Genomic DNA, 144,179 nt, shown 5'->3' on the forward strand with positions numbered 1-144,179 from the left:
TGTAATGTTAAAATTGTACAAGGCATTGGTGAGACCAAATCTGGAGTATGGTGTACAATTTTGGTCGCCCAATTATAGGAAGGATGTCAACAAAATAGAGAGAGTACAGAGGAGATTTACTAGAATGTTGCCTGGGTTTCAACAACTAAGTTACAGAGATAGGTTGAATAAGTTAGGTCTTTATTCTCTGGAGCGCAGAAGGTTAAGGGGGGACTTGATAGAGGTCTTTAAAATGATGAGAGGGATAGACAGAGTTGATGTGATCAAGCTTTTCCCTTTGAGAATAGGGAAGATTCAAACAAGAGGACATGACTTCAGAATTAAGGGACAGAAGTTTAGGGGTAACATGAGGGGGAACTTCTTTACTCAGAGAGTGGTAGCGGTGTGGAATGAGCTTCCAGTGGAAGTGGTGGCGGCAGGTTCGTTGGTATCATTTAAAAATAAATTGGATAGGCATATGGATGAGAAGGGAATGGAGGGTTATGGTATGAGTGCAGGCAGGTGGGACTAAGGGAAAAAAGTTGTTCGGCACGGACTTGTAGGGCCGAGATGGCCTGTTTCCGTGCTGTAATTGTTATATGGTTATATGGTTATAAGACATGACCTCACCTATGTTTGATTGTGGTTATCCTATGACTTTACTGGATTTTATGTAAATCAAAGAGTTCCACGTATTCAGGTGCAGGTGGCAATAAAATTCACTGGAACTATTTGAGAACAAAGACACTTCTGTAAACAAGGAGAGTGAGAGAGAGATAGAGAGAGTTTATTTATCACATGTGAACGGGAACCATAACATTCTTACTTAGTGATACAGTGGAGAAACAGGCTCTTCGGCCCAACTTGCCCACAATGTCCCGTCTACATTAGCTCCACCTGCCTGCGTTTGGTCCATATCCCTCCAAACCTGTCCTATCCATGTGCCCGTCTAACTCTTTCTTAAACGTTGGGCATAGTCCCAGCCTCAACTACCTCCTCTGGCAGCTTGTTCCATACACCCACCGCCCTTTGTGTGAACAAGTTACCCCTCAGGTGCCTATTAAATCTTTTCACCCTTCACTTTGAACCTCTGGTCCTCAATTCCCCTACTCTGGGTAAGAGACTCTGCATGATCTATTCCTCTCATGATTTTATACACCTCTATAAGATCACCCCTCATCCTCCTGCCTCCTCAACCTCTCCCTGTAACTCAGACCCTTGAGTCCAGCCAACATTTGCTGCAGCTTTGGGGGCTAATGGGGTGCAACAACTGCAATAACGATATGATAAATGATCAGTTACTCTAACCATGATAATGCAAAATAACAAAATACGTGGAAAAACCTTAGCAGTGCCAAATATGCAAAAGTTTGATGTTGATATAGAGTTGAGGTAAGTGTGGTTAGCCTGATGGTTGCTGGGAAGAAGCTGGTTAATATAGTTTAGTTTAGCGATATAACTCCACACAGACTGCACCAGAGGGCAGGATCGAACCCAGATCACTGATCCATGGGATCCCATGCGTCACAGATACCTCAGAATTAAAGAGTTTAAGAAGGATCTGAAGAAGGGTCTCGACCTGAAACGTCACCTATTCCTTCGCTCCATAGATGCTGCCTCACCCGCTGAGTTACCCCAGCTTTTTGAGCTGCCTGTCTTTGGACACGTTCGATGGAAGAAATGTTTTTATCTGTGTATGGGTCCCATGCTGCAACTGCGTAGTCCAAATGAGGTCTAACGAGGGTGAAGTATAGCTTCTCCTTGACAGAAGTTGAACAATGATGAAAGTTGCGCCTCAGAAAGTTTAGGACACCTGTTGCTTTCACCGTTGCATGATGAGTCTGACCGTTCCAACGCAGATCATTCTGCAATTTGATGCCAAGATACTTGGTTTGTTTGGATTCTTCAAGGGTGGCACCAAGTATATTGTAAGATGTTTCGCCTGGATTCCTCTTTCTGGTGACACGCATGGTTTCACATTTGGAAGGGTTGAACTGTATGCCTCATTGTTGTGACCACTCAACCATAGTATCGAGATCCTTTTGGAGAGCATCTTCATCATCAGCTGACTTAATTGGACGGTACAGCAAACAATCATCAGCGAATAGTCTGGTCGTACTTGCGACTTTTTCATGGATGTCATTTATGTAAAGCAAACATAGATGTTGGCCAAGTACTGTGCCCTGGGGCGTACCACTTAATTTCACATATCTCCAAAAAGCCTTCATTCAAAACGACCTGCCTACGACCTACCTACGACCTCCTACGACCTCGTGACGACCATGCTGCAAGTATGAGTCAAGGGCAAACTCAGCAGAGGTCGTGAATTAGGTCGTGAAAGTGGGACAGGCCCTTTAGAGGAACATGGGGCAAACGCGAGCAAATGGGATCACCTGCAATGGGGCATTTTGCTCGGCATGGATGAGTTGGGTCTGTTTCCATGCTGTGTGACTCGATGAATTCTACGCTGGAGGTTCCACACCCTTCAGGGTAGATGGTTCCAAAGGTCTACTCTCCTGTGAATGAAGACATTTCTCTTCATCTCAGTCAATAGACAAAGACAATAGGTGCAGGAGTAGGCCATTCGGCCCTTTGAGCCAGCACTGCCATTCAATGTGATCATGGCTGATCATCCACAATCAGTACCCCGTTCCTGCCTTCTCCCCATATCCCCTGACTGCTATTTTTAAGAGCCCTATCTAGCTCTCTCTTGAAAGCATCCAGAGAACCTACCTTCACCGCCCTCTGAGGCAGAGAATTTCACAGACTCACAAATCTCTGTGAGAAAAAGTGTTTCCTCGTCTCCGTTCTAAATGGCCTACCCCTTATTCTTAAACTGTGGCCCCTGGTTCTGGACTCCCCCAACATCGGGAACATGTTTCCTGCCTTTAGCGTGTCCTAACCCTTAATAATCTTATATGCTTCAATAAGATTTCCTCTCATCCTTCTAAACCCCAGAGTGTACAAGCCCAGCTGCTCCATGCTCTCAGCATTTGACAGTCCTGCCATCCCGGGAATCAACCTTGTAAACCTACGCTGCACTCCCTCAATAGCAAGAATGTCCTTCCTCGAATTAGGTGACCAAAACTGCACATAATACTCCAGGTGTGGTCTCACTAGGGCCCTGTACAACTGCAGAAGGACCTCTTTGCTCCTACTCATTCTGAGACAGCGACCACTGGATCTCGACTCCACAGCCAAAGGAAATATCTCCTTGCATCGATCATGATAAGAATTTAATGTTGAAATGGGACTACCTCCAGAGAATGCAGTCGCGCAGCGTTCGAGTCTCTCCTCATATGGCCAGTCCACCGTCCCGAAAGGAACTAGCATATCTGTGATTGTCTCCCTACATGGCAAGTACATTTACCACGAGATAAAGAAACAAAACAATATACTGACTGCAGATCGACACAAAGTGCTGGAGTAACTCAGCAGGTCAGGCGGCATTTACATAGAAACATAGAAAATAGAGCAGGAGGAGGCCAGTCGGCCCTTCGAGCCAGCACCGCCATTCATTATGATCATGGCTGATCATCCCCTATCAATAACCCGAGCCTGCCTTCTCCCCATATCCCTTGACTCCACTAGCCCCTAGAGCTCTATCTAACTCTCTCTTAAATCCATCCAGTGACTTGTCCTCCACTGCCCTCTGTGGCAGGGAATTCCATAAATTCACAACTCTCTGGGTGAAAAAGTTTTTTCTCACCTCAGTCTTAAATGACCTCTCCTTTCTTCTAAGACTGTGGCCCCTGGTTCTGGACTCACCCCACATTGGGAACATTTTTCCTGCATCTAGCTTGTCCAGTCCTTTTATAATTTTATATGTTTCTATAAGATACCCCCTCATCCTTCTAAACTCCAGTGAATACAAGCCTAGTCTTTTCAATCTTTCCTCATATGTCAGTCCCGCCAGCCCAGGGATCAATCTCGTGAACCTACGCTGCACTGCCTCAATCTCAAGGATTACCTGGGGTAAAACGTCACGCTCTCCACTTATCATCCTGGGGGGCAATTTCAATGTTCCAGGTGTAGATTGGTCTGACGGTATACAAAGCGAACCAAAAGGGGCTCTCCAGGAAGCCCTAGCTGACCTTACTCTGGAAAATCACCTGTCCCAAAAAGTCACTTTCCCTACCAGGAGTGATGAGACAAGTGGCACTGAAAATACTTTAGATTTATTGTTCACCACACCCAGATTTAATTTCGGAAGTTTCATCGTGTGCTGGAATTAGCGATCATTATATTATCCAAACAAAACTGCACTTAAAGCTTAAAGTTCCTTCAAAACCACCGCGTAAAATTACCCTGCTGGAAAAAAGTGAACAGCGAGGAATTTAAAGTCTTAGCAAAAAAACTGGGAAAAGCTTTCTTCAACCTGCAACCAGATAAAATATCCGTAAAAGACACCTGGGTGTGGCTGAGAAACCCTTTAAATAATATTGTTACAAATCATATTCCTCAAAAACTCATTAAGGGCCGTAGGCGTCCTCCTTGGTTTTCGGCAAAACTGAAACGTCTCTGCAGTAAGAAAGACAAGTTTTATATCCGTGCCAAAAAACTGGACTGGGACAATTTTACTAGAGTGCGAAAGCAAGTCGATCATGCAATTAGGAGTGCTCATAGACAACATGTTTCTTCTATTCTTGGGGGAGAGCAACCCAAGGCTTTTTGGAGATATGTGAAATCCAGACGGACAGACAACACTGGTGTCCAGATGCTTAAAGTGAACAACTGTCTGATCACTGAGGACCTGGCGAAAGCAGAAGCTCTTGCAAACCAATTTCAACACGTTTTCACCCGGGAAGATGTGGAGCCTTCATCATTTCCAGATCTACCGCCCAGCCCGTATGCTGATATGCCTGCTATTAAAATTGAGGTTGAACGTGTCAAGAAGTTATTGCTCAACATCAATACCTCAAAAGCAATTGGACCAGATCAGATACAGAATCAAGCCCTCAAGATCGCAGCAGAAGAAGTGGCTCCAGTTTTGCAGTTCATTTTCCAACAATCGCTTGACTCAGGCGATGTTCCGCTGGATTGGAGGAAGGCTAACATCACTCCTCTCTTTAAGAAGGGTTCAACCACCAACCCAGCGAATTACTATCCAGTTTCATTAACAAGTACTTGCTGCAAATTGCTGGAGCATTTAATTGATAGTAATCTGATGCGACACGTGAGCAAACATAACATTCTTGCTGACAACAAAACATGCATTTAGGAGGCATAGATCATGTGAGTCTCAGCTTATCCTGACGACAAATGACCTGGCCAAGCACCTTGATAGTAACGTCATCACGGATTCAGTTGTGCTGGACTTTTCTAAAGCATTTGATGTCATCCCACACTGGAGACTGCTTCGGAAGCTTGACTTCTATGGTATTCGTTCCAACATGAAACGATGGATTTCCAGTTTCCTGACAAAACATCTTCAGCGTGTGTGTGTGAATGGAAAGAGCTCCAATTGGCATCCAGTGTTGAGTGGTAAACCACAGGGCACAGTACTTGGCCCACATCTATTTTTGCTTTACATAAATGACATCCATGAAAAAGTCGCAAGTACGACCAGACTATTCGCTGATGATTGTTTGCTGTACCGTCCAATTATGTCAGCTGATGATGAAGATGCTCTCCAAAAGGATCTCGATACAATGGTTGAGTGGTCACAACAATGGGGCATGCAGTTCAACCCTTCCAAATGTGAAACCATGCGTGTCACCAGAAAGAGGAATCCAGGCGAAACATCTTACAATATACTTGGTGCCACCCTTGAAGAATCCAAACAAACTAAGTATCTTGGCATCAAATTGCAGAATGATCTGCGTTGGAATGGTCAGACTCATCATGCAACGGTGAAAGCAACAGGTGTCCTAAACTTTCTGAGGCGCAACTTTCATCATTGTTCAACTTCTGTCAAGGAGAAGCTATACTTCACCCTCGTTAGACCTCATTTGAACTACGCAGTTGCAGCATGGGACCCATACACAGATAAAAACATTTCTTCCATCGAACGTGTCCAAAGACAGGCAGCTCGATTTGTTACTAACACCTATGAGAGAGAAGCGAGTGTCACCAAACTTCTGAATTCTCTGGGGTGGAACCCTCTCCAAGACAGACGTGAAGCTCACCGTTTGACCTGTTTTTACAAAATGTTAAATGGTCAGCTCGACATTGATTACAAGACCTACACCAAACCCAAACCAATTAGGAGCAGACGAGGGCATTCGATCCAATTTGTGATCCCAGCTACAAGGACAGATGTGTACAGCAATTCATTCTTCCCCCGCACAATTAAAGCATGGAATAATCTCCACCCAAGTATAGTTACCCAACCAGATACAACTAAATTTAAAGTAACTCTTTCTTCCCAATAACCCTTTCTGGCTTGTCTTCCCTCCACCACCTCCAGTTTAAATTCCATTTGGAATATTTTGGAGGACCAAGAAACCAAGAAACCAACCAAGAACCAAGTCGTGATGCTAGTCGTAGGTACTCGTGGCATAAAGTAGGTCGGGGCCGTTTTTCTCGCCTGATGAAAAATGTCCACGAGTAAAAAAGGTCGTGAATTAGGTCGTGAAAGTGGGACGGGCCCTTAAACCTGTCCTATTCATGCACCTGTCTAATGGGCCTGTCCCACTTACGCGACTTTTTCGGCGACTTGCCGGCACCCGTCATAGGTCGTTGCAGGTCGCCGAAGATTTTCAACATGTTGAAAATCCAGCGGCGACCAGAACAAGGTACGACTCTTTGGGCAACTACTCACGACCATACAGGCTTCACCCCGCGACATGTCACCAGGGTGTTGTCTGTATGGTCGTGAGTCGTCTCCCCAGTCGCCCAAAGAGTCGTAGCGTCTTTCTGGTCGCCGCTGGATTTTCAACGTGTTGAAAATTTTTGCCGACCTGCAACGACCTATGACAGGTGCCAGAATTCGTCAAAAAAGTTGTGTAAGTGGATTGTGTTCAGACTGAAGAAGATTACTGCTGATCCGCTGAGTTCCGCCAACACTTTGTGTTTGGGGGTAGCTTAGATGGGGCACGGTGGCGCAGCGGGTAGAGCTGCTGCTTTACCACGCCAGAGACCCGGGTTCGATCCTGACTACGGGTGCTGTTTGTACAGAGTTTGCACGTTCTCTCCGTGACCTGCGTGGGTTTTCATCCGAGATCTTCGATTTCTCCAACGCTCCAAAGACGTACAGGTTTGTAGGTTAATTGGCTTGGTAAAAATTATAAAGTGTTCCCAGTGTGTGTAGGGTCTTGTTAGTGTGCGGGGTTCATCAGTCGGTGTGGACTCGGTGGGCCGAAGGGCCTGTTTCTGCACTGTATCTCTCAACTAAATTGAACTACTCTAGTCCCACCTGCCCACATTTGTCAGAGAGTCATACAGCGTGTAAACAGGTCCTTCGGCCCAACTTGCCCATGCCGACCAAAATACCCCATCCACACTAGTCCCACCTGCGTGGGTTTTCTCCGAGATATCCGGTTTCCTCCCACACTCCCAAGACGTACAGGTTTGTAGGTTAATTGGCTTGGTGTAAAAAATGTAAATTGTCCCTCGTGTATGTGGGATAATGTTAGTGTGCGGGGATCGCTGGTCGGCACGGACTCGCTGGGCCGAAGGGCCTGCTTCCGCACTGTATCCCCAAAACTAAAAAACTGGGGCATCTGGGTCGGCATGGGCGAGTGGGGCCGAATGGCCTGTGTCCGTGTTGTGTGACTCGATGGGGCAGACTGGATGGGCTGAATGGCCCAGTCCTATCCCTATTCCTCCTCTTCCAACACTCTAACTTCCCGCACATTGCCTGGGTGAGGGGGGGGGGGGTGCAGAGTGAATTGGTCTGGCTTGTCTTGGCAGCTGCTGGCGAAGTGGAACATTTTTAAAGCCAGCGTGTTATAATTCCCAAATCCCCTCTCGCATGTAGCAACTGACTCAGGCCACTGTGACAAACTCCCTGAATTCACGCTAGAGGCAGGAAACATGTTCCCGATGTTGGGGGAGTCCAGAACTAGGGGCCACAGTTTAAGAATAAGGGGTAAGCCGTTTAGAACGGAGACGAGGAAAAACTTTTTCTCACAGAGAGTGGTGAGTCTGTGGAATTCTCTGCCTCAGAGGGCGGTGGAGGCCAATTCTCTGGATACTTTCAAGAGAGAGCTAGATAGGGCTCTTAAAGATAGCGGAGTCAGGGGATATGGGGAGAGGGCAGGAATGGGGTACTGATTGGGGATGATCAGCCATGATCACATTGAATGGCGGTGCTGGCTCGAAGGGCCGAATGGCCTACTCCTGCACCTATTGTCTATTGTCTAACTGCCTTTCCCCCCTCAGAAACGCCTGGTTTTATTCCATTCCAGGCTTTCACCACAGCAGTTCATAAACCGAGCGCTTCCTGCCCTCTCCTCTCTGACACACGCCCAATAGACGAGATTTAAACACACCCACTGGGTCCAGATGCCAAACCCAACCAGCGTCTACGCTGTGGTTTCCTCCCCTGCTTGCTTTAATTTCACTCCAGGCTGTAAAAGGACTGACTCAATCCTGACTCTTGAACAGCAGTCATTAGAAGCTTCCATACACACAGACATGCTGTCCCACCCTGGGAGTTCTGTTCGAGCTGTTTACCTTTCAAACCTCCCCTTGGTCTGTTGGCACGGCTGCATGTGTATGTCTTCACCTGTGTTGTCAGTCGACATCGTATTTCTCCGCGGCTGAACTCATTCTGCACCCGCCTAAGACGGAACAACAGAGAAATCCATGTAAGTCTTTTTAATTTCACTGGAACTGGCTTTTGATTGTTTTAGACAGAGAATGATTCGCAGGGGGGGGGGGGGGGGGGGTTGTATTCACCAAAAGGCAAACAAAGAGAAAAAGCAGAAAAAGACACAAAATGCTGGAGTTCTTTAGAAGGGAAATGTCATCTATCCATGTTTTCCTGAGATGCTGCCGGGACTTGCTGAGTTACTCCAGCACTTTGTGCCTATACATGTTCTCCAGAGATGTTGCCTGACCTTGCTGGGTTGCTCCAGCACTTTGTGCCTTTTTTGTGTGCTAAACCAGCATCTGCAGTTCCTTGTTTCTACAAGAAGCAATCTTATTGACATTAAGATTGTCTTATTGGCAATCTTATTCACATCTTATCTTATTGAAACATATAAGATAAGGAAAAATGTTCCCCACAGTCTTAGAATAAAGGGGAGGCCATTTAAGACTGAGGTGAGCAAAAACTTTTTTACCCAGAGAATTGAGAATTTGTGGAATTCCCTGCCACAGAGGGCAGTGGAGGCCAAATCACTGGATGGATTTAAGAGAGAGTTAGATAGAGCTCTAGGGGCTAGTGGAATCAAGGGATATGGGGAGAAGGCAGGCACGGGATATTGATTGGGGACGATCAGCCATGATCACAATTAATGGCGGTGCTGGATTGAAGGGTCGAATGGCCTCCTCCTGCACCTATTTTCTATGTTTCTATTAAGGGTTTGGACATGCTAGGGGCAGGAAACATGTTCCTGATGTTGGGGGAGTCCAGAACCAGGGGCCACAGTTTAAGAATAAGGGGTAAGCCATTTTGAACCGAGATGAGGAAACACTTTTTTCACACAGAGAGTTGCGAGTCTGTGGAATTCTCTGCCTCAGAGGGCGGTGGGGGCAGGTTCTCTGGATGCTTTCAAGAGGGAGCTAGATAGGGCTCTTAAAGATAGTGGAGTCAGGGGATATGGGGAGAAGGCAGGAACGGGGTACTGATTGTGGATGATCAGCCATGATCACATTGAATGGCGGTGCTGGCTCGAAGGGCCGAATGGCCTACTCCTGCAACTATTGTCTATTGTCCTTTAAATAGCAGAAGCTGGAAATCTGAAATAGATTTAAAAGTCCAGTGGATATTCAGCATCTGTTTAATATCAACTTCTCTTTGACGTAGCCACGGAGAAACTAATTTAATACCAGCACCAGGGAATTTTTACAAGTGACCACACATTTATCACGAACATTGGGACTTTTCCTGCCATGAATTCCTTGTAGGGACAGGGGGCAACTGCAGATGGCAATTTACAAAAAAAGACACAAAGTGCTGGTGTAACTCAGCGGATCAGGCAGGATCTCTGGAGAACATGAGTAGGTGACGTTTCGGGTCAGGAGACCTCATCAGACTGCAGAAGGTCCCGACCTGAAACGTCACCCATCCATGTTCTCCACAGATGCTGCCCAACCCACTGAGTTACTCCAGCACTCTGTGATTCAGTTCCTGTTTAGTTTATTGTCATGTGTACCGAGGTACAGTGAAAAGCTGTTGTTGCGTGCTAACCAGTCAGGGAAAAGACTGTACATGATTACAATTGAGATATTTACAGGGTTTAGATACACGATAAGGGAATATGTGTAGGAAGGAACTGCAGATGCTGGTTTAAACCGAAGATAGACACAAAAAGCTGGAGTAACTCAGCGGGACACACAGCATCTCTGGAGGGAAGGAATAGGTGACGTTTCGGGTCGAGACCCTTCATCAGACTGGTTAGGGATAAGGGAAACGAGAGATATAGACGATGATGTGGAGGGATAAAGAACAATGTATAAAAGATATGCAAAAATATAACAATGATAAAAGAAACAGGCCATTGTTAGCTGTTTGTTGGGTGAAAACAAGCAGCTAGTGCAACTTGGGAGGGGGAGGTATAGAGAGAGAGAGAGAGAGAGAGAGAGAGAGAGAGAGAGAGAGAGAGAGAGAGAGAGAGAGAGAGAGAGGGATTGCCGGGGCTACCTGAAGTGAGAGAAATCAATATTCAATAGACAACAGACAATAGGTGCAGGAGTAGGCCATTTGGCCCTTCGAGCCAGCACCACCATTCAATGTGATCATGGCTGATCATCCCCAATCAGTACCCCGTTCCTGCCTTCTCCCCATATCCCCTGACTCCGCTATCTTTAAGAGCCCTATCTAGCTCTCTCTTGAAAGTATCCAGAGAACCTGCCTCCACCGCCCTCTGAGGCAGAGAATTCCACAGACTCACCACTTTCTGTGAGAAAAAGTGGTTCCTCGTCTCCGTTCTAAATGGCTTACCCCTTACTCTTAAAAGTCATACCACTGGGCTGTAAGCTGCCCAAGCGAAATATGATAAGGGAATAACGTTTAGTGCAAGGTAAAGCCAGCAAAGTCTGTACATAGATAGGACAATCCAATCCTTGATTGGACTTTGTTGGCTTTACATTCTTTATAGAGAGGATGCTGTGAGTTAGTGTGAGAAATAGAAGTCACACAGCTGGTGAGGTGAGTGGTGGAGGTGAGCGCCTTCTCTGTAAAACGGTAGTGGTCACTGGAAAGAGGATGTACTCAGTGAACACCAGGTGTTGGGTTTGCATGTCCTGAAAGGATGTCTGTGCAGCAAGGAACTGCAGATGCTGGTTCCATCTGAAGATAGACTCCAAGAGCTGGAGTAACTCAGCGGATCAGGCAGCATCTCTGGAGAGACGGGATGGGTCGTTACTCCCCTTCTGTCCATGTCCCTCCTCAGATGCTGCCCGACCCGCTGAGTTCCTCCAGCATTTTGTGTTGTGGGTGAGATTCAACAACGGCAGGAGTTTCCCCAACGTGAAGTGAACGTATGTGTAGGAAGGAACTGCAGATGCCGGTTTAAACCGAAGGTTGACACAAAATGCTGGAGTAACTCAGCGGGACGGGCAGCATCTTTGGAGAGAAGGAATGGGTGACCTTTCGGGTCGAGACTGTTCAGGTGTGAAGAAGGGTCTTGACCCGAAACGTCACCTATTCCTTCTCTCCAGAAATGCTGCCTGTCCCGCTGAGCTACTCCAGCATTTTGTGCCTATCTTTGGGAATGTGAACAAAGTTGGCTGGAAGATGGGATAATCCCTCTTTGCTCATGGAATGTACTGGATCAGTGCAAGAGAGGGGTTTGACTGTGGGTGGCCGATGTGGAACCGTGCCACAGGCTTGGGACGTCCTGAGAACTATAGTCTGCATTCTGTATCGTCCCCTTTGCTCTACCTAAGATAGACACAAAAAGCTGGAGTAACTCAGCGGGACAGGCAACATCTCTGGAGAGAAGGAATGGGTGACGTTTCGGGTTGAGAAGGTAACGTCACCCATTCCTTCTCTCCAGAGATGCTGCCTGTCCCACTGAGTTACTCCAGCTTTTTGTGTCTTTCTTAGGACAAAGCCTGGCTGGTTATAGGTGGATACAGGTGAGGGAAGCTGCTGATAAGCAGATGATTGGACAAAGACTGTGTCAAAACCCCCCCTCACCTGTATCCACCTGCCAGACATTGCCCTGCCCCTCCACTCTTCCAGTATTCCCTCCCCCCTCTACAATCCATCTGAAGAAAGGTCCCGACCTGAAACGTCACCTATCCATGTTCTCCACAGATGCTGCCTGACCCGCTGAGTTACTCCAGAACTCTGTGAAACGTCACCTATCCATGTTCTCCACAGATGCTGCCTGACCTGCTGAGTTACTCCAGCACTTTATGACTTTTATTTTTGTAAACGTGCACCTGCAGTTCCTTGTTTGGACGTTGCATCTGTCTGATTTGATTGGATAGCATGCAAAACAAAGCTTTTTCACTGCACCTCGGCACACTTGACCATAACAGGAACGGGGTACTGATTGTGGATGATCAGCCATGATCATATTGAATGGCGGTGCTGGCTCGAAGGGCCGAATGGCCTACTCCTGCACCTATTGTCTATTGTCTAATAAATGTTCTGATTTGATCTGCCTGAGGTATTATCTGAATCTACTTCCGGTAGGGCACATGAACCCGTTGAAACCTTCAGGAAGTGTCGCGATCCGAAACATCAACCATCATCCCACCACATCGTCTAGACCTGTAGGTCAAATGAACATAGTAAACTGTCTCAGGTTACAGGTGCTGCTTGTATGGATACACAAGCTGCCAGAGGAAGAAGTTGAGGCTGGTACTACAACAGCATTTAAAAGATATTTGGACAGGTACATGGATAGGAAAGGTTTCGAGGGATATGGGCCAAACGTGGCAAGGGAGGGGAAAGATTTAATAGGAACGTGAGGGGTAACCTTTTTGTGGTGGGTGTATGAAGCGAGTTGCCGGAGGAGGTAGTTGAGGCAAGTACTATCGGAACATTTAAGGGCCTGTCCCACTTTCACGAGTTATTCACAAATTCTCCCGAGTTTTCCCCCTGATTCAAACTCGCAGAATGTTCGTAATGAGTCCGTAGGAGGTCGTAGATAGATCGTAGCGGCTCGTTATGCCAGCTGTAGGTACTCGTGGCATCATTTTTTTCCCACGTTTTTTCCAGCCCGATAAAAAATGTCCACGAGTAAAAAAATGGTCGGGATGAAAGAAAATGCAACTTTTTACTCGTAAGGAGGGCATCAAAATAGTCGTGGGAATTCATGGACATACTCGTAGGAGTTCGTGAACATAGTCGTGGAAGGTCGTAGGAGTTCGTAGATTACCACGCCCTTGATTTTTTTTTTAGGTCCTTTAAACTCGGCAGAGGTTTTGAATTAAGCCGTGAAAGTGGGACAGGCCCTTTAAGAGACACTTGGACAGGTGCATGGATAGGTAGACACAAAATGCTGGAGTAACTCAGCGGGTGAGGCAGCATCTCTGGAGAAAAGGAATGGGCGACGTTTCGGGTCGAGACCACTCTTGCTTTCTTACACGGGTACATGGATAGGTCAGATTGAGCGGGATATGGGCAAAAGGCAGGCAGGTGGGACTCGTGTAGTCGGGCATGTTGATCGGCATGGGGAAGTTGGGCCGAAGGGCCAGTTTCCAAGCTGTATGACTATCTGTCAAATGTGGGTAGATGGGACTAGAGTAGTTTAGTTCATTTACAGAGCAGAAACAGGCCCTTCAGCCCACTAAGTCAGCGCCGTACATTAACTGTCCCACACAGACTAGAGACATTTTACAATTTTTACCAAGCCAATTGACCTACAAGCCTGTACGCCTTTCGACTGTGGGAGGAAACCGGAGCACCCATAGAAATCCCACGTGATCACAGGGAGAGCGTACAGACCCCCCTACAGACAGCACCTGTAGTCAGGATCGAACTTGGGTCTCTGGCGCTGTGAGGCAGCAACTCTACCGTTACACCACTGTGCCGCTGAGATGGGGCATCCTGGTTGGCATGGGAAAGTTGGGCCGAAGGGCCTGTTTCCACGTTGTATGGCTCTATGACTTAATGCCAGATGTGGGCGGGTGGGACTAGAGTAGATGGGGCATCTCGTTTGTCATGAGCAAGTTGGGCTGAAGGGCCTGTTTCCACGATGTATGAGAGCAAAGCCCTGATAATAGACAATAAACAATAGGTGCAGGAGTAGGCCATTCGGCCCTTCGAGCCAGCACCGCCATTCAATGTGATCATGGCTGATCATCCCCAATCAGTACCCCGTTCCTGCTTTCTCCCCATATCCCCTGACTCCGCTATCTTTAAGAGCCCTATCTAGCTCTCTCTTGAAAGCATCCAGAGAACCGGCCTCCACCGCCCTCTGAGGCAGAGAATTCCACATTTCTCCATGGCTGCACTGTGATCAGTGACATGGATTGTGAGTCGAATGTAAGGAGGGTGGAGCCTTCTTGCTATGCTTGACGCTCGGGCTAATGTTTCCCAACATGTTTCCTGATGGGGGAGTGAGCAGTGGGCTGGAAGATGAGATATCCTAAATATCGGCGAAAACAAGCGCAGGCTCGGCGATCGTTTCGCTGAACACCTCCGCTCGGTCCGCCCATACCTACATGGTCTCCCGGTTGCTCAACACTTTAACTCCCCTTCCCATTCCCACACTGACCTTTCTGTCCTGGGCCTCCTCCATTGTCAGAGTGAGGCCCAGCGCAAATTGGAGGAACAGCACCTTATATTTCGCTTGGGCAGCTCACACCCCAGTGGTATGAACATTGACTTCTCCAACTTCAAATAGCCCTTGCTTTCTCTCTCTCTCCGAACCTCCCCCTTCCCATTTCTCCGACCAGTGTGAATATCCCCCTGATTACATTTTATCTCTGTTTGTTTTGCTATCAGCTTCTCCTAGCTAACAGCAATCTGTTACTTGGACTTCACCTCTTTTGATGTCTCATTTTCACACTTTGCCCTTCCTTATCTCCATGTCTCCCTCCTCCCCTGACTCTCAGTCTGAGGAAGGGTCTCGACCCGAAACGCCACCCATTCCTTCTCTCCAGAGATGCTGCCTGTCTCGCTGAGTTACTCCAGCATTTGGTGTCTATCTTCGGTGTCAACCAGCATCTGCAGTTCCATCCTGCCCAGATGTTGCCGGGTCAGCGCGAGAGAGGGGCGTTTGACCGTGGCTGGCTGACGTGGAGTGATGGCACAGGCGCGGGACACCTGCCCGGCTCTCTCACCCCAATAACACGCAAAACAAAGCTTATCATTGGATTCCAATTCACCCGACACTAATAGAACTGAGAACAGTACAGCACAGGAACAGGCCCTTCGGCCCGCAATGCCCGTGCCGAACACGACGTCAAGTTAAACTGATCACCTATGCCTGCACATAAAAACATAGAAACATAGACAATAGGTAAAGGAGGAGGCCCTTCAGCCCTTCGAGCCAGCACCGCCATTCATTGTGATCATGGCTGATCGTCCCCAATCAATAACCCTTGCCTGCCTTCTCCCCATATCCCTTGATTCCACTAGCCCCTAGAGCTCTATCTAACTCTCTCTTAAATCCGTCCAGTGACTTGGCCTCCACTGCCCTCTGTGGCAGGGAATTCCACAAATTCACAACTCTCTGGGTGAAAATGTTTGTTTTCACCTCAGTCTTAAATGGCCTCCCCTTTTATTCTAAGACTGTGGCCCCTGGTTCTGGACATGCCCAACATTGGGAACATTTTTCCTGCATCTAGCTTGTCCAGTCCTTTTATAATTTTGTATGTTTCTATAAGATACCCCCTCATCCTTCTAAACTCCAGTGAATACAAGCCTAGTCTTTTCAATCTTTCCTCATATGACAGTCCCGCCATCCCAGGGATCAATCTCGTGAACCTACTACCTCAATCACAAGAATGTCCTTCCTCAAATTAGGAGACCAAAACTGTACACAATACTCCAGATGTGGTCTTACCAGAGCCCTATACAACTGCAGAAGAACCTCTTTACTGCTATACTGAAATTCTCTTGTTATTAAAGGCCAACATTCCATTAGCTTTCTTCACTGCCTGCTGTACCTGCACGCCAACTTTCAGTGACTGGTGTACAAGGACACCCAGGTCTCGCTGTACCTCCCCCTTACCTAACTTAACCCCATTGAGATAATAATCTGCCCCCTTGTTTTTGCTGCCAAAGTGGATAACCTCACATTTATCTATATTATACTGCATCCGTCATGAATCTCGTGAACCTACGCTGCACTGCTTCAATCACAAGGATGTCCTTCCTCAAATTAGGAGACCAAAACAGTACACAGTACTCTACTGAAGGTAGACAAAAATGTTGGGGAAAATCAGCAGGTGAGACAGCATCTGTGGAGCGATAGAATAGGTGACTTTTCGGGTCGAGACCCGAAACGTCACCTATTCCTTTGCTCCATAGATGCTGCCTCACCCGCTGAGTTTCTCCAGCGTTTATGTCTTCCTTCGATTTATCCAGCATCTGCAGTTCCTTCTTAAACAACGCAACATCTACTGAAGTGTGGATGGCTGTCGGCCCGCTAGGAGCTCATCCCCGCCCTTTGTCAGGTCTTGTTTTTGGTCCTGCTGTGGGTCCACAGTCCCCTCCTCACCTGGCAAACCAGGTGGGTGAGACGGTTTAGTCGTTGACTACCCGACCATGGAGCAGGTAGCACGGGATTACATGGTGGCAGGTGGAACTTTCTGCCGACCTGAATTTTCTTAAAGCTACAGTATTAAGGGCCTGTCCCACTTACGCGACCTTTACAGGCGACTACCGGCACCCGTCATAGGTCGCCGAAATTTTCAACATGTTGAAAATTCGGCGGCGACCAGAAAGACGCTACGACTCTTTGGAGACATCTCACGACCATAGAGGCGAACCCTGGCGACATGTTGCGAGTGACCTCTCATAACCATAGGAGACCTCTCACGACCATATAGCCTATGGTCGTGAGGTGTCTCCTAAGAGTCGTAGCGTCTGTCTGGTCGCCGCTGAATTTTCAACTTGTTGAAGATTTCGGCGACCTATGATGTGTGCCGGCAGTCGCCTGTAAAGGTCGCCCGCGTAAGTGGGACAGGCCCTTTAGTATTGGCACTGGTTTCCTACTGTGACATTTACTGACATACAGTGAAAAGGTTTTGTTTGTGTGCTAGTCAGTGAAATCGGATAATATTGTACGTGTTGTGCTCTCTAGTCTTTGACTTAAAGGTTGCGACTGTCTACCCTATCTATACCTCTCATCATTTTGCGGTATATCCCTCATTCTATCAGGTCTCCCCTCAGCCTCTGATGTTCCTGAGAAAACAATCCGAGGTTGTCCATCCTCTCACCAGTTATAAGTGTAGAATTTCGGCCATTCGGCCCACAGGGTCCACTCCGCCATTCAATCACGGCTGATCTGTGCCTTCTAATCCCATTTTCCTGCCTTCTCCCCGTAACCTCTGGCACCCGTTCTAATCAAGAATTTGTCTATCTCTGCCCTAAAAATATCCACTGACTTGACCTCAACAGCCCTCTGTGGCAATGAGTTCCACAGATTCACCACCCTCTGACTAAAGAGGTCACCTCCTTTCTAAAAGAGCGCCCTTTAATTCTGAGGCCATGAACTCTGGTCCTGGACTCTCCCACCAGTGAAAACATCCTCTCCACATCCACTCTATCTATGCCATTCATTGTTCTGTAAGCTTCAATGAGGTCCCCCCTCAACCTTCTAAACTCCAGCGAGTAGAGGCCCAGTGCAGTCAAACGCTCAGCATGCTGTATGCGAACCCACTCATTCCTGGGATCATTCTTGTAAACTCTCCTTATAGCTCTTGCCCAACATTATATATACGGCTGAGGAATGGTGCCTGGCAAGCTAACCATTGCTCTGGGAGGCTGCTGTTCTCCAAACAAAGCACGGAGGAGCAATAATAATCTCATTAAACCTCTCCCAGTGCTACCTACGCAGATGCTTGTGGGCAGTAGCATTGGAGGAAGCGTGAAGTGACTTGCAGTGTTGTGTTTGGCTGAGTTGTGGTTTCTCATTAAAGGAATGGAATTGAAGGCAATATCTCCAAGTTTGCGGATGACACTAAGCTGGGGGGCAGTGTTAGCTGTGAGGAGGATGCTAGGAGACTGCAAGGTGACTTGGATAGGCTGGGTGAGTGGGCAAATGTTTGGCAGATGCAGTATAATGTGGATAAATGTGAGGTTATCCATTTTGGTGGCAAAAACAGGAAAGCAGACTATTATCTAAATGGTGGCCGACTAGGAAAAGGGGAGATGCATCGAGACCTGGGTGTCATGGTACACCAGTCATTGAAAGTAGGCATGCAGGTGCAGCAGGCAGCGAAGAAAGCGAATGGTATTTTAGCTTTCATAGCAAAAGGATTTGAGTATAGGAGCAGGGAGGTTCTACTGCAGTTGTACAGGGTCTTGGTGAGACCACACCTGGAGTATTGCGTACAGTTTTGGTCTCCAAATCTGAGGAAGGACATTATTGCCCTAGAGGGAGTGCAGAGAAGGTTCACCAGACTGATTCCTGGGATGTCAGGACTGTCTTATGAAGAAAGACTGGATAGACTTGGTTTATACTCTCTAGAATTTAGGAGATTGAGAGGGGATCTTATAGAAACTTATAAAATTCTTAAGGGGTTGGACAGGCTAGATGCAGGAAGATTGCTCCCGATGTTGGGGAAGTCCAGGACAAGGGGTCACAGCTTAAGGATAAGGGGGAAATCCTTTAAAACCGAGATGAGAATAACTTTTTTCACACAGAGAGTGGTGAATCTCTGGAACTCTCTGCCACAGGGGGTAGTCGAGGCCAGTTCATTGGCTATATTTAAGAGGGTTAGATGTGGCCCTTGTGGCTAAGGGGATCAGAGGGTATGGAGAGAAGGCAGGTACGGGATACTGAGTTGGATGATCAGCCATGATCATATTGAATGGCGGTGCAGGCTCGAAGGGCCGAATGGCCTACTCCTGCACCTAATTTCTATGTTTCTATGAAGGTTAGGGGCAGTTGTTGGCTGATCAGCTGTCACCATGCAGTTAAATTCTCTCCGCTGCCGGGGTGTCGCCTGTATGGTCGTGAGTAGCGTCTTTCTGGTCGCCGCTGGATTTTGAAATGTTCAAAGCTTTTCAGCGACAGTCGGTTTGCGCCAATGAGTGTAGCTTGACTTCTCCTTGTCGCCAGGATGACGTAGGTTGTTGCCGGTGCTGACTTCATTTTTTGTTGTTGTTAAAGTATGATTCTATTTTAAATTTTATGTCGAAGGGGGGGTTCAGTCGACGGTTTTTCGGCGACCTGCTACGACTATGACATTCGCCGGCAGTCGCCTAAAAGTAGCCTAAGTGGGACAGGCCCATAACCATTTCTCCATTCCTCTCCCACCCCAGTCGCACCAGCTTCTCATTTTCACCCAACAGCTAACAATGGCCCATTTCCTTTATCACCGTTAATTTTTTGCATATCTTTCATTCATTGTTCTTTATCTCTCTACATCATCGTCTATATCTCTCCTTTCCCTTTCCCCTAACTTTTAGTCTGGAGAAGGGTCTCGACCCGAAACGTCTCCCATTCCTTCCCTCCAGAGATGCTGCCTGTCCCGCTGAGTTACTCCAGCATTTTGTGTCTATCTTTGGTTTAAACCAGCATCTGCAGTTCCTTCCTAGAAGCTGAGATGAGTGGTGCAATCTACAGAACTGATGCGCTACAATGCTGAGAACTATACTCTGCACTCTGTAATTCAAACCGAAGAAAGGCCCTGACCCGAAACCTCACCTAGATTTAAGCGGATGTTGCCAGGACACGAGAGCCTGAGCTATAGGGGAGATTGAGCAGGCTGGGACTCTATTCCCTAAAGTGCGAGAGGACGAGGGATGATCTCATAGAGGTGTATATGAGAGCAATAAATCGGGCAGCGCACGGAGTCTCTTGCCCAGAGTAGGGGAATCGAGAACCAGAGGACATAACTTCAAGGTGAGGCGGGAAAGATTTAATAGGAACCTGAGGGGTAACCTTTTCACACAAAGGGTGGTGGATATATGGAACGAGCTGCCAGAGGAAGTATTTGAGGCAGCTACTTTAGTTTAGTTTATTGTCACGTGTACCAAGGTACAGTGAAAAGCTTCTGAAGAAGGGTCCCGAACCGAAACGTCACCCAACCACATTTCACCAGAGACGCTGCCTGGCCAGTACTTTGTGCCTATTTTCGGTATAAACAAGCGTCTGCAGTTCTTTCATACACAGTGTAATTAGTAGCTAGTCATTAGGTTTGCATTTTACTGTTTTCCAAATAACATTCCAGAAAAGACCCTTGGGACAACTATCTGCAAAGACTTTGAGACGGCACTGTTGCCGTTCGCCAGAGACAACAGTTGGACTGATATGAAAGTGGCACTCCGTCTGGGTAGAATATTAAAAACATAGAAACATAGAAAATAGGTGCAGGAGTAGGCCATTCGGCCATTCGAGGCAGCAACATCATTCAATATGATCATGGCTGATCATACAAAATCATTACCCCGTTCCTGTTTTCTCCCCATATTCCTTGATTCCGTTAGCCCTAAGAGCTATCTCTCTTTTGAATACATCCAATGAATTGTTTCCACTGCCTTCTGTAGCAGAGGATTCCACAGATTTACAACTCTCTGGGTGAAAATGTTTTTCCTCATCTCAGTCCTAAATGGCCTACCCCTTATTCTTAAACTGCGACCCCTGGTTCTGGACTCCCCCAACATATTTTTCCTGCATCTAGCCTGTCCAATCCCTTAAATCTTTTACATATTTCTATAAGATTCCCTCTCGTCATTCTAAATTCCAGTGAATATAAGCCCAGTGGATCTCCCCCAAAACAGAACCCCAAGACTCAGCACCTATTTAATTTAGTTTAGTTTAGAGATACAGCACGGGAACAGGCCCTTCGGCCTACCGAGTCCACACTGACCAACGATCCCCGCACATTAACACTGCCTTACACACACTAGGGACAAGTTTACATTTTTATCCCAAGCCAATTAACCTTCAAACCTGCATGTCTTTGGAGTGTGGGAGGCAACCGGAGCACCTGGAGAAAACCCACGCAGTCATGGGGAGAACGTATAAACTGCATACAGACAGCACCCGTAGTCAGGATCGAACCTGGGTCTCTGGCGCTGTGAGGCAGCAACTCTACCGCTGCGCCCCCGTGCCCCCCCGTGCCCCCCTAATTTTCGAGACACTGGCAGAGAAGGAACGTTACACCAATGACAAAACCGTTCTCTCATCTCTGCCTCAGTAAAGATCAGGCAGTTACATAGAAACATAGAAAATAGGTGCAGGAGTAGGCCATTCGGCCCTTCGAGCCAGCACCGCCATTCATTGTGATCATGGCTGATCATCCCCAATCAATAACCCGTGCCTGCCTTCTCCCCATATCCCTTGATTCCACTAGCCCCTAGAGCTCTATCTAACTCTCTCTTAAATCCATCCAGTGATTTGGCCTCCACTGCCCTCTGTGGCAGGGAATTCCACAAATTCACAACTCTCTGGGTGAAAACGTTTTTTCTCACCTCAGTCTTAAATGGCCTCCCCTTTATTCTAAGACTGTGGCCCCTGGTTCTGGACTCGCCCAACATTGGGAACATTTTTCCTGCATCTAGCTTGTCCAGTCATTTTATAATTTTACATGTTTCCATAAGATTCCCCCTCATCCTTCTAAACTCCAGTGAATACAAGCCTAGTCTTTTCAATCTTTCCTCATATGACAGTTTACGTGCAACTGCCTGAGATAGTTTGACCTGATAGAGATGAAACTTAGATGAGTAATTGCTTATTTATTTCACAGGCTAATTAGCCCGAGCAGATAGCCAACAAGTTCACCGCACCTTATTCAGCCAAGATTTAAAGATAAATTATTTGCACAGTACCCAGTGACCCAGTTTAGAAATCTGATCATCCTTCACTGTCACGAGCAAAGCCAATTTTGTTATTATGTTCATCAACATTGTTGCCAAGTTTATCTAAGGATTAATCAGGAGGGATCAAAGGGCTGAGCGGGTTCCCTTCCTTCTTTAGTCCTCACTGGTCTCCCGTTAAATCGCTGGAAGACTTTGACTCCAAGACTGAGTGGCGCAGAGCCTGGAGTGATGCCAACACCAACAACGGAGAGGTCATCACTGACCCCACAGTGAAACCACCGGGATTTGACCTCCATCGCAAGCAATGGATAACCCTGAATAGAATCCGCACCCTCCATGCAAGAACAGCCCATCACCTGCATAGAAACATAGAAAATAGGTGCAGGAGTAGGCCATTCGCCCCTTCGAGCCTGCACCGCCATTCAATGTGATCATGGCTGATCATCCAACTCAGTATCCTATACCTGCCTTCTCTCCATACCCCCTGATCCCTTTAGCCACAAGGGCCACATCTAACTCCCTCTTAAATATAGCCAATGAACTGGCCTCAACTACTTTCTGTGGCAGAGAATTCCAGAGTCACCACTCTTTGTGTGAAAAAAAAATTCTCCATCTCGGTCCTAAAAGACTTCCCCATTATCCTTAAACTGTGACCCCTTGTTCTGGACTTCCCCAACATCGGGAACAATCTTCCTGCATCTAGCCTGTCCAATCCCTTAAGAATTTTATACGTTTCTATAAGATCCCCGCTCAATCTTCTAAATTCTAACGAGTACAAGCCGAGTCTATCCAATCTTTCTTCATATGAAAGTCCTGACATCCCAGGAATCAGTCTGGTGAACCTTCTCTGTACTCCCTCTATGTCTATTGTGGGGTAGCGTTGCTGAGTGGGGTAGCGTTGCTGAGTGGGGTAGCGTTGCTGATTAGAGAGGAGATTAACGCAATGGAAAGGAAGGACATTAGTTTGCAGGATGTGGAATCGGTATGGGTAGAGCTGCGAAACACTAAGGGGCAGAAAACGCTGGTGGGTGTTGTGTACAGGCCACCTAACAGTAGTAGTGAAGTTGGAGATGGTATCAAACAGGAAATTAGAAATGCGTGCGACAAAGGCAAAACCGTTATAATGGGTGACTTCAATCTACATATAGATTGGGTGAATCAAATTGGCAGGGGTGCTGAGGAAGAGGATTTTTTGGAATGTATGCGGGATAGTTATCTAAATCAACATGTAGAGGAACCAACGAGAGAGCAGGCTATTTTAGACTGGGTATTGAGTAATGAGGAAGGGTTAGTTAGCAGTCTTGTTGTACGTGCCCCCTTGGGCAAGAGTGACCATAATATGGTTGAGTTCTTCATTAGGATGGAGAGTGACATTGTTAATTCAGAAACAATGGTTCTGAACTTAAAGAAAGGTAACTTTGAGGTATGAGACGTGAATTGGCCAAGATTGACTGGCAATTAATTCTAAAAGGGTTGACGGTGGATTTGCAATGGAAGACATTTAAAGACTGCATGGATGAACTACAAAAATTGTTCATCCCAGTTTGGCAAAAGAATAAATCAGGGAAGGTAGTGCATCCGTGGATAACAAGGGAAATCAGGGACAGTATCAAAGCGAAGGATGATGCGTACAAATTAGCCAGAAAAAGCAGCATACCGGAGGACTGGGAGAAATTCAGAGACCAGCAGAGGAGGACAAAGGGCTTAATTAGGAAAGGAAAATTAGATTATGAAAGAAAACTGGCAGGGAACATAAAAACTGACTGCAAAAGTTTTTATAGATATGTGAAAAGAAAGAGATTAGTTAAAACAAATGTAGGTCCCTTGCAGTCAGAAACGGGTGAGTTGATCATGGGGAACAAGGATATGGCGGACCAATTGAATAACTAATTTGGTTCCGTCTTCACTAAGGAAGACATAAATAATCTGCCGGAAATAGCAGGGGACCGCGGGTCAAAGGAGTTGGAGGAATTGAGTGAAATCCAGGTTAGCCGGGAAGTGGTGTTGGGTAAATTAAATGGATTAAAGGCCGATAAATCCCCAGGGCCAGATAGGCTGCATCCCAGAGTACTTAAGGAAGTAGCTCCAGAAATAGTGGATGCATTAGTAATAATCTTTCAAAACTCTTTAGATTCTGGAGTAGTTCCTGAGGATTGGCGGGTAGCAAACGTAACCCCACTTTTTAAGAAGGGAGGGAGAGAGAAAACGGGGAATTACAGACCAATTAGTCTAACATCGGTAGTGGGGAAACTGCTAGAGTCAGTTATTAAAGATGGGATAGCAGCACATTTGGAAAGTGGTGAAATCATTGGACAAAGTCAGCATGGATTTACAAAAGGTAAATCATGTCTGACGAATCTTATAGAATTTTTCGAGGATGTAACTAGTAGCGTGGATAGGGGAGAACCAGTGGATGTGGTGTATCTGGACTTCCAGAAGGCTTTCGACAAGGTCCCACATAAGAGATTAGTTTACAAACTTAAAGCACACGGCATTGGGGGTTCAGTATTGATGTGGATAGAGAACTGGCTGGCAAACAGGAAGCAAAGTGTAGGAGTAAACGGGTCCTTTTCACAATGGCAGGCAGTGACTAGTGGGGTACCGCAAGGCTCAGTGCTGGGACCCCAGCTATTTACAATATATATTAATGATCTGGATGAGGGAATTGAAGGCAATATCTCCAAGTTTGCGGATGACACTAAGCTGGGGGGCAGTGTTAGCTGTGAGGAGGATGCTAGGAGACTGCAAGGTGACTTGGATAGGCTGGGTGAGTGGGCAAATGTTTGGCAGATGCAGTATAATGTGGATAAATGTGAGGTTATCCATTTTGGTGGCAAAAACGGGAAAGCAGACTATTATCTAAATGGTGGCCGACTAGGAAAAGGGGAGATGCAGCGAGACCTGGGTGTCATGGTACACCAGTCATTGAAAGTGGGCATGCAGGTGCAGCAGGCAGTGAAGAAAGCGAATGGTATGTTAGCTTTCATAGCAAAAGGATTTGAGTATAGGAGCAGGGAGGTTCTACTGCAGTTGTACAGGGTCTTGGTGAGACCACACCTGGAGTATTGCGTACAGTTTTGGTCTCCAAATCTGAGGAAGGACATTATTGCCATAGAGGGAGTGCAGAGAAGGTTCACCAGACTGATTCCTGGGATGTCAGGACTGTCTTATGAAGAAAGACTGGATAGACTTGGTTTATACTCTCTAGAATTTAGGAGATTGAGAGGGGATCTTATAGAAACTTACAAAATTCTTAAGGGGTTGGACAGGCTAGATGCAGGAAGATTGCTCCCGATGTTGGGGAAGTCCAGGACAAGGGGTCACAGCTTAAGGATAAGGGGGAAATCCTTTAAAACCGAGATGAGAAGAACTTTTTTCACACAGAGAGTGGTGAATCTCTGGAACTCCCTGCCACAGAGGGTAGTCGAGGCCAGTTCATTGGCTATATTTAAGAGGGAGTTAGATGTGGCCCTTGTGGCTAAGGGGATCAGAGGGTATGGAGAGAAGGCAGGTACGGGATACTGAGTTGGATGATCAGCCATGATCATATTGAATGGCTCGAAGGGCCGAATGGCCTACTCCTGCACCTAATTTCTATGTTTCTATGTTTCTATGTTTCCTCAGATTAGGAGACCAAAACTGTACGCAATACTCCAGGTGTGGTCTCACCAAGGCCCTGTACAACTGCAGCAGAACCTCCCTGCTCCTATACTCACATAAGTGGGGGGGTGACAGACAGCCCTGCTTGCGACTGCGGACATCCAGACTAGACCATCCCACACATCATAAATGACTGCCCACTGAGGCTTTTCCCTGGGAGCATCAAAGCCCTTCCACCCAGTAACTGATGCTGTTCTGGCCTGGATGTCTACCCTTGATCTACAACTTTAGGCTGTGCATGCCACCCGCAAGAAGACTGGTCTTCATGTCCTACTCTTCTGGGGCCGTTGCCACACAAGGTGCTGGAGTATCTCATAGACACATAGAAAATAGGTGCAGGAGCCAGCAACGCCATTCAATATGATCATAACAAAATCAGTACCCCGTTCCTGCCTTCTCCCCATATCCCTTGATTCCTTTAGCCCGAAGAGCTAAATCTAGGGCTCTCTCTTGAAAACATCCAGTGAATTGGCCTCCACTGCCTTCTGTGGCAGAGAATTCCACAGATTTACAACTCTCTGGTGAAAAGTTCTTCCTCATCTCAGTCCTAAATGGCCTGATTCTTAAAAACTGTGACCCCCCACTGGTTCTGGACTCCCCCAACATCGGGAATATTTTCCCTGCATCTAGCCTGTCCAATCCCATTCGAATTTCAGTGAACTTCGGTACACTGAAACTAATACCATTTAGGGTAGGTGGCCATTTTAGTTCAGCTCAGATAGCAATCCTGTTCCCGAAGCAAGACATTCTTCTGGATTGCCTCACATCCTGGTTTAGGAACAGTCCTGCCCAAGACCACAAGAAATTGCAGAGTTGTGGTTGTATCACACAGACCAGACTCCCCACCATTGCTCCATATACACTTCAAGCTGCCTTGAAAAAGCAGCCAACATTATCAAAGACGTCCCACCCCGCTCATTCCTTCTTCTCCCTGCTCCCGTTGAGCAGCATGTATAGGGCGGCATGATGGTACAGCGGTAGAGTTGCTGCCTCACATCGCCAGACACCCGGGTTTGGTCCTGACTATGCTGTCTGTACGGAGTTTGTACATTCTTCCTGTGACTGCGTGGGTTTTCTCCGGGAGCTCTGGTTTCCTCCCACACTCCAAAAACCTGCAGGTTTGTACGTTAATTGGCTTCTGTAAAAGTTGTAAATTGTCCCTATTTTGTGCAGGATAGTGTTAGTATACGAGGTGATAGCAGGTCGGCGCGGACTCGGTGGGCTGAAGGGCCTGTTTCCATGGTGTATCTCTAAACTAAAAGAAGCTTGAAAGCGCGTAGCATTAGACTCAGGAACAGCTTCTTCCGCTTTGCTTCTGAACGGTCCTTCCATAAACTAGAGTACCGTCGCAATTTTGCAACCTGCGTCATTGCACATGTTGAGCTTTACCTCTGGAACTTACGCTACAAGGCTGAGAACTGTATTCTGCATTCTGTATCTTTCTCTTCGCACTACCGACACGGTGGCGCAGCGGTAGAGTTGCTGCCTTACAGCGATTACAGCGCCAGAGACCCAGGTTCGATCCCGACTACGGGCGCTGTCTGTACGGAGTTTGCACGTTCTCCCCGTGACCTGCGTGGGTTTTCTCCGAGATCTTCGGTTTCCATCCACACTCCAAAGACGCACAGGTTTGTAGGTTGATTGGCTTGGTATAAATATAAATTGTCTCTAGTGTGCGTAGGATAGTGTTAATTTGCATGGAACGCTGATCGGTGTGAACTCGGTGGGTCAAAGAGCCTGTTTCCGCCTTGTATCTCGAAACTAAACTAGTAGGTAGAGACAAAATGCTGGAGTAACTCAGTGGGTGAGGCAGCATCTATGGAGAGAAGGAATGGGTGACGTTTCGGGTCGACCCGAAATGTCACCCATTCCTTCTCTCCAAAGATGCTGCCTCACCCACTGAGTTACTCCAGCATTTTGTGTCTACCTTGGATTTTATCCAGCATCTGCAGTTCTTTCTCACTTAAATTGTACCAGTAGTCGTGATCGAACCCGGTCTCATGGTCTCTGGTGCTAGACAATAGACAATAGGCGCAGGAGTAGGTCATTCGGCCCTTCGAGCCAGCACCGCAATTCAATGTGATCATGGCTGATCATCCACAATCAGTACCCCGTTCCTGCCTTCTCCCCATATCCCCTGACTCCGCTATCTTTAAGAGCCCTATCTAGCTCTCTCTTTAAAGTATCCAGAGAACCGGCCTCCACCACCCTCTGAGGCAGAGAATTCCACAGACTCACCACTCTGTGAGAAAAAGTGTTTCCTCGTCTCCGTTCTAAATGGCTTACTCCTTATTCTTAAACTGTGGCCCCTGGTTCTGAGCTCGTTAGGCAGCAACTCTAAAGCAGCACCACCGTGCCTCCCTCTGTACTGAAGTGAATGTCAGAAGTGTGGGCAGTGGTGAAACTTGGGAAAAGTGTTCTGCAAATATATGGTCACAGTGCCCGAGTGTGGGAAGTCAAGTCAAGAAGCTGGAAGCAATTATCTTGCAGGAAGCACTGGACTTGATAGCTTTGCCAGAAACCTGGCTGGAGAACAGGACAAGGGTGGGAAACAAAATAAAAATAGATGGGACAAACATAGGAATGCTGTTCGGAGCAGGAACAGCTGTCACTATTGTTGGGTGGCCTAGACCAGCGGCTATTCCACCCACAGCGAGATCCCACAAAGATCACCTTGCCTTGAGAAGAATCTCGGATAGACACAAAAAGCTGGAGCAACTCAGCGGGCCAGGAAGCATCCCTGGAGAGAAGGAATGGGGTGACATTTCGAGTCGAGACCCTTCTTCAGACTAAGAGCCACGGGAGATATAGACGGTGATGTAGAGAGATAAAGAACAGTGAATGAAAGATATGCAACAATGATCAAGGAAACAGGCCATTGTTAGCTGTTTGTTGGGTGAAAACAAGAAGCTGGTGTGACTTAGGTGGGTGAGGGATAGAGAGAGAGGGAATGCCGGGGCTACCTGAAGTTGGAGAAATCAATATTCATACCACTAGGCTGAAAGCTGTCCAGGCGAAATATAAGATGCTGTTCCTCCAATTTGCATTTAGCCTCACTCTGATAATGGAGGAGACCTAGGACAGAAAGCTCTGTGTGGCAATGGGAAGGAGACTTAAAGTGTTCAGCAACCGGGAGATCAGGTAGGTTAGGAATCTTCACACACGGACTGGATGGGAAAGTGGGATAATATTGAAATCGTACATCATAATCATAATCATACTTTATTAGCCAATTTCGAGGAATTTCATTTGCCGTACAGTCATACCAATAAAAAGCAACAAAACACACAAAGTACATTTTAACATAAACATCCACCACAGTGACTCCTCCACATTCCTCACTGTGATGGAAGGAGAAAAAAAGTTCAATCTCTTCCCTTCTTCGTTCTCCCGCGGTCGAGGGCCTCGAGGCTTCCGTTGATGGGACGATCTTGTCTCCCGGAGCCGGCGGCATTTGGACCCTCGCGTCGGGGCGATCAAGCTCCTGCATCGGGGAGGAATCTCAGTTTCCTTCGAAGCCTTCTGCGACGTTTGGTGCTTCCCGACATCGGTCTCTACCCGAGACTGCGAGCTCCTTGATGGTGAAATCCGCAGGCCGTGGTTGGAGCGTCGATCCCAGGCAAGGAATCGGCTCCGATGGTAAGTCCACGTCCCCGCGGTGGGGCTCAAAGTCAGTCCCGAGCAAGGCCTCCAGCTCCACGGTGTTAGGCCGCAGAGCGACCGGAGATACGACCCGGAAAACAATCGCTTCTCCGCCAAGTTATGAGATTGAAAAAAAAGTTTCCCTCGACCCCCCTCCCCCACCCCTCCCCACCCCACATAAAACAAACCAGAGAACATTAACACAAACTTTTAAAACACACAAAAAATAACAACAAAAAGACGAAAAGACAGACAGACCATTGGCGAGGTTGCCATCGTGCGGCACCCCCTGGTGGTCACATGAATGGGTGATCGATGGTCGGCATGGACTCGGTGGCTGAATGGCCTATTTCCATGCTGTATCTCTACAGTGAGCTAAACAAACGTAATTTCTGTGGGATCTTGTTGGTATTGAAGATAGACACAAAGTGCTGGAGTAACTCAGCAGGTCCGGTGGCATCTCTGGAAAAAAAGGGATGGGTGACAGTTCGGGTCAGGACCCTTCTTCAGACTATTGGTAGAGGGATTGGTTTAATATTGTCAAGTGTGCACCAAACTTTGAGTTCATCATGTGCTATCCAGTCAAATCATATCACACATGAATACAATCCAGCCATACACACGTACAGCAAAGAGTGCAAAGAGAACAAGTGTGGAATATAGTGTTACAGCATTATAGCCCATTACTGATGCAAAGAAAAAGTGGGGAGTCTAATATTGTTTCACCACCAGTTTGTGTGGTCTTTGGCCAATGGGTTTATAAAGAAATGAGGGGCATTCATGGTGGCACAGTGGTACGGCGGTAGAGTTGCAGTCGCCAGGTCTCGAGCGCCAGGTTCGATCCTCACAGCACCAGGTGCGATCCTGACTACGGGTGCTGCCTGTAAAGAGTTTGTACATTCTCCCCGTGAACAGCGTGGGTTGTCTCCGGGTGCTCCATTTCCTCACACACTCCAAAGACGTACAGGTTTGCAGGTTTAAGAAAGAGCTGCAGATGCTGGAAAAATCGAAGGTAGACGAAAATGCTGGAGAAACTCAGCGGGTATAATTGGCATCTGTAACCGAGGTCCTTCCCTGTGACAATAAACAATAGACAATAGGTGCAGGAGTAGGCCATTCAGCCCTTCGAGCCAGCACCGCCATTCAATGTGATCATGGCTGATCATCCCCAATCAGTACCCCGTTCCTGCCTTCTCCCCATATCCCCTGACTCCGCTATCTTTAAGAGCCCTATCTATCTAGCTCTCTCTTGAAAGTATCCAGAGAACCGGCCTCCACCGCCCTCTAAGGCGGAGAATTCCACAGACTCACCACTCTCTGTGAGAAAAAGTGTTTCCTCGTCTACGTTCTAAATGGCTTACCCCTTATTCTTAAACTGTGGCCCCTGGTTCTGGACTCCCCCAACATCGGGAACATGTTTCCTGCCTCTAGTGTGTCCAAGCCCTTAACAATCTTGAGGGTGCTTCCGGTTTCCTCCCACACTCCAAAGATTTGCGGGTTTGTAGGTGAATTAGCTTCGGTAAATCGGCCCCCTAGTGTGTACGATGTGAAAGTGGGATTGAACAGGTGATGGATGGTCGGAATGGAGGGTGGGCCAAAGGGCCTGTTAGTATCACTAAAACTAAAAATGGCAAGTCCTTTCCCAGGGTAGGGCTGTCTAAGACTAGAGGTTTAAGTGAGAGAGGAACAGTTTCAAAGGGGAAGCTGTGGGGAAGTTATTCACACGGAGGTTGGTGGGTTGATGGAATGAGCTGCCAGAGTGGTTGAGGCAGGTGCAGTAACAACATTTAAAAAAATAATTATTATTATAATAAATCCTTTATTTAAAACAGACTAAAACATTTAAAGCAAGTATGAAACAGCATATAAAAAAAACAAGAATATTTATAGTGTCATAAACAATATTCATAATTAAATGAATCGTATGTGTCCGAAAAGGAGCAGGAAGAAGCCAAAGCTTATTAATTCCCACCCTTGTTCAACTGCTTATAATTATATTATACAAATTTAGCAGCTATAAACACCTATTTCCATTGACAAATACATTTGGACTGGTTCATGGATACAAAAGGTTTAGAGGTATAAGGGCCAAATGTGGACAAATAGGACTAATATAGATGGGTCACCTTGGTCGGCGTGGATGAGTTGGGCTGTTACACTGTAGCTTAACTCTAGATTTTGACTTAGTATTGATGTCTTGCACGCACCAAATACAGCAGTGAGTTTATTGAAACTAAATGTTCCTGCAGATGCTGGAAATCTGAAATAAAAACTGAAAGTGCTGGAAAACCTCAGCAGGTCGCCAGCATCTGTGGAAAGAGAAGCAGTCAACCTTTGCTCTTGATTCTTGCTGTGACTGGTACTCTTTCCATAGATACCTAAGAGTCATAGCGTCATGCAGCATGAAAACAGTTTAGTTTAGTTAGTTTAGTTTAGTTTGGTTTCGAGACACAGCGCAGAAACAGGCCCTTCGGCCCACCGGGTCCTCGCCGATCAGCGATCCCCACATATTAACATTATCCTACACACAATAGGGACAATTTTTACATTTACCAAGTCATTTTACCTACAAACCTGCACACATTTGTAGGGTGGGGGGAAACCTAAGATCTCAGAGAAAACCCACGCAGGTCACGGGGAGCACGTACAAACTCCGTACAGACAGCACCCGTAGTTGGGATAAAAACCGGGTCTATGGCACTGTAAGGCAGCAACTCCACCACTGCAGCAGTTTAGTTTAGTTTATTGTCACGTGTACCGAGGTACAGTGAAAAGCTTTTGTTGCCTGCTAACCAGCCGGCCGAAAGACAACACATGATTACAATCGAGCCGTCCACCGTGTACAGATACATGATGAGGGAATAATTGTTGAAGAAGGAACTGCAGATGCCAGAAAAGTCGAAGGTAGACAGAAATGCTGGAGAAACTCAGCGGGTGAGGCAGCATCTATGGAGCGAAGGAATAGGGGTCGAGACCCTTCTTCCAAAACGTCACCTATTCCTTCGTTCCACAGATGCTGCCTCACCTGCTGAGTTTCTCCAGCATTATTGTCCACCTTCGATAAGGGAATAATGTTTGGTGCAAGGTACAGCCAGCCTTTCGGTCCAACGTGCCTTATGCTTTCTTGTTTATTTTAGTGTTTCTCATGTTTTTTTGCTGGTTTTTAATATAAATTTACGTTTTTAAAGTGTTCATATTTTATCTGCTTTTTTCTCCACAGTCACACGAGATTGAGCGAAGAATCATTTGAAGGAAAACCCGTCAGGACTGACAGGTCCACACAGCCAAGGATCCAGAGCCTATTTCTATCGGGGGAAGTTTTGTGAGATGGCCAACTGTTCCATTGATCATGGGATCCACCAGGAATTGTTCCCCACGGTTTATATCTTTGTCTTCATCGTCGGCCTGCCCACCAATCTCCTGTCGCTCTACCACAGCTACCTGCAGATCAAGCAGGGGAACGAGCTGGGAGTCTACCTCTGCAACCTGACCATCTCGGACCTCTTCTACCTGATCTCCCTGCCCCTGTGGGTCCAGTACATTATCCAGCACGACGACTGGATCTATTCGCCCGCGCTGTGCAAGGTGACCGGCCTCCTCCTCTACCAGAACATCTACATCAGTATCGGCTTCCTCTGCTTCATCTCCATCAACCGCTTCCTGGCCGTCAGCTACCCCATGAGCTTCAAGTCCATGCACACCATGAAAGCCGCCGTGCTCATCAGCGTCCTCATCTGGCTGAAGGAGATAGTGGTGTGCACCTTCTTCATCGGCAGCAAGGTCCTGAGCAAGGACGACGTGAACGACACCTTGTGCTTCGAGCACTACCCCCTGCGCCAAAGGGACATCAACTTGAACATCTACCGCCTCTCCATCGGCTTCTTCCTCCCTCTCGTTTTGCTCATCTTCTCCTACTGCAAGGTGCTGTCCGTGGTCCAGAAAAGTCACGGGCTCCAAACGGTGAGGAAACTCAGGATCAAGAGGCTGGTTTCCGGGACCATTATCATTTTCCTGGTGTGTTTCGCTCCCTATCACGTCTTCCTGATGGTCCGGACCTTGAGCGAACGCAGCTGCGAATTCGCCGATAAGATTTTTGACGTTTATCACTTTGGGCTCTTGATGACCAGCTTGAACTGCGTGGCCGACCCCATCCTGTACTGCTTCATCTCTCAGAGTTCGCAAGGCTGGTTAGCCAGGTTCCTGGACCCTGTCACATGCCTCGTGAGGCGCTGCAGGAGGAGACCGGGGGTCCAGTCGCTGGAGATGAAGGTCAAGTCGCCAACGACCAGACTTTTAGTTCAGGACCAGGAGAAGGTGGTGGAAAATGGTCACGATAACGGGGCAAAGATCCAACTCAACCAGTATTCACAGCAAAACTTCCAAGGCACAATGAGCACGGATGTGTAAAAGGTCTAAGGACAATGTAAGAAGTTCCATACAGAGACATACAGGGCCACAGAAGGCTGTGGATGCCAAGTCAATGGATACTTTAAAAACAGAGATAGAATCATTCTTCATTGGTACAGGTGTCAGGGGTTACAGGGAGAAGGCAGGAGAATGGGATTAGGAGGGAGAGATAGATCAGTCATGATTGAATGGCGGAGTAGACCTGATGGGCCGAATGACCTAATTCTACTCCTATCACTTATGAACGTAGGTAGACAAAAATGCTGGAGAAACTCAGCGGGTGAGGCAGCATCCATGGAGCGAGGGAAATAGGCAATGTTTCAGGTCAAAACCCTTCTTCAGACCTTCTTCAGATGTTTCGGGTCGAAATCCTTCTTCATCTTGCTGCCTCACTCACCCACTGAGTTTCTGCTGAGGAACCACTGTGAGGGGAGGAGGATGAACAGAGAACGTACGGCATGCAAAACAAAGAATCTCACTGGGACTTGTCACGTGTGACAATAAAGTATAAAGCATTCATTCATTCATTCATTCATTCATTCATTCATTCATTCATTCATTCATTCAATCATTCATTCATTCATGTGGCGATTTACGCAAGCCAGTCAGCTATTCTTGTAGATGGTCTCCACGTCGGAGCTCCCCCCATAGTCTCTGCGCTGGAGCTCCTCCTGTGGGCTCCATCTCGGAGCTCCCCCCCCCCGCGTTCTCCACGCAGGAGTTCCCCTCATGGTCCCCATGTCAGAGCTCCCTGCATGGTACCCACGTCGGAGCTCCCCCCCGTGGTCACCCACTGTTACTACACAGTACTGGTAGCTAATTCACCTAAAATCTGACTCAGACAAGGTTCCTTGGGACATAGCCCTGACGTAAGTTGGGAAGCGTCTGCCGTGTGAGATGGCACAAGTTGTGCAGTAAGTGCAACTCCAAATCCCAAGATAACAAATATATTTCACTTTGCATCTTCTCGTTTGCTTTTGATTTTAGTTTCAGAGATACAGCGCGGAAACAAGCCCTTTGGCCCACCGAGTCCGCGCCGACCAGCGATCACCCCGCACACTAGCACTATCCTACACACTAGGGACAATTTACTATATTTACTGAAGCCAATCAACCTACAAACCTGTACGTCTTTGGAGTGTGGGAGGAAACTGGGGCACCCGGAGAAAACCCACGCAGATCACAGGGAGAACGTAGAAATTCCATACAGACAGCACCTGCAGTCAAGATCAAACCCGGGCCTCTGGCGCTGTAAGGCAACAACTCTACCGCTGCCGCCCTGCTCTACCTGTTGTACTTGATTGTATTTATGTCCAGTATTATCTAATTTGCAAGACCTGAAATGTCACCTATCCATAAAAAGACACACAGTGCTGGAGTAACTCGGCGGGTCAGGCTTCATCCATGGAGAACATGGACAGGTGATTGACGAAGGATCTCGACTCAAAATGTCACCTATTCATGTTCGCCAGAAATGCTTCCTCGCCCTGGTTACTCCAGTAGTTTATGTCTTTCCCCCCCCCGTAAACTAGCATCTGCAGTTCCTTGTTTCTACGTCACCTATCCATGTTCTGCAGAAATGCTGCGTTACATTATGAGTTACTCCAGCACTTTGTGTCCTTTATGGAAACCTGCATCTGCGGGTTTCTTATGTTCTACGTTTCATCACCCAGCCTGTTGGGATGGCCATAGGTCATCAAACAGCACAGTGTGGCAGGGAACTGCAGACGCTGGTTTAAACCGCAGATAGACACAAAACGCTGGAGTAACTCAGCAGGGACTGGCAGCGTCGCTGGAGAGAAGGAATGTGTGACGAAGGAATGGAAACGTCACCCATCATTCCTTCTCTCCATAAAACAGAGCAGCACAGGAACTGGTCTGTGGCCCACAATGCACATGCCGAACACAATGCCAAGACAGACCGTTCCCATCTGCCTGGACATGAGCTACAGTATATCCATCAATTCTCTGCTTATGCCCCTGTCCCACTTAGGAAACCTGAACGGAAACCTCTGGAGACTTTGCGCCCCACCCAAGGTTTCCGGAGGTTGCAGGTGGTTGCCGGAGGTTGCAGGTAGTGGAAGCAGGTAGGGAGACTGACAAAAACCTCCGGGAACCGCACGGAAACCTTGGGTGGGGCGCCTAGTCTCCAGAGGTTTCCGTTCAGGTTTCCTAAGTGGGACAGGGGCAGGACCCTGTTCTTCGTGTGTCACTGAAAGCAGCAACTGCTAAACCTGCCCAAACCTGTGAACCAACAGTAACATGATCAGCAAACCAAACAAAAAAACAACAACGCACTAACCATTTTTGGTCAGGCAGCATCTCAGGAAAGGAATAGGTGACGTTTTGGGTCGGAACCCTTCTTCAGTCTTCTGCAGAGATGCTGTCCGATCCATTGAGTTTCTACAGTGTTCTGTGTCTATCTTCGGTATAAAATGGCAGCGGCAATTCATTCCTGCGCACTAACATTTTTAATGGCTTTATTAAACTCGATTCATTCTATTCTCGAGGATTTGGGTGCATCAAGCTAAGGGGAAATTAAGAGCGTTAATTTGTACAAATTGGTCTCAGTTTAAGATTAAGAGGTAGGCCATTTAGGACTGAGATGAGGAAAAACTTTTTCAACCAGAGAGTTGTGAATCTGTGGAATTCTCTGCCACAGAAGGCAGTGGAGGCCAATTCACTGGATGTTTTCAAGAAAGAGTTAGATTTAGGTCTTAGGGCTAACGGAATCAAAGGATATGGGGAAAAAGCTGGAACGGGGTACTGATTTTGGATGATCAGCCATGATCATATTGAATGGCAGTGCTGGCTCGAAGGGATGAATGGCCAACTCCTGCTCCTATTGTCTATGTTTCTATGTCTCACCACTATCTCACCACCGATTGCAAAAAGAGATCAAATCATTATCGTGTAGATCGATACTTTGCAAAATGAAAAATAGTGAGCATACAGGAAAGGTGCAGCGGTAGAGTTGCTGCCTTACAGCGCTTGCAGCGCCAGAGACCCGGGTTCGATCCTGACTACAGGTGCTGTCTGTACGGAGTTTGTACGTTCTCCCCGGGACCTGCTTGGATTTTCTCTGAGATCTTCGGTTTCCTACCACACTCCAAAGACGCACAGGTTTGTAGGTTAATTGGCTTGGTATAAATGTAAAATTGTCCCTAATGTGTGTAGGATAGTGTTAATGTGTGGGGGATCGCTATGAGTCCGGTAGGTGTATGGAACGAGCTGACAGAGGAGGTAGTTGAGGCAGGTATTATCACGAGGTCTAACAAACATTTAGGACTGGGTACATGCATAAGACAGGTTTAGAAGGATATGGGCCAAATGCAGGAAAGTGGAACTAGCAGGAAGATGGGGCATATTGGTTGGCGTGGGCAAGTTGAGCTGAAGGGCCTGTTCACACGCTGTATGACTCTTAGAATTTCAGGATCTGTTTGACATAATAAATTATTTTCTATTTTCCTTCTCTTAGGAGGACCTTAAAAAGCAAACGAGTTTGGTAATCCTGTCTGAGGTCAAGATTGCGGCGAGGAGGTCCAGCTTGGCTTTGCTGACAATGGACAATCAAGGGGAATGCAATGAGGTCAACTGCACCAACTGCAGCCTGAATTACAGCATCCATCAGAGCTTGTTCCCAGCTGTCTACATCTTTATCTTCATCCTTGGCCTGCCCACCAGCCTCCTGTCACTGTACCACAGCTACCTGCAGGTCAGGCAGGGTAACGAACTGGGCATCTACCTCTGCAACCTGACCATCTCCGACCTGTTGCACCTGGCCTGCCTGCCCCTGTGGATTCAGTACCTGCTGCAGGGGGATAACTGGGTGCATGGGGAACATCTGTGCCGGCTCACCGGTCTCGTCCTCTACGAGAACATCTACGTCAGCATCGCCTTCCTCTGCTGCATCTCCATGGACCGCTACCTGGCGGTGGTCCACCCCTTGAGGTTCCACGCCTTCAGGACGGTGAAGGCGGCCGTTCTGGTCAGCGTCATGGTCTGGAGCAAAGAGATCGGGATGGCCCTCTTCATCTTCGGACACAACGAGACGGTGATGGACCGAAAGAACCACCTGCTGTGCTTCGAACATTACCCCATTCAGAGCTGGCAAAGGAATGTCAACTACTACCGCCTCACCGCTGGCTTCCTTCTCCCCGTGGTCCTGCTCTCGTTCTTGTACCGCAGGGTGCTGATGTCCATTCACAGGAGCACAGGAATTCAGCAAGAACAAAAGTTGAGGATCAAAAAGTTGGTGCTAAGTGCCATTGGCATTTTCTGCATCTGTTTTGTACCTTATCACCTCCTGCTGCTGGTCCGAACTCTGTTTGAGAAAACGTGCCAATCCGTGAGGAACATCTTCCACTTTTACCACTTCGGGCTACTCATGACCAGCTTAAACTGCGTGGCCGACCCCTTCCTCTACTCCTTTGTCTCCGAGAGCAGCCAAGGTGTCCTGATGAGGCTCCTTGAGCCCCTGACCAACCTCTTCCATGCGCGGGAATCCGCCAACTTTAACTCTCGGATCGCCAGCTTTGCCTCAAGGCCTAGCATCCGCTCGACTGCGACAACTTCCAGGCCATGTAATGCATGTTGACCTTACCAGGGCTGCACTGAGAGAGTGTGGCCCTGTATGACATGCGTCCCTTCACATGGACATGAAAGAGTAGAGACATAGTCTCCAGAGTCAGCCCTGCCTATCCCACGGTGCGAGTTCATTCCAAGAGCTCTCCCGAGTTAAAAAAAAATCAAACTCGTGGTAAGCACGGAGAATGAACGTAGCGGGTACGTCGGAGCTCGGGGACGTCTCTTAGTGCTAATGGCAGGTTCTCGGGAAGACTCGCTAACGTGCAGGCAAACTCGGGAGAACTTGTGGAATGAACTCGTTCCGTGGGACAGTGTGAAACCAGGGCCTACAGCCCAACCTGCCCAAACACCAAACAACATGTCCCATCTACACTAGTCCCACCTGCCTGCTTTTGGCCCATATCCATCTAAAATGTTTCCTATCCATGTACCTGTCCAATCGTGATATTCCATGGTTTGTTTTGGAAGATCTGCCTAGTCTCCACCTCACTGAAGTTGATTGTTTCCAATAGACAAGAAAGTGCCGGTACCTACACAACAGTTCGCAATACGATGTTGGTTTCTGTACGTCAAAATGTCTGGGACTTTCTAGAGGTGCCAGTATGCCATACCGTCACAATAAAAGAACGGTTGTTTTCTAGTTAAGGGGGATTGCCATATGTGTTGCACTTTCTTTTTTTTCAAAGTACTTTCCATTGATGTTCCTCTCCTTAATTACCAATGTATTTTATTTTTAAAAAGTCACTGCTTGAAAACCAAATGTTTGCGTTAGAATACTTACTCTGTGCCAAGAATCGGTAATTCTTTCAGACAAGTCAAGTCAAGTCAAGTTTATTCGTCACATACACACACACGCAAGATGTGCAGTGAAATGAAAAGTGGCAATGCTCGCGAATCATGCAAAAAACAAACATACAAACTACAAATAGAATGGAACAGAATCACATATTTACATATTTGTGGGAGGGAGGGAAGAAAAAGGAAAAAAACAGCAATTTTAAAAAGACACCACACAACAGTAAAGTGGTACAGTAAAGTTAGTCCCTGGTGAGATAGTAGTTTACATTCCTAATGGCCTTTGGGAAGAAACTCCTTCTCATCCTCTCCATTCTCACAGCATGGCAACGGAAGCGTTTGCCTGACCGTAGCAGCTGGAACAGTCCGTTGCTGGGGTGGAAGGGGTCTCCCATGATCTTGTTGCACCTTCTGATGTATAGTTCCTGCAGGGGGGCGAGTGTAGTACTCTCTGCAGAGCTTTCTTATCCTGGGCAGATGTAAACGGATGGTTTACAATAAAAGACACAGAGTAGCTGGAGTAACTCAGCAGGTCAGGCAGCATCTCTGGGGGTCATGGATCAGTGCTGTTTTAGGTTGGGACATTTCTTCATCTCCTTATCTCACACCTGTCTTCTTCCCATCCCTGGCCTTTCTCCATCCGGCTGCCGTTCAAACCCCCCTCACCTGTATCTACCTGTGCCCACCTATTTCAGTATAAACCAGCATCTGCAGTTCCCTTTAACGCAATTCACCTTTCACTTGCCAGCCTTTGTCCTGTTCCCACCTCCTTTCCAGCGTTCTCCCCCCACCCCGATTACAATCAGTCTGAACAAGGGTCCCAACCCAAAACTTTGCCTTTTCCATGAAGCATTTTGCTTGATTATCATCCATTTTTATCTCTTTTTCACACCTTACCCATTCATATCTTTATGTCTCTCTCTTCCCTGACTCTCATTCTGAAGGAGAGTCGCGAACCTAAATGTCACCCATTCCTTCTCTCCAGAGATGCTGCCTGTCCTGTGGAGTATTCCAGCACTTTGTGTCAATGTTCTCCAGAGATGCTGCCTGACGCGTTAAGTTACTTCAGCACTTGTTCAGAAATTGCAGGGATGTACGAAGTTTGGGTTTGGTTTCCTGCAAGGATTAGGATTAAGTGTGACATTTTAAGAGGATGAAAAATTGAATTGGCAACAGACTTTCTGGTTAGATGTAAGTTTTGGTTCCATTCACTCTTCACACCCACCCTCCCCTTAGTTAAGCAACACCTCCATTTTTTAAATTCTCATCCTTGGCATTGTCCTTTCCAGTCCCACCTCCAGCCCTCCCCCTAACCCAAGTCCTCTTAGGGGCAGCATTCGATCCTGACTACGGGTGCTGTCTGTACGGAGTTTGCACGTTCTCCCCGTGACCTGCGTGGTTTTTCTCTGAGATCTTCGGTTTCCTCCCACACTCCAAAGGCATTCAGGTTTGTAGGTTAATTGGCTTGGTCTAAGTGTAAATTGGCCCTAGTGTGTGTAGGATAGTGTTAATGTGCAGGGATCGCTAGTCGGCGTGGACTCGGTGGGCCGAAGGGCCTGTTTCCCCATTGTATCTGTAAACTAAACAAAACTAAAGGGGAGAAGGTTGAGCACTTGTCTCACAGCACCAGGTTTGATCCTGACTTTGGGTGCTGTCTGTGTGGAGTTTGCCTGTTCTCCGTGACTGCCCGGGTTTCCTCCCACCCCCCAGAACGACGTGCGGGTTTGTAGGTGAATTGGCCCTCTGTAAATTGCCCCCAAGTGTGTAGGGATTGGCTGGAAAAGCGGGATAACAGAACTAGTATGAACAGGTGATCGGTGGTCAGCGTGGGCTCGTGTGGATCAAACGACCTGTTTCCATGCTGTATCTTTCAATCATTCATGTTGGTTGTCAGTCATCCCAGACCCGGGATATCTGAGCAGGAATCCCTCAGGCAATGTCCAGGTACAATCATCTTCAGTCTCCTGATCAATTCCAGGCTTCAGTGCAGAGAGCCGCCGGCAGCAATATGACAAGGTAACATTGACTCCTCTAACTTCAGATAGTCTTTGCTTTCTCTCTCCTTCCCCTTCCCCTTCCCAGTTCTCCCAGTAGTCTTACTGTCTCCGCTTATTTTTGTCCCGCCCTCTCCCCTGACAGTCTGAAGATGGGTCTCCATCCGAAACGTCACCCATTCCTTCCCTCCAGAGATGCTGCCTCGCCCGCTGAGTTACTCCAGCATTTTGTGTCTAACTGAGACTCTTCCCTTTTGCTTAAATCTGGAGGTTTATTAATGTGTGGCTGTCCATGGAGGGGTTGCTCCAGTTCAGTTCAGTTTAGTTTATTGTCACGTGTACCGAGCTTTTGTTGCGTGCTCCGGTCAGCGGAAAGACAACACATGATTACAATCCAGCCATTTACAGTGTACAGATGGAGGATAAGGGAACAAGGTTTAGTGCAGTTTAGAAAAGTCCAGTAAAGGGCTCCATCTGTCAAATGTGGGAGATCAGGGAGCAGTCAAGTGTCTCTGACAACTATGTGGTACAGCTGCAACTCTTAGACTGCACAGATCTATTGCAGCAGAGCCTGACTACGGCTGCTAACTGGGTGGAGTTTGCACCTTCTCCCTGTGACCGCGTGGGTTTTTCTCCGGGTGCTCCCGTTTCCTCCCACATCCCAAAGGCGTGCAGGTTTGTAGGTTAATTGGCTTCTGTAAATTGTCCCTAGTGTGTAGGGTAGTGCTAGTGCAATGGGTGTTCGTTGGTCAGCGTGGTTCTGCTCCTTATACTGCGATACATTTTGCCCGAGGGCAGCAGAGTGAACAGTCCATGATGGAGATGTGTGGGGTCTTTTATAATGCTGTTGGCCTTAGACAAGCAACGTTTGCACGCAATGTCCCGGATTGAAGGAAGAGAAGTCCCGATGATTTTTTCAGCCGTCCTCACCACTCTCTGCACAGACTTCCAGTCGGAGGCTTTGCAGTCCCCAAAGCAGACAGAGGTGCAGCTGGTCAAAATGCTCATGGTAATCGTACCTGCTTCTATAGCTTCCTCCGGCAGGTCGTTTCTAGAAAGAGGCTCTCTTCTGAATGAAAAAAAAATTGTGCCTGAGACTACTCTTAAATCTCTCCCCTCTCTCCTAGAGCCTCCTCTATTGTGGGTAAAAGACTGTGTATGTCCACTTTATCCATGGCCCTCTTGATCCTGTACTCCTCAATAAGATCATTCCTAAGCCTCCTAGGCAACAAAGAAAATATTCCCAACCTATTTAAATCTCTCCCTATAACTCAAACATAGAACAGTAGAGCACAGGAACAGGCCCTTCAGCTCACAATGTCTGTGCCGAACATGATGCCAAGACCAACTTGCACATAATCCACATTAGTTCCGTTTCCTGCACATCAATGCACCTATCCAAACACCACTATCGTATCTGCCTCTACCACCACCCCCGGCAACGCGTTATAGGCAACCACCACCCTCTGTATTAAAAAAATCTTGCCCTGCACAACTCCTTTCTAACTTTGCTCCACTCTCAGTTTAAAGCTATGCCCTGTAATATTTGAATTTTCCATCCTGGAGAGAAAACGTCGACCTTGCTATAGACATGTCAGGTTCAAGCATGTTTTTTAAAAAATGTTGAGGAATGATTGGAACTTCATCTGCCCTCTGTTATACCTTAATGTTTTGTGATTCAATGTTGGTTTAGCCAAGCACAGTAAATCCTGGGAAAATCCATACAGATACACCCTGATTAATGTTATAGCTCCAATGGCTTGAAAATGTCTTCCCACACATTAGACACATCAGCAGCAGCCAAGGGATGGATAAACTCTCATGAGTCTGCTGCCTTAACTGCTTGAACAGACATCAGTGACATTTGTTCCCTGCTACGATGTCAGATACCTGGGAAAATTATTTCTGGAGTTGTCTTTGTTTTCCCCCGAGCCTCTTTGCTGATTGCATTAGTCATATAGAGAGATAGGCCCCATAGCAGAAGCGTCCACGTCACGGGGCTGGAAACTGGAAGTATCCCGAGCTAATTCTGCCACCACCATCATCTATTGCAACAAGTGATGGCTTCCCACCGATTGTCACCGGAAGCTTGTGTCCTTTTCAGGACGGACGATGACAGCGAGGTCAACATTTGTAACATGGAAGATGCACACGAAATAAGAAGATAGTGAGATACAGCACGGATATGACCCATCAGCCCCCTACACATCAAGCACCTACACCAGTTATAAACTTAAGGTCATAAGTGATAGGAGCAGAAATTTGGCCATTCGGCCCATCAAGTCTACTCCGCCTTTAAATCATGGCTGATCTCTCCCTCCAAACGCCATTCTCCTGCCTTCTCTGAAGAAGGGTCTCGACCCGAAACGTCACCCATTCCTTCTCTCCAGAGATTCTGCCTGTCCCGCTGAGTTACTCCACCTTTTTGTGTCTATTTTCTCCCCGTAACCCCTGACACCTGTACTAATCAAGAATCTATCTAATTCTACCTTAAATATGTCCACTGATTTGGGCTCCACAGCCTTCTGTGGCAATGAATTCCACAGATTCACCACCCTCAGTTTAAATTCACCACCAAACACAGTTTATTTTACGTAGAAAAGGTAGACACAAAACGATGGTGTAACTCAGTGGGACAGGCAGAATTTTATTTAGTTTAGTTTAGTTTATTGTCAGGTGTGCCGAGGTACAGTGAAAAGCTTTTGTAAACTACTCCAATTTTTTTATTCTCCCCACATTCCCATCAACTCCCACCCAGAGTCTCCCACTCATCCACATACAACTCCACATGGACAGCACCGGAGGTCAGGATCGAACCCTGGTCACTGGCGCTGCGAGGGAGTGACACTACCCTTTACCAATCACATTTTTATTCAAAATGCTGGTACGGTGATGCAGAGTGGACGTCCAACCAATAATGAGAACAATTACCGAAGGAAAAGTCAGTGAATAATTGACATAAACAAAAACCACCCGACAGGGAGGAAAACATTCTTCCATTGGTGAGAAAAACAGTGCCGTAACACTGGCACACAAATATAACACGTCGAAGGAATCAATGCATTAAAATCTAGTTTTCAACATTACATCAATCAGTTGATTGGCGAGAACTCACTGTCTGAGGCTGACTAGGAAGATAGGAAATTCTGTACGAATGATTGCTTTCTTGCTAATTTCATTGGGCTTGCCCGAGAGTGACATCCAGCAACCGTTTGATCAAAGGTGCATGCACATCGTGGAACAGCAAGCCGTCCACTTCCATTCCCAGATTCCCAGTTTTCCCACTTCGAATTCCATGTTTCACCAGCAACGACAGCATTTTTTCTTCCTAAAGGCAGGTAAAAGGAGAGACAAGGAAAAATCCCGTCTGGTTTGTTTGTGGAGCCGTGTGGTATGCTTGCCTTCGTTGGTCGGGGTATTGAGTACAAGAGTCAGGAGAGTCATGATTCAGCTCTATAGAACTTTGATTTTAGTTTGGTTTAGAGATACAGCGTGTATACAACGGCCCACCGGGTCTGCGCCGACCAGCGATCCCCGCACACTAACACTATCCTATGCACACTAGGGACAATTTTTATATTTATCAAGCCAATTAACCTACAAGATTGCATTTGAAGTATTGTGTGTCGTTTTAGTTGCCCCAATACAGGAAAGATATGGAGCCTTTGGAGAGGGTGCAGAGGAGGTTTACCAGAATGCTGCCTGGATTAGGAGGTATTAGCTATAAGGAGAGGTCAAACACAAACTCTGGAGCGTCGAAGGCGGAGGGAAGATCTGACAGAAGTATATTTCTTTATTGGTACAGCTGTCAGGGGTTATGGGGAGAAGGCAGGAGAATGGAGTTGAGAGGAAAAGATAAATCAACCATGATTGAATGGCAGAATGGACGATGGGCCGAATGGCCTAATTTTGCTCCTATAACTTATGAACATAAATAGGGTAGACAGTCAGAACCTTGTCCCCACAGGGTGACAATGTCAAAGACTCCAGGGCATTATTTTACAGTGGAAGGGGCAAAGTTCAAAGAAGATGCGCAGGGCATGGTTTTTTTTACACAGAGGGTGTGGGTGCCTGGAATGTGCTGCCAGGGGTAGTGGTGGCAGACGCAATAGTGGGATTTAAGAGGCTTTTAGATAGGTGCGTGGACATGCAGGGAATGGAGGGATATGGATCACGTGTAAGCAGAGGAGGTCAGTTAAACTTGGCATCATGTTCGGCACAGACATTGTGGCCTGTTTCTGTGCTGTACTTATTTATTATAGACACAAAATGCTGGAGTAACTCAGCGGGACAGGCAGCATCTCTGGAGAGAAGGAACGGGTGACGTTTCAGGTTCCAGCCCGTTCTTCGGATCTGAAGACAGAGTCTGAAGAAGGGTCTCGACCCCGAACGTCCCACTGAGTTACCCCAGCATTTTGTGTCTATCTTTATTTTAAAGTGGCATCTGCAGTTCTGTACTTCTTCATGCATGTTCTATGAAGTAACTGGAAGTACTGTGGATTTGCTTTGACGTTCCCGTGCCTCTTACCTTGAGGACGGTAGGTAGTGCTGATCTGTATCTGTCTGTTTCCGATGCCTCGGGAAACCCGGTCGCTTTGCGTAGGTAACGTTCGTGGATGGCACAGTTGTTGAGGATGTGTAGCCCACAGGCCACTGCGTAGCCAGCCCAGTTTGACACACCTGTAAAAACATTGCTATTGATTGCTTCTTCTGCTGTTTAAAGACTGGAAGAGACCCTGCGACGGTCAAGAGGAGATTTACAAGAATGATCCCCGGGATGAGTAGGTTAACCTATGATGAGCCTTTGTCGGCACTGGGCCTGTACTCACTGAAGTTTAGAAGAATGAGGGGAGTGAGGAGGGACCTCATTGAAACATACAGAATAGTGAAAGGCTTGGATAGAGTGGATGTGGAGAGGATGTTTCCGCTAATGGGAAAGTCTAAGACTAGAGGTCATAGCTGCAGAATTAAAGGATGTTCTTTTAGGAAGGAGATGAGGAGAAATTTCTTTAGTCAGAGGGTGGTGATCTGTGGAATTCTTTGCCACAGAATGCTGTGAAGGCCAGAGAATTGGGTTAGGAGGGAGAGATAGATCAGGCATGATTGAATGGCAGAGTAGACTTGATGGGTTGAATGGCCTATTTCTACTCCTGTCACTTATGACCTGATCTGACCACAAGAACTGGGGGGAGAAACAGCCATTTGGTGGGTTCAATCCCATTCATTCTAGAGCGCAACACTCTTCTATAAAGTAATTGAGAACCAGAGGACATAGGTTGAAGGTGAGGTGGGGGGGGGGGGGGGGAGGGGGTAGATTAAATTGTAATCTGAGGGGTAACTTTTTCACGCAAAGGGTGGTGGGTGTATGGAACGAGCTGTCGGAGGCGGTAGTTGAGGCTGGGACCATCGTAACTTTTAAAAGCAATTAGACAGTGGAAGGAACTACTGAAGAAGGGTCTCGCAGTATGGTGTATTTAATCATGGCTTATCTCTCCCTCCTAACCCCATTCTCCTGCCTTCCCTGAAGAAGGGTCTCGACCCGAAACGTCACCCATTCCTTCTCTCCGGAGATGCTGCCTGTCCCGCTGAGATACTCCAGCATTTTGTGTATGTCTTTGGTTTAAACAGCATCTGCAGTTCCTTCATACACACAGTATTAAAACCTCCTTGCTCATAATCTATGCTTTGGTTAAAGGCAAGCAGCCTCTTCCTCTGTCTGACGAAGGGTTCAAACCCAAAACCAAAATCTCCAGAGATGCTGACTGACCCCTTGAGTAACTCCAGCACTTTGTCTCTTTTTTAAATAATCCAGCACCTGCAGTTCCTTGTTTCTACACATCTATACCTAGTGGTCTGCTTGGCAGCCCAGATACTTACTTTACCAATTTATGCTCCTCTGCTGCCACCTGCAGGACATGCACACCAAGGCCCCTTCATTCCTCAATACTTTAGGAAGTAGAGTCAAACATAGAGTGTAACATTCTCTGTGGATGTCTTTGACTAGCCAGATGCTTCATAGAAAATAGCAAAGTACTTCACACCTATCAAGATCTAACACACACATGGCGGTCACGGTGGCGCAGCGGTAGCGAATGCAGCGCCGGAGACCCGGGTTCAACCCTGACTACGGGTGCTGTCTGTACGGAGTTTGTATGTTCTCCCCGTGACCTGCGTGGATTTTCTCCGAGATCTCCGGTTTCCTCCCACACTCCAAAGACGTACAGGTTTGTAGGTTGATTGGCTTGGTAAATGTAAAAATTGTCCATAGTGGGTGTAGGATGGTGTTAACGTGTGGGGATCGCTGGTCGGAGCAGACCCGGTGGGCCGAAGGGCCTGTTTCCGCGCTGTATCTCCAAACTAAACTAAAATCTAAATCCGTCTGCAAATTTGTCCACCTACCCAACAAGGCTAAAAAGTTGTTTCAGAGCGGGTAGTTGTTAGGTTATGGCCATGCAACACCATTGATGTTTACAGTGCATACAAAATACAATTCACTTTATGTCGTATATTTTAGATCTTTGCAAAAACAAAAAAAAGTTTTTATCAAATCTCAACAAAATTAAGAAGTATAGGGAGGAACTGCAGATGCTGGTTTAAACCAAATGCTGGAATAACTCAGCGCGACAGGCAGCATCTCTGGATGGAAGGAATAGGTGACGTTTCAGGTCGAGTCTGAAGAATTAGCCCATTCTCGACCCAAAACCTCATAATTTCCTTCTCTCCAGAGATGCTGCCTGTCCCGCTGAGTTACTCCAACATTTTGCATCTATCTTAAGAACTATCGGGCCTTGCTTCCTTCAGTCAGTGTGATCCATGTGGGGTACATTAATATGCTAGGGCAGTTTGATATCAAGAAGGAGGTGGTGTTGGGTTTCTTGAAGAATGCTACGGTAGATAAGACCCCAGGGTCTCATGGCATCCATCCCAAGTTATGGAAAGAGGAGAGAGAAGAGACTGTATACTCTGGAATTTAGAAGGATGAGAGGATATCTTATTGAAACATATAAGATTATTAAGGATTTGGACACGCTAAAGTCTGGAGACATGTTCCCGATGTTGGGGGAGTCCAGAACCAGGGGCCACAGTTTAAGAATGAGGAGTAAGCCATTTAGAACGGAGACGAGGAAACACTTTTTCTCACAGAGAGTTGTGAGTCTGTGGAATTCTCTGCCTCAGAGGGCGGTGGAGGCCGGTTCTCTGGATACTTTCAAGAGAGAGCTAGATAGGGCTCTTAAAGATAGCGGAGTCAGGGGATAAAGCAGGGATGGGGTACTGATTGGGGATGATCAGCCATGATCACATTGAAGGGTCGAATGGCCTACTCCTGCACCTATTGTCTATTGTCTAATACAGGAAATTTGGAGCCGGTGAACATAGGTTACTTACTTTTGAAGGAGAATGGGCTAATTAGGTACCTTGAGTATGACCTTGCCCATAGCACAACATGTCTTTCAAGCTTGTTTGATGAGGCGATGAAGGTGATTGATGAGGGTAGGGCAGTGGATATTTCTACATGGATTTCAGGAAGGCATTTGACAAGATCCCTCATGGTAGGTTGATCCAGATGAAGCTACACGAGATCCATGTTGACTTGGTAGTTTGGATTCAGAACTGGCTTACACATAAAAGTAAACGGGTCGGATGACTGTAGTTTAGTTTGGAGATACAGCACGGAAACAGGCCCTTCGGCCCACCGAGTCCGCGCCGACCAGCAATCACCCCATACACTGACACTATCCTACACACCAGGGACAATTTATATTTATACCAAGCCAATTTACCCATAAACCAGTTTAAGAAAGAATTGTAGATGCTGGTAAATCGAAGGTAGACAGAAAATGCTGGAGTAACTCAGCGGGTGAGGCAGCATCTCTGGAGAGAAGGAATTGGCAACGTTTCAGTCTCTACCCAAAACGTCGCCAATTCCTTCTCTCCATAGATGCTGCCTCACCCGCTGAGTTACTCCAGCATTTTGTGTCTACCTTGCCTATAAACCTGCCGTCTTTGAAATGTGGGAAGAAACCGGGGAACTCGGAGAAAAACCACGCGGTGACGGAGAGAACGTACAAACTTCGTACGGACAGCACCTGTACTTAGGATGGAACCCGGGTCTCTGGCGCAGTAAGGCAGCAACTCTACCGCTGTGCCACCGTGCTGCCCAGTGCTTACTGCATGCTGGTGGCTGTACACTTTCATCTTGCATTTGATCCCCAAAGCGCAACACTTCACACATGCTCAGAGCAAAACCCATCTGCCAGCTCTTAGCTCATGAAAGATAGACAAAAATGCTGGAGAAACTCAGCGGGTGAGGCAGCATCTGTGGAGCGAAGGAAATAGGCAACGTTTCGGGCCGAAACCCTTCTTCAGACCCTTAACTCATGACATCTGTTGATTGTGACACGTATAAATGATTTGCACTAAAATGTCAGTCTGAAGGAGGGTCTCAAACCGAAACGTCACCCATTCCTTCACTCCATAGATGCTGCCTCACCCGCTGAGTTTCTCCAGCATTTTTGCCTACCTTGGACTAAAATGTAGATGGGTCGGTTTATAAGTTTGCAGAGGACATAAAACTTGGGAGAGTTTCGGACAGTGAAGAAGGCTGCCAAAGGATACAGCGGATATTGATCAGGTACGGACAAGGGAGAAGAAATGGCAGATGGAGTTTACTCTGAGCAGGTTTGAAGTGCTGCACACTTGGGTGGTGAAAGTATAGAGTTAATGGCAGGACCTTTAACAGCATTGATGAACAGAGAGATTTTGATTAGTACGGGTGTCAGATGTCATGGGGAGAAGGCAGGAGAATGGGGTTAGGAGGGAGAGATTGATCAGCCATGATTGAATAGTAGACTTAATGGGCCGAAATGGGCTTCTACTCCTATTACTTATGATCTTATGCTGATCTTGGGCTCCAAGTCCATAGCTCCCTGAAAGTAGCAACACAAGTAGATAGAGTGGTAAAGAAGGCATATGGGTATGCTTGCTGTTATTGGTCGGGGCATTGTACAGGTCATGTTGCAGCTTTATAGGACTTTGTTAGGCCACATTTAGAGTATTGTGTGCAGTTCTGGTTGCCCCTTTACGGGTAAGATGGGGAAGCTTTGGAGAGGGTGCAGAAGTGGTTTACCACAATTATATAGGAAGGAGGAACTGCAGATGCCGGTTTATACCAAAGATAGACACATAGTGCTGAGTAGATCAGGCAGCCATCTCTGGAGAAAAAGGACAGGTGATATTTCGGGTCGGGACCCATCCATTTTCTGCAGAGTTGCTGCCTGACCCGTTGAGTTACAGCAGCACTTTGTGCTCATTGTTTTCAGAATGATGCCTGGATTTGAGGGTGTTAGCTTCAAGGAGACATTGGACAAACTTGGACTGTATTCTCTGTTGCTTCGGAGCTTGCGTGAAGATCTGATAGAAGTATATAAAATTACCCTCAATTGAAGGAAGTTCGGCGAGCCCCCGGCGGGCCAAAGAAACGCTTCAAGGACAACATCAAGAACAGTCTGAAGAAATTCCACATCACATCGAGCAACTGGGAGCACATTGCACTGGACAGGCGCTCCTGGAAGAAATCCGTGCAGGAAGGATCTGCACGTCACGAAACGGAACTACGCCGTGTCACAAAGACAAAGCGACAATACCGTAAGGAGAGAGAGAAGGGGGCTCGACGACTACCAACCACCGCCAGTCTCCACTGCCCACGTTGCACCAAGGTGTGTGGATCGCGGATAGCGGATCGGCCTCTACAGACATCTGCAGACCCATAAGTAGACAACTCTATGGAGAGGAGAGGACAGTCATACTGGTTTCGAGTGACCGCCGATGATGATGATAGAAGTATATAACATTATGGGTGGACGGTCAGAATCTTTTCTCCTGGATGGAAATGTAAAATACTGGAAGACACAGCTTTAAGATGAGAGGGGGAAAGTTTAAAGGAGATGCGCAGGGCAATGTTTTATAAAAACATACTGTGGTGGTATCTGGAACATGTTGCCAAGGGTGGTGGTGAAGGCAGATACATATGTGGCATTTAAGATAGGCACATGGATATGTAGGGATATGTAGGGATCATAAGCAGGCGGAAGGAATTGGTTTAATTTGGCATCATGTTCAACAGACTCTGCGGGCTGAAGGGCCTGTTTCTGTACTGTTCTATATTTATGCCTATCTTTAGTTAATGTATATGTTACAGAGATGTGTGTAAATCTCCAAAGGAAAAGATTGTAACCTCGCTCTAACCCGAACAGTGCTAATGCACTACAATGAAGTGTGATTAGCTGGGCAAGAAACCCCTTGGGTTCACTGAAAATAACCCTGTTCCATCTCCCACGGCTGCTGCAGGCATCCGCTTCAACTTCAAACCTGGAGAACAATTTTTGCTTTTGCATGATTCCCATTTAATGTTTCCCAGGGGTGGTTGGTTAGTCTGAAGGATTTCTGCACAGAATCACAAGCAGCTCATCACTGGACTGTGAACACACACGGAGCAAGCCTCCCTCCCACCCGCCCGCTCGCTCACCTCCATCCACGGCCCTCAACCAAAACTCCAGATTCAAAACAATCTTAGATTAGACTTATTAACTTCCTGGACAAGCGTCGCAGCTGGTAGAATGGTTGCCTCACAGCGCCAGAGACCCGGGTTCCATCCTGACCTCAGGTGCTGCTTTTTGTGTGGAGTTTGCACGTTCTCCCTGTGACCGACCGGGCGCTCTGGTCTCCCCCCACATCTCGACGATGTGCCGGTTTGTAGGATGACTGTAAATTGTCCCAGATGTGAAGGGAGTGGATGCAAAAGTGGGATAACTTAGAACTAGTGTGAACGGGAGATCAATGATGTCAAAACCTACCAAGGGAGAGACTCTGAAATCAGTAAAGGGTCTGTCCCACTTGGGCGTCATTTGCGCGTCATTTACGCGTCACGACACACATAGAAACATAGAAACATAGAAATTAGGTGCAGGAGTAGGCCATTCGGCCCTTCGAGCCTGCACCGCCATTCAATATGATTATGGCACGACGTGTGCATGGTGCACATTACGTGCACATGGTGCGTGGTGACGTAGGCAGTGACGCATGGCTGCGCGCGGCGCCCCACGATTTTGAGCTGTACAAAATCTTCGCGCGCCATCTGCGTGACGTGCAAATGACGCCCAATTGGGACAGGCCCTTTACAGTGAAATCCCCACCCAAAAATGTTCGCAGTTAGAGGATATTTGCCCTCCGCTCATCCTTGCACTCCAAAACTCCGAAACATTTCAGAGTTCAAAACCCGACGTGAAGTAGCATAGTTGCGTTGCTCACTTTAAAAAAAACTTTCCTTTTTAAAAACAAGACAAGCCTCAGAGGAGAGAGAGAGAGAGAGGGGATCTTATTGAAACGTATAAAATTATTAAGGGTTTGGACACACTAGAGACAGGAAACATGTTCCTGATGTTGGGGGAGTCCAGAACCAGGGGCCACAGTTTAAGAATAAGAGGTAAGCCATTTAGAACGGAGATGAGGAAAAAAAAATTCACACAGAGAGTTGTGAATCTGTGGAATTCTCTGCCACAGAGGGCGGTGGAGGCAGGTTCTCTGGATGCTTTAATTAGAGAGCTAGATAGGGCTCTTACAAATAGTGGAGTCAGGGGATGTGGCCAGAAGGCAGGAACGAGGTACTGATTGTGGATGATCCACTATGATCACATTGAATGGCGGTGCCGGCTCGAAGGGGTCGAATGGCCTACTCCTGCACCTATTGTCTATTGTCTAATATTCCAAAGAAGCTTCGGTGACATTTAGCTGAGAGCAAGTTTTATCACACAACGTCGTTTTCATCACAAATTCAATCCAACACCATTGAGAAAGTGGATGTTAACTTTGTGAAAATGGTTTGTGAAAAAGAAATAAAGCATTTCCAAGTTACTTTGGTAAAAATTGAATTAGGAAAGTAATGGAAATTGTGCCCAGTAATTACCTGATCCCCTGGTTGCCAAACACTTTAACTCCCCCTCCCATTCCCAATCTGACCATTCTGTCCTGGGCCTCCTCCATTGTCAGAGTGAGGCCAATCGCAATTTGGAGGAACAGCACCTCATATTTCGCCTGGGCAGCTTACACCCGTGGTATGAATATTGATTTCTCTGACTTCAAGTAACCCTTGGGGTGGGAGATTGCAACCTTCACGTGGTCCACCCTGTTGTGATGAATGCAATCAACCTGGGGTGCACAAATGGAAGATCAAACAGAACAACTTTAGGCTGCGCACACCATACGCAAGAAGAAGTAACCCTTGTATTCCCTCTCTCTCCGTCCCTCCTGCACCCGTCTTGTTAGCAGCTTCAAAGTCGTCTTGTTGAGTCTCATTGTCTGTAACTCATCTTCACCTAGCCCACAGCTAACAATGGCCTGTTTCCTTCATCATCGTTACTTTTTTGCATATATTTCATTCATCTATATTACTAAAAGTCTGTTCTTGACCGGTTTTGGCTTTCTGTGCTGCGATTTCCGAGAGTACGCCGCCACCTACGGCCGTCATTTTTGGCCACCTCGCTCAGAGCCCCCCTCCGCCGCATGTGTGCCGAGGATTTTTCCCATCGATGGAAATTGACAGAGATATTCATGTTTTTACAAAATTCCCCATTCTCTCTGCTGCCCCCGCTGGAGGGAGGGGGAGGGACTATAAAACCAGGAAGTGGTGTGCCTCAATCAGTCTCTGCAAGTGGTGTGCCTCAATCAGTCTCTGCAAGTGGTGTGCCTCAATCAGAGCTCTGAATGACCCTGACAAATGTCTACAGCACTGTGAGTACCCTTAATTTGGTTTGAAAATGAAAATATGGTTAGAGGTAAAAAAGCACTGCCTGCAAATGGTTGTTTGGGTTTAAGTAAAAAGGCACTCTCTCTCTCCCCCCCCCCCTCTCCCCCCCCCCCCTCCCTCCCCCCCCCCCCCCTCTCTCCCTCTCCCTCCCTCTCTCCCCCCTCCCCCTCCCCCCTCTCCCTCCTTCCCCGCTCCTCCCCCCTCTCCCCCCCCCCCCCTCCCCCCCCCCCCCCCCCCTCCCCTCCCCCCCCCCCTCCCTCCTCCTCTCCCCCCCCCCCTCCCCTCTCCCCCCCTCCTCCCTCCCCCCCCTCCTCTCTCCCCCCTCCTCTCTTCCCCCCCCTCCTCTCCCCCCCCCCCCTCCTCCTCTCCCCCCCCCCTCCTCTCCCCCCCCCTCCTCTCCCCCCCCCTCCTCTCCCCCCCTCCTCCTCTCCCCTAAACCCCCCTTCCCTCCACACACCCCTACCCCCTTCCCTCCCTGCTCCCCACCTCTCCCCCGCCCCTCATCTCACCCCCCTCAGCACTCCCTCTCTCCTCCCCCCCTCTCTCCTCCCCCCTCTCTCCTCCCCCTCTCTCCTCCCCCCCTCCCTCCCTCTCCCCCCCCTCTCTCTCCCCTCCATTAGCGTGAGTGCGGGGGGGTAGTTAGTGTGTGACGCTGCATGCCGCCTCCCCACCCCACAACCGCACGTTGGGGGAAAAGACCCAATGGGTCTGCACTTGGTCTAGTTTGTTCTATATCTCTCTCTCTATATCATCGTCTATATCTCTCATTTCCTTTTCCCCTGGCCCTCAGCCTGAAGAAAGGTCTCAACCCAAAACGTCATCTATTCCTTTTCTGCAGAGATGCTGTCTGTCCTGCTGAGGTACTCTATCTTTGGTTTAAACCAGCATCTGCAGTTTCTTCCTACACATTAATGTTCTCTTGCCCAAAACATCCCGTTTCACGATTTCAACACCGTGTTGCCTCAGGATAGCAGTCATCATAACCAAAGACGTTTCCCATCCAGGTCATTTCTCCCTGCTGTTATCAGGCATAATGTATAGAAGCTTGAAAGCGTGCACCACCAGACTCAGGAGAAATGACTTTTGCCTCTCAGTTGTCAGGCTTCTGAGCGGTCCTTCCATAAGCGAGGGTGCTGTCCGATTCACCACTACCCCATTGCGGACATTGGACTTTGTCTGTGGAACTGATGCGCTACAATGCTGAGAACTATATTCTGCACTCTGTATCTTCCCCTTTGCTCTACCTGTTGTACTTGAGTTTGGCTTAATTGTATTTTTAGTTTAGTTTAGTTTAGTTTAGTTTAGTTTAGAGATACAGCGTGGAAACAAGCCCTTCGGCCCACCAAACCAGCGATCCTCGCACAGTAACACTATCCTACACCCATTAGGGACACATTTTACATTTTTTACATTTACAATTTTTACATTTACCAAGTCAATTAACCAACAAACCTGTACATCTTGTATTTATATATAGTATTATGCGCTTCATTGGATAGCACGCAAAAACAAAGCTTTTCACTGTGCCTCGGTAGAAATGACAATAATAAAAAGGCAGACAAAAATGCTGGAGAAACTCAGCGGGTGAGGCAGCATCAATGGAGCGAAGGAATAGGTGACGTTTCAGGTCGAGACCCTACTTCAGATGTGGGGGTGGGGGGGGGGGTGGGAAGAAGAAAGGAAGAGGTGGAGACAGTGGGCTGTGGGAGAGCTGGGAAGGGGAGGTGAAGGAGGGAGAAAGCAAGGACTACCTGAAATTGGAGAAGTCAATGTTCATACCGCTGGGGTGTAAACTGCCCAAGCGAAATATGAGGTGCAGCTCCTCCAATTTGCGGTGGGACTCACTCTGGCCATGGAGGAGGCCCAGGACAGAAAGGTCGGATTCAGAATGGGGAGGGGAGTTGAAGTACTGAGCCACCAGGATATCAGGTTGGTTAATGTGAACTGTGCGGAGGTGTTGTGCGAAGCGATCGCCAAGCCTGCGCTTGGTCGCACGGTGGTGCAGCGGTAGAGTCACTGCCTTACAGCGGCAGAGACCCGGGTTCAATCCTGACTATGGATGCTGCCTGTATGGAGTTTACAGGTTCTGCCTGTCACCGCGTGGGTTTTCTCCAGTTGCTCCTGTTTCCTCCCAAACTTGCATGTTTGTAGGTTAATTGGCTTCTGTAAAATAAATTGCCCCTAGTGTGTATAATAGAACTGGCGTGTGGGTGATTGCTGGCCGGCTCGGACTCGGTGGGCCGATGGGCCTGCTTCAACCCTGTATCTGTAAACTAAAACGAAACGCAAAGCAGATGAACCTACCTGCAACAACTGTAAAGTCCGCACTGACGTCACAAGCTATCAGGTCCCCATTGTGAATGTACTTTTTGACGGCCTCTTTCACCTTACCCATTCCCAGTTCATTCCCTCCATCACCGATGCCTGTTGAACAAAAAGACACAAGTAGTATCTGATTACATCGATGATCAGCTTAACTTGTTCCAAGAGAACATGCAGGGCAAGTTTAGCAAGTTTGCCAATGACACAAAAGTGGGTGGTTTTGCAGACCTACACAGTGAATGGTAGTGCTCTGGGGAGTGTACAAAATCATGAGAGGAATACATTGGGTAGATGCACAGAATCCCCTCCCCAGAGTGGAGGAATCAAGGAGCAGAGGACATAGGTGCAAGGTAAAGGGGAAAAGATTTAATAGGAATCTGAGGTGTAACATTATCACACAAAGGGTGGTGGGTGTATGAAACAAGCTGCCAGACGAGGTAGTTGAGGCTGGGACTATCCCAACTAAGAGACAGTTAGACAGATACATGGATAGGACAGATTTGGAGGGATATGGACCAGGCGCAGGCAGGTGGGTCTAGTGTAGCTGGGACATGTTGGCCGGCGTGGGCAAGTTGGGCCGAAGGGCCTGTTTCCTCACTGTATCACAATGGTGAAGATGGTTGTGAAAAATTGCAGCAGGATCTTGACCGATTGGCCATGTGGGCTGAGGAATGGTTGGTGGAATTTAATACAGAGAAATTTGGGGTGTTACATTGTGGGAAGGACCTACATAGTGAATGGTAGGGCTCTTGGGAGTGTTGTAGAGCAGAGGGATCTAGGAATGCAGGTGCATGGTTCATTGAATGTGGAGTCGTAGGTAGATAGGGTGCTCAAAAAGGCATTTGGCACATTGGCATTCATCAGTCTGAGTATTGAGTATAGAACTTGGGAGGTCATGTTGCAGTTGTATAAGACGTTGGTGAGGCCGCATTTAGAGCATTGAGTTCAGTTCTGGGCACCGTGTGATCGGAAAGATATTGTCAGGCTGGAGAGGGCTCAGGGATATATGCGGTCTGAGCTACAGGGAGAGGCTGAGACTCTATTACTTGGAGTGTCGGAGGATGAGGGATGATCTTATAGAGGTGTATAAAATTATGAGAGGAATAGATTGGGTAGATGTACAGTCTCTTCCCTACAGTAGGTGAATCGAGCACCAGAGGACATAGGTTTAAGGTGAAAAGATTGAATTGGAATCTGAGAGGTAACTTTTTCACACAAAGGATGGTGGGGGCATGGAGGAAGCTGCCAGAGGAGGTAGTTGAGGCAGGGCTATCCCAACATTTAAGAAACAGTTAGACAGGTACATGGATGGGACAAGTTTGGAGGGATATGGGCCATACGCGGGCAGGTGGGACTAGTGTAGCTGGAACATGTTGGCCGGTGTGGACTGGTTAGGCCCATGGGCCTGTTTCCACGCTGTGTCACTAGATGACTCTGTGACTCTAAGACATTGGTGAGGCCGCAGATGGAATATTGTGTTCAGTTTTGGCCAGTCTACTGTAGGGAGGATGTCATTAAGATGGACTTACCGGTTGTGACGATTCCAGGGATGTTTTCTGCTGCCAAGAACAGTTTGTCAATAGGATCCACCAAATGCTTGATGTTCACTTGCCGTGCGTTGTAGTAATTGCCATCTGCAGCCATTCCCGCTCGCTCTATGGCTACAAGGTGGTCAAACCTGTCCATTTTCAAACAGGAATGCAAAAATCATTAATAGTCACACCCACATGCCCACTATACAACTGCAGAAGAACCTCTTTACTCCTATACTGTATGTTTTAGTGGTCTTTAGCTTGTTTTATGTGGGGAGGGGGGTGGGGAAACATTTTTTTATCTCTTATCTCGACTGAGATGCAATTTTTTTCCGTATTGTATCTCCGTCCGCACTGCATCGAGGAGTTGGCGGCCTTTGCTGGAGACCGACTTTGGGAGCTCCAACCACGGGAGCCTGCGGACTTACCATTGTGGAGCTTGCGATCCCTGTCGGGAATCGACTTTAGAGGTCCAACCGTGGGAGCCTGCGGACTTTAATACTGTGGGGCTCACGGTCTCTGGTTAGAGACCGACTTCAGGAGCTCCGAGCTGCAGGAGCTTCGACCTCCTTGATAGGGGAGCTTCGATCGCTCCGACGGCGTGTGAATAGAGGAAGAAGATTAGACTTTACTGCCTTCCATCACAGTGAGGAACGTGGAGAATCTGCGGTGATGGAATTTATGTTAACCTTTATGTAGTTGTGTGTCTTGTTGCTTTTTTCTTAGGATGGCTGTATGGTAATTCAAATTTCACTGTACATTAATTGGTACACGTGACAATAAACTGACCTTGAAACCTTTTTACATTTCTAATTAGTGAGCAGAGGTGTTAAAACTCAAGATGAACACAAAGTGCTGGAGTAAGGAATAGGTGACGTTTTGGGTCGAGACCCATCTTCGGAATGAAAATCAGGGGAGAGGGAAAAGAAAGATATTAAATGGTGCAAATTTTCTTCTTGCGAATGAAACATAAACCAAAGGAATAGTTAGATCTCAAGCCGGGTGTTGAGCAGCCAGGTTGTTGTCTATGTCTGCGTCAATGTCTGCCAGGCCCTGAGCTCCATTTGGTGGGTGGTAGAGTGGGCACCCAGAGATGACATGGTTGGCTGTCTGTTGTTCTGCTCTACATTCACAGGCTGGGCTCTGGCGGAGCCCCCATCTCCACACGCCGGCATTGAAACACCCAACTCCAGTACCAAGTCTGTGGAGCTTCACCCATGCTCCTCTGGGGAGGTCAGACCCTGGACAGCTTTTATCTGGTGAAGAGATGTAGCTGTGTAATGGAGATGAGGTTGCCTTCCACTTCTGTGACCACCTGGTGGCTATCCAGTGTGCTTTTGAACAAATGAATAAAAAGCATGCAAAAGGACAAATCAAAGCCAGCTACGATGATGAAGGAAAGGTGGAGCCCACAATGGTCCATTGTTGGTTGCAGAGCAGATGATAACGAGTGGTGCAAAGAGTGAAACTAAGCAGGACAACAGTGAAACTAGTAGGACGATTAGGGCGGGGGGAACGATGTAGAGAGAGGGGATGCAAGGGGTACTTGAAGTTAGAGAAATCAATATTCATACCGCTGGGTTGTGTGCTGCAAAGCAGGCTGCAACAATGTTCCTCAAGTCCTAAGTGTTACTGGTGGGTGATGCAGCAAGGTACAGGACTTTGTACAGGAACCCTCTCTCCATATTTTATTCATGATATCCCAATGTACAGGGACCTCGCTCGCTGTTCCGCCCGTTTATGAAAAATGTCCCATTGTACAGGGAGCTGTACGGTAGTTTTGTTAACGTACCATTGTACAAGAACCACACTCTCCCACCAGTTTCCCAAAAATATCTCTTGCACAAGCACCCCCTGGTTTGGTTGACGTCTTATTATTCAGAAATCGTCCCCTAACATTTACTGATGGAATCTTATTGACAATGAAGTCATAGAACATAGGACAGTACAGGAACATATCCCTCCATTCTCTGCATATCCGTGTGCCTAACTAAAAGCCTGTTAAACACCACTATTGTATCTAGCTCCACCATTAGCCCTGGCAACGCATTCCAGGCACCCATCACTTTCTGTGTGAAAAAAAAACTTGCCCGCACATCTCCTTTAAACTTTGCTAATTTCCCAAATTTGGCAAACTCAATGCCAAGAGGACATTAATATCCAGAGGACTGGAATACAAAAACAGAGATGTAATGCTGAGGCTCTTGAAGGCGCTGGTCAGGCCGCATTTGGAGTACAGTGAGCAGATTTGGGCCCCATATCTGAGGAAGGATGTGCTGACTGGAGAGGGTCCAGAGGAGGTTTACAAGAATGATTCCAGGAAGGAGTGGGTTAGCATATGATGAGTTTTTGACAGCACTGGGCCTCTACTCATTGGAGTTTAGAAGGTTCAGGGGGAACCTTATTGAGACTTACAAAATAATGAAAGGCATAGATAGTGTGGATATGGAAAGGATGTTTCAACTGGTGGACCAGAGGTCATAGCCTCAGAATTAAAAGGCGCTCTTTTAGGAAGGAGGTGAGGAGGAACTTCTTTAGTCAGAGAGTAGTTAATCTGTGGAACTCATTGCCACAGAGGGCTGTGGAGGCCATGTCAGTGGATGTTTTTAAGGCAGAGATAACTCCTACAATTTGTCATAATCTTAATCATACTTTTTAGCCAAGTATGTTTTGCAACATATGAAGAATTTTGTTTGCCGTACAGTCATACCATTAAAAAGCAACAGAACACACAAAACACATTTTAACATGAACATCCACCACAGTGACTCCTCCACATTCCTCAGTGTGATGGAAGGCGAAAAAAGGTTCAATCTCTTCCATTCTTTGTTCTCCCGCGGTCGGGGGCCACGAGCCTTCCGTTGATCTTGGCTCCCGTAGCCGGCGGCGTTTGGGCCCTAGCGTCGCGGCGATCAAGCCCCAAACTTGTAATTTCACATTAAAGCTCATGCCTTCTACTGTTGGACATATCCACTGGGAATGACCGTCTACCCTATCTATGCCTCTTATTTTATACTTCTCTCAGGTCTTCTCTCAACCTCCGATGTTCCAGAGATATTAGGCTAAGTCTGTCCTCTCCTTATAACTAATGCCCTCTAATCCAGGCAGCATTCTGGTAAACCTCTTCTGCACCTCCTCCAAAGCCTCCGCATCCTTCCTGTAATGTGGCGACCAGAACTGCACGCAATACTCCAGATGGGGCCTAACTAAAGTCCCATGAAGCTGCATCGTGACTTCCTGACTCTTATACACAGTGCCGCGACCAATGAAGGTGAGCATACCGTATGCCTTCTTTACCACTCTATCTACTTGTGTTGCAATTTTCAGGGAGTTGTGGATTTGGGTCTCAGGGAGCTGAAGTTTGGATTTGTTGATGATGCCCCATTGTAGAGTCACAGAGTGATACAGTGTGGAAACAGGCCCTTCGGCCCAACTTGCCCACACCGGCCAACATGTCCCAGCTACACTAGTCCCACCTGCCTGCGCTTTGGTCCATATCCCTCCAAACCTGTCCTATCCATGTACCTGTCTAACTGTTTTTTAACCGTTGGGATAGTCCCAGCCTCAACTACCTCCTCTGGCAGCTTGTTCCATACACCCACCAACCTTTGTGTGAAAAAGTTCCAATTAAATATTTTCCCCTTCACCTTGAACCTATATCCTATGGTTCTCGATTCCCCTACTCTGGGCAAAAGATTCTGTGCATTACCCGATCTATTCCTCTCATGATATTCCTTCATGAGTAACTCTAGCTTTTCCGGTACACAGTGTACCGTTGACTCCCAACACTTGTACAATCAGGGTTTACCTTGGAAACTGCGGCTTGCCTTCATGGCATAGGAACAGCAGGGGTGAATCCTCGCCAACATCTTGGTAGCTGACAACAGGCACAGCAGCTTTCATTAGTCCTAAGAGGAGAAAAAGGAAGCAGATATTTTTTATTGTTTTAGAGATACAGCGCGGAAACATGCCCTTCGGCCCACCGAGTCCGCGTCGACCAGCGACCACCTCGTACACTAACACTATCCTGCACACACTAGGGACAATTTACAATTTTTACAGAAGCCAATTAACGCACAAACCTGTGCGTTTTTGGAGTGTGGGAGGAAACCGGAGCTCCCGGAGAAAACCCACACACGATCCTACACGCCAGGGACAATTTACAATTTACAGAAGCCAATTAACCTCCACATCTTTGAAAGAACGTACAAACTCCGCACAGACAGCACCTGTGGTCAGGACCAAACCTGGGTCTCTGGCGCCGTGAGGCAGCGGCTCCACTACTCTGCTGCCCTTGGCGATTCGGTGCTTCTTTAGATGCCTCCAAAACATTGAAACTATCTCCTCCCACCACCTCCTCTCGCTTAGAAGGCACTCCTGCATCAGAACCCAAGGCAGATTGTTAATCTTCACTTTCTGGCAGTTCAAACACAGAATAGGAAAAAAAATAGCACCTTGTTCGACAGCCTCTTCAACGATCTTCTTGTTTAATTCCAAGGCTCTTTGATCCGTTACTATGGCAATGCTTTTCTTCAGGGCCTGCAGCATGGCTGCCATGGCAATGGCTCCTGGAGGACCATCTGTCTCCTCTGGGGGCTGGTGGTTGAAGTGGGTTGGAAAGCCAGTGGTTATCAGCACAGACTTTGCATGAGACAGTGAGAGGCATACTTTCAGCAGCTGGTCTTCGATCAGCAGATGCTCGATCCCTCGATCATCTGCCGAACATACAAACACACAAGTCTCAATTCCAACTGTTTCCGTCCAGCTATCCAGTTATGTTCATAAGTGATAGAAGCAGAACTAGGCCATCCGGCCCATCAAATCTACTCTGCCATTCAATCAAGGCAGATCTATCTTTCCCTCTCAAACCCGTTCTGCCTTCTCCCCATAACCCCTGACACCCGTACTAATCAAGAATCTATATATCTCTGCCTTAAAAATATCCATTGACTTGGCCTCCAATGTCTCTGGCAATGAATTCCACAGATTCACCACCCTCTGACTAAAGAAGTTCCTCCTCATCTCCTTCCTTACAGAATGTCCTTTTATTCTGAGGTTATGACCTCTGGTCCTAGACTCTCCCACTAGTGGAAACATCTTCTCCACATGCACTCTATCCAGGCCTCTCACTATTTGAGATCAAAACAGAGCAAACCTTGTAAATAGACACAAATTGCTGGAGTAACTCAGCATCTCCGGAGAGAAGGATTTGGTGACGTTTTGGGTGGTGACCCGAAGCTTCACCTATTCCTTCTCTCCAGAGATGTTACCTGTCATAAGTTCATGTGATAGGAGCAAAATTAGACCATTTGGCCCATCAAGTCTCTACAATCATGGTTGGTCTATCTTTCCCGATTCTCCTCAATTCTCCCCATAATCCCGCTGAGTTACTCCAGCATTTTGTGTTTATCTTCAGTGTAAACCAGCATCTGCAGTTCCTTCTTACACACAGCAAGCGCTGTTGCAGTTTTGCATGTGTAGATTAGTTTAGAAATACAGCAAGGAAACAGACCCTTTGGCCCGCCGAATCCACGCCGTCCATTCATCACCCGGTCACACAAATCCTACATTATCCCACTTTCTCATCCACTCTCGACACACTCGGGGTAATTTACAGAGGGCAATCAATCTGCAAACCCGCATGTCTTTGGGACGTACGAGGAAACCAGAGCACCCGGGAGAAAACCACGTGGTCACACGGAGAAGGTGCAAATTCCATACAGACAGCAGCTAAGGTCAGAATTGAATGCAGGTTTCTGAGAGAGAGCAGCCTCTACCACTGTGCCCTTGATAAGAGGTAGGCATTGCATTACAATGCGGGGTTTATTTGGATCTGGGTCTGTATCGAGGGGATTTATCGAAGTCACTGCCTCAAAAAGGCTGGCAGTATCCTCAAAGACCCACACCATCCTGGCCACACACTTATCTCCCTGTTACCTTCAGGAAGAAGGTACAGGAGCCTGAAGACTGCAACAACCAGGTTCAGGAATAGCTACTTCCCCACAGCCATCAGGCTATTAAACCTGGCTCGGACAAAACTCTGAACATTAATAACCCATTATCTGTTATTTTGCACTTTATCAGTTTATTTATTCATGTGTTTTGTAGTCAATGCCTATTATGTTCTGTGTGCTGAAGCAAAGCAAGAATTTCATTGTCCTATCAGGGACACATGACAATAAACTTGAACTTGAACTTGTATTACAATTATACTGTGTACAAACTATTAGTGTTACTGTTTGTAGATGATATGTGCATGTACCTTTAACATAGTGACCTCACCACTACTAACCACTCCCCATATCACAAGTATAATTACAACCTCCCCACCCATTGATCTCTCTCTAGTTCCCGTGACAGACAACGTACAGCTAGGGCAGTAACGTATGTACATCATGAATAAACAGTAGTAAAGACACAGTGTGTTGATGACTCCTCTTTACATGGTGTCGAAATCGTACCTTTGCGCCTCCTGTTTGTCGGGTTTTAGAGTCCGTTGATAACTATGTCGCTGCGTTGCGGCACCTGGCTAGGCGTTGCCGCATGGATGCGCTCACCCCCGATCAACTGACCCGGGACATTCTAGTGTATGGTCTACTGGATGAGAAGCTAAGGGCTGAACTTCTGCGGAAGCCCGACCTGTCTTTGGACGAGGCTCTGCACGCCTCCCGCATGGCTGAGGCTGTCGTCTCGGCGGTGTCACCGGCTGATCATGTCATTAACTTTGCCGGTGTTGCTGGCCGCCGGCGGAACGCTGGCCCGCAGCAGCAACGGGGTCCTCCTGCGCCCGGGGGTGGCGGCCCACAGCGCTGCCCCAACTGTAACTTTGCCTCTCATCAATTCAATGTGTGCCCTGCCTTAGGTAAAATGTGTAACTTCTGCAGGAAATTAAACCATTTCTCTGCTGCCTGCCGCTCCCGTGGGAAGCCTGTTCCTGCTCCACGGCGCATGTTAAACAATCTTGCTCAAGCTGATAGCACGGTTGGTTCCCAGTACCAGCCTGATGAACTCCCTCTGTCTGATACAAGTTCCTCCCAGGGGGAGACCAGCTTATTTTCACTGTTGGATGCACCTGCACTGATAACGGACCCTTCGGTTCGGGTTACTGTCAACGGCTCGACCTTCACCGCGAAAATCGACACGGGGGCTGTGACAAATGTAATGTCAACAAGCCTCTTCATGAAGATAAGGACTGATGAGAAAGTCACTCCCGACAACTCCCTTTTGCATGCCTACGGGGGAGGCGTGCTCGTTCCTGTGGGGAGGGCTACCCTGCACTGCAAGGTACTTCAGGCCTCTCGGCCCCTCACTTTTTATCTACTGGATACAGACAACATCACCCTGTTGGGCGCCCGGGCGTGCCAAGACCTGGGCCTGGTCTCTTTCCACCGTGATATCCACCAGGTGCAGACACTTATGAACCCCCTGATCGAATACCCTGACCGCTTTGACGACAAGCTGGGCAAGCTGCCATGCAGCTACAAGATCGTTGTCGACCTCGGTGTTGAACCTGTGATCCGTCCACCACACCGCGTCTCCTTCGCCATGAAGGACAAGGTGGAGTCAACGCTGCTCAACATGGTTACCATGGGCATCCTGGAAGAGGTGAGCGAACCCACCCGGTGGGTCTCCACCATGGTTGTTGCCGCGAAAAAGGACAAGAGTGAAATGCGCATTTGCATTCACCCCAAGGACCTTAACCTCGCCATCAAGCGCCCGCACTACCCCATGCGAACAGTGGAAGACGTCGCTGCACAGGTTGGCCCGGCCACTGTCTTTTCGGTTCTCGATGCCAAGAGCTCATTCTGGCAAATACCGCTTGACGAGCAGTCCTCTTACCTGCCTACCTTCAGCACGCCTTTCGGCAGGTTCCGGTTCCTCCGCATGCCATTCGAAATTAACTCTGCCAGCGAGCTGTTCAAGCGGACGATGGAGCAACTGTTTGCCGGTCTACCGTGTGCCATCATCGTTGACGACATCCTAGTATACGGTAAGGACGTTGCCGAGCATGACCTCAACCTCCGCCAAGTCCTGGACCGGGCCCGAAAAATTAACCTCAAGCTAAACCCCAAGAAGTGCCGTTTCCGCGTCCCGGAGGTCACCTATGTGGGCCATTTCTTTACAGCCTCGGGGCTGAAGCCCAACCCGCAGAAGACGGCTGCGGTCTCCGGGATGTCCTCACCCACCGACGTGCCCAGCCTGCAGCGTTTCTTAGGCATGGTCAATTACCTGGGGAAGTTCATCCCCGACCTCAGTGAGCTGAGCGCGCCCCTGAGGGAGTTAATCAAGAAGGACACTGCCTGGGCCTGGTTCCCGCAACACCAAAGGGCTTTTGATGTCCTGAAGTCCAGACTGGTCAGTACCCCCACTCTCAAATTCTTCGATCTGCAGCGTCCCATTGTCCTCACCTGCGACGCTTCCAAATTCGGCCTTGGTGCTGCCTGTCTGCAGCTCCACGATGGCCTGCAACTGCCTGTTTCCTATGCGTCCCGCACTATGACCCCTGCAGATCAGCGCTACGCTCAGATAGAGAAGGAGCTGCTTGCCGTGGTGTTTGCCTGCTCCAAGTTCAAGGACTATATTCTGGGCAACAGCTTCATGATTGAAACCGACCACCAGCCGCTGGTCACCATCCTCAACAAGCCGATCCATATTGCCTCGTCCCGGCTGCAGCGCATGATGCTGCAGCTCCAGCGTTTCACGTTTAAGATCGTCTACCGCAAGGGCAAGGACATGTTCGTGGCCGACACTCTGTCTCGCGCACCGCTAACGTCCACCGATCCCCACCCATATGAAACATCTGACCTGATGGCGCTTAATGTTAATATTGTGCCTTCACAGCAGATGCAGTCCCTGGTCCAGCACACTGCCGATGATCCTGCCCTGCAGCAGCTTGCCGCCGTCATCCAGCAAGGCTGGCCAGACCGTCGTTCATCCTTGCCGGCTGGTGCCGTGCCATACTTCCTGGTCCGTGACGAGCTCGTACTGCACGACGGCGTGGTTGTGAAGGGACACAAGGTTGTTGTGCCTGCTGCGCTGCGAGACCACTACTTTCAGACCGCCCATCCTGGGGCCGAGGCCACTCTATCTCACGCCCAGAGTCAGTTCTACTGGCCCGGCATGGCTCAGTACATCCGGGAGAGGGTCTCCGCCTGCTCTGCCTGCAACAGCCTAGCACCCCATCAGCAACACCAGCCACTTCTACAACAGCCTGCCCCCGAGCTGCCCTGGATGGCAGTCGCCACTGACATTTTCGAGTGGCGTGGCAAGCACTTCCTGGTCCTTGTCGACTCGTACTCCAGCTGGTTCGAGGTTGACCAGCTGCGCTCCCTCACGTCTGTAGCAGTTATCGGGAAGCTGCGCTGCCACTTCGCTACCTTCGGCTCTCTGGCCAGCCTGCAGTCGGACAATAGCAGCCAGTTTACGAGTGCCGAGTTCCGGGATTTCGCTGCCAGCTGGAACTTCCGACACTACACCAGCAGCCCTGAGTACCCACAGAGCAACGGCCTGGCCGAGCGCGCTGTCCGCAGTGCTAAGGACTTGCTAGAACATTGCAGACTGTCCAATTCTGATTTCTACCTGGCCCTCCTTAACCTTCGAAACATCTCCCGCGACCCTGCCTTGGGCTCCCCGGCACAGCGGCTGATGTCTCGCACCACGAGGCCTCCGATCCCGGTGACCCAGCGCTCCCTCGTGCCCTCCGTCCTCAAGCCCGCGGCCGTCCAGGAGCGCATTGCCCTCAAGCACGACATCCAGAAACGCTCCCACGACAAGTCCTGCCGTCCCCTCCCGCGTCTATTCCCCGGTCAATTCGTCCGGATGCAGTCCCCCTCCGGTCACTCCAGGCTTGCCACCGTCGTCGGTACAGCCGGCTCGCCGCGGTCCTATCTGGTCGACCATGACAGTACCATTTACCGCCGGTCCCGCCAGCACCTGCGGCTTGTAAACGAACCTCCACCACCGCCCGCCGACGCCTTTGCTCCTCCGCTGCCGTCAGCCATGCTGCCTGCCGCTCCTCGCATGCCTCGGTCCCTGCCATCTCAACTCTATCAGCCGCAGTCCCCTACGGCTCGTCCCCCCTCGCCTGCCCATGTGCCCGCTGCTGCTCCTGCTTCCCCTCCTCCATCTCCGTCTTCTCAATCTCCGCCCGGGTCCCCTGTTCTGGTTCGGTTGCCTGCGCTTGCTCCTGCCCCTGCCCCTGCGGGGAGAGGAGATGGCGAGCTGCGGACCCGGTCGGGGCGGGTGGTCAAGCCGCCTGTCCACTATGGCGATTTTGCTTAACTGCTCATAGCGTATGAGACGTGGTCGCCCTGTCACTACTTTGTTGCCTATATTTCCAAGGGGAAGGATGTAGATGATATGTGCATGTACCTTTAACATAGTGACCTCACCACTACTAACCACTCCCCATATCACAAGTATAATTACAACCTCCCCACCCATTGATCTCTCTCTAGTTCCCGTGACAGACCACGTACAGCTAGGGCAGTAACGTATGTACATCATGAATAAACAGTAGTAAAGACACAGTGTGTTGATGACTCCTCTTTACACTGTTGTCCTGATCTCATTCACAGTTGGGGAGTTCAGAACCAGGGGCCACAGTTTAAGAATAATTCTTGCTATTGAGGGAGTGCAGCGTAGGTTTACAAGGTTAAGTCCCGGGATGGCGGGACTGTCATATGCTGAGAGAATGGAGCAGCTGGGCTTCCACACTCTGGAGTTTAGAAGGATGAGAGGGTATCTCATTGAAACATATAAGATTGTTAAGGGCTTGGACACGCTAGAGGCAGGAAACATGTTCCCGATGTTGTGGGAGTCCAGAACCAGGGGCCACAGCTTAAGAATAAGGAGTAAGCCATTTAAAACAGAGACGAGGAAACACTTTTTCTCACAGAGAGTGGTGAGTCTGTGCAATTCTCTGCCTCAGAGGGCGGTGGAGGCAGGTTCTCTGGATGCTTTCAAGAGAGAGCTAGATAGGGCTCTTAAAAATAGCGGAGTCAGGGGATATGGGGAGAAGGCAGGAACGGGGTACTGATTGGGGATGATCAGCCATGATTACATTGAATGGCGGTGCTGGTTCGAAGGGCCAAATGGCCTACTCCTGCACCTATTGTCTATTGTCTAATAAGGGGTAAGCCATTTAGAACGGAGACGAGGAAACACTTTTTCACCCAGAGAGTTGTGAGTCTGTGGAATTCTCTGCCTCAGAGGGCGGTGGAGGCCGGTTCGCTGGATACTTTCAAGAGAGAGCTAGATAGGACTCTTAAAGATAGAGGAGTCAGGGGATATGGGGAGAAGGCAGGTACGGGGTACTGATTGTGGATGATCAGCCATGATCACATTGAATGGTGGTGCTGGCTCGAAGGGCTGAATGGCCTACTCCTGCACCTATTGTCTATGGTCTATAAACTCTTCTGCCGCCTCCAGTGCTAATCGGCTTTCTATTATAGATGTCCGCTCTCAGCTCCCGTGTTGGATTAGTGTAATCCCCAATAGCACTGAATCTGTTCTCTGTGCTAATTTTTCCTGATTACGCCCAAAATTAAGTGACCATCTTTGGAAGCTATGCCTTCCATTGCCAAGCTTGTAAACTTTGAAACTTATTCCAGGGTCGTAGATGTGGCGCGGTCCGGCACAAAGAGCAGAATCTCCACCGTTGACTCCATCTACTCTTCACAGCCAACATCGTCAAAGAAAGGCACAAAATGCTGGAGCAACTCAGCGGGTCAAGCAGCATCTCTGGAGAACATGGATCGTGACATTTCTAGTCGGGACTTTTCTTCAGACTCAGTTGGTGGTAGAGGTATGAAATCCAACATGATTAAGGTAGTGGTTGAGGTGGAGAATTAACCAAGGCTGGACGGAAGAACATCAGGTTGGGAGTGGGGAATTAATGTATCCGTGGACAAATGAGAGACAAACAAACTTCTTCTGCTGAAGAAGGGTCTCGACTCGAAACGTCGCCCATTCCTTCTCTCCAGAGATGCTGTCTGTCCCGCTGAGTTACTCCAGCATTTTGTGTCTACCTTCGATTTAAGCCAGCATCTGCAGTTCTTTCATTCACACTTCTTCTGTGGAAGTTGGTAATCACAGCAATGCATCTTCTAAAGGCATCGTACCTGACCCTAGAGTGATGGTGAAGGGGGTGCGGCAGAGGTTCATGATCTTTCTGCCGTCACAATAATGGAGGGATTGGGGTGATTGCAGGGAAGACAGAGATGGAATCTGTTAATTAAGCCAGGTGGATACACCGCCCCCTCACACAGAGTGGTGAGTCTGTGGAATTCTCTGCCTCAAAGGGCGGTGGAGGCAGGTTCTCTGGATGCTTTCAAAAGAGAGCTAGATAGGGCTCTTAAAAATAGCGGAGTCAGGGGATATGGGGAGAAGGCAGGAATGGGGATGATCAGCCATGATCACATTGAATGGCTGTGCTGGCTCGAAGGGCCAAATGGCCTACTCCTGCACCTATTGTCTATTGAAAAGGTAATGTTTCAGATCGGGACCCTTCTTCAGACACTGAACGCTCTGGGTCTGAAAAAGGTTCCGAAGAAGGGTCACGATCTGAAACGTCACCTATTCCTTTTCTCCAGAGATGCAGCCTGTCCGCTGATTTACTCCAGCACTTAACGTTTTTTATTGTAAATGAGTATCTGCAGTTTCATGTATGTAAACAAACTAATTGATCTGGATTTTAACAAAATGAAGTAGAAACTTAGAAGAAACATTAAAAAAAATAGGTGCAGGAGTAGGCCATTCGGCTTTCGAGCCAGCACCGCCATTCAATATGATCGTGGCTGATCATCTAAAATCAGAACCCCGTTCCTGCTTTTTCCCCACATCCCTTGATTCCTTTAGCCCTAAGAGCTAAATCTAACTCTCTTCTAAACATCCAGTGAATTGGCCTCCACTGCCTTCTGTGGCAGAGAATTCCACAGATTCACAACTCTATGGGTGAAAAAGTTTTTTCCTCACCTCAGTCCTAAATGGCCTACCCCTTATTCTTAAACTGTGACCCCTGGTTCTGGACTCACCCAACATCGGGAAAATTTTTCCTGCATCTAGCCTGTCCAATCCCTTTATATGTTTCCATAAGATTCCCTCTCATCCTTCTAAATTCCAGTGAATCCAAGCTCAGTCTACCCATTCTTCCATTATATGTCAGTCCCACCATCCCGGGAAATAACCTTGTGAACCTACGCTGCACTCCCTCAATAGCAATAATGTCCTACCTCACATAGGCCAGAATTGCACACAATACTCCAGGTGCAGTCTCACCCGGGCTCTGTACAACTGCAGTAGGACCTCCTTGCTCCTAAACTCAAAAGTAAAGTAAAAATTCATGCTCTGATTTGGCTTCAGGACTGATTGTCTACAGTACAGGAAGTATGAGGAGGGAACCTTCACTAGCAATTTGAAGAGCCTCATGGACTACACGGAGTAGATGAAGGAGATGGTTACCTTCTTTGTGTCTCACATCTAAACCAGGGCTGGGGCACTCATGTTTAAATGCAACATCTTACTTGGATCTTGCTGAATCAGTCTATCCAGCGTCGTAATTTTCTCCACAGCAGAGCGCGAGGCCACACTGTAATGGGGTGGGTTCTGAGAAATGCAGAACACCTGAGGGGTCTCAACGCTGCTGACACAACCATCAGCCAGCTTCTCCTCACTCCTCAGGTCAGTAAGGAACATGCAGCCGGGAGCATGGGTGAATGCCAGGGGGGATTCTGAAGAGGAAATAAACCAGTTATATCATTAAAGAATGGAATAAACTTCTATTGCCTTTCACAATCGCGTACAGTCCTGCCCTCCCATCTACAGTACCTCGTTAGAAACATAGAAAATAGGTGCAGGAGGAGGCCATTCGGCCTTCAAGCCAGCACCGCCATTCATTGTGATCATGGCTGATCATCCACAATCAGTAACCCCTTCTCCCCATATCCCTTGATTCCGCTAGCCCCCAGAACGCTATCTAACTCTTTTAAATTCATCCAGTGAATTGGCCTCTACTGCCTTCTGTGGCAGAGAATTCCACAAATTCACAACTCTCTGGGTGAAAAAGTTTTTTCTCATCTCAGTTTCAAATGGCTCCCCTTGATTCTTAGACTGTGGCCCCTGGTTCTGGACTCCCCCAACATCGGGAACATGTTTCCTGCCTCTGGCGTGTCCAAACCATTAACAATCTTATACATTTCAATAAATTTCCTCTCATCCTTCTAAACTGCAGAATGTACAAGCCCAGCCGCTCCATTCTCTCAGTATATGACAGTCCCGCCATCCTGGGATAATAACCTGCCTCCTTGTTCTTGCCACCAAAGTGGATAACCTCACATTTATCAACATTAAACTGCATCTGCCATGCATCTGCCCACTCACTCAACCTGTCCAAGTCACCCTGCATCCTCATAGCATCCTCTTCGCAGTTCACACTGCCACCCAGTTTTGTGTCATCTGCAAATTTGCTAGTGTTACTTTTAATTCCATCATCTAAATCATTAATATACTATATATTGTAAATAGTTGTGGCCCCAGCACCGAGTCTTGCGGCACCCCACTCGCCACTGCCTGCCATTCTGACAGGAACCCGTTTATTCCTACTCTTTGTTTCCTGTCTGCCAACCAATTTTCTATCCATATCGATACCCCACCCCCAATACCATGTGCTCGAATTTTGCCCACTAATCTCCTGTGTGGGACCTTATCAAAGGCTTTCTAAAAGTCCAGATACACAACATCCACTGGCTCTCCTTCAACCATTTTATTTGTCACATCCTCAAAAAATTCCAAGATTACTCAAGCAGGATTTCCCCTTCATAAATCCATGCTGACTTGGACTAATCCTTTCACTGCTATCCAAATGCCCCATTATTACCTCTTTAATAATTGTCTCCAGCATCTTCCCCACCACCAGTCAGGCTAACTGGTCTATAATTCCCCATTTTCTATCTCGCTCTTTTCTTGAAAGGTAGGATAACATTAGCTACCCTCCAATCCACAGAAACTGATCCTGAATCTATAGAACATTGGAAATGATCACCAATGCGTCCACAATTTCTAGAGCCACCTCGAGTACCCTGGGATGCAGACCATCAGGGGATTTATCAGCCTTCAGACCCATCAGTCTACCCAATACTATTTCTCGTCTAATGTAAATTTCTTTCAATCCTTCTGTCTCCCAAGATCCTCTGTACTCTGGGAGATTGTTTGTGTCTTCCTCAGTAAAGACAGAACCCAAAGTACCTGTTCAACTCTTCTGCCATTTCCTTGTTCCCCATAATAATTTCACTTGTTTCTGTCTTCAAGAGACCCACAGTTGTCTTTACTAATCTTTTTCTCTTAACATACCTAAAGAAGCTTTTACTATCCTTCTTTATATTCTTGCCGAGCTTACCTTCGTACTTCCTCTTTTGCCCTGATGTCCTTTGAAAGTTTCACAATCCTCTGGCTTCCCGCTACTCTTTGCTATGTTATACACCTTTTCTTTTCGTTTTATACCGCCCCTAACTTCTCTTGTCAGCCACAGTTGCCTCTTACTCCCCTTAGAATCTTTCTTCCTCTTTGGAATGAAATGATCCTGCATCTTCTGGATTATGCCCAGAAATTCCTGCCATTGCTGTTCCACCGTCATTCCTGCTAGGATCCTTTTCAAGTCGACCTTGGCCAGCAACTCTCTCATGCCTTCATAGTCTCCTTTGTTCAACTGCAACACTGACACTTCTGATTTAACCTTCTCTCTCTCAAATTGTAAATAAAAACTTATCATATTATGGTCACTACCTCCTAGCGATACCTTTACCTTGTGTTCCCTTAGATCACCTAATCTGGTTCATTAGACAATACTAAATCCAGAATTGCCTTCTCTCTGGTAGGCTCTAATACAAGTTGCTTTAAGAATCCATCTCGGAGTCTGTGGAATCCTCTCCCTCAGAGGGCGGTGGAGGCCGATTCTCTGGATACTTTCAAGAGAGAGCTTGATAGGGCTCTTAAAGAAAGCGGAGTCCGGGGATATGGGGAGAAGGCAGGAACGGGGTACTGATTGTGGATGATCAGCCATGATCATGTTGAATGGTGGTGCTGGATCGAGGGGCCGAATAACTGCTATTAGTGTCTTCTTACCTTTACAATTCCTCAATTGACTACATCGTCAGTCCCTGTCACCCCTCGCAAGGGACTGAATTTCATCCCTCACAAACAGAGCTACCCCACCTACATTTCCCCGTGTTTGGCCCATATCTCTCTAATCCTTTATTGTCCATGTACCTAGCCTGAAGGGCCTGTCCCACTGTACGAGGTAATTCAAGAGTTCTCCCCCGTTTCCCCTGATTCGAACTCGGAGAATTACGGTAATAGCCGTTCGTAGGTACTCGGGGCTCTCGTGAACACTCTTCGCATTGTTGAAAAAACTGCACGAGCTTACCGCGTTTCTCGAGCACCTGCCATTAGCGTTACGAGCCGCTAAGAGACGTCCCGAGCTCCGACGTACCCGCTACGTACATTCTACGTACACGAGTTTGATTTTTTTTTTTAACTCGGGAGAGCTCTTGGGTAAACTCGTATAGTGGGACAGGCCCTTAATGTCTTTCAAATGCTGTTATAGTACCTGCCTCAACTACCCCCTCTGGCAGCTCATTCCATACACCCACTACCTGTATTATTTATGATTTTTAGTTATGATATTTCAACTGTGACTTAAATAAAAAGTGCAAGTTCTCTGTAATGGATTACAAAATTGTGCTTATTGGATGAATTTTTATTGCATATTTATTTGTTGTGTTATTGCACTAATGTGTTTATAAAGCTGCAGCAGTAAGAATTTCAAAGATAGACACAAAGTGCTGGAATAACTCAGCACGTCGGGCAGCATCTCTGGAGAAAAAGGATAGGTGGCGTTTCAGGTTGGGACCCTTCTTCAGACTTAAGGGTCTGTCCCACTTGGCGAATTTTTTCGGCGAGTGCTGGCGTCATTGACTGACGTATCAGGGTCGCCGAAAGATTTTGAACATTTCAAAATCCAGCGGCGACAAAAGAAAATGTTGCGACGCTTGAGGAAACAACGCGCGTCAATACGTCATCACGCCGCAACTTTTTCAGTGACCTGATACGTCAGTCCATGATGCCGGCAGTTGCCGAAAAAATCGCCAAGTGGGACAGGCCCTTTAAGATGAGTCCCAATCCGAAATGTCACTTATCCTTTTTCTCCACAGATGCTGCGTGACCCGCTGAGATACTCCAGCACTGTGTCTGTCTTTGGTATAAACCAGCATCTACAATTCTTTGTTTCTGCAGTAAGAATTTAATTGTTCTGTTCACAGTGTATATGAAGATTAAAATACTCTTGATCCATGACATGTTTGTGAAGCCCTTCTGTTTGACGGTGGCAGCCAGCAATGATGTTTTTCGCAACGGACTGCACTGGTTTGGGTGGGAAGGAATTAAGTTTGGTTTGCAGGAATGTAAGATTGGGCGGGCCGCTGTTCCACTTCTGACTGAGCACGTCCGAGCATGAAGCTCCACTGCTGTAAGTGGAACACATGCTTCTGACCATGCAGTAGTGAGGGAGCACTGCAGTCAGAGTTACATCCTACTTGCCTCCCCGGCAGTGGTAAGGATTCCAGCTTGCTTTGAGTTTGGCCCATTTTGCCAGCTGCATGGGAGAGCTAGGCTTTGCCTCACAGGTGGTGGGGCGGCACAGTGACACAGCAGTAGGGTTGCTGCCTTACAGCACCGGAGACCTGGGTTCGATCCTGACTACTGATGCTGTGTGTACAGAGTTTGAACGTTCTCCCCTGTGACCTGCGTGGGTTTTCTCCAGGTGCTCCTGTTTCCTCCCGAAGATGTGCAGGTTTGAAGGTTAATTGGCTTCGGTAAAATTGCCCCCTAGTGTGTAGATAATGTGAGTGTACGGTAGACCGAAAATGCTGGAGAAACTCAGCGGGTGAGGCAGCATCTATAGAGAGAAGGAATAGACGACGAAGGAATAGACCCAAAACGTCGCCTATTCCTTCTCTCCATAGATGCTGCCTCACCCGCTGAGTTTCTCCAGCATTTTTTGTCTACCTTCAATTTTTCCAGCATCTTCAGTTCTTTCTTAAACGTGTTAGTGTACGGGGTGATCGCTGGTCGGCACGGACTAGGTGGGCCAAGGAGCCTGTTTCGGCGTTGTATCTCTAAAGGTCTCTGATGGCAATATCTTACTGATGCTGCAGACAGCCTCTGCTCCGGTGACTCCGCAGCCCCAGAAGACGGGGACATCGCCAGGGTGAGCATCAACCGCATCCCCAAAGTCTGGCGTAGACAAATCGTCAATCCCAATCAACCCTGGGGGAAGGCAAGTAGAACCAGTTTTAGTACCGACGTACATCGGAGAAACATTAAAACCAACCTGAATAGACCAAGGATGCAAACAGATATTACATCTTTTGCCCATCGGGGCAAGAGGTTCAGAAGTGTGAAAACGCACACCTACAGATGCAGGGACAGTTTCTTCCCAGCTGTTATCAGACAACTGAACCATCCTCTCACCAAATAGAGGGCCCCATAGCAGAAGCGTCCACGTCGCGGGGCTGGAAACTGGAAGTATCCCGAGCTAATTCTACTACCACCATCATCTACTGCGACAAGTGACGGCTTCCACTGATTGTCGCCGGAAGCTTGCGTCCTTTTCAGGACGGACGATGACAGCGAGGCCAACGTTTGTAACAAGATGGACACGAAAAGACGACGACCAAATAGCGAGCGTTCCCGACCTCCCATCTACCTCATTATCTTTAATCGGACTTTACTGGACTTTATGTGTAGGAAGGAACTGCGGATGCTGGTTTAAATCGAAGATAGACACATATGAGCCTGAGTAACTCAGCGGGCTAGGCAGCATCTCTGGAGAGAAAGAATGGGTGACGTTTCGGATTGAGACCCTTCTTCAGACTGGTTAGGGATAAGGGAAACGATAGATGTAGAAGGTGATGTGATGAGATATGCAGAAAAGATATAACGATGATAAAGGAAACAGGCCATTGTTAACTGTTTGTAGGGTGAAAACGAGAAGCTAGTGCGACACGGGTGGGGGAGGGATAGAGAGAGAGAGAGAGGGAATGCCGGGGCTACCTGAAGTGAGAGAAAACAAAATTCATACCACTTGGTTGTAAGCTGCCCAAGTGAAATATGAGATGCTGTTCCTCCAATTTGTGTTTAGCCTCACTCTGACAATGGAGGAGACCTAGAACAGAAAGGTCTGTGTAGGAGTGGGAAAAAGAATTAAAGCGTCCGGCAACTGGGAGATCGGGTAGGTTCAGGCGGGCTGAGCGAAGGTGTTCCTCGAAACGATCCGCGAAGGTGTTCCGCGAAACGATGTATAAGAGTCCACATCTTGAACAATGGATGAGGTTGGAGGTGGTGCAAGCGAAACCTCTGCCTAACCTGAAAAGACTGTCGGGGTCCCTGGACAGAATCGAGAGACGAGGTCCAGCGGCAGGTGTTGCATCTTCTGCAGTTGCAGGGGAAGGTACCTGGGGAGGGGGTGGTTTGGATGGGAAGGGATGAGTTAACCAAGGTGTTGCGGAGGAACACTCTGCGGAAGGCGGAAAGGGGTGGATATGGGTGAAAAAGGGGCTAGTGGTGGGATCCCGTTGGAGGTGGCGGAAATTTCGGAGGATTATGTGTTGTATGCCACGACTGATGGGGTGGAAGGCAAGGACTCGGGGGACTCTGTATCTGTTGCGACTAGGGGGAGGGGGAGCAAGGGTGGGGCTGCGGGGTACCGAGGAGATACGAGTGAGGGCCTCATCTGTGATGGGAGGAGGGAACTCCCGTTCCCTAAAGAATAAGGACAGGATGTCCTGGTATGGAACACCTTATCTTGGGTGCAGATGCAGCGTAGCTGGAGGAATTGGGAGTAGAGGATAGAGTTATTTACAGGAAGCAGGGTGGAAAGAAATGTAGTCGAGATAGTTGTGGGAGTCAGTAGGTTAGTAATAGATGTCAGTCAATAGTCTATCTCCTGTGATGGAGACGGTGAGATCAAGAAAGGGGAGGGAGATGTCGGAGATGGTCCAAGTAAATTTGAGTGCAAGATGGAAATTGGTGGTGAAGTTGATGAAGTCCATAAGTTCTGCATGGGTGCAGGAGGTAGCACCGATGCAGTCATCAATGCTACGGAGATAGAATTCGGGGATAGGGCAGTGTACGCCTGGAACAGGGATTGTTCGACGTACCCTACAAAGAGGCAAGCATAGCTGGGACCCATGCAGGTGCCCATAGCTACGCCTTGGACTTGGAGGAAGTGGGAGGAGTCAAAGGAGAAGTTGTTGAGGGTGTGGACCAGCTAGGTGGAGTAGAGCGTTAGTAGAGGGAAATTGGATGGTTCTGCGGTCGAGGAAGAAACGGAGGGCTTTAATGCCTTCCTGATGGGGGATGGAGGTGTAGAGTGACTGAGCGTCCATAGTAAAGATGAGGGCTCGGAAAGCGGAAGTCATTGAAGAGATGAAGGGCATGTAAGGTATCTTGGACATAGGTCGGGAGAGATTGGACGGAGGGGGATAGGTTGGAGTCGAGGTACGTGGAAATAATTTCCGTGGGACAGGAGTTGGCAGCAACAATGGGTCTGCCACGGCAGTTATGTTTAAGGATTTGGGGGAGAAGGTAAAACAGGGCTGTGTGGGGCTGGGAAATTATACGGTTGGAGGCCGTGGAAGGCAGGCAGCCAGAAATGATTAAATCAGAAATGGTGTGTGATACTGGACTTGATCTTGCACTAAACATTTTACCCTGTATCTGATACCCTGTAACTGTACACGGCTGGATTGTAATCATGTATAGTCTATTTGCTGACTGGATAGTACGCAAATGAAAGAGCTTTTCACTGTCCCTTGGTACACGCACCAATAATAAACTAAACCAAATTAAACTAAACTACTCTTCAACAACCTTTGTTATTTTTGTTGGGGTATGTGTGTGGGGGGGGTGGGGGTAACTTTTAAATCTCTCCCTGCACGGGAGACCCGACCTTTTCTTTGTCGGGTCTCCGTTGTCATTGGGGCTGCAACGAGGAGCGGCCTCCAACAGGAAGACCGGGGGCTGTGGTGCCGACTACTCACCTCACCGTCGCGGAGCTGGCCGAGTCCAGAGCGGGTGGAGCTGTGGTGGACGCTGCTGCGGCCCGACCTCTGGAGATTCGGTGGCTGCAACTGCGGGTCTGGCGGACGGCGACACCGGGAGCCCGCGGGTCCCTGGAGGGAGTCCGCTTTTCAGGGCTTCCGCAACGGTAACTTCTCCTGCCCGAGTTGCGGGGTTGAAGAGCTCCTGGAGCGGGGCCTACATCTCCGCCCCGCGCGGCTTGGAATGGCCGCGGGAGTTTGCGAGCGCACGCCGGGGGCTCTAACAAGCATCACCCGGCGTGGCTTAATGGCCACGGGACAATTCGCCATCGCCCGCCGGGGGCTTTGACTTTGACTCTGACATCGGGGGGGAGAGTGCAGTGGAGAGAGAAGTTTTTTTGGCCTTCCATCACAGCGATGTGATGGATGTTTACGTAAATTATGTTGTGTCTTGGGTCTATTTGTTTGTAATGTATGGCTGCAGAAACGACATTTCGTTTGGACCTCAAGGGGTCCAAATGACAATAAATTGAATTGTATTGTATTGTATTGTATTGTTGATGGTAGGACTGTTTCAAAATGTCATCTGTTGACTATGCCACTATACCACCCCTATAATTCTGTTGTGCTGCAGCAAGTAAAAATGTCATTGTCCCACCTGCGACACAAGACAATAAAACTCTCTTGACTGAAGAGCAGAATACAGTTGAGGATCAGTTTGCTTTCATAAGTTCATTAGTGACAGGAGCAGAATTAGGCCATTTGGCACATCATGTCTACTCTGCCATTCAATCATGCTGATCTATCTCTCCCTCACAACTCCATTCTCCTGCCTTCTCTCCATAACCCGACCACCTGTACTAAACAAGAATCTATCAATATCTGCCTTATCTCCTCATCTCTTTCTAAAGGCAAGTCCTTTCATTCTGAGGCTATAGCCTCCGGTGCTAGACACTCTATATCCACTCTATCCAAGGCCTTTCACTATTCGATAAGTTTCAATGAAGTGACCGCTCATCCTTCTAAACTCCAGCGAGTTCAGGCCCAGTGCCGTTAAGATTGTTAAGAGGCAGTGGGCTTGTTAAGGGCTTGGACATGCTAGAGGCAGGAAACATGTTCCCGATGTTGGGGGAGTCCAGAACCAGGGGCCACAGTTTAAGAATAAGGAGTAAGCCATTTAGAACGGAGACGAGGAAACACTTTTTCTCACAGAGAATGGTGAGTCTGTGGAATACTCTGGAAGCAGATTCTCTGGATGCTTTCAAGAGAGAGCTAGATAGGGCTCTTAAAAATAGTGGAGTCAGGGGATATGGGGAGAAGGCAGGAACAGGGTACTGATTGGGGATGATCAGCCATGATCACATTGAATGGCGGTGCTGGCTCAAAGGGCCAAATGGCCTACTCCTGCACCTATTGTCTATTGTCAAACGTCCATCAATTAATAACCCAATCATTCCTGGGATTGTTCTTGTAAACCTCCTCTGGACCATCTCCAGTGCCAGCACATCCTTCCTGAGATGTGGGTCCCAAATTGCTCACAATGCTCCAAATGCGTTCTGACCAGCACCTGGTCACAGAAACAACGTCGCAGTGTTGCATTCTTTGGAAGAGCCTCAAAGTGTGATTACCTGGATGGCCAATGTGTATAGGTGCACCATGTGCATCCTCCACGGGATGAGTTATTTGCACAATTGCGTCGAGCTTCTCAACAGGAATGGGTCGCATTGAGACCACCATGTTACACTGGAAGCCACCGACTCTGGTGCACGCTATGTTTGTCTGGCGGGAGAAGCAATGGAAAGAATATATTAAAAAAGATTCTGGAAAACATTAAAGAAGCCTTGAGCATGATATCACATAGTAATCACTTTTAACAATTTTTAGTAAATTCTTCCCAAAATCTTGCTGGGATAAAAGAAAGACATGAAGACTTTTTACACTAAGGGTGGTAGGTGTATGGGAAAAGATTCTGACTGTCTACCCTAGCTGTCTGTGCCTGTCAGAATTAAAAAAAACTTCTTTCATGTCAGAGCTACAGGGAGAGGTTGAGTGGGCTGGGACTCTATTCCCTGGAGCCCAGGAGGATGAGGGGTGATTTTATGGAGGTGTATAAAATCATGAGAGGAATAGATCAGGTGGCCGCATAGAGTCTCTTGCCCAGAGTGGGAGAATCGAGAACCAGAGTGCATAGGTTTAAGGTGAAGGGGGAAACATTTTACAGGATTCTGAAGGGGTAACTTTTTCCACACAAAGGGTGGTGGGTGTATGGAACAAGCTGCCAGAGGAGGCAGTTGAGGCAGGGACTATTGCAGCGTCTAAGAAGAAATTAGGCAGGTAAATGGATAGGACAGGTTTGGAGAGATTTGGGACATACACAGGCAAGTGGGACGAATGTAGATGGGACATGTTGTTCCTATCTATGTTGGGCCAAAGGGCCTGCTTCCACACTGTATGACTCTATATCTCCCATCAGCCTTCGCCGTTCCAGAGAAAACAATTCAAGTTTGTCCAAACTCTCCTTAAACTTAATACACTCAAGTCCCGGCAGACACACAAAAGACGCACAAAGTTTTGTAACTTTGACGGCACCAACACTAGTGCCTGGTCACAGAAACATCGTCCCAGTGTTGCATTCTTTAGAAGAGCCTTAAAGTGTGATTACCTGGATGGCCAATGTGCATAGGTGCACCATGTGCATCCTCCATGGGATGAATTATTAGGCACTTGTGTACCTTCTCAGTTGTATGCAAGATTTGCACTGTACATAGGTACCCTAGGTGTAAGAGTTAACGCGGCTATCCTCCATTTTACTAGCTTTATAGCCGTTATAGTTACTAACCTCCATTTGTACACAGCATTCTGGTAGCAATTTAAAATATTGGCCACTTCAAATGTCTGCAAAAGCCTACGAATACAGAAGCCTGTAAAAGGCGACCTTCTGTCTCAGTGGGAATGAAGATAAGAGTCGTTCCCGGCCTTGTGGCAAGCATTAAGATACCAGCAAGCTGTATGGGAGAGGCAAGGTATACAATAGGAGTGTTCTTGCCTTCGCAGCTGGCCTGCCTCCCTTCATACTTTGTACCTCCCCAAATGTAGCTGAGGGGACTCATTGTGAAGCTTCTTTGTTATTAACCATGTGCTTATGGCTGTTTTATCAGTATAAAGATGTGTGTAAATCATCTGTATCGTCAGTCTGAGCAGCGCCAGCCTTTGGTGTGGATGCTCTGTGCACATCACTGGTTGTTTTTCTATTTCACCTTGGTGACTTAGTAAAGGCCTTTTTCCAGAGATTTATGACTCTTTGATTTATTCTACTATTCGAGTGGATTGAACTTTAACATAGGTATATGTGACAATAATCATTCATTTATTCAAAATGTCCCTACCTTGTACATGCTGACATTGCGCCCTTGTTCAACGTTACGGATTGGAACACCGGCCTCCAATATTGCCCTCTCAAAGGAATAGCTGCATCCCACATAGAAGGTAACCATCTCCTTCATCTGCTCAGTGTAGTCCATGAGGCTCTTCAAATTGCCAGTGAAGGTTCCCTCCTCATACTTCCTGTACTGTAGACAATCAGTCCTGAAGCCAAATCAGAGCATGCATTTTTACTTTGATTTGTTAAAATCCAGATCAATTAGTTTTGTTTACATACTGGAAACTGCAGATGCTCGTTTACACAAAAAATATGCAAAGTGCTGGAGTAACTCAGCGGATCAGGCAGCATCTCTGGAGAACATGAATGGGTGACGTTTCAGGTCAGGACCCTTCTAACGTTTATTTAGTTTATAGGTTCAAAAATCATAGGAGCACAATAAGGCCATTCTGCCTATCAAGTCTACTCCACCATTCAATCACGGCTGATCTATCTTTCCCTCTCAACCCCATTCTCCTGCCTTCTCCCCATAATCCCTGACACCTCCGTACTAATCAAAAATCTATCAATCTCCGCCTTAAAAATATCAATTGACAGCCTACACAGCCTTGTATGACAATGAATTCCACAGATTTACCACCCTCTGACTAAAGAAATTCCACCTCATCTCCTTTCTAAAGGTATGTCCTTTGATTCTAAGGCTATGGCCTCTCGCCCAAGACCCTCCCACTGGTGGTAACATCCTCTCCACATCCACTCTACCCAGGCCTTTCACTATTCGGTAAGTTTCAATGAGATCCCCCCTCATCATTTAGTTAAGTTTATTACTGTATGACTCCTCTGGGAACTCGCCTGTGGCTAAAGATTTTTTTCTTCATGATAGCTCAGGGGACCAGTTATGATAACCTTTGTCATTTCAATCGTACAATTATCACTTACTAGCTTTGTACTTTATTTTTGCAGATTGAGCTATTTATTGTGTGAGTTTCCTCCCTCTCACCTGCAAAACGATTCCTAGTCACGCTAATTGCCTCGCATCGTTACAAATGTCTTTTGCTTCAGTGTAAAGCAAAGATCCTATAGCGGATGTAAAGGTCCAGCGAATGTTTCAAACCTTTCTTTCACTCTCTCTCTCTCTCTCTCTCTCTCTCTATCAGTGCTCTCTACATCTAATTGACTTGTTTCAGGTACCATTGCTCATTAACACCTTCTTGGTGGCGTTCTTGCTCTGTATCCATTTATCTGGCTGGTTCAAATATAACACCATAGACTAATTAGGCCCCTGCTTTAGGCTGCAGGTTTTAAGTATACTCATATGATGCAAGAATGGTCTGAAGAAGGGTCTCGACCCGAAATGTAGAAACAAGGAATTGCAGATAGACACAAAATGCTGGGGTTAACTCAGCGGGACAGGCAGCATCTGTGGTGAGAAGGAATGGGTGATGTTTAGGGTCAAGATCCTTCTTCAGACTGAGAGTCAGGGAAGAGGGAGGCACAGAGATCAGGAAAGGTGAGGTGTGAAAACGAGACATCAAAGGGGATGGGACTCAAAGAATTGCAGAAGCTGGTTTACAATAAAATACACAAAATGTGAGGGAGGAGGTATTGGAGCAGGAAGGGGTGGAAATCGCTTTTAAAACATGGGGGGGGGGGAGAAACACAATGAGGCCTGCCATCTAGGTCAGGGGTCGGCAACCTACGGCCCACGGGCCAAATCCGGCCCGTAACCCGAAATCATCTGGCCCGCAGGCGTTTTTTTTTTCCACTTAGTTTGTGCAACCTGGGAACTGCAGCTAGTCCCGGGCTGCTAGATTCTAGGAGCTGGCGACCTCCAACTGGAATCGACTTTGAGGGCTCCAGTCGCAGAGCCTGTGGACTTACCATCACGGAGCTGGCTGACTTCGGAGGCTGTGGTGTCCTTGCGGCTGCGACCCGAATCGACTTCAGAGGCTTCGGTTTTGCTGCAACATGTTGCACAAAACATGGGGTAGATTGTCCCCCACTTCTCAAAACATGGGCGGGGGGGGTACAGGTCCCCCACACCCCAACCCCCCCCCCCCCCCCCCCCCCCCCCCCAGGATTTACACCCATGGGGGCAGGTGTTAAATCTCCTGCAGTTGCAGGGGAAAGTGTCCAGGGAGGAGATGGTTTGGGTGGGAAGGGATGAGTGTACCGAGGAGTTGTGGAGGGACTGGTCTCTGGGGAAGGCAGAAAGGGGTGGAGAAGGGAAGATGTGACTAGTGGTGGGATCACGTTAAATGTGGCGGAAATATCAGAGAATTATGTGTTGAATGCGGAGGCTGATGAGGTGAAAAATGAGGACCAGAGGAACTCTATCCTTATTCTGTCTGGGGGTGGGGGAAGGAAGCAAAATTGCTGGACATGGAGAAGATGCGGGTGAGGGATCCATCCCTGACAGCAGGGGGGAAACCACGTTTACTAAAGAAAGTCTGAGGAAGGGTCTCGATTCGAAACATCACCCTTTCGTTCTATCCAGAGAAGCTGCCTATCCCGCTGAGTTACTCCAGCTTTATGTGTCTATCTTTACTAAAGAAAGATGACATCTCAAATGCCCGAGAATGGAAAGTCTCAACTCAGATGCAACAGAGATGGAGGAATTGAGAGTAGGGGATGGCTTCTTTGCAAGAGACGGGATGGGAGGAAGTGTTGTCCAGATCATTGTGGAGGTCGATGGGTTTTTAGCAGATGTCAGTCGATAGTCTGTCATCTGTAATGAAGAAAGAGATCAAGGAAGTAGAGAGAAGTGTCAGAGATAGTCAAAGTTAATTTGAGGGCAGGATGGAAGTTAGCAGTAAAGTTAAAGAAATCAATGATCTGTGCAGAATTCTTGTCTGTCCATTTCCTCCACAGATGCTACCTGACCCAGAGTTCCTCCTGTACTTTGTGTTCTTCATTCAAGATTCCTGCACCTGGAGACTCTTCTGTCTCTCATAGTATCAGTGTATTCTTTGCTGTTGGCATCAGTTTTTGACTTATTTGACCATCATTTTTTTGCTTCTCAACCAGAACCTCTGAGGTAATTTGGTAGGAAAGGACTGCTGGAGGCCTCTTTTAAGATCTGGAATTCAGTCCAAGTCGGTTTATATGTTAACATCAACTGTGAAGTGATTAGACTTTGTCCTGGTATCCAATGCATATTAACTACCAGAGGTAATTAAAAAAAGATTAGTGGTAGGATCCAACGTCCACAAGATTAAACATTAAACTGAGGGTGAAAGATCATTACTTCTACGTTTTTTGTTTATGCCTTTCCATTATTTCGAATCCAGTATAATTGTTGAATTTTTCTCTCAACCCCATTCAGAGCACAGAAACAGGCTCTGTAACCCAACTCGACACGGTGGCGCAGTAGTAGAGTTGCTGCCTTACAGCGCTTTCGGTGCCGGAGACCCAGGTTCGAAACTGACTACGGGTGCTGTCTGTACAATGTTTGTACGCTCTCCCCGTGATCGCGTGGGTTTTCTCCGAGATCTTTGGTTTCCTCCCACACTCCAAAGACGTACAGGTTTGTAGGTAAATTGGCTTGGTATAAGTGTAAATTGTCCTCAGTGTGTGTAGGATAGTGTTAATGTGCGGGGATCGCTGGTCGGTGTGGACTCGGTGGGCCGAAGGGCCTGTTCCCTTGCTGTATCCCTAAAGAAAACCTGTCCACACCATATAAGATGCTCCTTCTCAGTCCCATTTACCCACATTTGGCCATATCCCTCTGAAACTTTCCTATCCATGTACATGTCTAAGTATCTTTTAAATGCTGTTAAAGTACCTGCCTTAACTATCTCCCCGGCAGCTCGTTCCATAAACTCATCTCACTCACAGTGTAAAATTTGTCCCTCAGTTCCTATTAAATCTTTCTCATTTCACCTTAAACCTGTGTACTTTGGTATTTGATTCCCCTACTCTCAATAAAAGACTATGCATTCACCCTACCAATTCCCTCATGATTTTATACACCTCTATAAGATCACCTTCAGCCTCCTGCAGTCCACGGTATAAAGTCCTAGCCTGCCCAACCTTTCCCGAGAGCTCAAGTGCTCGAGTCCTGTCAACATCCTCATTGTTTGTGTAAAGTTCACTAATATCGGACTGCATCGGATTTCATCACATCCTCTGGCAGTGCGTCCCAGACAGCAAACCCTCTTATTTTAAAAACAGCTTCGCCTTCTGGTCCCGATAAAACTCCTTTGTACTATGTACCATGTTTACATATTCTGTTGTGCTGCAGCAAGTAAGAATTTCATTGTCCTATCTAGGACAAGGCAGGAACGGGGTACTGATTGGGGATGATCAGCCATGATCACATTGAATGGCGGTGCTGGCTCGAAGGGCCGAATGGCCTACTCCTGCACCTATTGTCTATTGTCTATTGACATATGACAATAAAACACTCTTGACTTGTCTTTCCTCTTACTTTTTAAGATTACGCCCTCTTGTTCTAGACGCTTCAATGATGGAGAATAAAGTTTCATCTGAAAATTAACTTGTTTTCTCTATTTGCAGGTCCGACAAGGGATCTCCCATCAGAAATGTTAACTATTTTCACAAAAACATATTTAGTTGATTGTAGCAATATCAAAGTTTCTTACCACATTGTCTAATCATCCTCTCCTCTGGAACTTCTCCAACGCCAACACATCCTTTCTCGGATATGGGGCCAAAGGGACTTAGCATGATTCAGTGTACAGGATCAGCTTTCGCTCCCCCCCCACCCCAACCCCAGCCGTTACCCCACTGCATAGAGGCAACTACAACCGGCCTGTGGATCCAGCAAACAGCATCTGCACACTCAGTGTGCCCAGCCTGCTGGTCCTTGACCAATTGATCAAACTGGGATTTCAGAATGAGTGAACACATGTGATGTCCCATCAGAGAGGATTTAGCATTGGCCAGTTGCATTGAAGAGATGACCTGCACATGCTAAAGTTATTGTGGCACAGAGACGCAGCTGTAGAGTTGCTGCTTTACAGCGCCAGGTACCCGGGTTTGACCCTGGCTACGGGTGTTTGTCTGTATGTTTTGTACGTTCTCCCTGTGACCACGTCGGTTTCCTCCAGGTGCTCCGGTTTCCTCCCACATACCAAAGTCGTGCAGGTTTGTAGATTAATTGGCTTCTGTAAATTGTCCCGTGTGTGTAGGATAGAACTAGTGCAAGGGTGATCATGGTCGGCGCGGACTCGGTGGGACAAAGGGTCTGTTTCCCGCACTGTATCTCTAGATGGTCAAGCTGTGATTTCAGATCGACTGAACAAACAAGATGGCCAATGAGGGCAGGTTTAGCATTACTCAGCTACGTTGAAGAGATGACCTGCGTTTGTTAAAGTTAAACCTGCATTTAAATGGAGCATAACTCAAGAAGACATTGAGTACACAGTGTACTCCTCGTTCTATTTAATTAACTGCCCGTGAATCACTTAAACTTTAGTCAAACGCATTGACGATAATTTAGTCATGTTGGTGCTCATTCTAAGGGTGAATCATTCAGAAACAGCACACATTTAAAGAGTGATGATACAGCATGGAAACAGGCCCTTCAGCCCAACTTGCCCACATGTTGTGAAGGCTCCTCCTACCTTACGTCGGAGTTGGAGCTGAGTGGTGGAGCTCCCCATTCCCCGGGTTTGCTCCTGTACAGCAGGGGGAGTGCTCCATTATTGGCCATGCAGAACCTCTCAAAATCATTGGCGTACTGCTTGTTCACGATCACAAGGTTGGCTTGTTTGAAACCTTTTGAGATTTAAAAAAAAACCAAGGCCTTAAATTAGAACACAGAGCTGTACAGCACCAGAAAAGTCCACAATGTCCGTGCCGAACACGATGCCAAGTTTAACTAATCTCCACTGCCTGCACATGAGCCACGTCCCGCCGTTCCCCGCGTATCCATGTACCTATCTAAAAGCCCGGTTACTCCAGCACTTTGTGTATGTTTGTGTATTAACCAGCATCTGCAGTTCTTTGTTTCTACTTTGTAATATCAAAGTTTCTCACATCATTGTCTATACGTCTAAAGTAATTAGTTATAAAGCACTCGAGACATTCTGAAATCATTTGAAGGTTGTGCTGGTCGTCACTGATGGAAAGGTCAATGACAAGAACTGCGCAGTGGTGCAGCGGTAGAGTTGCTGCCTTATAGCGCCAGAGACCCGGGCTCCATCCCGACTACGGGCGCTGGCTGTATGGAGTTTGTACGTTCTCCCCATGATTGCGTGGGTTTTTTCCCCCGAGATCTTCAATTTCCTCCCAAACTCTGAAGAAGGGTTTTGGCCCGAAACATTGCCTATTTCCTTCATTCCATAGATGCTGCTGCCTCACCCGCTGAGTTTCTTCAGCATTTTTGTCTACCTCCAAAGACATACAGGTTTGTAGGTTAATTGGCTTAGTACAAATGTAAATTGTCCCTAGTCTGTGTAGGATAGTGATAATGTGCGGGGATCGCAGGTCGGCGTGGACTCAGTGGGTCAAGGGGCCTGTTTCCACGCCGTATCTCTAAACTAAAAACTAAACTTTCGACTGTTTCTCTCTCCATAGATGCTGCCTGACCCAGTCAGCATTTCCAATAATTTCCTGTTTTTATTTCAGATTTTCAGCATCTGCGTTTTTTTTTGCTTTCCAATTAACTGGCTTTCACTGACTTACGGATAGTGTCAGAGTTGGGATTTGTATTGCCTAACTGGTAAATCAAAGACTCACACTAAAAAACCAACTGAACACAGGTTTTGAATCTTTCATTGACAACCTTGACCGTATAGCCCCAGGTTTGTATTTAAAAACCCTACTGGTTCATTAATATTTTCCTTAACCAGACTGTAGCAACATGGATATGCTTTTCACTGTAGATAGACACAAAAGCCGGAGATGCAACATCTAGTCGTACAGCGATTCTGTCTGGCCCACACATACTAAAGCTTTATGTGTCTATCTTCGCTTTAAACCAGCATCTGCAATTCACAAGTTATAGGAGTAGAATTAGGCCATTCGGCCCATCGAGTCCACTCCGCCATTCAAGCATGGCTGATCTCTGCCTCCTAATCCCATTTTCCTGCCTTCTCCCCAAAACCCTTGACACCCGTTCTAATCAAGAATTTGTCTAACTTTGGCCTAAAAATATCCACTGATGGCCTCCACAGCCCTCTGTGGCAATGAGTTCCACAGATTAACTACCCTCTGACTAAAGAAGTTCCTCCTCACCTCCTTTCCAAAAGAGCGCCCCTTTAATTCTGAGGCTATGATCTCTGGTCCTAGCCTCTCCCACCAGTGGAAACATCCTCTCCACATCCACTCTATCTAGGTCTTTAATTGTTGTGTTAATTTCAATGAGGTCCCCCCTCAACCTTCTAAACTCCAGCGAGTACAGGCCCAGTGCTGTCAAATGTTCATCATATGCTAACCCACTCATTCCTGGAATCATTCTTGTAAACCTCCTCTGGACTCTCTCCAGTGCCAGCATATCCTTCCTCAGATGTGGGGACCAAATTTGCTCAAAATACTCCAAATTGTGACCACGCCTTATAGAATCTCAGCATTACATCTCTGTTTTTGTATTCCAGTCCTCTTGATATTAATGCTAGCATTGAATTTGCCTTCCTTACTACTGATTCGACTTGCAAATTAACTTTTTGGGAGTCCTGCATCAGCACTCCCAAATCCCTTTGCACCTCCGATTTCTGGATTCTCTCTCCATTTAGAAAATAATCTACGCCTTTATTCTTGTTACCAAAATGCACGACTTAGCACTTTGCTGTAGTGAATTTCATCTGCCACTTCTCTGCCCACTTTTTTAACTTGTGCAAGTCCTTCTGCCGAGTCCTAGCTTCCTCTACACTGCCCGCCCCTGCACCTATCTTAGCATCTTCTGCAAACTTGGCCACAAAGCCTTCAATAATGATTTATCCAAATCATTAGTATACAACGTGAAGAGAAGCGGCCCCAGCACAGACCCTCGTGGAACTCCACCAGTTACTGGCAGTCAACCTGAAAGAGCACTTTTTTCCTACACATGCTTTTCACTGTACCTTGGTACACGTGACAATAATAAACCTAAACCTAATGAAAACCAGACTCTGACAGGAAGAAACCGAGCAAACAAACACAAGAGTATATCTCCAATTCGAGTCAAGACAGAATACTTTTTATCGAAATGTACTGAGTATTCCGAATAAGGTAGGCGAATTAATGGCAAAAATAGAAATAAATGGGTATGATCTAATGGCCATGACAGAGATCATAAGATCATAAGTAAGAGGAGCAGAATTAGGCCATTCGGCCCATCAAGTCTACTCCGCCATTCAATCATAGCTGATCTATCTCTCCCTCCTAACCTGCAAAGTTTGAAAAACGACCAGAGTTGGGATGGTAACACGCACTGAACCTCAAATTACATTTTACACTTGTAAAACAATTTCGAATGTCTCAATGGTTCGGAAGCCCTGTATCAGTCAGTGCAAGTCTTACGTTGCAAAGTGGGCCAGTGATTTCTGGCCGGGAAAACGTTGCTGTGTGCACAAGGGTGCAGGATTTATGCAGAGCGCTGGTTCCCGACGCTACGGGGAATGGTCGAGGGCGTGAGACAGTGGCTCACTGCTCCCGTTTGGGTGCGCTGCAGGGCCGTAGATGAAGCTTCGGGACTGGTTGTGACCTAGTTTTACCTTGAGAAATTGCCGAGGTCACCGCTGTCCGCAATCGCCCAGCTCGGATCAAACGCCTGGCGGTGTCCGGGAGCAGGGATGTCAGAAAGTGCATGGTTTGCAGCTCTGGTTTCTGACAATTTAAAGGAAGAATTACAAAGACAAATTATACAAACGGTGAACACAACATTGGTAAGCACGGCAGCGCAGCGGTAGAGTTGCTGCCTTACAGTGATTGCAGCGACGGAGACCCGCGTTCGCTGCCAACTATGGGTGCTGTCTGTACGGAGTTTGTTCGTTCTCCCTGTGGCCTTGGTTCTTGGTTCTTGGTTTCTTGGTCCTCCAAAATATTCCAAATGGAATTTAAACTGGAGGTGGTGAAAGGAGGGCTTAAGCCAGAAAGGGTTATTGGGAAGAAAGAGCTACTTTAAATTTAGTTGCATCTGGTTGGGTAACTATAGTTTGGTGGAGATTATTCCATGCTTTAATTGTGTGGGGGAAGAACGAAGTGCTGTATACATCTGTCTTTGTAGCTGGGATCACAAATTGGATCGAATGTCCTCGTCTGCTCCTAATTGGTTTGGGTTTGGTGTAGGTCTTGTAGTCTATGTCGAGCTGCGTGGGTACTCTCCAAAGATCTTCGGTTTATTAGGTTAATTGGCTTGGTATAAGTGTAAATTGTCTGTAGGATAGTGTTAATGTGCGGGGATCGCTGGTCGACGCGGACTTGGTGGGCGCTAAATGTAAAAAACAAATCTAAAGATGCTGGTTTACACCGGAGATGGACACAACGTGCTGGAGTAACTCAACGGGACAGGCAGCATCTCTGGATAGAAGGAATGGGAGACGTTTCAGGGCGAGACCCTCCATCAGACTGAGAGTGAAGGGGATGGTGAGACTAGAGATATGGTGTGAAAACGACAGATCGAAGGAGAACAACTTCAATGTTTCAATTTCAATTTAGTTTATTGTCATGTGCACGTTTATTGTCAAAGGTACAGTTTGTTGTGTGCTAACTAGTCAACGGAAAGATAATACATGATTAGAATCGAACCATTTACAGTGTATAGATGATACATGATAAAAGAATAATGTTTAGTGCAAGGAAAGCCAGCAAATTCCAATCAAGCATAGTCTGAGGGTCACCAAAGAGGTCGATAGTAGTCCACCACTGCTCTCTGCTTGTGGTGGGATGATTCAATTGCCTTATAACAGCTGGGAAGAAACTGTCCCTGAATCTGGAGTTGTGTGTTTTCAATGGTAAACTGAATTTGAATATTTACCCTCACGTTTAATATGAGGAATTTTAAGAGAGACGGCAGGTGCTGGAATCTTGAGCAAAGCACAAGGTGCTGGAGGAACTCAGTGGGTCAGGCAGTATCTGTGGAGGGAATGAACAGGAAATGTTTGGGGTTGGGACCTTTCTTCAGGAGTTATAAGGCCAGAAAGCTGGCAAAGCTTGGCAAGTGATAGGTGGATATAGGAGTGGGTGATTAGCACATGGGCGGAGATAGTGACAGTCTAGATGTGTGAAGGAGACAAAAGCATATAAGATAAGGAGAAAAGGAGTGGGTCCCATATGAGTGCCCATAGTTACACCATTAAACATAGAACATAGAAAATAGGTGCAGAGAGAGGCCATTCGGCCCTTTGAGCCAGCACCGCCATTCATTGCGGTCATGGCTGATCATCCCCAATCAATAACACATGCCTGCCTTCTCCCCATATCCCTTGATTCCACCAGCCCCTAGAGCTCTATCCAACTCTCTCTTAAATCCATCCAGTGATTTGGCCTCCACTGCCCTCTGCGGCAGGGAATTCCACAAATTCACAACTCTCTGGGTGAAAAAGTTTTTTCTCACCTCAGTCTTAAATGGCCTCCCCTTTATCCTAAGAACTAAGATCGGAACGAAACTTGGTGCGCTCGTAGCACAGGAGAACGGTGAGTGAAGAAACACGAAAAATACTTTGACTTGAAGGAACACGAAAAAGATTAACTTCAGTTGAAAAAAAAGACCCTCGGCACATCGAGTCCACGCTGACCATCAACCACCCATTTACACAAAGCCTATACAAATCTAATACAACTTTATTCTCTCTGTATCTATCTATACATCTAAAACTCTGATCTTGTTATCTTCCGGTATGCGCGGTCTTTCTATTTGCGCAAAAACGGTACGGAATAGCGCTATGATTTTTCGCCAGCTCACTCACCGTTCTCCAGTGCTGCGAGTGCACCAAGTTTCGTCCCAATCGGTGGTCTATTGTAAAGGTTAGCGAGGTTTAAAAATCTTAAAAACCGCGCGTGCGCAGATCGATCTCCTCTCCTGCCAGTCAGTGCCGCGTGGATTGGTCTTTTCTCCTGGCACTCCGTGGGACTTCCTGCGCCATCCCGTCTTTACTGGAGTTGAGGATGGCCGGCGGAGATCTCCAACCAGGCACAATTTTCGGAGGGACTGGAAGCGGCCCGGCACGGCGCGGGAGTTGTCGCCAAAAGGAAAGCGGAGAATCTGATCCCGGCAGAGGTGAACGTCCAGCGCCCGCTGTGAGTCCCCATCGCACCGCCAGCTCCAGCCCCTTCCCCTCTGGTCCCCCTCGCTGGCTCCTGCCCCCCTCCCCGTGATACCCTACTCTTCCCCACAACCCCTGGCTTTTCTCCGAGCTCTCTCCACCCTCCACCCACACACCCCTTTCCCCCCACATTCCCCCCCGCCCACACCCCACCTCCCACACCCCACCTCCCACACACCCCACCTCCCGCAACCCAATGCCTCCCACTTAGTCTAGTTGTTATTAATTCCCCCCGTTTCTATCACTCACCTACACACTAGGGACAAGTTATTAGGGCCAATTAACCTACCAACTCGCACATCTTTGGGATGTTGTGGGAAACCGGAACACCGGAAGGAAACCCACGTGGTCAGAGGGGGAACGTACAAACTCCACACACAGACAACACTCGAGGTCAGGTTTGAACCTGGATCTCTGGCGCTGGGAAGCAGCAGCTCTATAAACTGTGCCGTTGTGCTACCTCCAGATATCTGAATCCGCACTAGTAAACAATCAGCCATCTGCAAACTTTACATCGGCTGTTAATCTTGCTGCTGTTTGATTAAACTCTGAACTTTTCATGTTTTTTTCTACATTTCTTTTGGAAAAGATGAACTTGAGAAGAATAAATATTTCCACCCAAGCCAGATTATACGCACCTCATCATACATGGATGAATATGAATTTTCAGTCTCCATTACCTCGAAAAGACCACGGACAGACAAAGATTTCTCAGCACAATGAAGACCAGCCAAACAGTAAAGCTTAACCAAGAATAGCATTTAGATTACACAGTTGCTATTGACTGCATGGTTTGACGTTACCACTCTGTTAATGGGTAATGTCAATCCATCAGCAATTGGTGGACAATTCCCTACAGCCATCAGGCTATTAAACACTACAACTTCCAAATAGGTTCTGAACTACATAGACTTTGGGCCATTGGTCTTGCCTTTTTGCGCAATTATTGTTTTTGTGTGTGTGTTTTTGTGTGTTTGTTTTTGTGTGTGTGTGTGTGTGAATACATTGAACGTTTTCTTGTTTATTGTATGGTCTAGAGTACCATGTTTACATATTCTGCTGTACTGCAGCACATAAGAATTTAATTGAAGATAGACACAAAATATTGGAGAGAAGGAATGGGAGATAGATGCAAAATGCTGTAGTAACTCAGCGTGACAGGCAGCATCATTGGAGAGAAGGAATAGACGACGTATCGAGTCGAGACCCTTCTTCAGACTCAGGGAAGAGGGAAACGAGATATGGAAGGGTAGAAAGAATATGCAAGGCAAAAGAGCAGATCAAAGCAGACGATGATCAAGGAAATTTAGAATCAGGGCTCGAAATTAGCGGTTGCCCGGGTGCCAATGGCAACCTACAGTCCCGGTGGGCAACCTAAAAGCCATGCCATTTTGCCCGGCTTGGCAAGCAACCGGGACACCTAGCGTTTAATTCTGAGCGGGCCCCCTCTCTATCACTCTGTCAATCTCCGTCTCCGACCGCCATCCGTGTCCGGCTCTCGGGTCTCCGCTCGGCTCTCGGGTCTCGGGTCTCCGCTCGGCAACTGGTCGGCATGGGCCACTTTCTCCCTCCCTTTGTATTGTTGGCGCTCTGGCCGCCATTGCTGTCAGGTCGCTGCCTCACCGCGACCGCTGAAAAACAACGCAGAATCACTCCATGGAGCTGGAGTAACTCCCTGGAGTAATTCTTGCTCCTTGGCTTCCTGGTCCTCCAAAAATATTCGAAATGGAATTTAAACTGGTGGACCCACCACCACCAAACTCCAAACTCTGAAAAATAACAGCCTATTGCATTTTATCTGTTTATTTATTGTGTATATATATATATGGTCTATAGTATATAGACACACTGAACTTTTATCTCCTGTTCTGTATTATGTTTGCATATTCTGTTGTGCTGCAGCAAGCAAGAATTTCATTGCCCTATCTGGGACACATAACAATAAAACTCTCTTGACTCTTGACTTGGACTTAAGCAAAAAAGGGTTCTTGGGGAAAAAAAATTTACCTTAAATTTAGTTGCGTCTGGTTGGTACCTATGGTAGGGTGAAGACTATTCCATGCTTTAATTGTGCGGGGGAACTCCATGGAGTAGCCAGCATCTCTGGATAGAAGAAATTGGGTGACGTTTCGGGTAGAAACCCTTCTTTACATTACCTCTGGTTTTAGTGTTTTTAGTTAAAATTAAAGATACAGTGTGGAAACAGGCCCTTCGACCCATCGAGTCCACGCTGACCACCGATCACCCGTACTCTAGTTCTATCCCACACATCAGCGACGCAAGTCAAGAGTGTTTTATTCTCTCACGTCCCAGTTAGAACAATGAAATTCTTACTTGCAGCAGCACAACAGAATATGTAAACATAGTACTCTGTAAACAATGTTATAAACGAGAAACCAAAACTCCATACAGACAGCACCCATATTCAGGATCAATTCCGGGTCTCTGGCAATTTTAGGCAGCAACTTTATGGCCAATGTACTGCCCCAATAGCCTTGAACTGAATTAAAACATACAGTAGCTGTAAAGGGGGACATAGCGTCACTTAGAGATTTATTTATTTATTTATTTTAAAAAAATTGTTTATTTTATTAGAAGTTAATACAGTACAAAACAGTACAGTGGCACCTAATTTTAGGTGCCAACTATGTCATACCGTAATCCATTCTATGTACAACCTCTAGTTTTATGTTATGAGAAGGAAGTAAGGAAGACAAGAAAAAGAAAACAATAGAAAGGGGAAAAAGTGGAAAAATAGATGGTAGAGAGTAGAAAAACGTGAAGTGTGTATATAAAAAATAAAAAAATAAAATAAAAAAGAAAAAGTGGAAAGTAGAAATAGAAGAGAAGGCCCCTTAAAAGAGAAATTTCTAATAATGTATGACTGATGTATATGAAAAGTTTTTTTTACTATAATATGTAACTACATTTTATAATATGTCTACTTCTAATAAATAAATTTTAAAAAAATAAAAAAAAGAGAAATTTTCAAATCTGTATTCGGAGATGTAGATCTATCCACGTCATGAACTGAAATAGTAAGATTAAACGAGAACTTACCAGTTTGAAGTTTGATCTGTATTTTATGAGGAGTTACGATGAGGGATTACGTGAAGAACCCGCTCAGTGCGCAGGCGCGGCATACTTCCAAGCAGCGGTGTGGAATCACAGATAGACACGGTTATTTTGAAGTAAACATAGTAAAGATAAGGAGACATCAATTTATTAGTTTGATCCATATAATGAGGGTGGGAGCGGAGGGCACGTAATCCCTCATCGTAACTCCTCATAAAATACAGATCAAACTTCAAACTGGTAAGTTCTCGTTTAATCTTACTATTTTACTTCGGAGTCACGTGAGTGACTACGTGAAGATTTCAAAGCTCTGTGATTTCAAACCGTGTAACAGTTTCATTTCACTCACTGCCGAAGTTCTTGAGGGAGGAAGTGTTATCGTAATCAACCAATGAGTCTATTTGTAGAAAAACACAATGGTATTTTTTAAACAATAACAACAAAGAATTAAATTGCTCCCCTGGGCTTAAATTAAATATTTGCAGTTCGTAAATCTTTACTGCAAATAAACCAGGTTTTGCCAACGGCTTATTATAAAATTTCTGAACGGTCTTTTCCCCCCCACCATCCTGCTGTAGCCAGGATGTGGTCTATAGGCATGTCCATTCTTTAGCCATCGACATGGATGCTGCCCTGGTGGAATACAATTTGTACATGTTAGTGTTTATCCCAGCAGTTTCTAGCACCTGCTTGAGCCATCTCGCAATGGTTTGGCTCGTCACCCGACCATAAGGTTTTTGTGACTGACCCACAAGGCTTTTCATCTCCCTCGAATATTTTGGTTGTGTCTATGTAGGATAGTAGGTGGGTCATGGCACATAACCGTGGTTCTGGTGGGTAAGCCACGACTGGATTAGGTGTTCCTGGTCTGCTCTGTTTGATCAGTCGCTGGATAACGACAGATCTGGTCTGGAGCTGTGATCATGTTGTCCAGTCGCAATAGGTGTAGTGACTGGACCCTCTGAGCGGATACAAGTGCCATCAACATGAGCGTCTTTAGTGTAGCTTGCTCGAGGCCGGGGGATCTGGCTGGTGGCCATTCCCTGAGATATGTCAGGACCACACTGATATCCCAAATATGGGTATACCTGGGCTTAGGGCTTGATATTGTAAATGCCCTTCATCAGTTTTACCACCAGTGGATGGGATCCCATCGCCTGTTGTCCTGGCGCTGGTTTGAGATAAGCAGAAAGAGCACTCTGCGCTGTGTTGATGGCACTGTAGCTGATCCCTACATCGTTGTGTAGATAGGCCAGGAACTCCAGTATGTTGGTGGCTGTAGCTGTTGCGTATGTTGTCCCTGTTTCCTGGCAGTACTTCTCCCTTTTTTGATGCTGGTTAAGTACTGCCTCTTGGTGGATGTTCGAAGGGACGCCGACATGGTGGTGATGGTTTGTTTGGACAATCCCAGTTCCAGGTAAGGTCTGTTCAAACTTGCAACCCAGGCGTTTAATTTTCTCATGGCATGGGTGTTTAGCTTACCTGGTAGGTAAGTAGCTGATAGCCAAATATGTCTTTCGACACACCATTGCCAAATCATGTTGACCAATTTGTCGCATGATAATGATTGTATGCCACCCATATGGTTAATATAAGCCATCACCGTAGTATTTATCAATTTGTAACCGAACATGCAAGTGCTGCATATTAGATACATATGCTTTTAAACCATAAAAGGCGCCCAACATCTCTAGATAGTTAATGCCCAGTGTAAGTAGTAATGATGACTCTAGGTTAGTCCATCTACCACCTGTGCTGGATATGGAGTTAGTCGCTCCCCAGCCTTGAGCACTGGCATCTGAGTAACTAAAGTAGGGTTAGTGATAAAGATAGGGCTGAAACTATGCCAAACATTTTCTGCCCACCACTGTAGCTCTGATATTGCTTCAGTGGGTAAGTTCATGACACGATCATAGTGACCTGTATGTCGTTTTATTGCCTGTACCTTTGCTCTCTGTAAATTTTTTGATAGTGCAAAGGTCCGAATTGTGTAGCCGGAAATGCTGTTACCATTTCCCCAATTACTCTTGCTACTTGTCAAATAGTTGGTCGCTCGTTGACCATTAAATTGTTGTATGATTGTGCTAATTCAACCATTTTTGTCTTTGGCAAGGTAACAGTCATATGGACTGAGTTAATTGTGAAGCCCAGGTAGTCCATGATAGTGGATGGCTTCAACTTAGATTTATCTGGATGTAGGACGAACCCCAGAGTTTCGAGGAGCTGTTTTGTAGCTGATACTGCTGCCACAGCCAATTCCATCGTTTTCCCTACTATCAGAATATCATCCAGATATGCCATGACAATATGTTTTTCTTAGTATTGCCATGGCTGGGTTCAATATTTTGGTGATTAATATTGGGGCTGAAGTTAGCCCATAGGGCAATGCTTTGTACCATTCATATAAATTTTAGGTATCTGCGATGATCCTTGTATATGGGTACTAGATAGTAAGCATCTTTAAGATAAATGCTTGCCATGAAGTGTCCTTTGGAATTCAGTTGTTTGGCAGTAACATATGTCTCCATTTTGAAATGTATATACTTAACAAATTTGTTTAGTGATGTTAAGTCAATGATGATGCGACAGCCACCATCTTTTTTGGTTTTAGTGAATATATTCGATACAAATTCCAAAGGTTCATGTTTGGTCTTTTCGATGACCCCCTTTGTGATAAGTCTCACCAGTTCAGCTTGTCCCTCACGTTTCTCTTTGACGGAGGGAGAAATACCCTTTGGGGCCAATGTTGAACTGGCGGCGTTTTTTCTGACATGAATTGTATTTTATATCCACTAATGCTGTTGAGTATATACTTGTCACTCGTGACCATACCCCATGCTTCTTTAAGCAAGTGTAATCTCCCCCCTGTTAATAAAGCACCCTTATTCTCTATATGCTGGTAGGGACCAGACCCACCTACCTCCATGGTTATTGGCGATTCTGTTTCTTCATTTTCCTGAAGGTTTTGTTCTGACGTGCTGGCGATGTTGGGGGGAGGCGCATTTTCCAGAGGGTCCGCTGTGGGCCCTGATCTAAAAAGATCTTTGGGGATAATGTGCGGACCCCAAGCGTTCACCAGTCCCATATTACGGACGTCGACTGGTGGATGCCGTGGGGTGCTGCCGCTTGGGTATCGGAGGTCTTGGTTTGCTCGTCCCGGGGCCTGCCCTCATTAGGCCGAAGGTTTTTGATGCTTCCTCCATCTCCTTCAGTTTTTTCTTGAGATCTTTCCCAAATAGCAGCGCGTCCGTCTCCGCAGCTGGGGCTTTACACAAGCCAGCAAATTTGGGATTGAGGGCAGGTCTTACGTTTCCCTCCGGAGATTGTTGATCTCAAATTGTGTGGTACACATTAATGCCAGCACATCCTGCTGGCAGGTATCCATCTCCGTGGTCTCCACGGAACGATCAAAGGCTGTGATGGCCGACGTCAGGAGCCTTAGGATCCGCTGTAGCTTGAGTTCTTGGGCCCGGATGTGTGACCCCACATGCCCCCAGATTTGGCTGTTGACACTTTTTACTTTGAGGGCCTTAGTTTTCTGGTGCTGTGTGTTGTTTCACCACCTCAGCAAGCACCTTTTCCAGTAATGGTTTATTGGATAGATGGTTGATGCTGGCCACCATTCTTGGTTCCAGCGGTGCTCCAGCCCGTGGGGTTGCTACAAAGCGGTCCATCACACCCAACAGCTCTTCCTGTTCCTGCACCCCTGGCATACTCCCGAATTCGTCCGCCTGCCCCTGTTCCAGGACCAGCCCAGCCCTGGTCACCAATGCTAGCCTCCAGTAATGAGGGAGCAGAGGGCAGTGCATGAAACACTGTGGAGGGGGTGCCTGACCTCCCTCCGCGAGAGCGCTCTTTCTGCGCATCTCGCTGGAGCTGCTCCAATAGCTGTTGGATGCAGCTCAGGCGGCTGTCTCTCCTCCATTTAGGTGGAGACATGTCCCCGTCCGACGAATCGGACGCCACCGGCCGGATGCCTGTTCGGATGGCTAGACATCCAGCCCGCAGTTCAGGCACTAGCGGGACTGGGCTCGGCGCGGTGATGGGGATAGCGGAGCGCCCGGTAATTGTTCCAACCGCCTTCTTCTAGAGCTTTTGTGCCTTGTAGTAGCGAGAGCGCCCCTCAAGCAGCGCGTCTCGCAGGCACCTGCTCCGTGAGCCGCTCCAGCGGCTCAGGCGGCTCTCTCTCCCCCCGTGCGGGTGGAGAGACGTCCCGTCCGAAATCGGGAACACCTGCCGGATGCCTCTTCGGGTGGCTATGCATCCAGCCCGCTGCTCAGGTACTAGCGGGCTGGGCTCGGCACGGTGTCGGGGAATAGCGGAACACCGGGTAACGCTCCTACCGCCTGTTGCTGCCCCCCTCCCCGACGGGAAAACGTTCCTCCTTGAACGGGGGACAGTTTTGTTCCAGAGCCTTTTTCTCTGCCTGTAAAAAACACAAGCAGAAAAAGGCTCACCTGTAAAAGAAACCCGACCTCAGGGTACTCACCTGACGGTCCGTTTCGTTCTGTAGCGGGAGCGCCTAACTCCCGTTGCAGCCGCTGTTGCACTGCTGGCGTAATGCCGTGCCTGCGCACTGAGCGGGTTCTTCACGTAGTCACTCACGTGACTCCGAAGTAAAATCAGCAATCCTTATGGTACCGCTGCATCACATGATTCCAAAAAGTCGATGAAAGGAGACCAACTCCTTAAGAATTGGTCATATTTATCTATTAGTCGGAGTCTCATTTATTCAAGGCGTGCTATGTCCATCATATTCCTAATCCACATTTTAACAGTTGGTATGGTTGTATTTTTCCAAAATTTAAGTATCAATTTTTTTCCAATTATTAACCCATAATTAAAAAAACCATTTTGGTCTTTATTTAAACTGGTATCTTCTCCTATTATTCCGAATATAATCCATTCCATTTTGGGTTCTATTCTTGACTTGAAGAGCTTTGTAAATATATCAAATATATCACTCCAAAATTTATTCAACTTTGTACATCCTACAAATGAATGTGTTATATTAGCGTTTTGAAACAAACATTTATCGCATCTGAGAGAGACGTTTGGATAACATTTATTCAACCTCGTTTTTGAATAATATAGTCTATGTAATAATTTGAATTGAATTAAATTATGTCTTGCATTAATAGAACAGTTATGTGTATTCATCAAATATTTTTCCCATCTATCCTTCGAGATCTTTATCATTAGCTCATGTTCCCAATCTTCCCTTAGTGCTTCTGTTGAGGGTGATTCTCTATTTATTATATTATTATAAAAGTATGATATTAATTTTTGTGAATCAGCCATAATATTTATTGCTTCTTCTAAAGGGTCTAAAAATATAGTTTGAAATCTATGAGTATATTTATACAATACAATACAATTACAATACAATTTTTTTACAATACAATTCAATTCAATTTATTTGTCATTTGGACCCCTTGAGGTCCAAACGAAATGTCGTTTCTGCAGCCATACATTACAAAACAAAAAGACCCGAGACACAACATAGTTTACACAAACATCCATCACATCGCTGTGATGGAAGGCAAAAAAACTTATCTCTCCACTGCACTCTCCCCCCCCATGTCAGAGTCAGAGTCAAAGTCAAAGCCCCCGGCTGGCGATGGCGATTGTCCCGCGGCCATTAAAGCCACGCCGGGTGATGCAAGGTCGCACACCGGGTCTAGTTGTTAGAGCCCCCGGCGTGCGCTCGCAAAGTCCCGCGGCCATTCCAAGGCCCCGCTCAGGTGCTCTTCAAACCCGCAACTCGGGCGGGAGAAGTCGCCGTTGCGGAAGCCCCGAAAAGTGGTCTCCCAGCAGGGACCCGTGGGCTCCCGATGCCGCCGTCCGCCAAACCCGCAGTTGCAGCCTCCGAATCTCCGGGGGTCGGGTCGCAGCAACGTCCACCACAGCTCCACCCGCTCCGGACTCGGCCAGCCCCGTGACGGTGAGTAGTCGGCAGCTCCGCAGCTGGAACCCCAGGTCGTTCCTGTTGGAGGCCGCTCCACGTTGCAGCCCCAACGACAACGGAGACCCGACAAAGAAAAGGTCGGGTCTCCCGTGCAGGGGAAAGATTTTAAAGTTACCCCCTCCCCCCCACACCACCCCCACACACATACCCCAACAAAAAAATCTTCATAAAGTCACATACCTGTATATATTTAAAATATTGATTATCCTTCAATATAAATTTTATTTTAATTGTTGAAATGATAACAGTTTGCCCAATTCATACATCTCCCCTACTTTCCTAATCCCCAGTCTATCCCATTGTTGATATGTGTTGTCGATGAGAGAAGGTTTGAATGCGGGGTTGTTCAATAGTGGGGTTAGTACTGATAAATTATTTAATTTCAAGGATACTTTTATTTGTTTCCAAATTCTTATTATATTGTGAATAATTGGGTTCTTCTTATATATTATACTATTCAATTTTATCGGTGAGAGCAGGATCGTTCCTATATCGTGCGGATAGCACTCCTCTTTCTCCATTCTTATCCACTCCAACTGCTGAGTGGAACTATCCAGCCAGTACATTATGTTCTTAATATGCACTGTCCAGTAGTAATACATAAAGTTACGTAATGATAAACCCCCAACTTCTTTAGATTTGCACAAATGCTTTCGTTGAATTCTATGTGTTCTGTAATCCCATATAAAATTAGTGATAGTGGAATCTAGTTTTTTGAAAAAATATTTTGGAATATATATTGGGATCGCTTGAAACAAATATATTAATTGTGGTAAGAAAGTCATTTTTATAGCGTTAATTCTACCTATCAATGAGAGCGGAAGCGTTTTCCAAAATTTAATCATATCATTCAGTTTATTTAATAGTGGTATAAAATTGGCACTAAATAATGATTTGTGTCTTCTCGTAATTTGAATACCCAGATACTTGAATTTTTCTGTTGCAATTTTGAAGGGGAATTTTAGTAAGTGTCTCGAATCCTGTGGTTTTAAAGACATAATTTTGCTTTTATTCCAATTTATTCTATATCCTGAAAAAGAGCCGAATTCCTCAATTAGTGTTAATAAGGTAGGTATACTCGTTTGTGTATTAGTAATATATAAAAGGATATCATCAGCATATAGTGAAATTTTATTCTTTGAGTCCTTAGTGTTATATCCGTGAATATTCGGGTGATTTCTAATCGTTTCGGCCAACGGTTCTATCATAAGGGCAAATAGCAATGGTGATAAGGCACACCCTTGCCTATTACCCCTTGATAAGTAAAATTTTGGAGATAGCGTATTGTTAGTTAGTATTCTTGCCGTAGGTCTATCGTAAAGTAGTTTAACCCATCTAATAAAATTCTCTCCCATATTGAATTTTTGGAGTACCTTGTATAAATACTGCCATTCTACTTGATCAAATGCCTTCTCTGCATCCAGCGTGACAACTGAAATATCTTCATTGTCCTCATTATGAGAGTACATTATATTGAAAAGCCTTCTCAAATTATTAAATGATTGTCTTTTGGGTATAAATCCCGTTTGATCCGTATTTATTAAATTGTTAATATAATTATTTAGCCTTCTAGCTAGAATCTTTGCTAAAATTTTCTGATCCGTATTTAGAAGTGAAATAGCTCTATAAGAACCCAGTTCATCTAAATCTTTATCTTTTTTTGGTATGTGTTATTGTTGCTTCTGCTAGGGTTTCTGGTAGTTTATTTTCAGTATAAGCCTGCGTGTATAAATTGAATAATCTTGGTACAATTGACTCCTGAAATCTTTTATAAAATTCATTACTAAAACCGTCTGGTCCTGGGGTCTTCCCATTTTTCAGTGAGTTTATTATTTGTTTTATTTCTTCATTAGTAATCCGTGCTCCTAATTGCTCTTGTTCTAAACTATCCAATTTTGGGAGCTTGCAATTATCTAAAAAATTTGTGATTTTACTTACATCTGTATTTATTTTAGATGTATATAAATTGTGATAAAATTGGGCAAACCTCTTATTAATATCCTTAGGCAGTGTTAAAAACTCACCCTTATCCGATTTAATTTTAATAATAGTTTTTTCCTTTTCTCGTTGCTTCAGTTGCCTCGCAAGTAGTTTATGTGGCTTATCCCCAAATTCGAAGTGTGCTTGTTTTGTAATTTGGAATAATCTTATTACTCTAGCCGATAGTATTCTATTGACTTTATATTTCAATAAAGTTATCTTATTATGTTTATTTATGGTTGGGTCAGTTGCATTGTCCAGTTCTAATAATTTTATTTTCTGTTCTATCCGCTGAAGTTCTCTTTTATTTTCCTTATTTTGAAAACTTTGGTAAGAAATTATGACACCGCGAATATATGCCTTGAAGGTTTCCCATAATAGCGGTGCAGAAATACCCGGCGTGTCATTTATTTCGAAAAAAAGTTTTATTTGTTCTTTTATATACTCATAACCCTGCGGGTTATTTAATATGTGTACATTGAATCTCCAAAAAGGTTTTATACTCGGCATTCCCTCAATTTTAAGTATAAAAGTCAATGGTGAATGATCTGAAATTGGAGGTCAATGTTCATACCGCTGGGGTGTAAACTGCCCAATAGGCGATGTTTCGGGTTGAGACCCTTCTTCAGACTGATGTTGGGAGGGCTGGGGGGCGGGAAAAAGAAAGGAAGAGGCGGAGACAGTAGGCTGTGGGAGAGCTGGGAATGGGAGGGGAAGGAGGGAGAAAACAAGGACTACCTGAAATTGGAGGAGCCAATGTTCACTACCCAAGCAAAATATGAGGTGCTGTTCCTCCAATTTGCGGTGGGCCTCACTCTGGCCATGGAGGAGGCCCAGGACAGAAAGGTCGGATTCGGAATGGGAGGGGGAGTTGCAGTGCTGAGCCACCGGGAGATCAGGTTGGTTATTGCGAACTGAGTGGAGGTTTGTGCGAAGCGATCGCCAAGCCTGCGCTTGGTCTCACCGAGGTTGATCATACGCTGAAAAACCATATTTTTGTTTGGAAGTGGAAAGAGATAATAGAAATTGCATTAATTGCAATGTGTAAAAAGAGATGAGATACTGTATTGTAATTTTGCTGCATGTCATTGTGGTATATATCATGTCTTGATTGGTGAATATGTTTAGGTTGCGACTTTATTTGAAACAGAAATAATATGTGAATGCTTCATTGACCATAATTCCGACTGGTAACTACGCACTTTGTCCGAGCACATTATCGCACGTGTCATGCAAGCCGTCTTAAATGACCACCTAAACTGTCATTTGGCAACCTAAAAAGCTGCCGAGGTTGCCCGGCTGGCAACAGGGAAAAAAAGTTAAGCGAGAGCCCTGAGAATGGTTCATTGTTGGATGAGGGGAAGGTGACAACGATGCATACAAACAGTAAAATTAATCAGCAGGGCAGTGAAATAGGGTGGGACGGAGAGAGAATGTTAGCAAGTGTTACTTGAAGGTAAAGACATCAAAATCCATGGGTTGTAAACTGTACAAGAGAAATATGAGGTGCTGTTTCATTGTTCTGTCTTGGACAGATGACAATAAAACACTCTTGACTCTTGAATGCAAGATTTACAGGAAAGTTTAACTTAGAACAGTACAGCTCAGGAAGAGTAAGCCATTAAAGTCGACAGTGTCTGTGTCAACCATTATGCCAAGTTAAACTAATCTTGCTGCCTGCACATGATTCATATCCCTCCATCCCCTGCATATCCCTGTGCTTATCTAAAAGCCTCCCAAAAAGCCCATTTTGTATCTGCCCCCACCTCTACCAGTGGCAGTGCGCCCCAGGCACCAACAATACAATCAGCGAGCACTACTGCAAGTGCAAAAAGTGAAAGGAAAAAGAGAGCAGAATATAGTGTTATAGCTGCAGGGAAAGTGCAGATAAGAAAGTGCAATGACCACAACAGAATAGTTTGGGAGATCGAAGAATAGTTTGGAAGAAGGAAGAGGGGGGAAGGGAAGAAGGAAGAAGAGGGGGAAGGGAAGAAGGGGGAAGGGAAGAAGGGGGAAGCGGCTCAGGCGCTCGACACCGCTGCAAATTGTTCTGTTGCTGTTGTTCCCTTAAAGGGCCTGTCCCACTTTGTGATTTTTTTTCGTCAACTGCTGAGCGTCAGTGATTGACGCCTTTTAAAATGTCACTGACGCTCCGCAGTCACCGGAAAAAATAATTCGCAAAGTGGGGCAGGCCCTTTAAGGGAACAACAGCAACAGAACAATTTGCAGCAGTGTCGAGCGCCAATCCGCTGCCTGAGCCGCTGGTTCACAAACAAGGAGCAACTCCACAGGGCAAGGCAGGGAACAAGGATAAGACAGCAGCTCTCTGAGAAACGCCGGCACTGTTTGCATCAGGCCGTCAGCTGTCCACATCAGCCAAACTTTTCTTTGCTTGCCAAGCCGGGCAAAATGACACGGCTTTTAGGTTTTCCGGCAGGACTTTAAGTGGCCATTGGCACCCGGGCAACCGTTAATTTCGAGTCCTGCTGGTGTTATAGGCAATAGGTGCAGGAGTAGGCCATTCGGCCCTTTGAGCCAGCACCGCTATTCACTGTGATCATGGCTGATCATCCACATTCAGTACCCGCTCCTGCCTTCTCCCCATATCCCCTGACTCCGCTATCTTTAAGAGCTCTATCTAACTCTCTCTTGAAAGCATCCAAAGAATTGGCCTCCACTGCCTTCTGAGGCAGAGAATTCCACAGATTCACAACTCTCTGGGTGAAAAAGTTTTCCCTCATCTCTGCTCTAAATGGCCTACCCCTTATTCTTAAACTGTGGCCCCTGGTTCTGGACTCTCCCAACATCAGGAACATGTTTCCTGCCTCTAGCGTATCCAATCCCTTAATAATCTTATATGTTTCAATAAGATCCCTCTCATCCTTTTAAATTCCAGAGTATACAATATCCTAGGGGGCGCCGTCCTGTATGGCTGCCTGTCCTGCAGCTGTCCGTCTTTTCACTTTTTAGTACGTAAAAAGTGTGTTGTTGCAGGTCTAGTCTTTTTATTTGCGGAGGGGGGTGGGGGGAAGGGGGAAACTGCTTTTCTCAGCCCCAACCTGGCGGAGAGGCGGTTTTCCTCCGAGCCGCATCTTCGCCCCGTTCTCGCGACCTACCATCAGAACTGGAGCGGCGTTTCCTGAGGGGACCGGCCAGAACCACGGCTTCGGTGGCAGCACAGCGCTGGAACACCTTCACGGAGCAGAGCTCCGGACTGCTGAGTCCGCCGATGGAACATCGTGAAGCTGCGGGTCTGTGGAGCGGCCAGCTGCTGGCGGGGGTGCTGACTTTAACATCGGGAGCCTGGGATCTCTCACCGAGACTGCCAGTGTTGGAGCTCCGACCAGCGCGGCCAGTTGGCTTCGGGAGCCGCGGTCTCCAGTAAGGAAGCGACCGTTCCAGGTATCCCAAGCCGCTGAGAGGGTTCTCCCGACGCTGGAGCCGTGGCGGCGGCTGCGGAGGCCTCAATAGGCCCGACCATGGGTGGACAAGTGGAAGAGGACTGGACTTTGTGCCTTCCCCCACAGTGGGAACCATTGTGGGGGGATGTTTTTATGTTTTAATGTTAAATTTCTTCTTTAATGATATGTTGTATTTTTATTAGTGTGCTGCAAGGACATCTGAATTTCCATGGAAAGGGGATTAATAAAGTATTTATCTATCTTATCTATCTATTTACAAGCCCTGCTTGTGTTCCCTACACAATAGAGCAAATAGACTGTAATTAGGTACTGAATGCTGGGAAAGTTGGCCTAGGATAGGACACCAACATTGGATTGCTGTAGGATTTTATGAAGGCAATGCTGCATGCGTCTCTCCACGCCTAAAGCTGTGGAGACACAAGGAACTGCAGGTGCTGGAATCTTGTCTAGAATACAAAGTGCTGGAGCAACTCATTTGTGGAAGTCGTGTTGCCTGGCCCGGTGAGTTACTCCTGCACTTTGTGTTCCAAGAAAAAAAACCGATGTGATTACTCTGGGGATTCACGGCTCATCGCAAGTCTTTATGGATATTATGGCAACATTTCTGACCCAGATCCATGTCATAAGGGTCAAACAAGTTCACTTTCAGTTACCGGATGCAATGTGACTGTTGGCAAAACTTCAGGCTCACATCAGCGTGATTGACTCTTAATTGGCCTTTAATATGGCAGAGCAAGTCACTCAGTTTAATGGCAATTAAGAACTTAGGCAAAGGTTGCTGGACTTGGGTATGCACCCCCTGAGAAAGTTGTTGAGAACCATTTATCTTTATTTAACGTTACAGTGTGGCTGAGATGTATTAGAAGCTGCAAATCAAAATAAAAGCTCCGGAGTTGCTAGAAATATTTGGAGCATCAATAGTTATGGGAAGAACACAGGAGAATGGGGATGAGAGGAAATAAGTAGATCACCATATAGGAATGGTGGAGTAGGCTGCATGGGCTGAATGGCCTAATTCTGCTCCTATGAGATATGAAAGTTGAAAATGCTGGAAATATTAGGTAGATTTAAGGCAGAGATATAAATAGATTCTCGATTAGTACGGGTGTCAGGGATTATGGGGAGAAGGCAGGAGAATGGGGTTAAGAGGGAGAGATAGATGAGCCACGATAGAATGGCTGTAGACTTGATGGGCCGAATGGCCCAATTCTCCTCCTATCACGTATGACCTTGACCAGTGCTAGAGACCTGGGTTCATTCCTGACCTTGTGTACTATCCATATGGAGTTTGAATGTGATCTCTGTAACCATGTAGGTTTCCTCTGGTTAACACATGCAGGTTGGTTTAATTAGCAACTGTGATTTGAGTCTAATTCATAGGTGAATGGTAAACTCTGGAGGGAGCTGAAGAGAATGTGAGGAGAATACAAAACATGAGGTTCATGTAAGATATGATTTGCAGCATCTAAGGAGAGAGAAATGTAGCTATCTCTTCAAAGATGAAAAACCCACCGTCAGAACTGGGAAACGGATGAAACAAGTTAATTTTAAGTTGCAGTCTATACCAGAAGTGGCCATTTCAGCTGTAAGTCACCCATAACTGATAGTAGCTGTTTTTTTCTCTCTCCACTAGCATGGCCTGACCTGCTGGACATGTCCTACATCCCTGCATTTCACAACTTTAATGTTCCTTTGTTAAAACAGAAATGCAAGAGGCTGCAGAGAGTGGTGGATACAGCCTGATCCATCTTATATAACCATATAACCATTACAGCACGGAAACAGGCCATCTCGACCCTTCTAGTCCGTGCCAAACACGTGTTCTCCCCAGTCCCATATACCTGCGCTCAGACCATAACCCTCCATTCCTTTCCCGTCCATATAACTATCCAATTTATTTTTAAATGATAAAAACGAACCTGCCTCCACCACCTTCACTGGAAGCTCATTCTACACAGCCACCACTCTATGAGTAAAGAAGTTCCCCCTCATGTTACCCCTAAACTTCAGTCCCTTAATTCTCAAGTCATGTCCCCTTGTTTGAATCTTCCCTACTCTCAGTGGGAAAAGCTTATCCACGTCAACTCTGTCTATCCCTCTCATCATTTTAAAGACCTCTATCAAGTCCCCCCTTAACCTTGGCACAGCTCTTCCCTCCACTTTCATAGCAAAAGGATTTGAGTATAGGAGCAGGGAGGTTCTACCGTAGTTGTACAGGGCCTTGGTGATACCTGTACCACACCTGGAGTATTGTGTACAGTTTTGGTCTCCTAATCTGAGGAAAGACATTCTTGCCATAGAGGGAGTACAGAGAAGGCTCACCAGACTGATTCCTGGGATGACAGGACTTTCATATGAAGAAAGACTGAATAGACTTGGCTTGTACTCGCTAGAATATAGAAGATTGAGGGGGGATCTTATAGAAACTTACAAAATTCTTAAGGGGTTGGACAGGCTAGATGCAGGAAGATTGTTCCCGATGTTGGGGAAGTCCAGAACACGGGGTCACAGTTTAAGGATAAGGGGGAAGTCTTTTAGGACCGAGATGAGAAAAAACATTTTTCACACAGAGAGTGGTGAATCTGTGGAATTCTCTGCCACAGAAGGTAGTTGAGGCCAGTTAATTGGGGGCGCTCCTCTGGTAGCAGCCATGTCAGCAGCGCGTCAGTTTTTTCAACTTTTTAAATTTTTTTTAGTATGTTTTAAAGTATGTGTTTAATGTTCCTTTGTGTGTTTTGTGTGGGGGGTGGTGTGGGGGGGTGAGGGGGAAACCGCTTCGGTCGCCTCCTCCATGGAGAGGCGACTTTTTCCCCCGTGGCCTAACATCAAGGATCGGCGCGGCCTTTCCCGGAGACGCGCCCGGGGCTTCAGCGGCGGGCGCAGCGTGGGCTCTCGTTGTGGAGCGGGTGAGCCCTCGCTGGGGCTCGCTGGAGGGGAGCGCTCCGTTTCGCAGGCCCGGGGCAGCCGGCAGCCTGAAGTCGCAGCCTGAAGCCGCGGTCTGCAGAGCTCCAGCTGGTGCGGCGTCTACAGCCCGGGATCCCTCGTGGGGGACCCGGGGGAAGAAGAAGCCATCACTGCCGGCCCGCGGCCAACTTCTACCGCGGGGCCGGCATGGACTTACCATCACCCCTGGAGGGGAGCTTCGACCGCCGGCCCTGCAGTCTACGGTGCTTCTGGCTGCGGCGGAGACTTTAAATCTCGACCGCCGGCCTGCGGCCTACAACAACTTAAAGCCGCGGTCTCCGGTGAGGAAGAGCCGATCCTGGACTGACTCTGGACTCTGGTCCTGTCCACGGGGGGGAAATGGAGGAGGACTGGCCAAATTTTGTGCCTTCCACCACAGTGATGAATGCTGTGGTGGATGTTTGTGTTACATTTTTATTGTGGTTGTGTGTTCTTTATTATTGTATCGCTGCTGACAACCCAAATTCCACCGACCCTGGTTGTGTGGCAAATAAATTCTATCTAATCTAATCTTAATTGGCTATATTTAAGAGGGAGTTAGATGTGGCCCTTGTGACTAAAGGGATCAGGGGGTATGGAGAGAAGGCAGGTAGAGGATACTGAGTTGGATGATCAGCCATGATCATTTTGAATGGCTGTGCAGGCTCGAAGGGCCGAATGGCCTACTCCTGCACCTATTTTCTATGTTTCTATGTGAAATCATCTAAACGAGGTGCTGTCTCAATGAAAGTGGCATCTGTCATCCAGGATCCCTACCATAGGGGTCGTGCCCTCTTCATGTACCTCCTGCCCCACGGCAGCAGCAAGAGCCTGAAGTCTCACACCACCAGGTTTGGGAACATCTACTATCCTCTAACCATCAGGTTCTGGACTAAACCTGCACAACCATAATCCTACCTCAGCAACGGAACACTGTAGTCCACCTCTTGCACTACCATGGACCTATTTGTTTTTCCCCCCCAGTCTGAAGAAGGGTCTCGACCCAAAACGTCACCCATTCTTTCTCTCCAAAGATGATGCCTGTCCCGCTGAGTTACTCCAGCACTTCGTGTCTTATCTTTGTTTTAAACCAGCATCTGCAGTTCTTTCCGACACATGTTTTTTGCCCAATTGTGTTCTTGCAATACATTTTGCCCAAATGTCTAGTCTTCTTTCTTTTACAAATATTTTGTGTAATTTAAGTATAATTAGTTTTTTTTATTGTTTGTTGTATGTGCCTGTGATGTTGGAAGCGAGCAAGATTTTCATTATACCTATGCCTTACTGTTCTTGTGTATTTGACAAGAAGCTAGACTCGATTTGATGTGTGTGTATTCTCTTTTTGTTTAGTTTTAGTTTAGATATGCAGCACGGATACAGGCCCCTCGGCCCATCGAGTCCGCGCCGACCAGCGATCCCCGCACATCAACACTGTTTTACCAAGCCAATTCACCTACAAACCTGTACGTCTTTGGAATGTGGGAGGAAACCAGATTTGTTAACTGCCATTTTCTCAGAACCCGAGGTTCAGTGAGGAACGTAAATTCTGCACTCTGGTATTTCTCTCTTTGCTCTACCTTTTGTACTTGAGTTTGGCTTGATTATCTTCATGTGCAGTAATATATTTACTTTAGTTTAGAGATAAAGCGTGGAAACAGGCCCTACAGCCCACCGAGTCCGTGTCTACCTGCGATCTCTGTTACACTAGCATACACTGCACACTAGAGACAATTTATAATTTTTATCAAAGCCAATTAACCTACAAACCTGTACGTCTTTGGAGTGTGGGAGGAAACCAGAGCACCCGTGAAAAACCCACGTGGTCACCGGGAGAACGTACAAACTCCATATGGACAGAACCCATGGTCAGGATTGAACCCAAGTTTCTGGCGCTGTAAGGCAGCAACTCTACCACTGCACCATCATGTCGCCCTTATATGATTTGATTGGATAGCACACAAGCAAAGGCTTTGCACTGTACCTCAGTGCACATGACAATAATAAACCTAAACCAAAGGAAAATCTCCATCAAAAGAGTTGGCAGTGGCATGTTGGTCCAAATGGCCTTCTTCTGTGTTGTATTCTGGATATTGCAAGCTAGGTGGCAGCTAGCCATTGATGGCAAGTGGCCATTGTAAATAACTGATGAGAAAGCACCGCACTTGGTGAGGACAGCTGGTGAAAGGAGGCCACATACAAACAGGAACTCTTCCCACTCCTCGGACAGGACCACCAAAGACTGTTGCGGAAGAGAGGCAGGCAGCCATTGTGACCACCCCCACAGGGTTCCTGGTTATCGTTGAATGACTCCATCTCACAATCAGTCGATCCTCGTTGGCTGAGGTTCACATCTGTTAATCATTTTAAAGAGGCACCTTCTGCACCATCATTTTAACTGAAAATCTGGGGGAAGATTGGACTGTTTGTTGATTAAGAGTGACCATTGCGTGATAAACAGGGAAAAACTCTGGTATAAACCTGTTCTTTGTTTCTAAACTCTGGAAAAGCCAGTTCCTAAGGAGTTTGAATAACAGAAAGGAGCTCTGTAAATATGCAAAAACAGAGATGCAAATGTTTAAATTATATGGCACCATTGCATCCATATTCTACCACAGTAGTGACACAGATACTGGCTGTTCCAATGTTATGAACAGGTTCCGTCTTCACAGATAGCTATGCGTCGATTTGTCCATTAGTCAGAAAATGCACAAAAATCATTCAATACGGTAACCATATCACCACAGCATTGTAATGAACAGTATTACAAGCGCATTAGATTGATCAGAAAAACAATTTATATGTGGAGTGACAGAGAGATGGGGGAAAACTAGTTTGGTCATTCATAAGAACATACTAGAGGGCTGGTCCCCCAACGCAATATTCCACATCTCCACCAATTCCAATATTTGTAGCCAGTGGGGTGGGAGGCTTTCTGGTGCGCTAGTATGGGTGTTGTGGGCCGAAGGGACTGGTTTCCAGAGGGCTAGTATGGACATTGTGGGCTGAATGGATTATTGGGCTGGTGGGCTGCCAGTTCAGTCACTCAGGCTTGGTGGGCTGGCAGCTCAGCCACTCAGGCCTGGTGGGCTCGCAGCTCAGTCACTCAGGGCTGGTGGGCTAGCAGCTCAGAACCTGCCAGAAATTCTGCCCAAAACAGGTGAGAGACTGTGAGAGAAAAGGGGGGGGGGGAGGGGAGTGTGGAGAATCAATTTTAGACATTTTTCATCTATTTCTGCAGATCACAGCAATGAAGGAGGAAAGTCTATCCTGGCCTGGATGTCACAGGGAGCCAATGAAGAGAGGGAGAAAAATACTGGGGTGAGGTATAATACTTGCAGGGGGAATACTTACTGATGGACTGAAGGGACTCCTCCTGGGCTAGCACAGGCCTGATGGGCTGGACTATTTTAAAAAAAAATGAGTGAAATCTCAGTGAAAGGCACTTTTTCTGGACTTTTCCTGGCCTGACACAGGTCTCTTGGACCAAAATGCTCTTCCTGGACTAATACGGGCATTTTGGGCAAAAGGGACTGGTTTATCGGCTAATAGGGGCTTTGTGGGCGTAAATGAGTGGTTTCAGGCAGGCCAAACAACTCATTTCATTTCATTTCCATTTCAATTTCAAGCACAGGGCAGGCCAAACAACTAATTTCATTTTCATTTCATTTCATTTCCATTGCCATTGCCATTTCAGTTTCAAGCACAGGGCAGGCCAAACATCTCAAAGGTATCAAAGGTATTTTATTGGTCACATTCACATACACCTAGGTGTAGTGAAGTGAAATGCTTCTTGCCATTTTGCAGCACATTTTCATTTCATTTTCATTGCCATTTTAGTTTCAAGCACAGGGCTGTCCAAACAACATCTCATTTACGTTTCATTTCATTTGCATTGCCATTTCAGTTTCAAGCACAGGGCAGGTCAAACAACATCACATTTTCATTTCATTTCGTTTCCATTTCAGCTTCAAGCACAGGGCAGGCCAAACAACTCATCTCATTTTCATTAAGGGCTAACAAATCATTTATTGCAGACTCACAGTTCAGTTGACTCACAGTTCAGTTGACTCACAGTTCAGTTGACTCACAGTTCAGTTGACTCACAGCAGAATCACAGTTGTGGCCTCTCCATCGCGATCTTCCAGAGTGACTGACTCACGTCCAGGGTTTTATAGTCCTGCCCCCCCCCCCCCCCCCGGAAGGGGCGTTACCTTCATCATCGTGATTGACAGGCAAGAGGACCAATCAGCTGATCTCAAGATTTTTTAAACATTCATAACTTTTTTATTGTTCATCGATCGGAAAAATCCTCAGAGCTGCCTCAGCGGAGGAGGACTGTAACTAAGATGGCCCAAAGTCATAGCGATGTATGGTAGCGTTTTTTCTAAAATCAATATACAGCGCAGACAGGAAGTTGTCAAGATAAGACTTTTAGTTATATAGATGTATGTAGTTACATTGGACTTTTTAAAATTTAATAATCTTTTGGGGACTCATTCCTGTCTATAAGTCAGGCGTTCATAACCCGGGGACTGCCTGCCCCCAAGAGTGAAAGAATTGGCAGAGAGCTGTGGATGTAGTCCATTCCATCGTACAAACCAGACCACCCACCATTGACTCCATCTACACTTCACGCTGCCTCAGGAAAGCAGCCAACATAATCAAAGACCTTTCCCACCCCGGTCATTAAACCTTCTCATTGCTCCCATCGGGCAGAGGGTACAGAAGCTTGAAAGCCCGCACCATCAGACTCAGAACAGCGCCATCCCCTCTGTTATCAGGCTTCTGAACAGTCCTTCCATAAGCTAGGCTACTGGCCAATTCACCTCTACCCCCATTTGTCTGTGTAACTGATGCATCACAATGCTGATACTATATTCTGCACTCTGTATCCTTCTCTTTGCACCTTTCTATTGTACTGAGGTGGACTTGATTGTATTCTGAAGAAGGGTCCCAATCTGAAACATGCTTGTCCATTCCCTCCTCAGATGCTATCTGACTCGTTGAGTTACTCCAGCACTTTGTGTTTTTTATTCAAGAATCGAGCATCTGTAGTTCGCTGAGTCTACAGGAAATACTCCAAGGTTTCAAAGGTCTTTTATTGTCACGTACCAATTAAGGTACAGTGATATGCGAATTACCATACAGCCATACAAAAAAAAAAGCAACAAGACACAATTACATAAAAGTTAACATAAACATCCACCACAGCAGATTCCAGCGGGACATAAGAGACTGTAACATCTTCTGTCTGACTGAGACATTGCTGACCCCGCTGGTGCCGGATAAGGTAAACTGCCCAACCGAGTCCTTCACTGTTTTCCGTGCAGACAGAACGGAAGAATCTGGGAAATCCAAGGGTGGAGGAGTTTTTTTCATGACGAACAATAACTGGTGCAACCTTGGGAACATTAAGTAGGTATGTTGCAAAGCCTACCTGAAGCATCTTTGAAAATCTGCCGCTGCGGGTGTGCGCGATTTTGGCGCCGTTTAGAGGGGGCGGGTTTAAAACGCGATTTTCTCTAGGCTGTTCAAATCGAAGATGTTCAGCCTAGTTAATTATTAACGAAAAATCGCTGGAAGTCCCCGTCGCAAAAGCTATTATTAGGTTTAAAGGCCTCATATAATAGTTATAGTAGTTTAAAAATCAATCTCTAAACCCGCGACCGCCAGCAACCGCAGGGTCTCATAAAGCAAACCATAGAAGGTAGGTTGTATATTTTTACATTAAAAAGGGCTTCTAAAGATCCCTTTATACAAAGTTTAATATTGCGAGTAGCTCATTTTGGGCCCATTATATCCCGCAGTATTTTTCTCGGCATTTGGGGCACAAATCTACCGCAATGTGAACGTTCTAAACCAGCGCGTTCCACAGGGACCCACTGGAAAGCTGATTTAAATGGGCATTTATTTACAGCAATTGAACACTGAATTCCTTCCATTTGGCCTATAAATTAATGTAAATGAGATTTAAAAATCATGTTTTATTGTGAATTATTTGTGAATATTATTTGGACATTTAGGCTATTTAAAAATGTTAATCATTTATTAAGAAATGGATAGATGTTTAGATCTAGTAATTGAAGTGTGAAATTAGCTACAATTAGGTAACTAACTAATTATATGCTTTAATTTCAGGTCATCCAAGTAAGATTATTTTATATTTGTTTCAGAATGCTTCAATCTATGATAACTGAAAATTTCATTCAGTTCTCTTAATTTTTAAGAAAGTTATGGGCTTTTGACTGTTCACGATCACAACTTTTTTGTTATGTCCATAGAAAATCAATAGGGAACAAGATGCTCATTTCCGAGTATGAAAATGGCCATAACTTTTTAAATACTTGAGATATGAAAGTGAATTAGGTGTCAAATTAAACTTATTTTTATGCTTTTCTGATGGGATAAATTACAGACTTGATTTTTAAAATCTCAAAATTTTGTAACATTGCTACATTAAGACGCTTTCTCGTTCCTGGAGCATCTGATGATCTCATGCCATCCATTCTACCTTCCCCGGGAGTTCAACTCAGTGATCATCACAGCCGTCTACATTCCACCGCATGGGGACACCGACGTGGCACTTTCGGCCCTACACGATGTGTTATGTCGACACCAAAACAAGAACCCTGATGTGGCTATGATGGTGGCTGGAGATTTTAATAAGGCAAATCTCAAAAAGGTCATGCCTAACTTCTACCAACACATCACGTATGTCACCAAGGGGGAAAGAACTTTGGACCACTGCTACATACCGTTCATGAAAGGCTACAAGGCCGTTTCTCTCCCTCCTTTTGGAAAATCTGACCAAGCAGCCATTTTCCTGCTTCCGGAATATAAACAACGGATAGTATGGGAAGCGGCAGTGACGAGGGACGTAAAGCAGTGGCCTGACCATTCAGAGGCCATGCTGCAAGATGCACTGACTGATGTCGACTGGAATATGTTCCAAGCAGGTTCGGTGAGTTCGCGGAAGCGGCACGGACTGAATTGCAACAATAGCCGATAACATCGTCCCCACGGTAAGGGTTAGCATCTTTCCTAATCAAAAACCCTGGGTGGACAGGTCCATTCGCATTGCCTTGGATGCTCGCACCGCTGCCTACAACTCGGGCCTAGCATCCGGCAATATGGACGACTACAAGGCAGAGTCCTCCCGACTGCGAAGGGCGGTGAAGGACGCAAAAAGGAGGTACAGGGACAGGATGGAGTCGCAGATGGAGCAGCAGGACACCAGACGCCTTTGGCAGGGACTACGGACTATAACTATCACTCACCTTGACAGCCAGAAGGGGGGCTATGTGAGGATGCTGTTCATTGACTTCAGTTCAGCTTTCAATACGAAGCTGCTGAAACGGGGGCTTAACACTCCCCTGTGTGCCTGGGTCCTGGACTTTCTCACGGTCAGGCCCCAGGTAGTCAAGATGGGGAGACATACATCCAACCCCCTCACCCTGAACACAGGATCTCCCCAGGGTTGCGTCCTTACTCCCCCACTGTACTCAGTGTACACAGATGACTGTGTGGCTAGGTTCAGCTCCAACTCCATCATCAAGTTTGCTGATGACACTGTGGTGGTGGGCCTCATCTCCGATAACGATGAGAAGGCCTACCTGGAGGAGGTGGCTGATCTCGCACTCTGGTGTCAGGACAACAGCCTCCGCTTGAATGCCACAAAAACTAAGGAGCTGATGGTGGTCTTTAGAAGGGCACAACATCCGAGGACGTGCACGCCACTGGAGATAAATCACCCTACTGTGAGCTGCTTTAAATACCTGGGAGTCCACTTCACAGAGGATCTGACATGGACAACACACACTGCCGCACTGGTGAGTAAGGCAAGGCAGCGCCTTTACCACCTCAGGTAGCTGAGGAAATTCAGAGTCTCTCTGAGGATCCTTCAGTGCTTCTACTCTGGGGCTGTAGAAAGCATCTTGTCCGGCAACATCACAATCTGGTTTGGGAACAACTCTGCCAAGGACAGGAAGGCTCTGCAGAGAGTAGTGCATTTGGCCGAACGCACTATGGGAACTACACTTGCCCCCCTGCAGGACCTATACACCAGGATGTGCAGATCCAGAGCCAGCAACATTATGGGGGACCCCTACCACCCCAGCAACGGTCTGTTCCAGCTGCTATGGTCAGGCAAACGCCTCCGCTGTCATGCTGTGAAATCAGAGAGGATGAGACGGAGTTTCTTCCCACAGGCCATCGAACTGTAAACTCTTATCTCACCAGGGACTAATTTATTGTTGTGTTGTGTCTTTTAAAAAAATAAATTTCAACATGTAAATACTGGTTCTGTTCTATTCTGTTCCGTAGTTTTTGCACAATCCGCAGGCATTGCCACTTGACTTCCTCATTGTGATGGAAGGCTCCAGGGTAGAAGATAGGGCGCGGTGATTGGAGGAGGGAGACGTGCCAAAACACTCTCGGCAGACCTGCACCGCAGCCAGGATCGATCCCGGCTCTCCGGCGTCGCAATCGCTGCCGAACCGCCACTGGGCCATCCCCATCCGAGAGCTCCCCCCAACCCCCGGGGGTGGCCAGAGACGTCAGGAGTCAGACGGGCGCGGTGCCCCCAGGCCCACAGCCAGCGCAGAGAAGCAGCGCTAAACCCAGCTCAACTCTGCCTGTCCCACCGGGTTATCCCAGCCTGGATTTACGGGAAATATGTCATCAGTCCAGGCATGACAGGGCGAGACAGGCAGAGTTGAGCTGCATTTAGCGCTGGATTGAGCTGAAATTACCGTTCACAGGGCCTCCAAAGCCTCGTGCGTGTGTGAGTATGCGCATGCGCCCGCCAAGATATTGTGTCCCCCCCTGTCCCCTCCATATTTTGATAGCGATTTCTGTGCCTGAGACGGCCAAGGCAGCGATGATGCCGGTGTTGTCCGAGGAGCGCTGACCTTCCTTCCCACCTCCTCTGCCCCTTCCTCTCTCTCTCTCTCTCTCTCTCTCGTATTCCCCCCTCCACCCCCCTTATCCTGAGACCCCTCCTCTCCATCCCGCACTGATCCCCATTCCTGCCTCTATTCAGTCCTCACTGACATCCCGTGTGCTCCCCTCCTCATCTACTCCCTCCCCATCTATTCATCCTGCACTGATCTCCCTATCCACCTTGCATTGATTCTCCTGCCACTCCCCATCAATCCTACACTGGTCCCCCAATTCATCCTGCACTGACCCCTCGTCCCATCCATCCTGCACTGCTGCACCCCTTCATCCTGCACTGCACCCCCATCCATCCTTCACAGATCCCCCCCCATTCAGCCCCTGTCATCCCCCCGCGCTCTCCCTACTCCAACCAACACACACTAATTCCCCTGCCTCAATTTATCCATTCCGTATCGATTGCCTTCTCAACCCCCCCCCCCCCCCCCCCCCCCCCCCACCCCATCTATCCATCCTGCACTGATTCACCCCCCCCCCCCCCGACCCTATTGTGCTGGAAATGTCATCAGAGCGAACATTGACTATATTTGATAACGGAATGCAATCAAGTATGTTTTAATTCCCATTGTTATTATTTGTTTTAATCCATAAAGATGGATTAATTAAATTGTGAACACGTGAAACATTAAAACCGCAGTGTTCGATTGTCACTGCTACCGTTGACACGTTATTACAGAATTCATTTTAACCGCAAATCAATGCTCTTAATATGGAGTATCAGTACTGTAGTTATTTACAGTCAGTCAAAGTCAAAGTAGCCTTTATTGTCATTCAGACCTTGCGGTCTGAACGAATTTTTGTTGCCTTGCAGTCCTACATATAGTAAAAATGACAAAAACACACAATAAACACAAATTACAATACAATACAATTCAATTTATTGTCATTTGGACCCCTTGAGGTCCAAACGAAATGTCGTTTCTGCAGCCATACATTACAAACAAATAGACCCAAGACACAACATAATTTACATAAACATCCATCACATTGCTTATCTCTCCACTGCACTCTCCCCCCCGATGTCAGAGTCAAAGTCAAAGCCCCCGGCGGGCGATGGCGAATTGTCCCGCGGCCATTAAAGCCACGCTGGGTGATGCAAGGTCGCACACCGGGTTCTTGATGTTAGAGCCCCCGGCATGCGCTCGCAGTCCCGCGGCCATTCCAAGCCGCGCGGGGCGATGGTGTAAGGCCCCGCTCCAGGAGCTCTTCAACCCCGCAACTCGGGCGGGAGAAGTCGCCGTTGCGGAAGCCCCGAAAAGCGGTCTCCCTCCAGGGACCCGCGGGCTCCCGGTGCCGCCGTCCGCCAGACCCGCAGTTGCAGCCACCGAATCACCGGAGGTCGGGCCGCAGCAGCGTCCACCACAGCTCCACCCGCTCTGGACTCGGCCAGCTCCGCGACGGTGAGGTGAGTAGTCGGCACCACAGCTCCCGGTCTTCCTGTTGGAGGCCGCTCCTCGTTGCAGCCCCAACGACAACGGAGACCCGACAAAGAAAAGGTCGGGTCTCCCGTGCAGGGAGAGATTTAAAAGTTACCCCCTCCCCCCCCACACCACCCCCACCCCCCACACACATACCCCAACAAAAAATAACAAAAACTACATAAAAACATAGACATAAAATAATAAAAACGCAGACGGACTGCAGAGGCCGCTGCTGACGAAAGTCGCGCCGCCCATAACACAATACAATACAATACAATTCAATTTATTGTCATTTGGACCCCTTGAGGTCCAAACGAAATGCCGTTTCTGCAGCCATACATTACAACCAAATAGACCCAAGACACAACATAATTTACATAAACATCCATCACATTGCTGTGATGGAAGGCCAAAAAAACTTCTCTCTCCACTGCACTCTCCCCCCTGATGTCAGAGTCAAAGTCAAAGCCCCCGGCGGGCGATGGCGATTGTCCCGTGGCCATTAAAGCCACGCCGGGTGATGCAAGGTCACACACCGGGTCTTGGTGTTAGAGCCCCCGGCGTGCGCTCGCAGCCCGCAGCCATTCCAAGCCGCGCGGGGCGGTGCTGTAAGGCCCCGCTCCAGGAGCTCTTCAACCCCGCAACTCGGGCGGGAGAAGTCGCCGCTGCGGAAGCCCCGAAAAGCGGTCTCCCCCCAGGGACCCGCGGGCTCCCGGTGTTACCGTCCGCCAAACCCGCAGTTGCAGCCACCGAATCTCCGGGGGTCGGGTCGCAGCAGCGTCCACCACAGCTCCACCCGCTCTGGACTCGGCCAGCTCCGCGACGGTGAGGTGAGTAGTCGGCACCAGAGCCCCCGGTCTTCCTGTTGGAGGCCGCTCCTCGTTGCAGCCCCAACGACAACGGAGACCCGACAAAGAAAAGGTCGGGTCTCCCGTGCAGGGAGAGATTTAAAAGTTACCACCTCCCCCCCCACACCACCCCCACCCCCCCACACACATACCCCAACAAAAATAACAAAAACTACATAAAAACATAGACATAAAATAATAAAAACGCAGACGGACTGCAGAGGCCGCAGCTGACGAGAGTCGCGCCGCCTACCGGATTAACATCCACCACAGTGAGTTCACCAGGCACCTCCTCACTGTGATGGAAGGCAAAAGTCTTAAGTCTTTATCTCATCCCTTCTTATTCTCCCTCTGCGCCGAGGCGATCCAGGCTTCAGATGTTGTGACCCCGCCGGGCTATGGTAAGTAATGTCAGTCCCGCGGCTGAATCCAAGCTCCGCGAACGGGCCGGTTCAACTCCGCGGCCCGGGGTGGTCGAAGCTGCCGCCCTCCAGTCCAGCGGACACAGCTATTGTCCAACCTGTGACCTGCGAGCTCCCGACGATGTCGTCCACTGGGTCCGCGGTCGGATCGGGTGGCCGCTCCTGCCGGAACACTGCCCCAGCTCCGAGGCCGGGTCGCCGCTGCCCCAGCTCCTAGGCCGGGTGGCCGCTGCCGCTGCCCCAGCTCCGAGGTCTGGTCGCCGCTGCCCCAGCTCCGAGGCCGGGTCGCTGCTGCCGCTGCCCCAGCTCCGAGGTCTGGTCGCCGCTGCCCCAGCTCCGAGGCCGGGTCGCCGTTGCCCCAGCTCCGAGGCCGGGTGGCCGCTGCCCCAGCTCCGAGGCCGGGTCGCCGCTGCCGCTGCCTCAGCTCCGAGGCCGGGTCGCCGCTGCCGCTGCCCCAGCTCCGAGGCCACCAGCTCCCCTATTAGGTCTTGGCGCAGGCGGAGACGGGGGATACAAGAGAAGTCGCATCCCCCCAAAGGAAGAGACCAAAAACATGTTTCTCCCCCCCACCCACACACATACACAACCTAATAAACCAAAAATTAACTAAAACAGGACAAAAGAACAACAAAAAAAAGAAAAAAACAGACGGACTGCAGGCAAGCCGCAGCTGCTAAGGCAGCGCCGCCATCTTGATCATGATGAGCAACATTCACAACTATACGTTGGATTTATCCAGGTTTTACTTCTACAGTCAGTCATATACATCACAAATTTGGTCAGGAGATATTTCAGTTGAAATTTTAACGTTAATTCTGAAGTGGGAATGATGGAAAAAGCATTTATCAACAATTTTTTTTAAATTTGTTGCTTACAAACTGGGTATCTTCATTGCTGTTCACAACACATACATCTAATCTGAATGTCCGGTAATGTGTCGTCTTGGCACCTTTAAATATATTTGCTGCATTTATGTCCTTTGGCCATCTCTTGTTAGTTAGTGTAATGTTTAACCTGTCAGATGGGTATAGTCAGTTTTTAACAGCTATTATCATAAAATGCCTTTAGCAAATTCCTTGCAACCTGTATATTCTGTTGTGAATAAATTATGTGGGGTTCAAGTTCAAGTGAGTTTATTATCATGTGTTCCTGTATAGGACAATGAAATTCTTGCTTTGCTTAAGCACACAGAAAATAGTAGGCATTTACTACAAAACAGATAAATGTGTCCATATACCATGATAAAAATATATACACACATGAATAAATAAACTGATAAAGTGCAAATAGCAGAAAGCTACGCATTAGAGACAATTTACAATTTTACCGAAACCAATGAACCTACAAACCCGTACGTCTTTGAAGTACGGGAGGAAACCAAAGATCTCGGAGAATCTCGCCATCACATTGAATGGCGGTGCTGGCTCGAAGGGCCAACTCCTGTGTCTATTGTCTAAAAGCAACGCAGGTCACAGGGAGAAGGTACAAACTCCATACAGACAGCACCCCTGGTCAGGATCGAGATGAGGTTGGAGGAGGTGCAAGTGAACCTCTGCTTCACCTGGAAAGACTGTCGGGGTCCTTGGATGGAGTCGAGGGGGGAGGTAAAGGGACAGGTGTTGCATCTCCTGCGGTTGCAAGGGAAAGTACCCGGGGAGGGGGTGGCTTGGGTGGGAAGGGACGATTTGACCAGGGAGTTTCGAAGGGAACGGTCTCTGTGGAAAGCAGAAAGGGGCGGGGATTGGAAGATGTGGCCAGTAGTGGGATCCCGTTGGAGGAGGGAAAAATGTTGGAGGATTACAAAGGGCCTGTTTCCGCGCTGTATCTCTAAAATGAAAAACTAAAACTAAGTGTTATTCCGTTATCCTGCATCTGTATACTGCGGACGGCTCGATTGTAATCATGTATAGCCTTTCCGCTGACTGGATAGCACGCAATAGGGGGGTTGCACGTAAGGTCACTGGGTCATAGGGCTTGACGCACGGAGCCGCTCAATTCATCTGGAGGACTTCCGGTATATGTTATTAATAATGGATGGGATTTATATAGCGCCTTTCTAATACTCAAGGCGCTTTACATCGCATTATTCATTCACTCCTCAGTCACACTCGGTGGTGGTAAGCTACTTCTGTAGCCACAGCTGCCCTGGGGCAGACTGACGGAAGCGTGGCTGCCATTCTGCGCCTTCGGCCCCTCCGACCACCACCAATCACTCACACACATTCACACACAGGCAAAGGTGGGTGAAGTGTCTTGCCCAAGGACACAACGACAGTATGCACTCCAAGCGGGATTCGAACCGGCTACCTTCCGGTCGCCAGCCGAACACTTAGCCCATTGCGCCATCTGGCAAGAAACGCGTACTTTCCTACCTATTAAAAAACGCCAAAATGTAGAATATTTGCCCTGAAAAAAATTGTGGAAGTCGGGGTAAGTGAGAGAGACATGTCCCCAATTTTAGACTTCCAAAAGTGAAGCGAAATGTAGGTAAATAGAAGCGAGAGCTGAAGGGACAACAGCAGCATTGGTAAACATTGGCTGTGTAGATATCGGAATTGAAAATATTGGGAATTATCGCGTTTGCTCACTGCATTTCATCAACAGTAAGGCGTTATTTGTGTTTTTCCTTGGTTCCTTTGGTATCTAAAAAGTCTCAGAAGTGATAAATCTGGCTGTAAATTTTTCTTCAGATGCGTTTTCATTTTGTATGTAAAAACCCACTTGAGAACCATGGGTGATTAAAAAAATTTACAGCCAGATTTTATCACTTCTGAAACTTTTTAGATGCCAAAGGAATCAAGAATAAACACAAATAATGCCTTAGTTGATGAAATGCAGTGTGCAAACGGCCAATGTTCGTTAAGCACTCTGGCTGTTGTTGTCCCTTCAGCTCTCGCTTCTATCTACCGTCATTTCTCCTCACTTTTGGAATTCTGAAGTAGGCTAAATGTCTCACACGCTTATCCCGATTTCCATAATTATTTACAGCACAAAAATTGACAATTTTCGGCGGGTTTTAACGGGCCCTCTACGCTGGAAACAATGGTAAGTGCCTACCTGCAGTTCATCAAGTGTGATCCATTTGGAGTAGCGTAGCAACAGCGCGGGTCATGGGTCGTGACCCGACTGCCGTAAAACCTCCCTATAAGAAAGCTTTTCACTGTACCTCAGTACACGTGACAATAATAATTGATTGAATAAACTGAGCTGAAACCAGCGGCCGAAAGAGTGCGCTGTAGCAGCCGGTCAGCTTAACCTGCCTGAAGAAGGGTCTCGATCCGAAACGTCGCCTATTCCTTCTCCCCAGTGATGCTGCCTGTCTCCCCAGCACTTGGTGCCTGTCTTCAACCGAACCTGATGACCGGAAGTGGCTCCCGTTCCCGCCCAGCCCTTGCCCTTGATTGATAGCTCTGCTAACCATTGACCGCCGAGTATCGCGGGGACGCCGGCAGGGCCGTCCAATCGCAGGAGGAAGTGGGCGGGACGATCCGCCTCAACCCCCCCCCCCCCCATCCCCCATCCACCAAGTTAGGTTGTCGTGGAGCGTAGTACTCGCGGCAGCCGTGAATGGGAGGGGACGTTTCTTCGCCGTGAGGCGGCTTTATTTTGATTTTTTTTGGGTTTCCTACCCCAACCCGTGATAAATTTACCTCGGCTCCCTTCTGGATACAAACGTGTTCGTTTATAATAATCGCGTAGCAAGAAAGCTTTGGAGTTGTGGAGCATGGAGGAAGGGTCCGGCGAAGGTGACATGTTTACAGTTGAGCACGAGCTGAAGAACGGTAAGGGCGCGAGTCCGGCCCCGGCCTGGATCGGCGTTTCACGGGGATTTCAACCCAACATCTCCCGGCCTCCCTAAATATGCAATCTTTTTTTTTTTTAAACCTTTCAGCCGGCGAGACACCATGCACGGGCACAAATGCAACCTTGCGGGGCTAATGCATTTACATTTGCATTCCCTCTCCGCCAATGCTTGTGTGGAAACTTTGCAGCCACAGGGCAGAGATTGCAGGCGATTAAATGACATGACAGCTGTGTGTAGGAAAGAACTGCAGATGCGGGTTTAAATCGAAGGTGGACACAGCGGGACAGGCAGCATCTCTGGAGAGAAGGAATGGGTAGCGTTTCGGGTCGAGAAATCTGAATCAGTCTGAAGAAGGGTCTCGATCACCCCCGAAACGTTACCCATACCTTCTCTCCAGAGATGCTGCCCGCCCCGCTGAGTTACTCCAGCATTTTGTGTCTAACATGACAGCTGGACATTTGCAGCAATTCATAGTCATGCATGTTGCATTTGTTGTTGCGGGTGATTTATGTTCCCTATATACACACACACACACGTTTGTTCGTTGCTTTGGGGCAAGTGATCGTGAGCGTGCAAATTACTGTACTTGATGAGCCTGCATTTTTTGGTCATTTTAATGAGCTTGCAGTGGGATGTTTATGCGTCCACACATGCTTAGCATGTTGTCCTTGCAAATAACACGATCTTACGCTTGTTGTATCTCTATCGGTGGTCCGTAGCACGCTTGATGTTCAGTTTGCAATAAACCTCGTAGGAACTACTCTGCGCGTATTTTTTTCTCTCTGTCTTTTACAATCTTTCCGGGGGTGGAGAATGGATGTAAAACCACAATAGTACCTGCTGCTGGGATTAACAGTGATGGACTCCAAAGGTATTTGCAGATTGTTTAACAGTTCCTAACTCCAGTTGGAAATTTTTCTGTCTGCAAACGCATTATTTCTGACATTGGTCATCTACGTGTTAATCGTGGGTTGTAGATTTCAGAGCTGTATCCAGACAGATTTGTATTCCTTGCATGTCAAAATGCGATAGAACGAGGCTGGAACCTGTCTGTTATCTGAGCAACATCATAGTGAGTTCTTTTTTGGTAGAAGTAGAGTCTAATATTTGGCTTCATTACTCAAGAACTCGATTGGGAACCTTTTTATCTGTCACTCAAAAGTCCTTGTACATTTTTCATTTTTTACCGCATTTGATGCTCGTTTTAATACAAGAAATCTTAACCTGTGCAAAGATATGAAATCAGTGGGAGGAAACGAAAGATAAAATGAGCATGCATTAATGTACAGTAGCAGTTAGCACCTCCTAGAGATGCAGTGCTGTCGAAAAGATGCGGACACAATTATCCTAATACGATACACGATTTAAGTCGAGAGTGTTTGATTGCCATACGCATCGGAATCGAAACAAACATTCTGCAGAAGGCAAAATTTATTTAGATATAAAATATTTATCTGCTGTGTATGCTGTATTTAATGAGAAGCAGCAAGGGGAATATAGTTTTAACAAGCATCTCCTTTTTCTGTCGGTGTCGAATATGTCAGAGCCTTGCAGCAACAGGGTGTTGTGGACCAAAGGAACAGCCGTTCCACTTGGAAATGTTGCGAGTCTCTGTTGCAATAAAACCAGCCACACCTGGTCAGATCTCATGAGCTGTCTTGAGATCCGCAGATGTAATGTTCTTTGAGACTGTGCCTCAACGCATGTTGAGAGATAAAGATTTTCAAGACCTCGGGGTTTCCCCAAAGTGCTTTAGAGCCAATGTGTATGCTGTTGGTGTGTAATCATCATTGTCAAACGTGTTTTATTGTCAAAAATAGACACAAAATGCTGGAGTAACAGAAGGAATGGGTAACGTTTCGGGTCAAGACCCTTCTCGACCCGAAATGTCACCCATTCCTTCTATCCAGAGATGCTGTCTGTCCCGCTGAGTTACTCCAGCATTTTGTGTCTGTCTTCGGTTTAAACCAGCATCTGCAGTTCCTTCCTACAACACGGTGTTTTAATGTCATATGTACCGAAATGGAACAATGAGTAACATAAAGGCAGCAATCATATTGTGCTCAGCAAGGACAACAAAGACTAGATAGAATGCTTTTCTGATGCTGGTTGAGCCAAGTCATTGGAAAAACTCTGCAGATGTTCAGTTGGATAGCTTCCCTTCACACTGACAGCTGGCAATGCTTCATTTAATACTGTATTTTGAATGACGGCATGTCAGAGTATAACAGTTCCTCAATCTAACAGTGTAGGAAAGAACTGCAGATGCTGGTTTAAATCGAAGGTAGACACAAAGTGCTGGAGTAACTCAGCGGGACAGGCAGCATCTCTGGAGAGAAGGAATGGGTGATGTTTCGGGTCGAGACTCTTCCTCAATCTAACAGTGTTGGTGCAAATTTTGCATGTGTGCCTGAATCATTTAACTTGGAGATGTGCATTTTATCTCTAAGTACACAGTCGTACTAGTACTCAAAGACTGCGAGCATGGTTATTGAATGAAAAGGATACATCATTCCTGGTCCGAGAACACGAACGCAATTATCAAAAAAGCTCATCAGCGCCTCTACTTCCTGAGAAGATTACGGAGAGTCGGATTGTCAAGGAAGACTCTCTCTAACTTCTACAGGTGCACAGTCGAGAGCATGCTGACCGGTTGCATCGTGGCTTGGTTCGGAAATTTGAGCGCCCTGGAGAGGAAAAGATTACAAAAAGTAGTAAACACTGCCCAGTCCATCATCGGCTCTGACCTTCCTTCCATCGAGGGGATTTATCGCAGTCGCTGCCTCAAAAAGGCTGGCAGTATCATCAAAGACCCACACCATCCTGGCCACACACTGATCTCCCTGCTACCTTCAGGTAGAAGGTACAGGAGCCTGAAGACTGCAACAACCAGGTTCAGGAATAGCTACTTCCCCTCAGCCATCAGGTTATTAAACCTGGCTCGGACAAAACTCTGATTATTAGCAACCACTTTCTGTTATTTGCACTACCAGTTTATTTATTCATGTGTGTATATATTTATATCATGGTATATGGACACATTTATCTGTTTTGTAGTAAATGCCTACTATTTTCTGTGTGCTTAAGCAAAGCAAGAATTTCATTGTCCTATACAGGGACACATGACAATAAACTCACTTGAACACTTGTAAGTGTTTTTTTCTGAATTTCAGAGCAAATGCATTAATCCATGTTGATGACTCTCAAGAGTCAATAGTGTTCCAAATATATTCCTGTCCAAGTTGTACAGAAATGGAAGCCTTTATTTTGAATTAAATTTGAAATATGCTCATTGGTTATCAGAAGGAATTTTACTGTTGCCTTGTGCTTTGGCAATCTCCTGCTTCACAAATGGGTTAGTGGAGGCACATGGCCACTTGCTCAGCTCCTTGGATATTGTACACTTTTTCTCTAAGTATTTTCATAGTTTTCATAGATGTAAAAGAGTTGAAAGGTTTAATGGTTTGGCGTCGTGTGGAGCGAGAAGAGATGATGAAGAGAGTATTGGGGTACTTTGCAATGAGTGTTAATTTCAAAACAATTATAAGGGGTAGAATATTTCCAGTTTTGCAATTATTTGAGTTTAAATTCTGAGAACATCAAGAAAAGGTGTTAGTGAGGAAAGAGATTGACGTGTTGTCAAGTGTCAGAAGTTTTATGCATCCACTTTGAGAAGAAGATTCTGATCAGACATGGAGTAATATTGAAGCAATATGACCGTGGACTTTCAGAGCATTGAGAGTTGTTGAAGAGTGGTAAGTGCGCTTATTGTGAAATAACACAGGACATAGAAAAATGGCAGCAGTAGATCAGGCATCTCCAATCTGCCCCACCATTCAATATAATAAGTTTGCAGATGAAACCAAGATTGCTAGAGTCAGGAACTGTGGGGAAGGCTCTCAAAGTGTACAGCGGGATATAGATCAGCTTCCGAAATGGGCGGAGAACTGACAGATGGAATTTAATCTGTTCGAGTAAGGCAATCAAGAATCTTATAGGAAGTCCAGCCAACCAGAGGGCCATTGTAATCGCAAAGAGACATTTACGAACTAATCTGATGACTTGAACAGGTGCTCAACTATTGTGGGATGGGTTGCATGCCATCTCTTCCTGGAAGGTGAAATTAATTAGCTTAAAACACAACGATGCATTACACCTGGATGAGCTCAATGATTTCTATACTCTATTTCGACGGGAAAACAACAATACATTCACAGCATCCTTCTGACGATCCTTTGATTTCAGCCTCTGAGGCCCAAGATCAAAAGACCTTTCATGACGGTGAACCATCAAAAAGTGTTGGTGTAACTGGCCACATTATCAAAACCTGCCCAGACCAACAAGCTGGAGGTTTTGCAGACATCTCCAACCTCACTACTCCAGTCCGACTGAGGTCTTTACCTCCTTAAAAAGGACATCCATAATATTAGAGCAAGGCGACCTTTTGTTCATTGTGATGAAGTTTGCTTCAAGATGTTAGTTACAAAGCTAATCTACTCTTCCCTCAGTATGACCTGGGTCCACTTCAATTTGCCCACTGACTCAACAGATCTCGCTGGTTAGCCATTCTGCTCTGGACTCTTTGGACAAAATGAATAGTATGTCAGGCTGTTCATCAACTACAGCTCGGCATTTAACACCATCATCCCATCCAAATTCATTGTCAATTTCAGAACTGGGTCTCGCTTGATCCCTTTACAACTGGATCCTCGACTTCCTTATTGCCAGATCTCAGTTACATTGATGACAACGCCTCCTCACAAATCATCATTCACCTCAGGATGGCATGTTCAGTCCCCTGCTCTATTCTCTTAACACCCACGACTGTAACTAGACACTGCTCCAACTCCATCTTTAAATTCACTGACAATGCCACTGTTATTGGATAAATCACGGGTAATGATGAGTCGGAGTACTCACTGATAATCTGGTTGAGTGGTGCTGGGACAATGATCATGCTCTCAACTCGACCAAGACCTACGAGCTTCTTCAGATCCAGGAACATAGGTTCAAGGTGAGAGTGAAAAGACTTAATAGGAGAAGCAAGGAACTGCAGATGCTGGTTTACAAAAAGAGGAAATGCTGGAATAATTCAGCGGGTCGGGCAGCATCTATGACGAACATGGGTCTGAAGAAGGGTCCCATGTTCTCCGGAGATGTTGCCTGATCCGTTGTGTTACATCAGCACTTTGTACCAAGATTTAATAGGAACCTGAGGGACAACATTTTCACACTTAGGGTAATGCATAATATGGAATGAGCTACCAGAAGAAGTGGTTGAGGTGAAATGTATCGCTGCTGGCAAATTCATTTCACTGCACCTTCGGGTGCATGTGACGAATAAATTTAACTGACTTTAACTGACAACATTTAAAACAAAATTTGGATCTGTGTATGGATCTGAAAGGTTTAAAGGAATATGCATTAAATCAAATGGGACTAGCTTGGATGGGCATTCTGATCAGTATGGACAATTTGGGCCAAAGAGTCTGCTGTCTGACTCTGACTGTTTTTGAATGGTAAAATGTTCTGAGGGATCTGAATGTCTTGTACAGCAATTAAAGTTAAATTGCAGACACAATGACCAGTTAAGAAGGCAAAAGCTATGTTGGCTTGACTGCAAGAGGGTTTGAGTCCAAGAGTAGAAATACATTGCACAAATTATAAAGGACCTTGTATAGGTTTAGTTTTCCTACAAAGGAAGGAAATATTGGAGGTAGAAGGAATAAAATTGAAGATTGTTTTCTAGGTTGCGATATGTGGAAGGAATAAGTGGACTGAACCTATGCTCTGAAAATAAAGATATCCTGCAGATGCTGGATACTAAAACAAAAGCAGAAAATGATTTTAATGCTCGACAGATTATGTTGCAATTGGGGGAAGAGAAGCAGGGTCAACTTTTCAAGTTGGAAACTGCTCTTTTCAGAAGAGTTGATAAGCAGTAGAGATGCTATCTTGCAGTGCCAGAGATCCAGGTTTGATCCTGACTACGGGTGCTGTTCTTTGTACATTCTCAGAGAAATTGAGAAAGGGGAGAGAGGTGTCTGAGATAGCCCAGGTGAATTTGAAGGCAGGGTGGAAGTTAGTGGTGAAGTTAATAAATTCCATGGGTTCTGCACAGGTGCAGGAGGTGGCTCTGATGCAGTCGTCAGTGTAGCGGAGAAAGAATTGGGGGGTAGGGCCGGTGTGTGCCTGGAGTAAGGATTGTTCGACATAACCGATGAAAAGGCAGGCATAGCTGAGTCCCATTCAAGTGCTCATGGCTACATCTTTGATTTGGAGTAAGTGGGAGCAGTCAAAACGAGTTGTTAAGGTTGAGGACAAGTTCCGCAAGGTGGAGGAGAGTGTTATTAGAGGGAAATTGGTTGGGTCTTTGTTTGAGAAAGAAACACCCTCCTGGTGGGGAATAGTGGTGTAAAGCCTCACCGCTAACTGCCACCCTGCCCTCAAAACCCACCAAATTCATATCACTCTTATATGCTGCTGTCCTTGATGTTTGGGTACTCTCACAATGTTATTAGGGAGGGAGTTCCAGGTCTTCCAGGATCTTGAGCCAGGATGAATAGTGATATATTTCCAAGTCAAGATATTGTGACACCTTTCCCCTGACTCTCAGTCTGAAGAAGGGTCTCAACCCAAAATGTCACCTATTCCTTTTCTCCAGAGATGCTGTCTAACCTGCTGAGGTACTACAGCTATTTGTGTCTATTTTCGATTTAAACCAGCATTCATACACATCAAGATATTGTGTGGCTTGGAGGGCAACTTTCAGGAGATAGTGTACCTATGCTTTTGCTGTTCTTGTCCTTCTGACTGAGAGAGGTCGTGGGTTAGAAAGTGCTGTCTAAGGGTTTTTGGTAGCCGAGTATATTCAATAAAGTGATCCATAGATTTTTTGATATTAAGGGATATGGTGGAAAGTGACACTGAGGCAACAAATGGCCGAATGGCCTACTCCTGCACCTATTGTCTATTGTAATGCCTGACGTGCTGAGTTATTCCAGTACTTTTTGTTTTGCTCTGGATTCCAGCATCTGCAGTTTCTTGTGGAGTCTGAAGAAGGATTTTGATATCAAAATGCTGCCTATCCATTCCCTCCACAAATACTGCCTGACCTGCTGTGTTCCAGCATCTACAGTTCCTTGTGTCTTAAATAATGTGGGATTTGTTAGAGACCTGAAGAATCATAGTCTGGATTACATTATCAAGGACAATTGAAAAATCTAGGCTTGTGTCCATGAATTCAAGTGGACAATGGCTGCAATCCATTGATTGCATTTTAATAGTGTTGTTTTCTGGATACTTGTATCCTGTTATGACTGCAGAATAAACAACTAATTAATTGACACAGTAGTTTTTAAAATTGGGGTGACAATAGGACATTTACACAGCATTTAAATAAACATCCTGCTCGTTTTGTTTTCAAATTGTATGCAGATGAGCTTGAAATAGATCGCATTGGTGGTGATGCCCCGTAATAGGCGTTACTGTTTTACAAAGTGCTTACATGGTGACTTGATACTGATACTTATTTCAAAGTAGAAATTAGGGCTTTTATTGATAAATATGGTGATCAATATTGAATAATGGTGTTTTATCATTAATGTCTTATTATTATTAATGTTTAGTGTTTTCTGAGTCATTCGTAACTGTCACTGTATGTCATGTTGTTACTTGTGGGAGGAGCACCAAGGCAAATTTGTTGTATGTGAATACTTGGCCAATAAACCTACTTACTTTCTTATATCTGATTTTCTATTTGTTATTTGCTGCTTTATTGTTCTACACACTTTCTGCAGTTATGTATGACCCTAGTGAATCTACCTAAAATATTTTGCATAGGTCTGATCTCCCTATGAAGGAAGGATACACTTGTGATTGCCAGGATGGGTGCAATAAAGACTAGCTAGGGTGATTCCTGGGATGGAGAGAAAACATGCTTTTGAGAAGCGATTAATCACTTTGCATGCAAAAATTCAGCCATACAGCATGGAAACAGGCCTTTTGGCCCACTTCCCCATGCTGACCAAGACGCCCCATCTGGACGAGTCCCTCCTGCCGGAGTTTGGCCCATATCCTTCTAAACCTTCCTATCCAAGTACCCTGTTCAGAGGTTTGAGGTTGGGTAGCTGAGCCACACAACATCTCCAAGCCACATAACTATTTCTCAACCGATTTGATAAGGCTGTGGAGTGATGCTGTTTCCATTGCCTGAAACTCACTCTGGTGAGAGTCTGCTGCTCCAACAACTGGACCCTGATCCAACTGAGATCTCATCCAGATGAGATAAAACCTCTTCACTCAGAAGGTAATATTTGGAATTGTCTGCCCAAGGAGCATGGTTGGTGAATACCTATGAACCCCCCCCCCCCCCCCCCCCCCCAGTAATACGGTTGTTCGAGTGATAGAAATGGACTCTTACGGTATTTGCATGATCGCCCAAATAGTTAAGATACAGAATAAAATTCACACTTACAGAATGTGTGAAAGAAAGTAAATAAACATAACATTTGTCTTTTCAACTCACATTTCTTGAAGCATATGGAGATGACATGGCGTTATGTTACATGGGGCTAATTGCCCTATTCCTCTTGATTTATGTATTTGCAGTCAGTGGAAGCTGCTTGTAGACGATTTGGAGTCAGTCACATTACTTAAGCAAGAATGAACTGAGCATACCTTGCTAGACGTACTGAAATAGGATCCCTATATGCTGACTTAGTCACCAATATATTTATAGCAAAAAAACAAACTGCTCGTGGAACTTAGCGGATCAACTAACCTCTGTGGCGGGAAGTGGACAGTCGATGTTTCTGTTTGAGACCCTTCCTCTGGACTGAATGAGAGGAGGAGAGATGGCCACAGTAAAGAAGTGAGGGAAGTGTGGCAAGAGCGGCATGTGATTGCTGGATTTATGCATGGAGGGGTGCAGTCAGATGGGAGAGAGAGAAGTGGAGATATCCACAGAGGTTGGGACGTGATTGGTAGAAGTAATCGGGCTCAGGATGATGGAATCTGATGGGAAAGGTTGGTGGAGAATGGAACCATAGAAAGGAGATGCAGTGGGCAGATGGAAAGGAACCCGATGGGTAGAGTGTGTTGGTGCTGGGCAGACAGTGGGTGGGGAAGAAGCTGGGTGAGAGGGAACAGGGTGTGTGGGGAAAGAAGGATATAAATGGGAGGGTCCGTGTGGATAGTGGGAGCGGGTTACCTGAAATTCGACAATTCAGTGTTCTTGCCGTTAGTATTCCTCAACCCGATGCAGAATGAGTTGCTGTTCCTCTAGTTTGTATTTGGCCTCACACTGACAGTGGAGGAGGTCAGTGACAGGCAGGTCAGTGGGGGAATGGAGAGGGGAATTACAAAATAAACCAATACCAATTTAGCCATCTGGGGAAAAGAGTTTTGAAGATCAAGACCTCAAATCTTGCATGGTGCTTCTGTGTGCTTCTGAGACGTGCTCTACATGCAACAGGCGCATATCTTTTATCCATTGTTCTTCATCTCTCCACATCACTGTCTATATCTCTTGTTTCCCTTATCCCTAACCAGTCTGAAGAAGGGTCTCGACCCGAAGCGTCACCCATTCCTTCTCTCCAGAGATGCTACCTGTCCCGCTGAGTTACTCCAGCTTTTTGCGTCATACTTTATGACCCATCAAGCTTAATGCATCAATTTGTATGCTGAGTGTTCATTTTTGCAAGCTATCAAACTTTGCATGCAAATTAATAATATAGAAAATTATGTAAAAACATTGGAGTATGCAAATATTAAGGACTACTGCTTCTATCAATATTTTGTTTGTTATCAGTAATTATCAAAGTAGGGACTATAAAGTGACTTTGGGTTGCAGGAAATAGAACTTCAATGCTATTAAAGGGCTTGTTCCACTTGGCGATTTGTTTTTTTTGGCGACTGCCGGCGTCATATCAGTGTCGCCTAAAGATTTTGAACATTTCAAAATCCAGCGGCGACAAATAAAATGTTGCGACACTTGAAAAAACACCGCGCGTCATACGTCATCAAGCCGCGTATTTTTCGGTGACCTGATACGTCAGTCAATGATGCCGGCAGTCGCCGAAAAAATCGCCAAGTGGGACAGGCCCTTAAGTCAAACGTTAGGACAACAGGTTTCTAATTTATTGAAGTCCAGCCATGAGGTTTCCCTGTTGAAGAGCTCTGTTGATCAAGATCCAGATGTAGTCTTGGATACCCATCTTCACTGTCCCATTTTCAACTATCCCAACATTTAAGAAACAATTAGACAGGTACATAGATAGGACAGGTTTATAGGGATATGGGCCACATGCGGGCAGGAGGGACTAGTGTAGCTGGGACATGTTGGCTGGTGTGGGCAAGTTGGACCGAAGGGCCTGTTTCCACACTGTATCACTCGATGACTCTCTCCAAAAGCCGTTGACAATATTATTATGATGCATAAAATATTGTGCCAATGACCCTTACATCAGTACTAGGAAAACTCTTTAATTTTTCCCCACCCCATCCCTTTCTGCATTCCAGACTAGTTTCCCCGAGGAATCCAAATGACTTGGAGGCTAGATCTACTTTTATGTTGGGTGCAGCTAGTTTCTGATGCGCAGTGTGTAATTGTAACCCAGAAGCACATTTGCTAGGATCTGCACTAGAACACCATCAGCTGTGGATCTCTATGTAAAGTATAGAAAATCTTTTTGTACTGGTTTGAGATATCTGGAGGTCATGAAAAATGCCATAAAGATTTGTTTTCTTTTCCTTTTGTTTTCACTTTTATCCTTTTGGAATTGAGTCCCAGAAGTCACAGTATTTTATTCTGACTTGCAGCACTTCTTTTTTGTATCCACTGATTCTTTCTGCTTGTGGATGACGTTTTATCCTTTTGGAATTGAGTCCCAGAAGTCACAGTATTTTATTCTGACTTGCAGCACTTCTTTTTTGTATCCACTGATTCTTTCTGCTTGTGGATGACGTTAAAATGAGGACAGCGAAGATGGTTATCTAAGACTACAACTGGATCTTGATCAACAGGGTCAATGGACCAAGGAATTGCAGATGGAGTTTAACTCGGATAAATGCGAGGTGTTGCAATTTAGTAAGAATAACCAGGGCATTAACATTAGGAGTACTGTGTAACATTCTGGCTGTCCTGCATTAGGAAGAATGGCATTAAATTGGAAAAGATGCAAGAAAGATTTCTGAGAATGTTACCAGGTCGGAAGGTTTGAGTTATAAGGAGAGGCTGGATAGGGAATGCCTTTTTTTCCCTTGGAGTGCAGGAGTATGAGGGGGATCTATGAGGTGCATAGACAAGATGAATAGCCGGAGTTTTTTTCCTCGGGTAGGGGAGTCTAAAACTAGAGGGCGTAGTTTGTGAGAGGGGAGACATTTAGAAAGGACAGGATTGGCACACAGAACGTTGTTGAGTCGAGTTTATTGTCGTGCACAAGTACGGTGAGGCATGGACGCAATGAAAATCTTGCTTGCAGCAGTATCACAGGCACAGAGTTGGACAAACACAAAAACATCAATTATACCAGATGATGAAAGCAGAAAAAAAGTGGAAAAACAAGATATTAGTGCAAAACTAATCTGAAAAACAAGCCGATATTACTGCAAGAGGTGAACTGTGGTCTTTCGTTGCAGAGGGAGGATTAGAGTTCTGCGGGTTGGTTCAAGAACCTTATGGATGTCGGAAAGTAGCTGTTCCTGAACCTGGTGGTGTGGGACTTCAGGCTTCTGTACCTCCAGCCCAATGGAAGTAGTGAGAAGAAGACACTGTGGGGATCCTTGATGATGGATGCCAGCACCTTGAGGCTGTGCTTCATGTGGCTACCTCTCATGAAGGGGCAGTCTGTGCTTGTGATGGACCGGGCTGAGATCCCCGCTTTCTGCAGCCTCTAGTGTTCCTATTGTCAAACCAGCCCATGATGTAACCTGTCGGGATATTCTCCACAGTGCATCCGTAGAAGATTGACTGATCACAATCCTCCTGTTTTAAATTCTTGCTGGCTACTTTTGATTCTATTTTGAGTCCCTAGACATATTTCTGTTTTGTATTTCAATAGAATAATAGAGTTACATAGCACAGAAACAGGTCCTAGCTCACTGAACATGCTGATCTTTTTGCCCATCTATTGACACATAACTAAAACTGTGATCTTGTTATCTTCCGGTTTGCGCGGTCTTTCTATTTGCACAAAAACGGTACGAGGCCTGGCATTAAGGGTGCCGACGGCTGATGCTCCTTCGGGGCATGAAAGAAGGGAAAGGAGCGGCAACCTCGAGACCCTGGGGAGGAGGGAGTGTGGGGGAAAAGAGGGGATAGAGGGAGAGGAGGGGAGTAGGGAAGGGAGAGGATTTATGGTGGGAGGGAGGGAGTGACTGAGGAAATGGAAAAAGAGAGGTGAGGGAGGGATTGTAGAGGGTGGGAGGAGAGGGAAAAGAGGAGGGAAGAAGTGAGGTGGGGGAGGATGGGGAATAGAGGGAGAGGAGGGGGGGGATAAAGGGAGAGGAAGGCAGTGTGGGAGGTGAGGAAGGATAGTGGGAGGGATAGGGGGAGGTGGGGGGGATAGAGGGATAGAAGAGGGGTAGGGGGGAGAGGTGGGGGGGGGATAGAGGGATAAAGCGGGTGTGGGGGTCTGTTATGTGGGGAGGGAGTGTGAGGTGCCAGGGGGGTGTGTGAGGGTAAGGGAAAGGAGAGGGAGAGATGTCGGAGGGATTGGGGGAAGGGAGGAGGAGGGGGAAAGAAGGGTGAGAGTGAAGAGGAGGGCGAAGAGAGTGCTAGGGATGAGGAGAAATGAGCTGTGCCTGTGCAGTTGGGGGCTATGGGTTAGTGGTGGAATATTGCATTGGGGACTAAGCCTCCTGTGTTAGCCTTAGCCTGGTGTATAATAATTCTATATGCCTGAATCGGGTCCCTTTTTTGTCTGTTTTGCTTATTGAATCTGATTATACCACCTCCTTTCGCAACATGCTTTAGTTGTAAACTGTGAGAAAAATAAACTCTCCCCACAAATCTTCTTTCAAACTAATTCCTCTCCACTTAAACTTCTGCCCGCGTGTTTTGACACACTTACCATGTGCTTTTTTTTTTTGATTTACCCTATTTATGCCTCTCATAATATTATGTGCCTCTATCATTGAGTCATAGAGTGATACAGTGTGGAAACAGGCCCTTCAGCCCAACTTGCGCACACCGGCCAACATGTCCCAGCTACACTAGACCCACCTGCCTGCGCCTGGTCCATATCCCTCCAACCTGTCCCGTCTATGTACCTGGCCAACTGCTTCTTAAACAATGGGATAGTCCCAGTCACAACTACCTCCTCTGGCAGCTTGTTCCATACACCCACTGTGTCGAAAAAGTTACCCCTCGGATTCCTACTAAATCTTTTCCTCTTCACCTTGAACCTATGTCCTCTGGACCTCGATTCCCCTACTCTGGGCCAGAGACTCTGTGCATCTACCTGATCTATTCCTCTCATGATTTTATATACCTCTATAAGATCACCCCTCATCCTCCTGCGCTCGAAAGAATAGAGACCCAGTCTACTAAACCTCTGCCTATAGCTCACACCCTCTATTCGTGGCAACATCCTCATAAATCCTTTCTAAACCCTTTCAAGCTTGACAATATCTTTCCTATAACTTGGTGCCCAGAACTGAATGTTCTAAATGAACCAACGTTTTATACAACTGCTTATCAGGTCGCTCCAGCAAAAATGAGCCCTACCTATCACTCCACTCATTATCATCCGTCCAGGCAATATCCTGAGGAATATATTCTGCACTCTCTGCCGTGCAATCATATCCTTCCTTTCGTGGTCCCAGTGTTTCTCCACTGGTTATTGAAGTTATTGAATTATATTGCGGTTGTTTTACAATAATAGTGCAGTCTAAAAAATGTCCGTTTGCAGTGTAAACATGTTAATTAAAAGGGTAAGCTGATGATATACAGTTCAATTTAGTTAGAGGTTATGCATGGAATGTTTGTGCATGGCATATGTGTCTTTTTACAATACTGGAGAGATTTTGAGGAACAAGATTATTATTCAGTTTTTAATTTTGTTCCAGACAAAAATCTACCCATCATGTGAAACCTTATAAGTAGCAGATATACATTAGACTTGACGATCGAAAGTCAAAACTTTTTTAATGATAGACAAATCTTCACCGTTTTACCACATATTTGGACACCAAAAATGTGACATTAAAAACGCTGCCACATTTAGTCATGAATATTTAATTCATCAATAAACTTCATATGGTCCCTCATACACATACGTTTTGATAATGATCTAGGGAAATATCTTCACCAATACCAGGAGAAAAATACAGTAACATAAAGATAATATAGTACAGTAAAGATCCTGTAACGGAGCTTGGTGTCCATTGTCACAACAACTGTTATCGGGGTCGGATACCTCCGTAAGTTAAATCACTGAGGCTCCAAACCACTAATGCTTTTCAAAAACCCAACGAGGTACCTATGGTAGTAGCGATTTTTGAGTGAGTTAATTATTTTTTGTTGTTTTCCAATTTAATATATCAAAAACATCGTGGTGTCAAAAACGCAACGACCGTTTACGATATATTTTCCGACTTTTTTAAATCAATTAAAAAAAATGTTTGGACATTAGTCGGTCATCAAAACTAAGAAAATGAGCCAATCTTTAATTTGGCAACACACTGTCTCTTGTTTTCCTTTCGTACGGACTAAGTCGCTAACTTCATTCCTTTGTGTCCTTAGAACGGAGACGAGGAAACACTTTTTCTCACAGAGAGTGGTGAGTCTGTGGAATTCTCTGCCTCAGAGGGCGGTGGAGGCGGGTTCTCTGGATGCTTTCAAGGGAGAGCTAGATAGGGCTCTTAAAAATAGCGGAGTCAGGGGATATGGGGAGAAGGCAGGAACGGGGTACTGATTGGGGATGATCAGCAATTATCTCATTGAATGGCGGTGCTGGCTCAAAGGGCCAAAATGGCCTACTTCTGCACCTATTGTCCATTGTCTATTGTGTCAACTTTGGGAAGCTCCACAACGACCGTTACGGAGACATTTTACTTACAAAAAAATCAGCCCAAATCAAACGATCTGACGAATCATTGGCAAATCGATAGCTCAAATCCATAAGGTAATGTACCGTTGAGATCACATTGGTGAAAATGCTTGGTTCTCGCTAATAATGTAACGTTCGATATCTGGGACACCAAAACTTTTAGTGTCCAACGTACGTTTGTGTGTATAATGTGTAACGCGAGTTGCGGTGTCCACTCAGATGGATGCAGTATTCTACTAAATGATCAGGTGAATGAAGTGGAAACAGTGTTCGCAATTTTATTGTTCCATGTGGTATTCATAAACATAGAAAGGAATAAGAAATACATGCACTTACTGTGCCAACCAGGTCACTGGTGGACACCACACGACATCCGTTGCACAAAATGTATTTGTGTATACTAATGCCATTTTCGGACACTTTACATCAATATGCCATCTTTTCTCATATTTTTTTGTTGATACTATGTTAGTCATGAACCCAATAAACAGCTTGTCAACTTTTTTGAAGGAATTTGAAATTTAACCCCCTTTGTCACATTTTTGTGTGCTGTATTGTAAAAAGACACATAGTAATATATTTTGAGCAGTTCTCATGAAACAGGAATATTCATGCTGGTACACAAAAAAGCTGGAGAAAATCAGCGGGTGCAGCAGCATCTATGGAGCGAAGGAAATAGGCAACGTTTCGGCCCGAAACGTTGCCTATTTCCTTCGCTACGTTGCCTATTTCCTTCGCTCCATAGATGCTGCTGCACCCGCTGAGTTTCTCCAGCTTTTTTGTGTACCTTCGATTTTCCAGCATCTGCAGTTCCTTCGTAAAGGCATATTCATGCGTTCAGGGATTAGGAGGGAGAGATAGATCAGCCATGATTGAATGGCGGAGTAGACTTGATGGGCCGAATGGCTTTATTCTGCTCCTATCACTTATGACCTTCAGCACCTTCCCTCATTCTCCATTGATGCTGGATGGTTGAGTGTATGCTGTGCGTCGTTGTGAAGTTGAGAAGAGTTGGGTGAATAGGATGGGGAGTGGTAAGCCCTGTGATACAAACTGTTCAAATTATTTGAAGTTTGTATCACATTTTTTGTTATTCTGCCTCAGTCACAGTTGTTGCTATGAAACAATACTAGGGATATTCTGTTCCCAAACACCAGCCAATGTCAAATTTGTTTTGGAAGGATGGAAGTAATCTTCTAAATCTGATTATGTAGAAATAACATTATGCAGAAATAAATTACCGTTTTGTTAACGTATAAGCATTGATTGACCTCTTTGTGGTGACTTGGTAGACGGAACAGTAAGGCTAAGAATAAAGAGGGATTTTGAATTATTGCATTGATCTTTTAAACTATTAATTTTTGACTAAAATATTATGCAGATATGATGTTTTGATATTTCTAGTGAATTACAGACTGTTTTGTGTTGCCAGAATGATGAATAGAGAGTTGTTTAAGAAAGAACTGCAGATGCTGTAAAAATCGAAGGTAGACAAAAACTGCTGGAGAAACTCAGCGGGTGAGGCAGCATCTATGGAGAGAAGGACTTTTCGGGTCAAGACCCTTCTTCAGAGAGTATTGGTATCCCATCAATCTTATCATTTTTGACAAAATTCTTACGGGGCTTGACAGGCTGGATGAAAAGATTTGAGTTTAGTTTAGTGTCACGTGTACCATGGTACAGTGAAAAGCCTCTGTTGCGTGCTAACCAATCAGTAGAAAGACAAAACATGATTACAACCGAGCCATCCACAGTGTGCAGATACATGATAGAGGTAATAATATGAATGCTGGAGTAACTCAGCTGGTCAGGCAGCATCTCTGGAGAGGAGGAATGGGTGACGTTTCGGATCGAGGCAGTTCGGAATAAATATATGAATAACGTTTAGTGCAAGTTAAAGCCAGTAAGTCCAATCAAAGATAGTCCGAGTGGACGACGAAGGGTCGGGAAGAAGGGTCTCAACCTGAAACGTCGCCTATTCCTTCTCTCCATAGATGCTGCCTCACCCGATGAGTTTCTCCAGCATTTTTTGTCCACCAAAGATAATTCAAGGGTCTCCAATGAGGTCGCTGTTAGTTCAGGACTGCTGTCTAGTTGTTGGTGTTTCCTGTTTTGAGGAGTCCATAACCATGGTCGTAGAATAGAGGGTGGCTGTTTAGCAGAGAGATGGGAGAATTTTTTTTAATGCAGAGGATATTGAATCTTTGGAAATCTCCATCTCAAATGGCTGTGGAAGTGTTGGGTTCATTTAAAACAAAGGGAGAATACATTTCTTCATATTGACAAATACTACATTAAATTAGAAAGATTGTCCTTTACATTAGGGATAGTGAAGAATTAAAGTATAAAATAACCCTTCATAAAATTAGTAATTGGGACTAGAGGGTAAGCAGTCCAAATCCTAGAATTGTTGTTTGCATACAGGAAAATGGGTGTGAACATTGGTGGTCAATAATCTCAGGCACAGAAGATCCCCTCAAGCAGAGTCACAGGGCTCTGCTTCATCGGTGCCCTATGATGGCAGAAGTGTGAATGTTTGCTGATTGAGCAATGTTCATTTCTATTTGCATTTCTTCAAAAGGGCGCATGCATATACAGCAAAATTAAGACATCATTAATGGCAAGTAACATTTGTGTCTCGCACAATCCCCAAGAAATTACCAAATTAAACAAGACCACTTCCCCTTCCTATTCAATGACACACCATTTTGCATTTCCTTATATCACAATCATTGATTATTATTAGCCAGAAACTAACTGGACCAATCACACACATACTGTGGTTATCAGAGGCAGTTGGAAGCTGTGTCCAGATCCCAGCTGATAGCACTGTGGGAACACCCTCATCAGAAAGGCTGCAGAGGTTCACAATGA

The 144,179-nt window shown here is 46.6% G+C and overlaps 4 protein-coding genes across 6 annotated transcripts in view; 3 read left to right on the forward strand and 1 right to left on the reverse strand.

The window, feature by feature from the left end:
* The first annotated feature begins 8,511 nt into the window (after positions 1 to 8,511).
* Positions 8,512 to 33,712, forward strand: LOC116977176 (ovarian cancer G-protein coupled receptor 1-like). Its single transcript, XM_033027541.1, has 2 exons — positions 8,512 to 8,732; positions 32,511 to 33,712. The coding sequence occupies exon 2, from the start codon at positions 32,618 to 32,620 to the stop codon at positions 33,695 to 33,697; it is 1,080 nt and encodes a 359-aa protein (XP_032883432.1). The 5' UTR covers positions 8,512 to 8,732; positions 32,511 to 32,617; the 3' UTR covers positions 33,698 to 33,712.
* dglucy (D-glutamate cyclase) lies at positions 29,710 to 90,997 on the reverse strand. 2 transcript variants are annotated; one of them, XM_033027539.1, is made up of 12 exons: positions 90,864 to 90,997; positions 87,792 to 87,945; positions 82,211 to 82,409; positions 80,453 to 80,603; positions 75,928 to 76,050; positions 71,253 to 71,459; positions 62,184 to 62,444; positions 61,538 to 61,637; positions 57,727 to 57,875; positions 56,180 to 56,299; positions 45,602 to 45,753; positions 29,710 to 29,752 (listed from the first exon to the last, which is right to left on the reverse strand). In XM_033027539.1, exons 1-12 carry the CDS (start codon positions 90,955 to 90,957, stop codon positions 29,732 to 29,734), a joined length of 1,731 nt encoding a protein of 576 aa, XP_032883430.1. In that variant the 5' UTR covers positions 90,958 to 90,997; the 3' UTR covers positions 29,710 to 29,731. The 2 variants fall into 2 exon arrangements, with proteins under 2 accessions (XP_032883430.1, XP_032883429.1); XM_033027538.1 differs by lacking the exon at positions 29,710 to 29,752 and adding an exon at positions 43,931 to 44,401.
* On the forward strand, positions 33,595 to 38,481 carry LOC116977175 (ovarian cancer G-protein coupled receptor 1-like). The gene is made up of 2 exons (XM_033027540.1): positions 33,595 to 33,713; positions 37,176 to 38,481. The coding sequence occupies exons 1-2, from the start codon at positions 33,690 to 33,692 to the stop codon at positions 38,292 to 38,294; spliced, it is 1,143 nt and encodes a 380-aa protein (XP_032883431.1). The 5' UTR covers positions 33,595 to 33,689; the 3' UTR covers positions 38,295 to 38,481.
* A 34,983-nt stretch (positions 90,998 to 125,980) lies between the features above and the next one.
* rps6ka5 (ribosomal protein S6 kinase A5) overlaps positions 125,981 to 144,179 on the forward strand; it is a 161,606-nt gene continuing 143,407 nt past the window's right edge. For both annotated transcript variants that reach the window (XM_033027542.1, XM_033027543.1), the window contains exon 1: positions 125,981 to 126,229. In XM_033027542.1, coding sequence (XP_032883433.1) covers positions 126,172 to 126,229 — 58 coding nt within the window. In that variant the 5' untranslated portion in view covers positions 125,981 to 126,171. The remainder of the gene's footprint in view (positions 126,230 to 144,179) is intronic.

Source organism: Amblyraja radiata, chromosome 9 (assembly GCF_010909765.2).
Source record: "Amblyraja radiata isolate CabotCenter1 chromosome 9, sAmbRad1.1.pri, whole genome shotgun sequence".
Lineage (NCBI taxonomy): Eukaryota > Metazoa > Chordata > Chondrichthyes > Rajiformes > Rajidae > Amblyraja > Amblyraja radiata.

What these genes read in the sequence shown, in the direction of transcription:
- LOC116977176 (XM_033027541.1), top strand. Translation starts at nt 32,618, where the DNA reads ATGGCCAACTGTTCCATTGATCATGGGATCCACCAGGAATTGTTCCCC.
- LOC116977175 (XM_033027540.1), top strand. Translation starts at nt 33,690, where the DNA reads ATGTGTAAAAGGTCTAAGGACAAT. An exon ending in GTAAAAGGTCTAAGGACAAT is followed by an intron (nt 33,714 to 37,175) that starts GTAAGAAGTTCC and finishes TCCTTCTCTTAG; the next exon opens with GAGGACCTTAAAAAGCAAAC.
- dglucy (XM_033027538.1), bottom strand. Translation starts at nt 90,957, where the DNA reads ATGCACTTTCTGACATCCCTGCTCCCGGACACCGCCAGGCGTTTGATC. An exon ending in AGCTCCAACTCCGACGTAAG is followed by an intron (nt 82,410 to 87,791) that starts GTAGGAGGAGCC and finishes ATTTGGCTTCAG; the next exon opens with GACTGATTGTCTACAGTACA. An exon ending in GGCAAGCCGCAGTTTCCAAG is followed by an intron (nt 57,876 to 61,537) that starts GTAAACCCTGAT and finishes GAAAATGGACAG; the next exon opens with GTTTGACCACCTTGTAGCCA.